This window comes from Zea mays, chromosome 4 (genome assembly GCF_902167145.1).
Source record: "Zea mays cultivar B73 chromosome 4, Zm-B73-REFERENCE-NAM-5.0, whole genome shotgun sequence".
NCBI classification, from domain to species: domain Eukaryota; kingdom Viridiplantae; phylum Streptophyta; class Magnoliopsida; order Poales; family Poaceae; genus Zea; species Zea mays.
Genome location: NC_050099.1, coordinates 3,307,633 through 3,451,228, shown reverse-complemented (window position 1 = coordinate 3,451,228; position 143,596 = coordinate 3,307,633). Strand labels below are relative to the sequence as shown.

Genomic DNA, 143,596 nt, shown 5'->3' with positions numbered 1-143,596 from the left:
GTATTATGTTTCATGTCGTCATGCTGTGTGATTATATGTCAAATCGAGAATCCACAGTAGTCCCGGCCAATGCAAGTAGAAATCTTCTTCCAGTTGCGTAGAGCTAGAGGAGGAAGGGGGAAGCATCTGTAGATGGTCGCTTCTGCTACATATATAGGCACTTCATAGGAGGTAGCAGGTCGAGAATCAGTTGGTCCATGCCTAGCAGAAGCTGTAGTGCAGGCTTTGTATTCCACGGAGAACGGGAGAGAAGCCATGATGCAGCTTGATGGTGTTGGTCGTCTCGTCGCTTTGAAAATCATCTCCAGCTCGCGCCAGCAAAAGCTGCTGGGGTGTTTAACTGTTTATGACCAGTTTGTTGCTTGGCGATAATGATAGATATTGGTGGGTGCCTAATAATAATGGTGGTTCGAGGAGGTCTTTAATGCATGGGATGAGCGGACCCTCCTTCAGATGCAGATACGTGGTCGAGAAGAAAATTCAACGAACGCTTTCTTTTCTAGGGGTGGAAACGATATCGAATACACACGAATACGAATTCGAATGTCACAGTTTTACCATATTTTAGTCCGGATTCAGATACGAATTCGAATATTTTCGGATGCGAATACAAAATGGATAGTTGAATCTAAATTCTTATTCAAATATTTACTCAATTCAACTCAAACAGCCCTATTCCTTTCCAAACACAGACTCCATGATACGCGGATAACCATGGTCCGTGGAATCGAGCATCACCGAGCGAAGGCACGCGGCCTCTTTAGCGAGTTCTTAACACTCGACAAAGAGGACCTCGATAACACTCGGTAAAGAGGTTTCAGTGAACTGATTATCGGCAACAACCTCTTTACCGAGTATTTTATATCAGCCACTCGGCAAAGAAAATGCGTCGTGACGGAGTCTTTGTCGAGTGTCCGACCAACATGCACTCGACAAAGGGAGCTCTTGTGGGCCCCATTTCATTTCCTGTGATTTGTGTGCAGGGTGGCACTCGACAAAGAAGGAGCCTTTGCCGAGTGTCAGGGAGCTCCCGTGGGCCCCAAGTGCAGCCTCTGTGCCGAGTGTGCGGCTAGCACTCGACAAAAGGTTTATTCTTTGCCGAGTGCCATGACCATAATACTCGGCAAAGAAGCTATATCGGTTCCTAGGTGTACATTATTTGTCGAGTGCTATGGTCACTGGACTCGGCAAAGGCTCTCTTTGCCGAGTGTGACACTTGGCAAAGTGACCAGAGACCCCCCTTTATTTGTTTGTGTTATTCCATTAAAAAAACAAAAGATATATATCAACATCACATATACATCATAGATATCACATACATCACAGAACCATCACATACATCACATATCACAAACATCGTCACAAGTTTCTTCACAATCATATCAAAAGCCACATGTTTGCCAAAATACACTACCGGACACAGCTTCTTTCCCGAGTGTTTAAGGCACTCAATAAAGCCTGGAAAACACTCGATGAACGCTTTGCCGATTGACTCTCGATAAAGAAGTCTCGACGAACTGTACATCGACAACGACTTCTTTGTCGAGTACTTTTTGTCGGGCACTTGGCAAGGTACTCGGCAAAGAAAAGTCTCCGTCACGACACCAAGTGATGGTGACAGAATCTTTGCTGAGTGTCATCCTTGACACTCGTCAAAGGCTCCCTCTTTGCTGATTGTATGCTGGACTAGCGCTCGACAAAGAAGTCTCCCATGGGCCCTTTTGCCAGTGCCTCTGCCGAGTGCTCCAAGAGGTACTCGGTAAAGGCTCCCTATCTGTCGAGTGCCCGTTGGACTAGCGCTCGGTAAAGGGAACACCAGTGGGCCCCTTTGGCAGTCTCTTTGTCGAGTGCTCGAGGAGGCACTCGACAAATTTTGCTTCTTTGTCGAGTACCGCGACCACAACACCAGTCATCATTGCAGGTGGGCGGTCTGTCTCTACGACACCTTTCGTAAAGTTCTTGATGTCTAGTCGGAATGCATGGTCAAGAGAGAGAAATTGTCGATGTTTATCGAACGACGAATATTTTCCACCCTTCTTCAACCAAATGAACCTAAGAGCTTCCTTGCAAACTGGGCATGAGAACTTACCGTGAACGCACCAGGCGCAAAATAGCCCATACGTCGGTAAGTTGTGCATGTAGTACTGGTACCAAATATGCATTTTGAAGTTTATCTTCGTAGCTCGGTCATACTTCCATACCCCTTCCTCCCAAGCACGGACCAATTCAGCAATCAAAGGCTCCATGTACATGCCCATTCTATTCTCCAGGTGTCCAGGAATTATCAAGGTCACAAATATGTTTTGTCTTTGAAAGCATACACCAGAGGGAGATTGATGGGGATATATAACACATGCTAACATGTGTATGGGGTAGCGGTCATTCCATAGGGATTGAACCCATCTGTGGCCAGCGCAACACATACATTACGAGCCTCTTCAACTTTCCCATGGTGAATGGCATCAAAGTGAGTCCATGCTTCACCATTGGATGCGTGCACCATCTTGTCAGGATTGTATCGTTTGCCATTTTTGTGCCATGGCATCTATTTTGCGGATTCTCGGTCATGTATAAACGCTAGATCCTCGGTATAAACGGAAGATGGCGTAGGATTGTCACTGGGATGTTGAGCTGCCTCTTCTATCCATCACCAATCTACCTCCATGAACCTAGACGATTTAAACTTTGGACAGTACTTTGTCTCTAGAGCCTCGCTGATGGCCTGATAAGACGCCCATGGGGTGGCTCATGCCCGCCCGTGGGTGGATCCGGTGTGTCGCCGCAGTTTGGGCTCCCCTTGGTCGTTGGCTATAGCTGCTACTGGCCCTCGCCCTTGCAGCGAGTGGACTCATGACGCACCCCTCTGCTCCAGTCCACGAGTAGATTATGAGCTGGCCATGGTGGCTTACCTCTCCTCCTCGCCATCGTCACCGTCGTCGTGCACCCGCCTGCGGCGGTAGAAAACCAGGGCCATCGCATCGGCGAGAGACCATCCGCGCAAGGTGGTGGCCCCGATGTGCCGGCTCCCGCTATGAAATGTGTCGATCGACTATGGCCCGGTGGTGCTGGGCGTGATTCGTGACCGATTTGAGTACTTCTACGGCCCCAGCGGCCGCAAGGACTTCTCCACCTCCCGCATGCGCGCGTACGACTCCACCATGGTGCGACTCAACTTGTCGTCGAACCTATTTGTGGTTAATGACCCGCACGTGGTGCGCTCCTCGATGCCGCCTCCTTCCCTGTCCTCTTCGACACCTCGCTCGTCGACAAGACGACCTCTTCATGGGCACCTTATACGTGCATCAGCTCAGATCTTTGGTTGAGTCTAGGCCCTACTACTCCCCTACACCTTACAACTTTTGTTCTCATCCTCTCCGTCCTCTACTACCGCCTCCCAACGACCATAGATCTACGCCTCCCATGCTCCACTGCCATTTTTGTCTTTGTTCCATGTCTTTGCAATCAAGGCTCTTTTTCCTTTGACCTCCGGCAAGATATTTGTGATTGAGTGCTTCCTTGGCCTCTCTATCGCCAACTCCTTGCCCTCCAGCCACCCAGACCGCTGCATCAACCCTTGTGTCCAATGGTTCAGGTGGCCGTGTAGTAACGACCACGTTGGTTGAGGTGAAAGCCTTGCTTGGCTTTCTGCCAACCCTAGCTTGATGGTGCTTTTGTGTCATTCACCTTGTTGGAGGCGAAGCCAGAATGCCTATGTTTTTCATCTGTGGCTGCTCTTAATGGCGGTTCTCGAGGTCATCTGAAATCAATTCAAAGGTGATATTTTCGCAGCGAAAGTGCCACGCCCAGTGCGAGGGGAGGTGTCCTACCTTCGCACTATTGTCTCTGCTCGTTTAATGGTTGCTTTCGTGTGTTCTTCTTTGTTGGCTTTGGTCTTGAAGATGGTAATGGTCGTGGCTCTTGGTTGCATGACCATTGACACCTCTGCTTCATCATTCGTCTCCTGTTGGTGGTGACATCAATCTTATGCCAGGTGGACCCATGATCTCACTCTCCCTCCGTAGAGGCTTCCTCCCCTTTAAGGGCGTTGGATGGTAGTTTATGGTGCGTGGATGTGCTGTCTATGGGGTGCTATAACCTTAAGGGAGATGGTTGTTCTTCGGCAAGCTTCAATGGGCGTCCTCCCTCACTAGTCGCCTCTCAGTTGGGCGGTCCTTCATCCCTTCAAGCATTCCTCCCCTTGTTGTGCGCAATGGAGGGAGACAATTGTGCGGCGTTGCTACGGCGGGTGGCCTTGTTGTGCGCAATGGAGGGAGACAATTGTGCGGCGTTGCTACGGCGGGTGGTGTGGTTTACATTGGTTTCGGCTAGCCGACGAGTATGCTGTTTGATGATCAGGTCCTCAGGAACTCGGTTAGTTATTATTCCGCTTGTGTCAAGTACGTTCGTGTTGTTTTTGCTTTCTTTTCCTCCTTGTTGGCGAAGTACTTGCTGCGTTGTGCTTGCAGCTGTAATCTGCGGTATGCCACAAAGTTATGTAAAGGTTTACCTCGTTTCCCTTAAAAATGAGGTCATTGAAACAATGAAATTCATGTGGAATTCTCTCCCCCGGTTGACAGTAAAAAAAGAAAATAAATATTCAATATGACATTTCTTTGCGGGTGGACTTCTATACCAAAAGAATCTTTTTAGCCCCTTATTTTTTAACACCCTATGTTTTTGTTGTCCTTGAAATCCTAATGAAACACGCTTTCACGCATGCAGTAAACCATTTCAATCCCCATAGTTTATTTGATAAAATGGTAGCCTTATTAATGTTAAAATATGTTTGGAAACCCTCTTGCTCGGCTGGCTGGCAGGCGTAGCTATTGTAGTTGTTCGAACTGCTGCAGCTACAATCAATAGAAACAAAGTATTGTATAAATCGTAGCCACAACTGGATTAATGCTGCAGCAAGCCGCACAGTTAATCATGTGTTTTGATTGAGTATCTTGCAAACTCCACCTGCCATGGTGTATCAGTAGTAGAGGCGGGATTTGAACTGGTCATTGACACTAATAATCATTTGGCGCCACTAAATGCAAAATCGAAGTCAAAGTGGAAGACAGTACGTAATATTCGAGCACCAGTGTGAACAAACGGTGGGGATGTGATTTTTTTTTGATTGCGGAGTGGGATATTATTAACCTGGAGGATAGATATGTTTAGTGATTATATGGTTGCAGATAGCTCGAGATGATCCATTTTTGTTGCGCCATATGTGGAAGAAAAATAATCTAGACCAATATATAGTCAAGCAAAAATTTGGATGACGAATATCCGTAGCCAAGCACGGGACGACATATCATATGTAATGAGAGAGCACATAACTGAGTACATGACGCATATATAGATGCTTCACAAGATTCAAACACAAAATACAAACACCACGTCGAGGGTTTGCATAAAGTTTAGAGATTTAGCTCGACGTCCTTATTTACCTTTGCACTATACACACTCATAAACATGGCTTGGTCATAAACATGAACATAGATACAACTACCTCACCATTGTCCCATAATGATTCAAATAGAGCCAAACTCCTAGGTTGTGATGAGGGTAGCAACAAGGCATATAACAAGGCAACCTAGTTTTTTCCACCACCTCCTCCAGTACCGCCACCGCCACCCCCGCTACCCCTACCTCTGCCACCGCCACCACCACTACCCCCATCGTTGCCACCGCCACTACCTCCTCCGCCGCCGCCGCCTCCGCCACCGCCACCTCCACCCCCATTACCCCCACCGCTACCTCCTCCTCCGTTAGAAACACCGCCACCCCCACTACCCCCACCGCTACCACCGCCACTACGTCCACTGCCACCACCGCCACCCCCACTACCCCCACCGCCACCACCGCCACTATGTCCACTGCCACCACCGCCACCCCCATTACCCCCACCACCACCGCCTCCTCCGTTTCCACCACCACCGCCTCCTCCTCCGTTACCACCACCGTCACCCCCATTACCCCCACCACCGCCCCCTTCATTACCACCGCTGCCACCGCCACTACCTCCAGCGCCGCCACCCCCACTGCCTCCCCCTCTGTTACCACCACCACCACCTTCACTACCCCCATCGCTGCCACCGCCATTACCTCCAGTGCCGCCACCGCCACCGCGACCCCCATTACCGCCACCGTCACCCCCTCCGTTACCACCATCGCTTCCACCTCCCACTCCACCTCCAAGAGCCTGGTAGAGTTGCTGAGCACGCATCCTTGAAGAAGCCATTTGCTTAAAGTTCTTGAATACGACACACTTGTTCATCATCATAAGGGGAGGGGAGTATTTATAGTGTTAAGTCAATGTATAGGATCATAAGCAATATACAAATTCAATGTATTCTAGGAAGACTGATAGTTAAAATAACTTGACTAGATTAGAGAAGTGGCGTTGGTGACTTTGGGCAAGGTGTGGCTTTAGCAGGGGAGGTGCATGGTTCGTTTGGTCAATAAGAAAACTATATATCATAGTCTCTTTGTTATCTATCTAGGCGTGGAAAAAAGTTCATCCAATTAATTATTTCACCCCCGCAAGATAATTCTTCAACTTACCAAGGCCGAAGCCTCTAACTAATAAAAGCAATAAGTAAAAGAGATTAGCATGAGAGGGTGCACAACTCTAGATTATAACTCTAGTACTTTTCAGACAATATGTCTTTGGAATGTATCACCGAGGGATTTCGCCGAGAGCTTGACACTTGGCAAAGGCTAGCTCCTTTGTCGAGAGTTTGTCTATGCTGAGTGTTTTGCACTCGGTAAACTAGGTCTGTGCGGAGAGTCATCGTTCACCGAGAGGGGAGTGTCTGATAAATTATACTCAGCAAAGCGTCGAACACTCGGCAAAAAGTCGAATTCCAGTAGTGATATATAGCATGCATGGAAGAGAATAGTATCACACGTTGTACAACAACCCTATTGGGATTTTATTATGTCTATATCTTGACTGTCAGACACTTCAATAATAACGATTCTGTGAGTGCGTGAATTGTGGTTTGAGCAAATGGTGGAGTTAGAGCAAGTTTAATGGTATACTTCTTCGATGTCCTATTAGTTATCATTTTGGATAAGTTTTAAGTCAAACTTATAAAATTTTGGCTACAAATAACTATTTTATTATGTAGTTTTGAAACATAATGTTTATATACACCTATTTGTTTTAACAAGTACTTTTATAAAAATATAAATACATTAAGAGTTTATTTGTATTTTAATACAAACATTGGTTAAAGTTATATTTTGGAGACGACAACTAATAGTACACCGGAGTGATAGTAGCTCGCAGAGGTTTTATGACATTGCCATGTTACATATAGCCAACTAAAAATCCACTCATATAATAACTCTCTCATGATACAAGTTGCATATTTAATACTGAGTTGTTTACCTCTTTCTCAACAAAGAGTCTTAAAGTTCGTGAGCAGCCCACTCTCAACTTGCTACTAGAGTAGTGAGCAACCCATTTTCTCTCTTTTCACTTCTCTTTCTTTCATGTCACCATAAATATGATGTGATATCCCTTATGACATGTACAACCATGAGACTTCGATTCGGTTTTCAAAATATAAGAGATAACTAAGAGACTGCACAATACAATCTTGAGACTATAAATAATAAATGCAGCTAAGAGACAACATGTATAGAGAGAGTCGTGAAGAGACGGGGTCCGTCTCTTGTATTTTTTCACTTAACCCCTTAGACATCCCTTAAGAGACTATATATTAAATGGGGTTGTACATGCCCTTATAGCTTGTACACATCAGCTTATTATACTTGCTGTTAGAGCAAGTTTAATAATATAGCCAACTGTTGGCCGTAAGAACCCTTGTATAGCCAACCTTATCAGTTTATAATAAAATAATGTCTGCATCTAAAAATCCTCCGCGCTCGATCGTTGACAGGGAATAGACTGATCAGTTTATGTCGTCCATTGCTGAGTCCTATTAAATCAAAGCTTATCGCCAATGGTAATTATTTGGGGCCATTATTGGGACGACCATTCAATGGGAAGATTATTAAGTAGCATGCTGTGATGGTCTCTTGGAGATCTGAAAGAGCGAGCTTGTTTTTATAATATTGGACTGGAAGCTGGAACGAAGTAGTTTGTAAATGAAAGGGAGAAAGATCAACTCCGCGTTAGTTTTAACAAGAAGTACCTAGTCTCTGTTCTTAGCTAGAGCCTAGAGGCACGCACCTACTAACCTTTAATATAAAGTCATATTTTCCGTTGGTCTGCTGCAGTTTTGCGTGTGGATCAATTGAAGTTCTTTCTGTGTGAGCGTCAGACAGACTTTCATTAGGAAGACTTGATACATCATTTTTTACAGGGTTTGTATATCAGAGAATGAAGGTGATCACACGTACGAGGACCACCCAATATTTCTATCTTGATGAGCAAGCATGAAAACGACATGCATGTTTAGAAATTCCCCCGATGCGTTCGAAGTCGAACATGATATAATGTTTTAAAAGTTGCTGACATCCCCATATATAAAACATTACATTGTTCTTAAGGAAATAGCAGATTTCCTTTGGATGCGGAAAGGTTTTGTCCGTGTAATGTTGTACTACAGCCGTAATGCATCCACTTAACTGCCAGTTTTTTTTCACGGGGAGGGTTTTCCCCTATTTCTTCATTAGGAAATAGGTAGCCAATAAGTACGATTCAGTCTTACAACTAGAGATTACAAGTCTTAGCATTTCACACCTAAGGATTACGATTACTGAACTTACGAATTACAAGTTCACACCTCCTGTGGGAAACCTGACCCTAGAATAAGGTTGGGTGTTGTATTAATAGACTTGGTTTAGTTGGGTCTGACTCATTAAAGGCGGCGAGAGGGTAATTACATAGTGAAGCCCCCCAAACCCTAACGGGTATTCTAACACTCCCGCAATCGTAACTCTATCATGTACAGATGTTGAGATTGAATCGAAAGTCTAAAAATACACCCGACGGTAACCCCTTGTTGAAGATGTCGGCGAACTACAGCGTGGTGGGGACGCTGAGAACCCGATCGTCACCTGCAGCGACATGCTCACGGACGAAGTGCAGGTCGATCTCCACATGCTTCGTGCGCTGATGTTGCATGGAATTAGTGGAGAGGTAGACGGCGTTGACGTTGTCGCGGTAGACGAGGGTGGCACGCTGAAGAGGGTTGTGGAGCTCGTGGAGGAGTTGGCGCATTCAGAAGGCCTCCACCATGCCGTTGGCCACAGCGCGGTACTCGACCTCTGTGTTGGAGCGGGAGACGACGGGTTGCCGCTTGGCGGCCCAGGATACAAGGTTGGCGCCCAGGAACACAGCATAGCCGGAAGTGGGCCAGCGCGTGTTGGTGCAGCAGGCCTAGTCAGCGTCGGTGTAGACCACGAGCTTCGACGTCGGGGATGATCGGAGGAGGAGGCCGTAGTCGAGGGAGCCACGGAGGTAGCGCAGGATCCGCTTGAGTGCGGTGAGATGGGGCTCCCTTGGGGTGTGCATATATAAGCACACCTGCTAGACGACGTAGGCGATGTCGGACAGGGAGAAGGTGAGGTACTGGAGCGCGCCGGTCAAGCTCCGGTAAGACATCGCGTCGGCGACCGGGGCCCGTCGTCCTCAGAGAGCTTCGCCTGAGTGTCGGCAGGCATGGAGTAGGGCTTGTAGTCGAACATGCAAGCTCTCTCCAGGATGTCGATGGCGTACTAGCGCTGGTGAAGGAAGAGACCCTGGGCCGGCGTTTGGCGGTAATGCCAAGGAAGTGATGGAGGGGCCCTAGGTCCTTCATCGCAAACTCCCGCTGGAGGGCGATGATCGTGCGCTGTAGATCAGAAGTGGATGTCATGAGTACAATATCGTCGACGTATAGGAGGAGGTAGATGGTGTCCTTGCCACGATGATAGATGAAGAGTGACGTATCCTACTTGGCCTCGACGAAGCCGATGGAGGCTAAGTAGGATGTGAAGTGGTTGTACTAGGCTCGCAGCGCCTGCTTGAGGCCGTAGAGGGAGCGGTTCAGCCGATAGACCAGATCCGGGTGAGCAGCGTCGACGAAGCCGGTGGGCTGGCTACAGTAGACAACCTCCACCAGAGTGCCATGGAGGAAGGCATTCTTGACGTCGAACTGATGGATCGCCCAGTCTCGAGAGAGGGCGAGGGAGAGGACAGCGCGAATGGTGGCAAACTTGACGACAGGGATGAAGATCTCATCGCAGTCTACTCCGGGGCACTGGGTGAAGCCCCGAAGGACCCAATGGGCCTTGTAGCAGTCGAGGGAGTCATCCGAAGTCAGCTTGTTGCGAAAGAGCCACTTGCTGGTGACCATGTTGGTGTAGGTGTGGTTGGCTAGCAGGGCTGCGTACTCCTCTTTCATAGCCCGACGCCAGTGTGGGCCAGCGAGGGCAGTGTGTACAGAGGAGGGGATCAGGGAGGCGTCTGGTGGAGTAGCAGTCGTATCAGTAGTCAGAATCAACCGGTCGACGAGCCGAAGGACACTGGCGGCGCGTTAATTCACCATCGGGTGGACGTGCCCATGCTTATGGTGAATGGCGACCGGGTGGTACACCGGCGGCTCGGAGCGGGCCACTAGGACGTCAGGGGCAACTGGTTTTGCTGATTGACAAAACGGATCTGGCAGGGCTGGCTCGCGACGGTGATAGACGACGACGGGGCCGGTGAATCGTGTCGCGCTCGTCGAGGGGCCCGGGTCCGTGGGCACCGAGGGAGGGGCGCTCCTGCGGTGGTGGTACACAAGGGTGGGATCGGCAAAGCGAGTCACGCTCATCGATGGGGCCATGTGTGGCGCATGCAGGGTCAACGGGGCCATGCGTGGTGTGAGTGGGGTCGACGAGGCCACTCGTGGCACAGGCGCGTTCGACGGGGCCACGCGTGGTGCTGACATGATCAACGGGGCCACACGTGGCATAGGTAGAAGTGCGAGCGGAGGCGTCGGAGCCACGAGTGGCGCAGGTGGGGTCGATGGGGCCGCCCGTGGCGTGGGCAACAGTGCGATGTGAGGTAGGGAGGAACCAACAAGGGGAAACACATCTTCGTCGAAGACGACATGATGGGAGATGATGCGGTGGGAGACGAGGTCAAGACAACGATACCCCTTGTGGTCAGGTGAGTAACCAAGGAAGAGGCAGCGGGTGGAGCAGGGAGACAACTTATGAGGAGTAGTAGTAGAAGTGTTGGGATAGCAGGCACAACTGAACACGCGGAGATGGTCGTTGGAGTGGGTTGTGCTGTACAGGGCGAAGTGGGGAGTAGGGTGGCTCACCGCCTTCGATGGGAGGTAGTTGAGGAGGTGGGTGGCGGTGTGCAGGGCCTCTGCCCAGTAGCTGGCAGGGAGAGATGCCTGGAAGAGAAGGCATCGAATCATATTGGTGGTGGTGGGAATCATGCGCTTAGCCCGACTGATAGTCGCCTAGAGGGGGGTGAATAGGGCGAAACTAAAATTTACAAATATAAACACAACTACAAGCCGGGGTTAGCGTTAGAAGTAAAGAAACGAGTCCGCGAGAGAGAGCGTAAAACAAATCGCAAGCAAATGAAGAGTGTGACACGTGGATTTGTTTTACTGAGGTTCGGTTCTCGCAAACCTACTCCCCGTTGAGGAGGCCACAAAGGCCGGGTCTCTTTCAACCCTTCCCTCTCTCAAACGATCCCACGGATCGAGTGAGCTTCTCTTCTCAAATCAAAGCCGGGAACAAAACTTCCCCGCAAGGGCCACCACACAATTGGTTCCTCTTGCCTTGATTACAATGGAGTTTTGATCACAAGAACAAGTGAGAAAGAAAGAAGGCGATCCAAGCGCAAGAGCTCAAAAGAACACGACAAATCTCTCTCGCTAGTCACTAAAGGCTTGAGTGGAATTGGAGAGGATTTGATCTCTTTGGTGTGTCTAGAATTGAATGCTAGAGCTCTTGTAGTAGTTGAGAGGTGGAAAACTTGGATGCAATGAATGGTGGGGTGGTTGGGGTATTTATAGCCCCAACCACCAAAAGTGGCCGTTGGGAGGCTGTCTGCTCGATGGCGCACCGGACAGTCCGGTGCACACCGGACAGTCCGGTGCCCCCTGCCACGTCATCACAGCCGTTGGATTCTGACCGTTGGAGCTTCTGACTTGTGGGCCCGCCTGGGTGTCCGGTGCACACCGGACAGGTACTGTTTGCTGTCCGGTGCACCAGTATGGGTGCGCCTGACTTCTGCGCGCGCATTTATTGCACAGCAGGTAGCCGTTGGCGCGGAGATAGCCGTTGCCCCGAAGTCACACCGGACAGTCCGGTGCACACCGGACAGTCCGGTGAATTATAGCGGACTAGCCGTTGGAGTTTCCCGAGGCTAGTGAGTTCCTGAGGCGGCTCCTCCTTGGCGCACCGGACACTGTCCGGTGTACACCGGACAGTCCGGTGAATTATAGCGCGAGTGCCTCTGGAAATTCCCGAAGGTGGCGAGTTTGAGCTGGAGTCCTCTGGTGCACCGGACACTGTCCGGTGTACACCGGACAGTCCGGTGCTCCCAAACCAGAGGGCCTTCGGTTGCCCCTTCGCTCCTTTGTTAAATCCAAAACATGGTCTTTTTATTGGCTGAGTGTGAACCTTTTATACCTGTATAATCTATACACTTGGGCAAACTAGTTAGTCCAATTATTTATGTTGGGCAATTCAACCACCAAAATCAATTAGGGACTAGGTGTAAGCCTAATTCCCTTTCAATCTCCCCCTTTTTGGTGATTGATGCCAACACAAACCAAAGCAAATATAGAAGTGCATAATTGAACTAGTTTGCATAATGTAAGTGTAAAGGTTGCTTAGAATTTGAGCCAATATAAATACTTACAAGATATGCATGGATTGTTTCTTTCTTATATAACATTTTGGACCACGTTTGCACCACATGTTTTGTTTTTGCAAATTCTTTTGTAAATCTATTTCAAAGATCTTTTGCAAATAGTCAAAGGTAAATGAATAAGATTTTGCGAAGCATTTTCAAGATTTGAAATATTCTCCCCTTGTTTCAAATGCTTTTCCTTTGACTAAACAAAAACTCCCCCTAAAAGAGATTCTCCTCTTAGTGTTCAAGAGGGTTTTGATATATTATTTTGAAATACTATTTTCTCCCCCTTTTGAACACAATAGGATACCAAATGAAAATATTCAACACTTAAGTTTTTGAAATTGGTGGTGGTGCGGTCCTTTTGCTTTGGGCTCTTACTTTCTCCCCCTTTGGCATGAATCGCCAAAAACGGAATCATTAGAGCCCTTGAAGTGCTATCTTCCCCTTTGGTCATAAATAAATGAGTTAAGATTATACCAAAGACGAAGTCCGGTCCTTTTGCTTTGGGCTCTTACTCTCTCCCCCAAAGACAAAGTCCTTTTCTTTGATGCTCATGCTTTTCTCCCCCATGAGTGGAGAGTTGCTTGGAGTGACGGCGAAGGATGAGTTACGTAGTGGAAGCCTTTGTCTTCGCCGAAGATTCCAATTCCCTTTCAATATACCTATGACTTGGTTGGAGATGGACTTGAAAACATATTAGTCATAGCACATGAAAGAGACATGATCAAAGGTATATAAATGAGCTATGTGTGCAATTTAGCAAAAGAAATTGCGGGAATCAAGAATATTGAGCTCATGCCTAAGTTTGGTAAAAGTTTGTTCATCAAGAGGCTTGGTAAAGATATCGGCTAATTGATCTTTAGTGTTAATGTAAGAAATCTCGATATCCCCCTTTTGTTGGTGATCCCTAAGAAAATGATACCGAATGGCTATGTGTTTAGTGCGGCTATGCTCGACAGGATTGTCGGCCATTTTGATTGCACTCTCATTATCACATAGCAAAGGGACTTTGGTTAATTTGTAGCCGTAGTCCCGCAGGGTTTGCCTCATCCAAAGCAATTGCGCGCAACAATGACCTGCGGCAATGTACTCGGCTTCGGCGGTGGAAAGAGCGACCGAATTTTGCTTCTTTGAAGCCCAAGACACCAAGGATCTTCCCAAGAACTGGCAAGTCCCCGATGTGCTCTTCCTATTGATTTTGCACCCCGCCCAATCGGCATCCGAATAACCAATCAAGTCAAATGTGGATCCCTGAGGGTACCAAAGCCCAAACTTAGGAGTATAAGCTAAATATCTCAAGATTCGTTTTACGGCCGTAAGGTGGGATTCCTTAGGGTCGGATTGGAATCTTGCACACATGCAAACGGAAAGCATAATGTCCGGTCGAGATGCACATAAATAGAGTAATGAACCTATCATTGACCGGTATACCTTTTGATCCACGGACTTACCTCCCGTGTCGAGGTCGAGATGCCCATTAGTTCCCATGGGTGTCTTGATGGGTTTGGCATCCTTCATTCCAAACTTGGTTAGAATGTCTTGGGTATACTTTGTTTGACTAATGAAGGTGCCCTCTTGGAGTTGCTTGACTTGGAATCCTAGAAAATACTTCAACTCCCCCATCATAGACATCTCGAATTTCTGTGTCATGATCCTACTAAACTCTTCACATGTAGACTCGTTAGTAGACCCAAATATAATATCATCAACATAAATTTGGCATACAAACAAGTCATTTTCAAGAGTCTTAGTGAATAGAGTAGGATCGGCTTTACCGACTTTGAAGCCATTAGCAATAAGGAAATCTCTAAGACATTCATACCATGCTCTTGGGGCTTGTTTGAGCCCATAGAGCGCCTTAGAGAGCTTATAGACATGGTTAGGATACTCACCGTCTTCAAAGCCGGGAGGTTGCTCAACATAGACCTCTTCCTTGATTGGTCCATTGAGGAAGGCACTTTTCACATCCATTTGATAAAGCTTAAAGCCATGGTAAGTAGCATAGGCTAATAATATACGAATTGACTCAAGCCTAGCTACGGGTGCATAGGTTTCACCGAAATCCAAACCTTAGACTTGGGAGTATCCCTTGGCCACAAGTCGAGCTTTGTTCCTTGTCACCACACCATGCTCATCTTGCTTGTTGCGGAAGACCCATTTGGTTCCTACAACATTTTGGTTAGGACGTGGAACTAACTGCCATACCTCATTCCTAGTGAAGTTGTTGAGCTCCTCTTGCATCGCCACCACCCAATCCGAATCTTGGAGTGCTTCCTCTACCCTGTGTGGCTCAATAGAGGAAACAAACGAGTAATGTTCACAAAAATGTGCAACACGAGATCGAGTAGTTACCCCCTTATGAATGTCGCCGAGGATGGTGTCGACGGGGTGATCTCGTTGGATTGCTTGGTGGACTCTTGGGTGTGGCGGCCTTTGTTCCTCTTCCTCCTTATCTTCCTCATTTGCATCTCCCCCTTGATTATTGCCATTATCTTGAGGTGGCTCATTTGCTTGATCTTCTACTTCATCAACTTGAGCTTCATCCTCATTTTGAGTTGGTGGAGATGCTTGCGTGGAGGAGGAAGGTTGATCTTGTGCATTTGGAGGCTCTTCGGATTCCTTAGGACACACATCCCCAATGGACATGTTCCTTAGCGCGATGCATGGAGCCTCTTCTTCACCTATCTCATCAAGATCAACTTGCTCTACTTGAGAGCCATTAGTCTCATCAAACACAACGTCACATGAGACTTCAACTAGTCCAGTGGACTTGTTAAAGACCCTATATGCCCTTGTGTTTGAGTCATAGCCAAGTAAAAAGCCTTCTGCAGTCTTAGGAGCAAATTTAGTTTTTCTACCTCTTTTAACAAGAATAAAGCATTTGCTACCAAAGACTCTAAAATATGAAATGTTGGGCTTTTTACCGGTTAGGAGTTCGTATGATGTCTTCTTGAGGATTCGGTGTAGATATAGCCGGTTGATGGCGTAGCAGGCGGTGTTGACCGCCTCGGCCCAAAACCGATCCGAAGTCTTGTACTCATCAAGCATGGTCCTTGCCATGTCCAATAGGGTTCGATTCTTCCTCTCTACTACACCATTTTGTTGTGGCGTGTAGGGAGAAGAGAACTCATGCTTGATGCCCTCCTCCTCAAGGAAGCCTTCAATTTGTGAGTTCTTGAACTCCGTCCCGTTGTCGCTTCTTATTTTCTTGATCCTTAAGTCGAACTCATTTTGAGCCCGTCTCAAGAATCCCTTTAAGGTCTCTTGGGTTTGAGATTTTTCCTGTAGAAAGAATACCCAAGTGAAGCGAGAATAATCATCCACAATAACTAGACAGTACTTACTCCCGTCGATGCTTGTGTAAGCGATCGGGCCGAATAGATCCATGTGTAGGAGCTCCAGTGGCCTGTCGGTCGTCATTATGTTCTTATGCGGATGATGGGTGCCAACTTGCTTCCCTGCTTGGCATGCGCTACAAATCCTGTCTTTCTCAAAATGAACATTTGTTAATCCTAAAATGTGTTCTCCCTTTAGAAGCTTGTGAAGATTCTTCATCCCAACATGGGCTAGTCGGCGGTGCCAGAGCCAACCCATGTTAGTCTTAGCAATTAAGCAAGTGTTGAGTTCAGCTCTATCAAAATCTACCAAGTATAGCTGACCCTCTAACACTCCTTTAAATGCTATTGAATCATCATTTCTTCTAAAGACAGTGACACCTACATCAGTGAATAGACAGCTGTAGCCCATTTGACATAATTGAGATACAGAAAGCAAGTTGTAATCTAAAGAATCAACAAGAAAAACATTGGAAATGGAATGGTCAGGAGATATAGCTATTTTACCAAGACCTTTGACCAAACCTTGATTTCCATCCCCGAATGTGATAGCTCGTTGGGGATCTTGGTTTTTCTCATATGAGGAGAACATCTTCTTCTCCCCTGTCATGTGGTTTGTGCACCCGCTGTCGAGTATCCAACTTGAGCCCCCGGATGCATAAACCTACAAAACAAGTTTAGTTCTTAACTTTAGGTACCCAAATGGTTTTGGGTCCTTTGGCATTAGACACAAGAACTTTGGGTACCCAAACACAAGTCTTGGAGCCCTTGTGCTTGCCCCCAATATATTTGGCAACTATCTTGCCGGATTTGTTAGTTAAAACATATGATGCATCAAAGGTTTTAAATGAAATGTCATGATCATTTGATGCAATAGGAATTTTCTTAGGCAACTTAGCACGGGTTGGTTGCCTAGAACTAGATGTCTCACCCTTATACATAAAAGCATGATTGGGACCAGAGTGAGACTTCCTAGAATGAATTTTCCTAATTTTGCTCTCAGGATAACCGGCAGGGTACAGAATGTAACCCTCGTTATCCTGAGGCATGGGAGCCTTGCCCTTAACAAAGTTAGACAATTTCTTGGGAGGGGCATTAAGTTTGACATTGTCTCCCCTTTGAAAGCCAATGCCATCCTTGATGCCAGGGCGTCTCCCATTATAGAGCATACTTCTAGCAAATTTAAATTTTTCATTCTCTAAGTTATGCTCGGCAATTTTAGCATCTAATTTTGCTATATGATCATTTTGTTGTTTAATTAAAGCCATATGATCATGAATAGCATCAATGTTAACATCTCTACATCTAGCACAGATAGAAACATGCTCAACACTAGATGTAGAGGGTTTGCATGAATTAAGTTCTACGATCTTAGCACGCAAGATATCATTATTATCTCTAAGATCGGAAATTGTAACATTGCAAACATCAAAATCTTTAGCCTTAGCAAGCAATTTTTCATTCTCAATTCTAAGGCTAGCAAGAGAAATGTTCAATTCTTCAATCCTAGAAAGCAAATCATCATTATTATCTCTAGGGTTGGGAATTGAAACATTGCAAACATGAGAATCAACCTTAGCTAACAAATTAGCATTTTCATTTCTAAGGTTGTCTATTGTTTCATGGCAAGTGCTTAGCTCACTAGATAGTTTTTGACATTTCTCAATTTCTAGAGCAAAAGCATTTTTAACCTTAACGTGTTTCTTGTTTTCCTTAATTAGGAGGTCCTCTTGAGAGTCCAAAAGGTCATCCTTTTCATGAATAGCACTAATCAATTCATTTAATTTTTCTTTTTGTTCCATGTTAAGGTTGGCAAAAAGGGTACACAAATTATCTTCCTCATCACTAGCATTATCATCACTAGAGGATTCATATCTAGTGGAGGATTTAGATTTAACCTTCTTTTTGCCGTCCTTTGCCATGAGGCACTTGTGGCTGACGTTGGGGAAGAGGAGTCCCTTGGTGACGGCGATGTTGGCGGCGTCCTCGTCGTCGGAGGAGTCGCTTGAGCTTTCGTCGGAGTCCCACTCCCGACAAACATGGGCATCGCCGCCCTTCTTCTTGTAGTACCTCTTCTTCTCCTTTCTTCTCCCCTTCTTGTCCTCGCCCCTGTCACTATCACTTGATAATGGACATTTGGCAATAAAGTGACCGGGCTTACCACACTTGTAGCAAACCTTCTTGGAGCGGGACTTGTAGTCTTTCCCTCTCCTTTGCTTGAGGATTTGGCGGAAGCTCTTGATGACGAGCGCCATTTCCTCATTGTCAAGCTTGGAGGCGTCTATTGGTTGTCGACTTGGGGTAGACTCCTCCTTCTTCTCTTCTGTCGCCTTGAATGCGACGGGTTGAGCTTCGGATGTAGATGGATCATCAAGCTCGTTGATCTTTCTCGAGCCTTCGATCATGCACCCAAAACTTACAAAATGCCCGATTACTTCCTCGGGGGTCATTTTAGTATATCTAGGATTACCACGAATTAATTGAACTTGAGTAGGGTTAAGGAAAATAAGAGATCTTAGAATAACCTTAACCACTTCATGGTCATCCCACTTTACGCTCCCGAGGTTTCGCACTTGGTTCACCAAGGTCTTGAGCCGGTTGTACATGTGTTGTGGCTCCTCCCCTTTGCGAAGCCGGAACCGACCGAGCTCCCCCTCGATCGTTTCCCGCTTGGTGATCTTGGTGAGCTCGTCTCCTTCGTGAGCGGTTTTGAGCACATCCCAAACCTCCTTGGCGCTCTTCAACCCTTGCACTTTGTTATACTCCTCTCTACTTAGAGAGGCGAGGAGTATTGTTGTCGCTTGAGAGTTGAAGTGCTCGATTTGGGCCACCTCATCCTCATCATAGTCTTTATCCCCTACGGATGGTACCTGTGCACCAAACTCAACAACATCCCATATACTTTTGTGGAGTGAGGTTAGATGAAATCGCATTAAATCACTCCACCTAGCATAATCTTCACCATCAAAAGTTGGTGGTTTGCCTAATGGGACGGAAAGTAAAGGTGCATGTTTAGAAATGCGAGGGTAGTGTAGGGGGATCTTACTAAACTTCTTACGCTCTTGGCGTTTAGAAGTTACGGAGGGCGCATCGGAGCCGGAGGTCGATGTTGATGAAGTGTCGGTCTCATAGTAGACCACTTTCCTCAACCTATTTTGCTTGTCCCCACTCCGATGTGGCTTGTGGGAAGAAGATTTTTCCTTCTTCTCTTTGTGGTGAGAAGAAGATTTCTTCTCCTTCCCTTTGTTGGAGGAGCTCTTCTTCTTTTCCCTCCTCTTGGTGCGGGATTCTTCCGATGAAGTGCTCCCGTGGCTTGTAGTGGGCTTTTCGCCGGTCTCCATCTCCTTCTTGGCGTGATCTCCCGACATCACTTCGAGCGGTTAGGCTCTAATGAAGCACCGGGCTCCGATACCAATTGATAGTCGCCTAGAGGGGGGGGGGGTGAATAGGGCGAAACTGAAATTTACAAATATAAACACAACTACAAGCCGGGGTTAGCGTTAGAAGTAAAGAAACGAGTCCGCGAGAGAGAGCGTAAAACAAATCGCAAGCAAATGAAGAGTGTGACACGTGGATTTGTTTTACCGAGGTTCGGTTCTCGCAAACCTACTCCCCGTTGAGGAGGCCACAAAGGCCGGGTCTCTTTCAACCCTTCCCTCTCTCAAACGATCCCACGGATCGAGTGAGCTTCTCTTCTCAAATCAAAGCCGGGAACAAAACTTCCCCGCAAGGGCCACCACACAATTGGTGCCTCTTGCCTTGATTACAATGGAGTTTTGATCACAAGAACAAGTGAGAAAGAAAGAAGGCGATCCAAGCGCAAGAGCTCAAAAGAACACGACAAATCTCTCTCGCTAGTCACTAAAGGCTTGAGTGGAATTGGAGAGGATTTGATCTCTTTGGTGTGTCTAGAATTGAATGCTAGAGCTCTTGTAGTAGTTGAGAGGTGGAAAACTTGGATGCAATGAATGGTGGGGTGGTTGGGGTATTTATAGCCCCAACCACCAAAAGTGGCCGTTGGGAGGCTGTCTGCTCGATGGCGCACCGGACAGTCCGGTGCACACCGGACAGTCCGGTGCCCCCTGCCACGTCATCACGGCCGTTGGATTCTGACCGTTGGAGCTTCTGACTTGTGGGCCCGCCTGGGTGTCCGGTGCACACCGGACAGGTACTGTTTGCTGTCTGGTGCACCAGTATGGGTGCGCCTGACTTCTGCGCGCGCATTTATTGCACAGCAGGTAGCCGTTGGCGCGGAGATAGCCATTGCCCCGAAGTCGCACCGGACAGTCCGGTGCACACCGGACAGTCCGGTGAATTATAGCGGACTAGCCGTTGGAGTTTCCCGAGGCTAGTGAGTTCCTGAGGCAGCTCCTCCTTGGCGCACCGGACACTGTCCGGTGTACACCGGACAGTCCGGTGAATTATAGCGCGAGTGCCTCTGGAAATTCCCGAAGGTGGCGAGTTTGAGCTGGAGTCCTCTGGTGCACCGGACAGTCCGGTGCTCCCAGACCAGAGGGCCTTCGGTTGCCCCTTCGCTCCTTTGTTAAATCCAAAACATGGTCTTTTTATTGGCTGAGTGTGAACCTTTTATACCTGTATAATCTATACACTTGGGCAAACTAGTTAGTCCAATTATTTATGTTGGGCAATTCAACCACCAAAATCAATTAGGGACTAGGTGTAAGCCTAATTCCCTTTCACCGACCATTCTAGGCAGAGGTGTAGGGGCACGAGAGATGCAATTGAACGCCACTGGTGAGAAAGAACGATTGGGAGGCGTGGTTATCGAACTCGCGGCCATTGTCGCACTGCTGGGCACGGACAGGGCAACGAAACTAGATGAATACCCAGGCGAAGAAGTGTGTGAGAGTGGTGAATGTGTCAGACTTCAACCGAAGAGGAAAAGTCTAGAGAAAATGGGAAAATCATCCAAAATCACCAAATAGTATTTATATCCAGAAAGACTGAGTACAGGGGAGGTCCAGAGATCACAATGAACCAGCTCAAAAGCCTGCTCAGCATGAGAAGAAGAGGTAGTAAATGGGAGACGAGTATGTCGGCCTTACTGACAAGCATGACACAGACCCTCAAAATGTCCCCTACTACAAGAAGAATTTAGACTGCTGGAAAGCTTGGTCATGACGTCAGTTCCTAGGTGGTCGAGATGACGATGCTAAGTTGTGGAGGTGGTGGTGGAGACCAGGACGGGTGGTGGAGATGCGCCAGTGGAAGAATGCCAGAGCGTGTAGAGGGGCCCGGCGCTGACATAGCGGGCGAGAGGGGTCCTGGTGGCCAGATCCTTCACGGAAAAACTAGAGGGGTCTAACTCAATGGAACAAGAATTGTCGGTGGTGAACCGACGGACAGAAAGGACAAAATCCATCGTAAGCCATTCCTAGCTTGTCGACAAAGTCAGCTTTGAGAAAGCGCCTGAAGGTCATCGTCTAGAGCCATTAAAGTCGGTTTGGTGACTACTCGAGGCTGGAGTCGCCCTACTCATGGCAGATTGCTCATGAAGCAAATCTCTGTCGAGGATTCGTCCACCACACGATTCGACCTCACCACTACATCACCGCTGGTGAGAAATCATCATATCCTTCACCTGACTTCCTATGTTGCATAGCACTGGGTATTATAGGTAGGTGATCGTCCTAGTCACGTGAATTGCTCACCAAAATATTGGCGCCACCGTGGAGTCGCTAAGTGTGTGGGTGAGGTTATCCCATGTTCCTACTCTTAGTAATAGGGCCCTGGTTGGTTTTGCTAGAGTCTCGGCATCGTGTGCATCTCTGCGCCCTGAGATTAGGGCCTAGGGTCCTTGGATTCCTGTCTTCGGTGAAGATCACTGCCGCGTAGGCGTAAGCACCGCAGGAGTTCGACTAGGGATAAAGTCGCGTGTTAGCCGTCGAACGGTTGATGGACGGCTATGATTAGATCGACATACCCCTTTGGCCTCATTTAATGGTTGTCGTTGATCCACGTAGCGCATCCAAGTCCAGAATCGGATCCCATGAATTTTAATCCGTAACCGTCGATCATCGATCGGACGTCTCGGGTCACTTACCGGTTCGGTCACAACGGGAATTAATCCCAACCAATAAAATTTGATCGAATGGCTTGATCACGTCCATACCCTTTCGTTGTGGCACTCATCATTAAGAGCCCCTCAGTTTTTTGCCAAATCAACCCACCGTCCAGCACTATAGAGAGATCATCACAAGCGGATCCAATTATTTTTGAAACAGCCCTTGTGTTTCCCAAAAATAGAACCCACATGCCAAAGGATAATTAAAAGTATGTAAATTGATAAATAAAATGATTTTAGTATGAATATAATTCTAAAAACATAGAAAAAAATCATAACTCATATATTTTAACTCCGATTTTAGCGGTTCTTGAACCTACGGTTTCATCTCAACTTATAGATTAATATTATGTAGTTTGTTTCTATATTTGGTGTGATGTTAATTTCTGTCTACATGTTGTTTGTTTGGATTGTTGTGAATAGACGAACACGTGCACGAGGAACCGGAAGCACCGCAAGTTGAAGATTCTGATCGAGCAGGAACTCGTTGAAGGCAAGTTGTGTCCTTGATCATTTTCTTTGACCTAATAATGTTCATTATAATCACTATGACATGCTTAGGTTAACCTGATGGGACCTAATAGGTTGCCTAGTTTTGTTCACCTTACACCTTGCATATAAATGAATTATTGGGTAGTCTTGCTATGCTCTACCTGGTTTTGGGATTAATTCTATATATGAATTATGATCATGCTTTATTGTCAATGGATTCTTTATTATTCATGATAATATTATTTTGTTAATCAGAACATGGAGTGACCACCCAAGAAAACAGTGCTACCACAAGGGTGGAATGGCACGCCCTTGGCTAATTAATTAGGAAAGCTAGTGTGAGTTAATCCTTTTCACGAAAGGGGCAAGCAGGGTGGAGAAGTTGCTGGTAGTGCTACCCTGCCTCGTCTCCTTGATAGAGATGAATGTGAATTCTATACCACTTGGCAAATGGGTAAATATTGCTTGTGGGTAAAGATGTGTAACCTCTGCGGAGTGTAAAACTGGTATATCAGTCGTGCTCACGATCATGAGCGGTTTGGACCCTCACTTGAGTAATTAATGGAATTAAACATAGTCTGTCATTTGCATTGCATTGTGGGAATTATTAATTGTGATCTCTTATTTAATTGGAATTGTATTTACTTATACTTAGTAATTGCTAATAAAATTTTGACCAAACTTATTAAAAGCAATGCTCAGCCTTAACCACTTTCCTTGGAAAGCTTTACACTACACATGAGCCCCCACCATAAGTGAGCTCATGCACATTATTCCCCACAACTTGTTGAGCGATGATCGTATGTGAGCTCACTCTTGCTATAATCACACCAAGTGAAGAGCAAGTACCACTTGAGGAGGACTACTATGATAAGTTCGATGAGATCAAGGCGTCGTCTCCTAGTCAACTATGGCGTCGTGGAGATAGTATTTTAGTTTGTTTTATTCTACTATAAGTTATTTTGTAAGACATTCTCGTTATGTAAAAAAGATTATGACATTCATCGCTATACACTGAGTCATTGTGTGTTGATCTTATTCTGGCGTACATATGAGATGCACTTGGATTTGCCCTTAAATCCGGGTGTGACATAAGTGGTATAAGAGGAATGTTGACTATAGGACGTCCTAGATAGAACTGGACAAACATTTGCCTACTTACCTTTACTACTATGATTCTTCTATACTTTCCTTGATCCTGTCTGATCTTTTGTTGCTTTACTCTGACTACTCTCATATTTTCTACTCTAAAGAAAAAAAGGATTTCACACCTTGGAATCCTACACCCATGATTCCTTACGAGATAAGAGACCTAATTCTAGAAAAAATGTTTTTGTAGATAAGATGCGCTTGAATGTTTGTCCCTATGATACCTAATTGATTTGGTTCTTTGATTGAGTGGAATATTTGTGGGGTTATATCCACAATAAAACATAGTATAGTAGGTACATTCTAGCATGTACCCACATAGAAGTAGTGTTGTAATGATAGGTAGGATTGCTTTTCCCAACTGAGCTATTGTGACCCAAAAGATCTCAACCTAAAAGGCATGTGTCTCGTACCTTACTATTTGTCTTATCTACAAATCTATCTTACCCTATATATCTAACACATATGGTCAATACCAGAGGAGGATATGTTGATTAATTGGCATGCATACGTCGAAGAAGGGCAATAATTAATCCAGAATCACAAGTGAATCCCCCAAATCCTCCACCCACTGGGTCGAAAGCCTTCTTCGCTGCCCAAACCCATCTACTTCAGTAGATGGATAATGCAATGGCCAACATGCAAGCCCAGCTCAATAATAATCAGCAACACTCGCACCAACCACCACCCTGAGACAAACACCGTGAGTTCATGAGCCACAAACCACCCACCTTTTGTAGCTTCCCAGATCCACTACAAGCTGACGACTGGCTAAAATCTGTAGAAAAGATGATCAATATTGCTCAATGCACAGATAGGGAGAAAATATTGTATGCATCGGGTCGCCTCACTAGCCTCGCTGCCGATTGGTGGGACACTTATTGTGCAACACATGTTGCCGCTGACACCATCACTTGGGCAGAATTCTCAACCAACTTCAAAAACTACCATATTCCTACTAGTTTAATGAAGATCAAGAAGGAGTTTCTCTCACTCCGGCAAGGAGGGATGTCAGTGAGCAAGTATAGAGACAAATTCATCCAGTTATCCAGATATGCTCATAAAGAGGTCATTGAAGACGAAACGAAGCAAGAATTATTTCTGAAGGGACTCATTGGGCCACTCCAATACCAACTGATGTCTCACTCATTCCCATCTTTCTAGAAACTTTTGGACAAGGCCATAGATCTTGAACACAAACGTGTTCAGCTAGGCGAGATGAATGGAGAGGAAGGCTATCACCCAAGGACAGGTAGGCTGGCAACAACAATCGCCCTCGTTACACTCTGCCTTAGGGTACCCCAACTCATTCAGAAGGAGGGTTGCAGTCATACCAACACCCTGTTCAGCAGTCACCATAGGCCACCCCTCAAACACCATGCCCTCGTTAGGCTACCCCAGCTGGCACCCCGGCGAGACCTACTAGCCAAAACACCTCTAAAGGCAATGCATGTTTCAAATGTAGTGAGGTAGGGCACTACACCAATGCTTTCCCTAAGAGGAATGCAAACGTCACTCCAGCTTGAGGCAGTAAACCTAATAGATCAAACCAATCTGCCATTGGTCAGGCTCCATCCGAAAACTGCGGCCAACAAAACTTTACTCTTGGTCGGGTTAATGAGATCAATGATGAAGCTACTACTTATGGTTTGAACATCGTCATTGGTACGTTCTTTATTAATTCCATATCATCATCTATACTATTTGACTCGGGAGCTTCACATTCTTTCATCTCTTCTCGTTATGTTAATTCGCATGATCTACCCTTTATAAATATGTGTAAACCCATGGTAGTTATCACACCTAAGGGACATATTGAAGCAAATTTTATGTGTTGTCAAATAAATATAACCATCTTGGGAAGAATGTTTTGGTCCACACCCATAGTACTAGAGGAAAGTGACATAGATCTAATCCTTGGTATGAAATGGTTAAAAGAGTGCAATGTGGTTATAAATTGTGCCAAGGGAACGATTGAGCTCACTAGTCTGGGCAAAGATAGATTTGAGGTCGCAGTCACCTTATCACCATCCACTAAACTAGCTATCTATCAGCTTGAGGGAAAACTTGTAGGTGACTATCGGTACCCTGAAACAGGGGTACCCCTTTCTATAGTATGAAGGCGTGGTGCCCACGCGGCTAACTCTAGTCGCGTGGCAAACAGCACCCGACCCCACCGCGTGGACGGCTCCGAGGCCGCCACGTGGCCGGAGAAGACGATATGCTCCAAGGCATCAACAGTGGGTCCGGACCCCCATGGGAAAGTACCGGACCCCTGTATATGCGGGCCGGACCTTCGAGTAAGGTCCAGGACCCCCACGGGCGTGAACCGGACCCCTGGGACGGGTCCCGGACCCCTCTGTGTGGGGTTCAGGCCACTCACAGCGAGGTCCCGGGATTCTGGGACAAAGAATACCCAGGCCTTGACCAAGGCCAGGCGGGGGTCCGGAGCCGACACGTGTCCGGACCATACCGCGTACTCTTCCACTCCCCGCTCAGGCGAAGACCCGATGCTGCCACGTAGCCGACTGCCCGTGACGTAAGCCAGCGGGCGGAGCCTGACGTAAGGCCTCTGTGCCGCGCGTCCTCTGCATTTATTGCGGATAAGGCGCGCCGCCTGTCTATTCCACTGGCAGGTGATGTGCCGCCTCGGCATTTAATGAGCCATGTCCATTCCACTGGCAGGTGATGTGTCGCCTCATCATTTAATGTGCCCTGTCCACTCCGCTGACGGGCGGCGACCAGGCCATCCTGCAGGCGGTGTGCCTGTCCATTCCGTTGGAAGGCAGTACGCCCGTGTTGCGGCATACACTGTGCTCATCATGACTCGCGCGTTTGAAAGGGAAATGTGCCCTTGGGCCATTTCTAAGTATTTTGGTGATTGAGTGTCAACACAAGTAATTAAATGTGAATCAATGCCCATGGATGAACAAAGTGCAAATCTAGAGCAAAGGTATGTTTCCAAGTCTTAGTACATTAGTTTTGTGTACTAATATATTTGTCTAAGTGTTAGAAACAGAAAGAAGAAGAGAAGAGAAGACTTGGCTGTGTACAGCCAAGAGGCTGTTTCGGTCTGGGGCACCGGACTGTCCGGTGGTGCACCGGACAGTGTCCGGTGCGCCAGGCTGCCTCGGCCGAAGAGGCCGCTCTCGGGAATTTGTTGACGGCGTACGGCTAAAATTCACCGGACTGTCCGGTGTGCACCGGACTGTCCGGTGAGCCAACGGTCGGCCGGGCCAACGGTCGGCCGCAGATTCTGTGCGCGACACGTGGCCAAGCCAACGGTCGGAAGGGGGCACCGGACTGTCCGGTGTGCACCGGACATGTCCGGTGCGCCAACGACTCCCAGATCTGCAACGGTCGGCTTCGCCATTTAAGGAAAGGAATCGGGCACCGGACACTGTCCGGTGTGCACCGGACTGTCCGGTGCGCCCGACGACAGAAGGCAAAGATGGCCTTCCAGATTTGTTTTCAACGGCTCCTAGCTGCCTTGGGGCTATAAAAGGGACCCCTAGGCGCATGGAGGAGAGAACCAAGCAACCTTAGAGCATTCTTGATCATCCACACTCAGTCTTTGCGCATCCGTTTGTCATTCTAAGTGATTCGAGCTCCGTTCTTGTGAGAACTTTGAGATAGTCCTTGAGCTCGATTCTTGGCCGTGTGTGTGCGCATTTCGCTGTGGATTTGTGTGTGTTGCTTCCCTCCCTTACTCCGTGCTTCTTTGTGAATCTTAAGTGTAAGGGCGAGAGACTCCAATTTGTGGAGATTCCTCGCGAGTGGGATAAAGATAAGCAAGGCAAAACACCGTGGTATTCAAGTGGGTCTTTGGACCGCTTGAGAGGGGTTGATTGCAACCCTCATCCGTTGGGACGCCACAACGTGGAGTAGGCAAGTTTTGTACTTGGCCGAACCACGGGATAAATCACCGTGTCTTCTCTGTGTTGAATTCTTTGTGATTGTCATATTGTGCAAGATCTCCTCTTTAGCCACTTGGCAATTATTGTGCTAACCCTTAACAAGTTTTTGTGGCTATAAGCTTAAGCTTTTACAGGATCACCTATTCACCCCCCCTCTAGGTGCTCTCAATTGGTATCGGAGCCGTTCTCTTCAAGAAAGGGACTAACCGCCCGAAGAGATGGATCCTAAGGGGAAGGGAATCGTGATCAACGACAAGGAAAAGGAGTCCTTCGTCAACGAGCCAAAAGATGACAAATCCAACGACTCTGGCTCGGGACACAGACGTAAAGATGGGAAGAAGAAAAAGACAAGACGTATCAAGGAGATCGTCTACTACGACAGCGACGAGTCTACTTCTTCCCACAAGGACGACGACTACGACAAACAAAAGACGGTTAACTCAAACTTCTCTTTTGATTATTCGCGCATTCCGCACAGCTCAAATGCTCATTTGCTCCCCATTCCACTTGGCAAGCCTCCTCACTTTGATGGAGAGGACTACGGATTTTGGAGTCACAAAATGCGTACACACCTATTTTCTCTCCATCCAAGCATTTGGGAGATTGTGGAAAGTGGAATGAAATTTGATAGCTCGGATAGTCCTTCATTTATTAATGAACAGATCCATAAAAATGCACAAGCTACTACTGTGTTGCTAGCCTCTTTGTGCAGGGACGAGTATCACAAGGTGAGCGGCTTGGACAATGCCAAGCAGATTTGGGACACCCTCAAGATCTCTCATGAGGGGAATGATGTCACCTTACTCACCAAGATGGAGTTGGTGGAGGGCGAGCTCGGACGATTCGCGATGATAAGGGGCGAGGAGCCGACGCAAACATACAACCGGCTCAAGATCCTTATCAACAAAATAAGGAGCTACGGAAGCACGCGATGGACGGATCACGACGTCGTCCGCCTAATGCTAAGATCATTTACCGTTCTTGATCCTCATCTCGTGAACAATATTCGTGAGAATCCCAGGTACACGAAGATGACGCCCGAGGAGGTACTCGGAAAATTCGTAAGCGGGCGGATGATGATCAAGGAGGCAAGATACGTGGACGACGCCTTGAATGGACCAATCAACGAGCCTCAACCCCTTGCTCTCAAGGCAACAAGAAGCAAGGAGGCGCTACCTAGCAGGGTGGCACAAATTGAGGCAGCCGGACTTAATGATGAAGAGATGGCCCTCATCATCAAAAGATTCAAGATGGCGCTTAAAGGTCGCAAGGGACAGCCAAGCAAGACCAAAGTCAAGGGGAAGCGTTCGTGCTTCAAATGCGGTAAGCTTGGTCATTTTATTGCTAACTGTCCCGACAATGATAGTGATCAGGACCAAGGGAACAAGAGGGAGAAGAAGAAGAATTATAAGAAGGCAAAGGGCGAGGCTCATCTTGGCAAGGAGTGGGATTCAGACTGCTCCTCGTCTGACTCCGACAATGAGGGACTCGCCGCCACTGCATTCAACAAGTCATCCCTCTTCCCCAACGAGCGTCACACTTGCCTCATGGCAAGAGAGAAGAAGGTAATCACTCGTAATGATGTCACTTATGATTCTTCTAGTAACGATGAGTCTAGTGATGATGAAATAGATTACTCTAGTTTGTTCAAGGGATTAGATAGAAATAAAATTGATAAAATCAATGAATTGATTGATGCCTTGAATGAAAAGGATAGGCTTTTAGAAAAGCAAGAGGATTTGTTGTATGATGAACATGATAAGTTTGTAGAAGCACAAAAATCACTTGCTTTAGAGATTAAGAGAAATGAAATGCTTTCTTGTGAGTTGTCTACATGTCATGATTCAATTTCTAGTTTAAAAAGCATAAATGATGATTTAAATGCTAAGCTAGAAAAATCTAGTAAATCAACATCTTGTGTAGAACATGTTGTGATTTGCACTAGGTGTAAAGATTTTGACATTGATGCGTGTAGTGAACACCTAGCTTCAATTTCTAAATTGAATGATGAAGTGTCTAGTCTTAATGCCCAACTTAAGACTAGCAAAAGCGAATTTGATAAATTGAAATTTGCAAGGGATGCCTATACGATTGGTAGACATCCCTCAATTAAGGATGGACTTGGCTACAAAAGAGAAGCCAAGAACTTGACAAGCCATAAGGCTCCCATCTCCGCCAAGGAGAAAGGGAAGGCCCCTATGGCTACTAGTGCTAAAAGAACCATGCCTTTTTGTATCATGATAGAAAAAATTCTAGAAATGCTTTTAGAAGTTATGATGCCTTTGATTCACATGCTTATGATTCTTATGCTATGACTGCTTCTAGTTCTCATGTTGTGCATGATAGAAAGGTTGGTAGAAGAAATGTTATTCACAATATGCCTAGGAGAAATGTTGTTAATGCTCATAGGAAAGTTCATGGACCTTCTACAATTTATCATGCCCTAAATGTTTCCTTTGCTATTTGTAGAAAGGATAGGAAAATAGTTGCTAGGAAGTTAGGGGCAAAATGCAAGGGAGACAAAACTTGCATTTGGGTCCCTAAAGAAATTTGCACTAACCTTATAGGACCCAACAAGAGTTGGGTACCTAAGTACCAAGCCTAAATTTGCCTTGCAGGTTTATGCATCCGGGGGTTCAAGCTGGATTATCGACAGCGGATGCACAAACCATATGACGGGGGAGAAGAAGATGTTCACTTCCTACGTCAAGAATAAGGATTCCCAAGATTCAATTATATTCGGTGATGGGAATCAAGGCAAGGTAAAAGGGTTAGGTAAAATTGCAATTTCTAATGAGCATTCTATCTCTAATGTATTTTTAGTGGAAAGTCTTGGATATAATTTGCTATCTGTTAGTCAATTATGTCATATGGGATATAACTGTCTATTTACAAATGTAGATGTGTCTGTCTTTAGAAGAAGTGATGGTTCACTAGCTTTTAAGGGTGAATTAGACGGCAAACTTTATTTAGTTGATTTCGCAAAAGAAGAGGCCGGTCTAGATGCATGCTTAATAGCTAAGACTAGCATGGGCTGGCTGTGGCATCGCCGCTTAGCACATGTGGGGATGAAGAACCTTCACAAGCTTCTAAAGGGAGAACACGTGATAGGTTTGACTAACGTGTATTTCGAGAAAGATAGACCTTGTGCAGCTTGTCAAGCAGGTAAACAAGTGGGAGGAGCGCATCACGGCAAGAATGTGATGACCACTTCAAGACCCCTGGAGCTGCTGCATATGGACCTCTTCGGACCTGTTGCCTATCTGAGCATAGGAGGGAGTAAGTATGGTTTAGTTATTATTGATGACTTTTCCCGCTTCACTTGGGTGTTCTTTTTGCAGGATAAGTCTGAAACCCAAGGGACCCTCAAGCGCTTCCTCAGGAGAGCTCAAAATGAGTTTGAGCTCAAGGTGAAGAAGATAAGGAGCGACAATGGGTCCGAGTTCAAGAACCTTCAAGTGGAGGAGTTTCTTGAGGAGGAAGGGATCAAGCACGAGTTCTCCGCTCCCTACACACCACAGCAAAATGGTGTAGTAGAGAGGAAGAACAGGACGCTAATCGATATGGCGAGGACGATGCTTGGAGAATTCAAGACCCCCGAGTGTTTCTGGTCGGAAGCTGTGAACACGGCTTGCCACGCCGTCAACAGGGTCTACCTACATCGCCTCCTCAAGAAGACTTCGTATGAGCTACTAACCGGTAACAAACCCAATGTATCCTACTTTCGTGTTTTTGGGAGCAAGTGCTACATTCTAGTGAAGAAGGGTAGAAATTCTAAGTTTGCTCCCAAAGCTGTAGAAGGGTTTTTGTTAGGTTATGACTCAAATACAAAGGCGTATAGAGTCTTCAACAAATCATCGGGTTTGGTTGAAGTCTCTAGCGACGTTGTATTTGATGAGACTAATGGCTCTCCAAGAGAGCAAGTTGTTGATTGTGATGATGTAGATGAAGAAGATGTTCCGACGGCCGCTATTCGAACCATGGCGATTGGAGAAGTGCGGCCACAGGAACAAGATGAACGTGATCAACCTTCTTCCTCAACTATGGTGCATCCCCCAACCGAAGATGACGAACAGGTACCTCAAGTGGAGGCGCTTGATCAAGGGGGAGCACAAGATGATCGAGTGACGGAGGAAGAAGCGCAACCGGCACCTCCAACCCAAGTTCGAGCGATGATTCAAAGGGATCATCCCGTCGACCAAATTCTGGGTGATATTAGCAAGGGAGTTACTACTCGATCTAGATTAGTTAATTTTTGTGAGCATTACTCCTTTGTCTCTTCTATTGAGCCTTTCAGGGTAGAGGAGGCCTTGCTAGATCCGGACTGGGTGTTGGCCATGCAGGAGGAACTCAACAATTTCAAGCGCAATGAAGTTTGGACACTGGTGCCTCGTCCCAAGCAAAACGTTGTGGGAACCAAGTGGGTATTCCGCAACAAACAGGACGAGCACGGGGTGGTGACGAGGAACAAGGCTCGCCTTGTGGCAAAAGGTTATGCCCAAGTCGCAGGTTTGGATTTCGAGGAGACTTTTGCTCCTGTGGCTAGGCTAGAATCAATTCGTATCTTGCTAGCATATGCCGCTCACCATTCTTTCAGGTTGTACCAAATGGATGTGAAGAGCGCTTTCCTCAATGGGCCGATCAAGGAGGAGGTGTACGTGGAGCAACCCCCTGGCTTCGAGGATGAACGGTACCCCGACCACGTGTGTAAGCTCTCTAAGGCACTCTATGGACTTAAGCAAGCCCCAAGAGCATGGTATGAATGCCTTAGAGACTTTCTAATTGTTAATGCTTTCAAGGTTGGGAAAGCCGATCCAACTCTTTTTACAAAGACATGTGATGGTGATTTGTTTGTGTGCCAAATTTATGTCGATGACATAATATTTGGTTCTACTAACCAAAAGTCTTGTGAAGAATTTAGCAGGGTGATGACGCAGAAATTCGAGATGTCGATGATGGGCGAGTTGAACTACTTCCTTGGGTTCCAAGTAAAGCAACTCAAGGATGGCACCTTCATCTCCCAAACGAAGTACACGCAAGATCTGTTAAAGCGGTTTGGGATGAAAGACGCCAAGCCCGCAAAGACTCCGATGGGGACCGACGGACACACCGACCTCAACAAAGGAGGTAAGTCCGTTGATCAAAAAGCATACCGGTCAATGATAGGTTCTTTGCTTTACTTATGTGCTAGTAGACCGGATATTATGCTTAGCGTATGCATGTGTGCTAGATTTCAATCCGATCCTAAGGAATGTCACTTAGTGGCGGTGAAGCGAATTCTTAGATATTTGGTTGCTACGCCTTGCTTCGGGCTCTGGTATCCAAAGGGGTCTACCTTTGACTTAGTTGGATACTCAGACTCCGACTATGCTGGATGTAAGGTCGATAGGAAGAGTACATCGGGGACGTGCCAATTCTTAGGAAGGTCCCTGGTGTCATGGAACTCTAAGAAACAAACCTCCGTTGCCCTATCCACCGCTGAGGCCGAGTACGTTGTCGCAGGTCAGTGTTGCGCGCAACTGCTTTGGATGAGGCAAACCCTCCGGGACTTTGGCTACAATCAGAGCAAAGTCCCACTCCTATGTGATAATGAGAGTGCTATCCGCATGACGGAGAATCCTATTGAGCACAGCCGCACAAAGCACATAGACATCCGGCATCACTTTTTGAGAGACCACCAGCAAAAGGGAGATATCGAAGTGTTTCATGTTAGCACCGAGAACCAGCTAGCCGATATCTTCACTAAGCCTCTAGATGAGAAGACCTTTTGCAGGTTGCGTAGTGAGCTAAATGTCTTAGATTCGCGGAACCTGGATTGAATTGTAGCATACATGTATTTATGCTTTTGATCATGTTCCTTTTTGCATTTTGTTGCTTATTATGGTGCTCAAGTTGTACAAACACTCCCTGGATCTCACAAGTCCGTTGCAAAGTGATGCACATGTTTAGGGGGAGATGTGTTACAACTTGACCCTTTGAGACTAACCATGTGCTTGAGGTTGATGATTTAGTCTCGAAGGAGGATTGAAAGGGAAAAAGTGGACTTGGACCATGAAAGACTTCCACTGCACTCCGATGAGAGGGTAACTTATTCCAAGTTCATCTTTAGACTCTTATTGCCTGGTTGATCTTAATTGAAGATTTTGGTGAGGCAATGGGGTTAAAGGGCCAAGATTGATCCCGTTTTGGTGCTTGATGCCAAAGGGGGAGAAAATAAAGGCCAAAGCGATAAATGGATCAGCTACCACTTGAGAGATTTTAAAAATAGTAGAATAGAGGTTAGAGTTTTTGTTTTGTCAAACTCTTTTATTGTCTCTTATTGTTTCTCTTGTCAAAAGTTGGCTTCTTGTGGGGAGAAGTATTGATTATGGGAAATAGGGGGAGTTTTTGAAATCTTTGATCAATCTCTTTTGGAATGACTCTCTTTATGCTTCAACCTGTGTGTTTGACTAAGAGATAGAGATTTGAGTTTGATTTGCAAAAACAAACCAAGTGGTGGCAAAGGATGATCCATATATGCCAAAATTGAATCAAAATCAATTTGAGTTTTATTTGAAGTGATTTTGCACTTGTTCTAGTTGCTTTATGTTGTGTTGGCATAAATCACCAAAAAGGGGGAGATTGAAAGGGAAATGTGCCCTTGGGCCATTTCTAAGTATTTTGGTGATTGAGTGTCAACACAAGTAATTAAATGTGAATCAATGCCCATGGATGAACAAAGTGCAAATCTAGAGCAAAGGTATGTTTCCAAGTCTTAGTACATTGGTTTTGTGTACTAATATATTTGTCTAAGTGTTAGAAACAGAAAGAAGAAGAGAAGAGAAGACTTGGCTGTGTACAGCCAAGAGGCTGTTTCGGTCTGGGGCACCGGACTGTCCGGTGGTGCACCGGACAGTGTCCGGTGATGCATCGGACAGTGTCCGGTGCGCCAGGCTGCCTCGGCCGAAGAGGCCGCTCTCGGGAATTTGCTGACGGCGTACGGCTAAAATTCACCGGACTGTCCGGTGTGCACCGGACTGTCCGGTGAGCCAACGGTCGGAAGGGGGCACCGGACTGTCCGGTGTGCACCGGACATGTCCGGTGCGCCAATGACTCCCAGATCTGCAACGGTCGGCTTCGCCATTTAAGGAAAGGAATCGGGCACCGGACACTGTCCGGTGTGCACCGGACTGTCCGGTGCGCCCGACGACAGAAGGCAAAGATGGCCTTCCAGATTTGTTCTCAACGGCTCCTAGCTGCCTTGGGGCTATAAAAGGGACCCCTAGGCGCATGGAGGAGAGAACCAAGCAACCTTAGAGCATTCTTGATCATCCACACTCAGTCTTTGCGCATCCGTTTGTCATTCTAAGTGATTCGAGCTCCGTTCTTGTGAGGACTTTGAGATAGTCCTTGAGCTCGATTCTTGGCCGTGTGTGTGCGCATTTCGCTGTGGATTTGTGTGTGTTGCTTCCCTCCCTTACTTCGTGCTTCTTTGTGAATCTTAAGTGTAAGGGCGAGAGACTCCAATTTGTGGAGATTCCTCGCGAGTGGGATAAAGATAAGCAAGGCAAAACACCGTGGTATTCAAGTGGGTCTTTGGACCGCTTGAGAGGGGTTGATTGCAACCCTCGTCCGTTGGGACGCCACAACGTGGAGTAGGCAAGTTTTGTACTTGGCCGAACCACGGGATAAATCACCGTGTCTTCTCTGTGTTGAATTCTTTGTGATTGTCATATTGTGCAAGATCTCCTCTTTAGCCACTTGGCAATTATTGTGCTAACCCTTAACAAGTTTTTGTGGCTATAAGCTTAAGCTTTTACAGGATCACCTATTCACCCCCCCTCTAGGTGCTCTCAGCGTTACCGAGGAGGCAGCCACGAGATATTAATACTATATGGACTACGGACATTATGGCGCTCGGAGATCTTCTGGGTGACACTGGCATTGGATACTTCTATATGTATTCCCTCCGTTTTGCCCCTGGGCCCACATGTCGGGGCTCAGCACCCTTGTACGTGCCCCCTTGAGCTATAAAAGGGAGGGCACACGACGTTACAAGGCAGACCCAACTTAGGCTCAAGCTCACTTAGACTCTCGGACTCACAAGTTCATACAAGCTCTCAAGCTCAATACATCACACAGTGGAGTAGGGTATTACGCTCCAGCGGCCCGAACCACTCTAAACCCTTGTGTGTTCTTGTGTTCTTCCCGATTACATCTACCAGGCAAAACGCTTAGGTCCCTCCTCATCTTAGGATTTAGGGCGGGTGCGTTCCGCCACTCGGCCGGAGAATTTTCTCTCCGACAGTGACCATATCCGAGTTTTTAGGGATTTCCCAGATGTTTTTACAGAAGAGTTACCCGGAATGCCACCAGATAGAGATGTGGAATTCGTTATTGATCTCTTACCTAGAACCACCCCTATTTCCAAAAGACCCTATATAATGTTTGCAGAAGAATTAAAAGAACTTAAGAAACAGCTGCAAGAGTTACAGGATATGGGATATATTAGTCCTAGTTCCTCACCTTGGGGAGCGTCTGTCCTGTTTGTTCAGAAGAAGGATGGTTCCCAAAGAATGTGTGTCGATTACCGATCTCTCAATTAAAAATAAATACCCCTTGCCATGTATTGAAGATTTGTTTGACCGGATGGAGGTGTCAGTGACTTTTCCAGGATTGATCTTAGGTCTGGTTATCATCAGATGAAGATTAGGCCTTCTGATATTCCTAAGACGGCTTTCTCTACTCGATATGGGCTATACGAGTGCACTGTCATGTTGTTTGGCTTGACTAATGCACTAGCCTACTTCATGAATCTGATGAATAAGGTGTTCATTGAATATCTTGATAAGTTTGTCATGGTATTCATCGATGACATTGTGATTTATTCCAAGGATGAAGGAGAACATGAGGAGCATCTTTGGCTAGTATTGCAGAAGTTGAGAGATAACCAGCTCTATGCCAAATTTATCAAGTGTGAGTTCTGGTTAGATAATATACCTTTCTTGGGCATATCCTCACCAATGGGGGAGTTGATGTAAATCCAATCAAGGTAAAAGAAATAATGGATTGAAAGATACCTCAGTCGGTTACAGAAATACAAAGTTTTCTGGGACTCGCGGGATGTTATCGACACTTTATAAAGGGGTTTTCCAACATAGTGAAGCCAATGGCCTCACTGTTAGAGAAGGGGAAGGAATTTAAGTGGACTCAGGCCTGCTAAGATAGTTTCAATCAGGCCCTTATCCATGCATTGTTGGACAGCTCTTGTGCGACCATTTTGTTCTTCCTGTTTACTAGGTCAAAGATGTGTGGAGCTAAAGTTCGGGGGGCTTCTCCATCTAGCCAAATATGGTGCCAAAATTTTACCTTTATGTCATTTCCATGTGTAATTCTAGTGGAGGCCTGAAACAGGAGGTTGTCCATATTGTTGCAAGGCACTTGCATCCTAGCCCATGGCTTTTCATCATTGTTCCACTCTTGCCAGAGCCAATGGAGGCAAAGCGCGCGATTAAACCTGTCAAGATCAAGAACTCTCAGGCCCCAAATCCTTTCGTCTACAGTACTGTGGGCTAGTTGACTAGGCAATGGCCCCCATTTACATGCTCCTCTCCCTTCCAAAGGAATGACCGATGAATTTTGTCTATATGTTTCCTTGCCCACGCCACCAACGGGAATATAGATAGGTGGTATGTCGGTATGGAGGAGAGGACCGAGGAGATGAGCACGAGGCTTCCCAGCACGGATGAGGAGGTGGCTTTCTAGTCAGCAAGTTGTTGTCCGATCTTGTCAATAAGCGATTGGACGTGAATTTTCTGTAGTGGTTGAGGGGGTGTTTGGTTGCTCCTGCTAAAGTTTAGCCCGGGTCACATCAAACGTTTGACTTTTAAATAGGAGTATGAAATATAGACCCAACCAACTGGACTAGATTCGTCTCGTCTTTTAATCTTCGGCTGACAAATTAGTTTTATAATCCGACTACATTTAATACCCGGAACGGAGGTTCAAACATTCGATGGGACAGGGGCTAAACTTTAGCGGGGTGTAACCAAACACCCCCTGAGTATGGAGCAGTAAACCAAGATACCGACAAGGAAAGCTCTTGCAATCTCCAGGGAAGGAATGGAGAACCCGATCCAAGTCAACGCCATCACAACAGATCGGGTGGATGAAGCTTTTCTCGAAGTTGGTAGCCAGACCAGATATGTCTCCAAACTTACAGAGAAAGTGCTTAGTAGCCTACATCTCCTCACGATCTAGATTTTTGAATATAGTCGCATTGTCCGCATAGAGCGAGGTTCTTAATTTTGCTGCTGTGATTGGGATGGGTTTGAGAACTACATGGCCGATGGCAAGGTCCAAAATCTTCTATAAGGGGTCGATGGACAAAATGAAGAGCATATGCGAGAGTGCTAACGTTTTTAATTTTGTCTTGTGGAGGTGTCTGACAGTGTTTTGCACATAAAGGAAATTGTCCTGGATGCATTTTTTTACGGATGAAGGCACTTTGATATTTGGAAACCAAGTTGTTGAGGTGAGGTGCGAGTCTGTTGGCAAGTATTTGGAGAAAATCTTGGTGTCATGGTTTCGGAAACCAAGGGGATTAAGATTTGTGTTCAGAGGGAAGTTAGCACGAACTCACTCTGAATGGTGAGTCGCTGGGGACTCAAGCGATGGATTTGAGACGGTGGGTTATACTGGCTCAAGTTTGTGTCCTAGTCCAGTGTAGTGTTGATCGTTGTATTGTTGAGGGCATGTTCCAACTGGTGTGCTCGTGTGGGAAGAAAGAGGGCGACCTGCCCTTTTATATCTCAAGGGTAGGACCTTACAGAGGATATCTGTTTTTGGATAGAGAGAGAGAGAGAGAGAGATTGGCTCCCTCAGGTTGTCGTGGTGGGTCCTCCGTAGAGTCATGTGTAGCCGTACTCTCGGTATGGCGTCATCTGTTACTCTAGCTCATGTGGCGAGTCCATCGCTGACATCTTTGTAATGGTGCACGATGGGTCCCACTGATTATTCTCATGGTGCGTCTGTACGTGGTGTGGCTTCTTCTATCGTCATGAGCCCTTTGTCACCTATCAGCGTGCGTAGGCGTACACCCGATAAGGCACGCTGTCTCGTCCTTCCAATGTACGGGTCACTTTAGAGACCCCGATACCCATTCGACATGATGTGCATACGTCTAGACGTGGCTTGATGGTGACGTGTCCCATCGTAGCTGACGCGGATCAATAGCGCTGAACTCAGATCTTTGCCTCGCTGGGTTGCTCGACGGTGTGTTGGTCGGCCAGAGCGGATTGGCGAAGAGCTCGTCATTGAAGTTAGTCATCAGAGTTGGTCATCAGAGTTGGTCATTGGAGACTTAGTTAGCAGGTCCACCTCATAGAGTTGGTCGGTGGAGTTGGTCGAAGAGAGTTGCTCAGCCGGCTCGCCTCACAGAGTTGGTCGGCGGAGTTAGTCATCGGAGAGAGTTGGTCATCAGAGTTGGTCATCTAAGTTGATCATCGGAGAGTTGGTCAGTCGGTCCGCCTCATAGAGTTGGTCGGCGAAGTTGGTAGTCGGAGAGTTGGTCAGCTGGTCTGCCTCGCAGAGTTGATCAATGGAGTTGGTCAGTGGAGTTGGTCATCAGAGAGTTGGTCATCCGAGTTGGTCATCAAAGTTGTTCACCGGAGAGTTTGTCAGCTTGTCCGCCTCTTAAAGTTGGCCGGTGGATCCACCTCGTAGAGTTGCTTGACATAGACTTGGTCGGTAGGTGGGTCGTTTTTGAAGAGGCTAGGCCTATTTCGGTACACGGTTCCCGGTTACTCACCAGCAGCCCCCGAGCCTTCATGTAACACCTTGGAGTTGCATGGAGGCTTTCTCTTAGCACCAAATTCTTGGGTGTGTGCAAGCGCATATGCTAGATGTAGCCCCCGAGTAATCCATGTTGATTGCTTGGGGGTTCACTCAGTATTTGAGCAGTTTATGGGCAGACCCTTCCTACGATGGTCGTCACGTGCTGAGAGTGAGTCTAGGTTTGCTCGACTCTTATTGATGACCGAAATCTCGGGTGTGCGCATGCGCATCTGCTAGATGTAGCCCCAAGAAATTGATGGTCGTCACGTGGATTGCTTGAAGGTTTATTCGGTACTCAAGCAGTTTAGGGGTGGACCCTTCCTACGGTGGTCGTCACGCGCTGAGCATGAGTCCGCTTAGTGTCGGAGCCGGGCATAGTCTTGCGTGGTGATCCTCGGAGCGAGTTGCCTTCCAGGGCTTGATCCTTGATATGCACGCATCCCCTCAGAAGGCCTTTTGAGGTCTCTTTGAGGGGAAGGCTTCCTTCCACCAACCTAGTCGTCATGGGGAAGGAGGCCGACAAGCTACGAACAGGTTATCCAAGTGAGATCCGACCACCCTCCGTTAGGGTTAGGTCTCGGCGAGTGGTCCCACTAGGGGGCTCAACCCATTGGGGCATCTCATTGAGTTCTTATTCAATCCTATATCGGCCCTTTGGTCAGTTTGGACAACCAAAGAGGGGTTCCATGGCCATCCTGTCAGCCGGGTTACCACAGGAGAATGTGAGGTACTACGACCTTGAACGTGGGCATGAGCAAATGACCTATGGGACAGTCACCTAGCTTGCGGTTCATTGGGAGCTTGCTCGATCCACCCCTGTCTACGTGAGAAGTTGGGGTGAGTTTGGGTTTTACCTAGTCAATATGAGGTAGTTACTGTGGCGACACAGTAAAAGAGGTGACCATCATAACGCTGTTTAGCATGGGTGACTTGATGGGACGGTGAAACGGCCCGTTCACCGTATCGTGTGCATGTGGCGTGATGGTGGTATGGTTAACCGTCTTGCCTGTTACTGGTATACCCCCTGCGGTGATGCACTTCTAAAGCCACGATCAAGCCAGAAATCGATTCTGAACACAACTCAAGATCAACGCTTAGTACTGGGGTTCCTACTTTGTTGCGCTCAATCTTTCAAATCGTGTAGCTGGATCTTGACAAGCAGAGTTTAGATATAATGAGAGAGCACATATATAACTTAGTACATGACACATATATAGAGGCTTGAGTATCTGTGTTATTCAAGCAGGGGACATATATAACTTAGCACATATAAAATTGGATGATGAATATCTGTGTTATTCAAGTAGGGGATATATCATATATAATGAGAGAGCACATATATAACTTAGTACATGACACATATATAGCTAGATGCTTCACATCATTCAAATACAGTCACCACGTCGATGGTTGCATAGAGTTTAGAGATTTATCTCGACGTCCTTATTTACCTTTGCACTACACACACAATCATGGCTTGGTCATAAACCTGAACATAGATACGGCTACTACCTCGCCATCATCCCAGAATGATTGGAACAGAGCCAACCTCCTGGGCTATGATGAGGGTAGCAGCAAGGCAATCTAGTTTCCTCCACCTCCACCACCTCCTCCATTACCGCCACCGCCACCCCCACCCCCACCGCCACCACCTCCTCCGCCACCGCCGCCGCCGCCGCCACCACCACCTCCACCGCCCCCTCCACCTCCAAGAGACTGGTGGAGTTGCTGAGCAAGTATCCTTGTAGAAGCCATTTGCTTGAACTGCTGGAATATGGCACACTGTACCTGGTCGATGGTCTCAGCTCATAAGGGCGCAGGGGAGTATTTATAGTGTTAAGCCAATGTATAGGATCATAAACTATACACAAACTCAACGCATTCTAGGATGACTGATGGTTAAAATAACTTGACTAGACTAGGGATGAAAGAAATGCACAAACAGAACGTTCAGGAGCAAGTCCGTAGTTAACCGGGAGGTGACTTAATTTGGGCAATGTGTGGCCTTAGCGCAGCAGGTGGTTCGTTGGGTCAATAAGAAAACTATCGTAGGCTCTTTCTACAACGTCACTCATATGAACCTACGTATATCTATCTATCTACACGTCAAATGTGGAATGAAGTTTATCTAATCAATTTCACCTACTGCAAGAGGACTCGTCATGCAGAAGCCTAGCTAATGAATGCAATAATAATAAGTAAAGGAGGTTAGCAAGAGGGTACAAAACTCTCAGCATATGGATTATTTATAACTCTAGTACTTCTTAACAAACAGCATGTCTTTGGAGGCTGTAGTACAACATTACACGGACATCCTTTCCTTCATCCAAGAAAAATTGCTATATTTCTTAAAGAACAATATAATGTTTTATAGGGATCGATGTCAGCAACTTTGAATGGGTTGCTGAACATGTCATTTTCATGCTTGTTCATCAGGGGTAGAAAGATTGAATGGTCCCCGTGTCCATTCTCTGACACAAGTTAAAAAATGACGGAAGACGTCTCAAGTCTTGCTAATGAAAGTCTGCCTGACGCTCACAGAAAGAACTTCAATTCACCCACACGCAAAACTGCAGCAGGCCAACAGAACAGAGACTACTTATTGTTAAAACTAACGCGGAGTTTGGTCTTTCTCCCTTTGATTTACAAAGTACTCCTGGTTCGATCTTTCAGATCTCTAATAGACCATCAGGGATATGATATGCGACGCATGCTACTTAATAATCTTCCCATTGAATGGTCGTCCCAATAATTGTCCCTGAAACGTAGCTTAATTACCATTGGCGAGATAAGCTTTGATTTGATATGACTCAGCAATGGACATAACATTTATAATTGAGTCTATCGTCTCTCTACCACCGAATGAAGTGAAAAAAAACATTTAGAATGTGTGGAGATGGTCGGCTAGATGTTTAGGTCAGAGTAAGTTTCCTGATCCTAAGATGATAAATGGCCTTGGTTACTTCAAACCATTGGCATGAGAAACTACTAAAGCACATATTACTATAGATCCTTGGTCCCCTGCCGTGAATGCAAAGGTTGTTTATAGAGAGAGTGGTTTAGGATCTACGCTAACTATAGCTAAAGTGGGTGGCTTGGTTGGAAAGGTTGTGGAAATAATTGATGAAAAAACCAGACTTAGGAATGATTTTGTGAGAGCTCGAATCGCTTGTAGAGATGTTAGAAGTGTTTCTGGGGTTGCGGAGTGTTATTTGCGGTTGTTCATTTATGACTTCTTCTTTGAAAGAGAAGTTCAAAGCGTTGGAATCAAAGCTGACAACAATATATCATCAAAATTCTGCTAAGAGGACGAAATTTGATGGGAGAGCAAAATGCAACTAGAAATAAAATGTGAACATAACTTTTTGAGAAAAAAACAACAGGTCAGTGTGGTTGTAGGAAACGGTGACGTCTAAGATGGAGGTGAATTAGGATTTCTAAAACTTTCTAAAACTAGGCCACAAATAAATCCCTAAAGAAAAATATATGCAAATATGTAAACTAGAATGTGCAAAACTAGGTTTTGTCTAAGTGTTGCTATCTCTACTGCAAAATGAGTTTTGCAACCTAAGTTCCAATCGTAACAATTCTAACTAGGAATAGAGAGATTGGAACTTAAGTACTTGAATGTAAATGCGGAAGCTAAAGAGCAAAGGTAGATATGCAAACTCACATGAACGACGCCGGTATTTTTTACCAAGCTATCTGAAACCGCGCAAGGTCCCGACTAATCCTCGTTGGTGCCCCTACGCAAAAAGTAGCCCACGCAAGGGCCAAGTACCACGGACGAATAACTCCGTAGAGAGTTGCGGGCCTTCTCCATGCGCAAGTGGTGCTCCGCTTCCAGCCTCCTCTCGGACGCTCCCTGTCGTCTTCACTATCGAGCTTCCAACCGAAACGCCACGGGCCTCATTCCCTCCGGTACACTGCGGCGGCCGGACCACAAGCTCAGTTGATACGGTCTCACAAGACTCTTGCCCCACTCAGTACAATTACAATGGCTCGCGTAAGAGCCGAGAGGTTTTGTGGGTTTTGCTAACCTCACTCACACAACCAGGAATACACCTAGAGCAAGCGCAATAGCGGTGTAACTAGCCTAAGCACTTCGCAAAGCACCTATACTAATCAACGAGTGATTCTAATTAACACTTGTGTGATGGAGCACTTGGAAATATGTATCTATGCTTAGGATATGTTGCTTGGGCTCCAACATCTTCATATGGTTGGCCAAGGGGGTACAAATAGGCCCCCACTCAAAACTAGCTGTTTGGAGTAAAGCTACACTTTCTATCTACGTGCGCACTAGAACGGTTTTGCGCACCACCAGACCATCCGGTGCGTACTCCATGTCAGCTAGCCGTTGCATTCTCTTGTATTGTAGACTGTCCAGTGCGCTACTCACCCAGTCTGGTGCTAGAGAGCCATTGGAAAATAGTCGTTGTCGATGGTTGGACTCGGTCTGGTGCGCTAGCTACCAGAGAGCCATTCTACTGAGCTCTCTGCGCACACGATCCAGTGTGCCATCGGATCGTCCTGTGCACCACCGGTGTGCCACCAGTGTGCCAGCCGACAACCCAACTTTGGATTTCTTCACTCTTTTACTTGGGCTTCTTTTGATCTTGTGTCTTGGACTTTTGTTGAGTATATGTTGATCTTTTTTTAGTCTTTTAGCTCTTCTTTTGAGGTGTTGCATCCTTAGAGCCTTGGTCCAATCCACTTTGCATCATGTGAACTACAAAACACAAACACTTGAAGAACATTAGTCCATAAGGTTATGTTGATCATCAAACACCAAAATCCTTAATCAAATGGGCCAAGGTCCATTTTCCTTACAACGTGGTAAAGATGGTGAAAAACGTATCAAGGAAAATATCAATAGAAAACCAATGTGGACAAAATAGTTGATGAGCTAGATAAAGGGAAAATGGTGTTGGAAGAGAATGTTGGCTCAAAAGAAACTTACTCCTTCCCCATATGATTGAAAAAGAGAAAATGCATAGAATTGATAGTGAGAAAGATGATGATAGTGATTTGCTTGGGGAAGGTACTTTTGCCAAGTAGTTGGTGACAGTGGATCTAATCCATAAAGAATTTGGAATATGCAAATGGTGCAGGGTGATGAGTCAAATGAGAAAGTGTTGAATCAGAGAGCTGGTTATAAGAGCTTTATTATAATAGAACTAATATCTCATGATTCTATAGAAGAAGAAAATCCAAGTAGGATCAAGACAGTGTTGTATTGAATGCTTCACAAAGAGTAAGTGATCTAGAAGAAGAAAAGGAAAAGAAGAAGTTTGGGGAGAAAAAGTTGACTTCCATTAAGGAAAAAAAGAATTTCGGCCTCGTCAAATAAGAAGGGCTAGTGAAAGACTCAAGAAAGACAATGAAGTCAGAATTGAGGAGAAAAATAGAAGAATGGTTGTGAAAAGTGAAAGTCGCCTAGAGGGGGTGAATAGGAGAAATCTGAAATTTATAAATTTGAACACAAAACTTCAACTGATGTTAGCGTTAGAATGAGTACAAAGTCAATCGGAGTACGGGAGAAGTGTTCTCTTGCCAAGATTTGCACTAATGATTGTGGAATTACTTAGGTTCAACTCAAATTGATATGAGATCAAATGCAAGCAAGAGAACAAGAGAGAGGGGAGAGGAATAACCAAATCCAAAAGCAAAGATTAACGCAATGAACACGAGCGATTTGTTTCTCGAGGTTCAGTTCCGAAGAACCTACTCCTCATTAAGGAGTACACGTAGGATGGGTATCTTTCAACCATTTTCCTCTCTCAAACGGTCACTTAGACCGATTGAGTGCTTCTCCTTAATCTTGAGGGTCACTTAGACCCTACAAAAATCACCACACACTTAGGTGTCTCTTGCTATCTTTATAAGTCAATGAGAATTAGAAGGAAAGGAAGAAAGCATGATCAAGAAATCCAAGCACAAAGATCAACGAGAAAAACATAAGGTCACAGTCTCTAGAGTCTCTCCAAGGCGCTAATCACTAGAGATTACAAATCACAATTATGGCACTTGGAGAAGTATTGAGGATTTTGAGTGTGGCTTGAAGTGGAGTCTTGCTCTTTGCAATGGATGTGGGAGTTGGAATGCCTGGATGCCATTCAAAGGGTGGTTGGGGTGATATTTATAACCATGAACCACCACCTAGTCGTTGTCACCTTTCTACCACACGCGGATGGTTTGCGTTCCTGGTCCGGACGGTCCGCCCCTGCAAGATCAACAGCTGATGAGTCGCAACAGTCAGTTACAACTGCTATAATTGTATTAAATGTGTCGTCGTATGTAAAATAAAGCCTGGCGTGGATGGTCCGATCGTGCCTCCAGATGGTACGCGTGGACACTATAATTCATTTTACCGAACCAGGCACCTTTGGGTTGGTCAGATCTTCAACGGTTGGATGGTCCGCTCATGAGGCCGGACGGTCCACGCAACGCGTCAGATGGTACTCTTCTTTCCTTCGGACAGTCCGTAGTAGAAATGTGCATTTGGCATACTTCATGTCCGAAGTTCTTTAGGGTGTCACAGACGGTCCGACGGAAGGGTCCGGATGGTCCGAATTACATGTGGTATTTTCAAAAAAAAACTTCTATCTAGGATAATCTACGGTATCCCGAAAATTTTGCACTAGAGCCTCGGACGGTCCATGGTATAATGTTTTGAGGTTGATCTTCCTTGAAGTATTTCCTAATTGCCTAAAATCATAACTTAGCAAACTAATTAGCTCAATTGGTTGTGATGGTCGTCAAATACCAAAACAAGTGTGGAAATACTTTTTAGGCTTATTTCCCTTTCAAAAAAGAATTTGGAAGGTAACATTTTTAATGTATTAGTAATTTTTCTTGCAAGTCTACCGAGGATACCATTTGTCTAGCTACGAAAATGGGTATGAACATTGATAACTAGAAATTATAATTTGTTAATATGTTGAAAGATATGGAAATGATAGAATATGTGTAATATCGCAAATCCTATTTTTGGAAATTAGGAAAATTCTAAAAAAAATTAAAGTGTCTTTTATTAAAGGTTATGCATTTGGAACATTTTTTCCTAAGATAAATAAATGGTAAATATTAAAGTTTGGCTAATTTTGTCGCACCCGGGTTTTAGTGGTCTAAAACCCGGGCGCGAAAATAATCACCAAGTGTGCTGGGATTAAGTCTCACACATATGATGACTTATGGTATATAAACGAATGTCACAACATTAATATATAACGGATTTTTGTACAAAATAGTTAAATAGTTACATCATACGAAGACACGATTCAGCAACCCAAAGTTGACTGGGAGACGACAGCCTAGACCACTCACGAACTCATCACAACATCCTTCACGCGCCTCATCCAGTGGTACCTATTCTTGACCTGGGAGGATGTGAGTACAGCAAAGGTGAGCTCACATACGTTCATCGCTCAATAAGTTGTGGGGAATAATGTGCATGAACTCACCAAAGGTGGGAGCCCATGTGAAGTGTAAGGCTTAACAAAGGAGATGGTTAAAGTTGAGCATTGCTTTTAGAGTTGGTCCAAATTTTATTAGTAGTTACTAAGTATAAGTAGATACTGACCCATATAAATAAGAGATCAAGATTAATAATAACACTCGCAATGCAATGCATATGACAGATTAAGTTTAGTTCCATAATTTACTCATGTGGGGGTCCGAGCTGCTCATGACCGTGAGCACGGCTGATATACCAGTTTTACACTCTGCAGAGGTTGCGCGTCTTTACCCACAAGTCGTGTTACCCATTTGCCAAGGGATCGCGACTTCCCATTCATCTCTGCCGAGGAGACACAGTAAAGACAATTATTTTTGAAGAAAAAAAAACAACAGAAGCAAAAACATAAACGCAGACCAAACTCGCATTTGTGGTGTTTTCCATGTTTCAAGACTATACATCCAGCATTGAGATTGTTTAGGATGCCAGATGCTAAATGTCGGGGAGTGGCCATAGCTGGTGAGGGTAGAGGTGATCCCCTGCGAGATGGTGATTGTCGTTGCAACGGGCAAAATGCCCCCATGAAGCAAACCCATGGATAGGGCCGGATCTTGGTGAGACGGGACAGCTAGGGAGGGGGATCGACGGAGGCATACCCGACGATGCTAGCAAGGAAGAGGGTGAGGACCTCGGCGAGGCTGGAGCTGGGCGCGATGCCGTAGCTGTGCATCGCCTCCACGATTTCTACCAGCTTCATTAGTGGGAAGGAGGAGTTTGCCATTCCCTTCGTCGCGAGCACCGCAGGCAAATCGAATCGAAATCAGATGGGTTTTGCCCCTTTGCAAACAGGCAGGCGGCAATGCTGGGGTCTTTGTCTTCCTGTCGTGGTGGTGCCTGGTGGAGGCGGAGGGGGACACGAGGTCGTGGCCGGGCTGGGCTCCAGCGGCCAGTGGCAGAGGCGGAGGGGGCACAAGGCCATGGTCGGGATGGGCTCCAGCGGCCGGCGATGGGCTTAGGAATGGTGGACGGCGGAGCAAGGGAAGAAGGCGACCGAGAAGAGGGCGAGGGCATCGGGTACCACCCCTTCCCTCCCATCCTCCTTTATCTCCCTCTCGATGCTAGATCTAGCCTCGGGCCATGTCGTGGCTTGGTTTGCGCGGAATGGGAGGGAGGGAGGGAGACGTGGGATGGGGGCGCAATCATCGCGTGGGGATGGGGCCCGCCCGCGTGGTGATGGGGGCGACGACATTTTCGGGGAGGTGGGGCGGAGGATGTGTTGCCGCAACGAGATTAGCGGGAGGACAAAGACGGGGGCGTGCACGACGCTCGTGCGACGTGGTGGCGGCGAGATTAGCGGGGGGAGAGCGGAGCCGTGGTGAAGGTGGTGGACGCTCTCCTTAACCTCTTAAGGAGTAGCATATATATATATATATATAGGGAAGAGGTAATGGAAGCCCTGGGCTTCCCCTACTAATGGAAGCCCCAGCCAGGACGCGGTCGGCCTAGCACCCACGTGCTTGCTCAGCCATGCAATATACGACTGCATAATGACTTGTACTTGACAGCATAATCATGAAGTATGTGGTTCTGGTTCTGGCTCGGCGGATTCCAGCGTAAACCGTGAGCTAAAACAACGTAAATGATTACGAATTTTAGCGTAAATCGTAGATCTGTTTCGAAACGGCGAATGTGGCCCGAAAATTACGGCGTAAAAATCTCGCGCGTCCCATCGTGATCGGGTTCTGACTCGGACAGATTTTAGCGTAAAACATGAACCAAAACAACGTAAATGATTACGATTTTTAGCGTAAATCGTATGTTTCGAAACGACGAATGCAGTCCGAAAATTACGACGTAAAAATCTCGCACGTCCCATCGTGATTGGGTTCTGGCTCGGGTAGATTTTAGCGTAAAACATAAAAAACAAAGTAAATCGTATATCTATTTCGTAACGGTGAATTGGGCCCAGAAATTACGGCGTGAAAATCTCGCGCGTCCGATCGTACACGGGTTCTGACTCGGGTAGATTTCAGCGTAAAACGTGAACCAAAATAGCATAAATCATCGATCTGTTTCGTAACGACGAATGGGACCTAAATTACTGCGTGAAAATCGCATGCGTACGATCATGCGCAAGTTCTGGCTCAGTCGGATTTAAACGTAAAACATGAACCAAAACAACACAGTGTAAATGAGTATGAATTTTAGTGTAAATCGTCGATCTATTTCATAATGGCAAATGTGGCCCCACATGAGGTTGTTGCAAAACACATCAATAAATGTCATAAATTAAAGTAAAACATATCAATATATGTCATAAATTGGTGAAAAGGCAACACGTGATTTGAGGTAATTGTAGCATAAAATGCAAGCTAACCATCTACAGAACAAATGTTTCATATTTTACAATAAGATACAAGAGATAATTATTCTTGTACTCAACTATGAGAAGGACATCTTCTTTTGGCAAGGCTTTCATAAAAGAGTACGTAGTCATCATCAGTGTTACCACTGAACTTCTACGGTGAACTTCTATGTTCAGTGCTCTAAATTAACACAATAAAAAAGAATTAATAAGGCGTATTTAAGGTGGTATATGTATGAGTACATGATGAACTGCACAGTCCAAATATTCAGCTGACTTCAATAAGAGATCGACAATGCCTTCCCTACTCCCTGCATGCAACCACGAGTTTTATGTTGTCATCAGTCTTCACAGTGCACCAGTTGTAAAATATTTAGATCATGTAGCAGGTTTATATGGAGTGTTTGAAATAAAAATATATTGTACCTCCAAAAAAATGCAGGTGAATATAACCTGGATCTACGTGTTTACCAAAAGAACATAAAATGATATACAAGTGGTGGTCTACGTGTTTACAACGCGGAGCGTACATGGGATCTGGTAATTGAACAAAATAACACATTCAAATTAGCATAAAAGACAGAGCAGGGCGAGATGAGTAGAGAATGCACCAGAACCAGGAGCGCTGAGAGCAACACCCTTATCATTCTCTTGGTTTCAAGGAAGATAGAGCATGGCTTGATCTTCTTGTAACTCTGGACGAAGCTCCAACCTGAGCGCTGAGAGCAACACCCTTATCATTCTCCTGGTTCTTGCACTTGCGCTTCCTGTCAACAAAAACAACCACTTGTACTTCTTCAGACTCGGCAGCTCTCAGTGAATTTCTCCTGGAACGCCTCAAAGGGACAACTGCGCCCACCTCTACAGAACCGGCTTGAACAGACTTCCCCCTTGGCTTGGCAACAACAGGCGAACAGGTGACTTGGGACCTCAGTTCACAGTCTTGAGCCTCAGCACATAGCGAGTTTCTGCTGGACTGCCTCACAAGGACATCTGCGCCCAGCGAATTCCTCCTGGACCGCGTCACAGGGACATGTGCGGCCAGCGAATTCCTCCTGGACAGCTTCAAAGGGACATCTCCGCCCACCTCTACAAAGGTAACCTTCTTCGTCTCATCAGCATCGCCGCCAGTTTGCCTCACACAACCCTTCCTCGCTGCCACTCCAGCCACCTCCTCCTCTGCACTAACAGCCCTCTGCGAAAGCAAGGAAGCAAAACCCAGCAACAGCATTAGAGAACAGTACCGCCAACCATTTCCATAAAAAAATGAACGTGCGGAGCATTTCCATGAGCACTTGGGGCTCAGATAAAGAGCGACGATGGTACTGCCTTAGGAAGGGGAGTTGAGAGCATCGAGTCCTTACCCCGATCGCGGCGTCAAGACGGGCAATGAGATCGGCGTTGGAGCCCCTGGCAGAGAGGTCGTGCCGCTTGCAGAATGCCTAGAGCCCCACTCGATCCATCCGGCACAGCTCAATCCCCGCTAGAGATCACTGCGGCCTGGCTATCTACGACGAGTTGGGTTCAGAACCCAGTCTCGTCTCCGTCCGAAAACTTTTGATAGGCCGTGCGGCGCGATGAACTGCTCCGGCCGCGTTCTGTTGGGCGGCGCGACGAACTGCCTTTCAGAACCCAGTCTCGCTCTATTGAGGCGGTCGATGGCCGGCTTGGACTGGGCGAGGAGCCAGTTCACGGTCTTGCTGGCCTTGTCGAACCCGAGGCGGTCCTGCAGCGCGAAGAACTCACGCGCGACCCCGACCGAGAGTCGCATCCGGCGGTCGCGGACGCCCTGCGCCGTGCGGATCTTGCTGTGCCAATCCGTCCGGAACGGTCGCTTCCGTAGTACGGTCGCGGCCTGGACGCCGGCGTCATCCACCACCGGCGGCGACCCGTTGCTCGGCAGCTCCCTCTCACCCTCGGAGGCTGAGATCCGGTAGCCACGATCGTGCTGCACTAGGTGGATCCGGATCTGGGCGGTGTGGTTGTCTGGATCGGGGAGTGGGCTCGAAGGCGACGGCGGCGTGAGTGGAGGTACAACTGCCGCCACCGAAACCCTATTTTTTCTTGCGCATAGCCGCTGTCAGGAAGCTCGGATAGAGTGATCCATTTTATACGATGGTGTTATAGAAACAAACGTAAACTTATGTACAACAAAGCGTAAAGATGATGTTATATTGGATGGAATAGGTGGTGTGCTTGAAGCACCTGGTCGACCGATTGAGTGGGGATCAGGGCTTCCTCTAATTAGAGAGAGCCCAGGGCTCCTAATACTATAACTATATATATATGGTAAGGCTATTGGGAGCCCTGGGCTTCCAAACATATGGTGGAAGTCTCAGCCACCCCTGCACCATTCGACGAGACCAGTCCCAGCCGCCTCCCACCCGACCAGACCAGCCTGGCCGCCTCCACCCCACGCACATCCCTGCATGCGCGCTTTTGTTTCCATTTGCATGCGTAATAAAATCGGAAGGCATGCACACAAATTTAGGAGATTGATTGACATGCATAGAAATAAAAAAATCTGATTTAAATGATTTATTTTTTCCATAAATATAGGATCTCTATAACAGCCATGCAGCTAATCTCGTTAGAAACATTTTATGATATATACTGATACTAATTATGCTACACATTGTAGTTATTTATGTAATATTGTAGGCCGCATAAAAAATAGTTTTTCCTGCTGCATGTGTACAAATTTAGGATGGCAAGAATGTGTGTTGAGAGAAAATGGATTGACATGCATGGAAACAAAAAATCTGATTTAAATACTTTATTTCTCCCATAAATATTGGATCTCTACAAACAGCCATGCAGCTAGGCTCGTTAGAACCAGTTTATGATGTATATTGATACTAATTATATTACACGGTATAGATATTTATGCAGTGTGGTACACCGCGTAAAAAATCAGTTTACTGATGCATGCACACAAATTTAGGATAACAAAGAATGTGTGTTAAAAGGAAATAAATTGGTATGCATGGAAACCAAAAAATCCGATTTAAATGATTAATTTCGTCCATTAAAATATGATCTCTACAACAGCCATACAATTAGGCTTGTTGTTACCAGATTATGACATAAATTAGTACTAGTTATGCTATACGGTGTAGATATTTATGTAGTGTGGTACACCACGTAAAAAATCTGTTTCATGCTGCATGCGCACAAATTTAGTATGGTAGAATGTGCGTTGAAAGGAAATGGATTGGCATGCATAGAAACAATAAAGCTGATTTAAATGTCTTATTTCGTCCAAAAAATAAGATCTCTACAACAGTCATGCAGCTAGGCTCGTTACAAACAGTTTATGATATATTTGATACTAATTATGCTACACGGTGAAAGTATTTATGCATTACAGTACACTAAAAATTGGCATGCAGGTCACTGTTTGGACGCATCTTCATGTTCGATCGTAAAAACCTTTAGTTTTAAGTGTAAAACCTCTCATTTTTTATCGTAAATACGGAGCTAACGTAAATGTTAGAAACCCCATATACAGGCTGCTTTAGGTGACGAGATAATGCATATAAATCTATAAACGTTTGTGTAAAATATGAATAGAAATATCATATTGGTCTGATGGCTCTTGTCCACTAACCACAAGGATATCGCTACTCTATATTTCATCTTCGGTGCCATTGCAGAAATCCGTGCAACGGAAGATCCTGAATTTGAGGCTTTCTACACAAAAAAATATTCTTTTAAACGAGGGTATTCGTGCGTGGATGACAGCTCAGGATCAAACAGACAATAGATAGAAGGTAGCTAATGACTGAAATATATGTCGTAAACACCTGTTGACGTTACCATAAATATGTATACAGAGTAGTATAAAAACACGCCATCGCTCGGGCCCTAAGAGAGTCGTCGCTCGCTGCACGCGCCTCTGGAATTCGACGCTGCTCGCGCCTAGGGGAGAACGCCGTCGCAGCTCGCCCATAGGGAAGTCCACCGCCGCCGATCCTATCTCAGTTGTGTTGCCTGTGACGGCGACGCGTCCGTCAACGAGCTGCGCACTCGTCGTCCGCCCGCCGCAGACCCCTTATGTCCACGTCGAAACCGCGTGTCGGCCAGAGCCACGCCCTATCCGCGTCGGATCCCGCCTGACCCGCGCGCTCGCTTGTCGGCCATCGCCGTCGTGGTCCAACCCTTGTCGGATCAACCCTCCCACGCGCGTTGGTTCCGTCGTCGCACAACCGTTGCAGCCGCCGCAGCCCCATGGCGCCCCGAGGAACCGCGAGATCGGGTGTGTGCGAATGGGACCAGCAGCGGCAGCAGGTTCATGCATGGTCGCCATGCAGGCGGCAGCCGCCGCGCGCTCGACCAGCGACGCCTATGCTGGATCCGCCAGCCCACAAGGCCGTCGTCGCCCGTTCGGCCAGCGCCGCTCGCGCTAGATCTGCCCGCCCGCAACCGCTGCCGCGCTGAAACCCTAATTCGTGGTGGTCTCAGGTAGCTTTTATAGATGACTCGAGGCATGGTCTGTTTGAGGTGGTGCAGCTGAACCGAAAGGTGGCATTGGGTCAGGGCTTCCGGTCACTCTTTGGAAGCCTAAGGCTTCTAATAGATACACTATATATAGAGAGAGAGGAGATGGCCGTTGAAGATCGATTGCGGTGGGTGATGATTTTTTCGTTCAACTGGTATACGTCCGTAGTAGTGAAGAAGAATAGAGCGGTTCCATTTTAGTTTTTTAGATGTTTGGTTTCCAATAAAAGAGTAGCAGAGCGGCTCCTACAATCTCTATATGAAAATTTACCATAAATAGTTAAAGTGCTACCGCTCCATCAAAATGATCGGATGTGAGTGAAAGTCGCCTAGAGGGGGTGAATAGGGTGAAACTAAAATTTACAAAGTTAATCACAACTACAAGCCGGGTTAGCGTTAGAAATATAAACGAGTCCGAGAGAGAGGGCGCAAAACAAATCGCAAGCAAATAAAGAGTGTGACACGCGGATTTGTTTTACCGAGGTTCGGTTCTTGCAAACCTACTCCCCGTTGAGGTGGTCACAAAGACCGGGTCTCTTTCAACCCTTTCCCTCTCTCAAACGGTCCCTCGGACCGAGTGAGCTTCTTCTTCTCAACCAAACGGGAACAAACTTCCCTGCAAGGACCACCACACAATTGGTGTCTCTTGCCTTGGTTACAATTGAGTTGTTCACAAGAAAGAATGAAAGAAAGAAGCAATCCAAGCGCAAGAGCTCAAGAGAACACAACAAATCTCTCTCACTAATCGCTAAAGCCTTGTGTGGAATTGGGAGAGGATTTGATCACTTGGGTGTGTCTAGAATTGAATGCTAGAGCTCTTGTAAGTAGTTGGAAGGTGGAAAACTTGGATGACTTGAATGTGGGGTGGTTGGGGGTATTTATAACCCCAACCACCAAACTAGCCGTTTGGTGGAGGCTGCTGTCGACGGGCGCACCGGACAGTCCGGTGCGCCATCGGACACTATCCGGTGTGTCAGCCACGTCACCCGGCCGTTAGGGTTCGACCGTTGGAGCTCTGTCTTGTGGGCCCGCCTGGCTGTCCGGTGGCGCACCGGACAAGTCCTGTAGACTGTCCGGTGTGCCACCCGCGCGTGCTCTGACCTTTGCGCACGCAGGCGCGCATTTAATGTGTTGCAGTCGATCGTTGCGCGCGAAGTAGTCATTGCTCCGCTGGCTCACCGGACAGTCCGGTGTGCACCGGACATGTCCGATGAATTTTAGCGGAGCGGAAATCCGAAGCTGGCGAGTTCAGAGTCGCTCTTCCTTGAAGCACCGGACACTGTCCGGTGGTGCACCGGACAGTCCAGTGAATTATAGCGGAGCGCCTCTGAGAATTCCCGAAGGTGTTGAGTTCAGCTTGAAGTCCCCTGGTGCACCGGACACTGTCCGGTGGCACACCGGACAGTCCGGTGCGCCAGACCAGGGCACACTTCGGTTATCCCTTGCTCTTTTTGTTGAACCCTTTTCTTGGTCTTTTTATTGGCTTTTTGTGAACCTTTGGCACCTGTATAACTTATAGACTAGAGCAAACTAGTTAGTCCAATTATTTGTGTTGGGCAATTCAACCACCAAAATCAATTAGGAAAAAGGTGTAAGCCTAATTCCCTTTCAATCTCCCCCTTTTTGGTGATTGATGCCAACACAAACCAAAGCAAGTATAGAAGTGCATAATTGAACTAGTTTGCATAATGTAAGTGCAAAGGTTACTTAGAATTGAGCCAATATAAATACTTATAAGATACGCATGGATTGTTTCTTTAATTTTAACATTTTGGACCACGCTTGCACCACTTGTTTTGTTTTTGCAAATTCTTTTGTAAATCCTTTTCAAAGTTCTTTTGCAAATAGTCAAAGGTAAATGAATAAGATTTTGCGAAGCATTTTCAAGATTTGAAATTTTTCTCCCCCTATTTCAAATGCTTTTCCTTTGACTTAAACAGAACTTCCTCTCAATGAAATCCTCCTCTTAGTGTTCAAGAGAGTTTTTAAGATATCAATTTTGAAAATACTACTTTCTCCCCCTTTTGAACACAATAAGATACCAATTTGAAATTTACCAATTGAAAATCATTAGTTTTAAAATTAGGTGGTGGTGCGGTCCTTATGCTTTGGGCTAATACTTTCTCCCCCTTTGGCATGAATCGCCAAAAACGGATACTTTGAGTGAAATATAAGTCCTTTGAACTACTTTCTCCCCTTTGGTAAACAAAATAGGAGTGAAGATTATACCAAATGCGGAGAGTTGCTCGGAGCGACGGCGAAGGATGAGTTATGGAGTGGAGTGGAAGCCTTTGTCTTCGCCGAAGACTCCAATTCCCTTTCAATATACCTATGACTTGTTTTGAAATTCACTTGAAAACACATTAGTCATAGCACATAAAAGAGACATGATCAAAGGTATATTTATGAGCTATGTATGCAAGACATCAAAAGAAATTCCTAGAATCAAGAATATTTAGCTCATGCCTAAGTTTGTTAAAAGTTTGTTCATCTAGTGGCTTGGTAAAGATATCGGCTAATTGATCTTTAGTGTTAATATATGCAATCTCGATATCTCCCTTTTGTTGGTGATCCCTTAGAAAATGATACCGAATGGCTATGTGTTTAGTGCGGCTATGCTCAACAGGATTATCCGCCATGCGGATTGCACTCTCATTATCACATAGAAGAGGAACTTTGGTTAATTTGTAACCATAGTCCCTAAGGGTTTGCCTCATCCAAAGTAGTTGCGCGCAACAATGACCTGCAGCAATGTACTCGACTTCGGCGGTAGAAAGAGCTACTGAATTTTGCTTCTTTGAAGCCCAAGACACTAAGGATCTTCCCAAGAACTGGCAAGTCCCCGATGTGCTCTTTCTATTAATTTTACACCCCGCCCAATCGGCATCCGAATAACCACTTAAATCAAATGTGGATCCCCTAGGATACCAAAGCCCAAACTTAGGAGTATAAGCCAAATATCTCAAGATTCGTTTTACGGTCGTAAGGTGAGCTTCCTTAGGGTCGGCTTGGAATCTTGCACACATGCATACGGAAAGCATAATGTCCGGTCGAGATGCACATAAGTAGAGTAGTGAACCTATCATCGACCGGTATACCTTTTGATCTACGGATTTACCTTCCGTGTCGAGGTCGAGATGCCTATTGGTTCCCATGGGTGTCTTGATGGGCTTGGCATCCTTCATCCCAAATTCGTTTAGAATGTCTTGAGTATACTTTGTTTGGCTAATGAAGGTGCCCTCTTGGAGTTGCTTTACTTGAAATCCCAAGAAATACTTCAACTCCCCCATCATAGACATCTCAAACTTTTGTGTCATGATCCTACTAAATTCTTCACATGTAGATTCGTTAGTAGACCCAAATATAATATCATCAACATAAATTTGGCATACAAACAAATCATTGTCAAGAGTTTTAGTGAATAGAGTAGGATCGGCTTTTCCGACTTTGAAGCCATTAGCAATAATGAAATCTCTTAGGCATTCATACCATGCTCTTGGGGCTTGCTTGAGCCCATAAAGCGCCTTAGAGAGCCTATAGACATGGTTAGGATACTCACTGTCTTCAAAGCCGGGAGGTTGCTCAACATAGACCTCTTCCTTGATTGGTCCGTTGAGGAAAGCACTTTTCACGTCCATTTGGTAAAGCTTAAAGCCATGGTAAGTAGCATAGGCCAATAATATACGAATTGACTCAAGCCTAGCTGAAAGTCGCCTAGAGGGGGGGTGGATAGGCAAAACCTGAAAATTAAAACTTTATCCCCCAACTAGATCCTTTGATTAGTGGTTAGAACAAGATGAACAATTATCGGAGTATAAAAACTAAGTTCTTGCTAGTAAAGAGTATAGCTTTCAAATAATGCGGAAGTGATAAATCAATACAACTGTTAATTCTATGATAACAAAGCAAGAAAGCTTAGATGAAAAAGGGCACTAACTCAAGTTCTTTTCTTGCGGAGTGTTGCTTCACTTAAATGAGATTTTATCTTGAAGCAACACCAAATGATATGAGCAAAGAATAGTGCAAGAGAACTTAGAGTAAGGGAAAGCAAACAAATCACAAGCAAAAGCACAATGAACACGGGTGATTTGTTTTACCGAGGTTCGGCCCTCGAAGGCCTAGTCCCCGTTGAGGAGTCCACTTAAGGACGAGTCTTTTTCAACCCTTTCCCTCTCTCCCGATCACACAAGGATCGGCGAGCTCTTCTTCTTCTCAAGGATCACTCTCGATCCCACAAGGACCACCACAATCTTTGGTGTCTCTTGCTAGCTTTTACAAGCCTCCAACACTTTGGAGGAAGTTCGAATGGGAGTCAAAAACTCCACGCGCAAATGAACACAAAGATGTAGCACACACTATCTCTCAATGAATCTCACAAGGCGCTAGGACTAAACTCAATTGAGTAGCTCTCAATTGCTTGCTCTTTCTTTTGTGGCACTTGTGTTGGTTGTAGTGGACTAAATCTTGTGTATAGGATGGATCAATGAATATAGGTGGTTGGGAGGGCTTGAGTATGTCAACTAGATGACTTGGAATGTTGCTTGGACTCCCACACCTTGAAGTGGCCGGTTGGGGTGGTATTTATAGCCACCATCCAAAAACTAGCCGTTGATGAAGTCTGCTGGCGATGGGCGCACCGGACAGTCCGGTGCACACCGGACATGTCCGGTGCCCCAGCCACGTCATCCTATCCGTCGAGGTTGGAGCTGGTCGACCGTTGGAGGCTTTTGTCCTCATGTGGCACCGGACAGTCCGGTGCACACCGGACAGTCCGGTGCCTCTCTGATCCTCTGCTCTGACTTCTGTCACGTGTACTGTTCTGCACTGTTTACTGTCAGAGTCGACCGTTGGGCGCAGATGACCGTTGCTCCGCTGGCACACCGGACAGTCCGGTGTACACCGGACAGTCGGGTGAATTTTAGCGGAGCAGTCTTCGTGAAATCCCGAGGCTGCCGAGTTCGTGAGGCCGCGTTCCGTTGGAGCACCGGACACTGTCCGGTGTACACCGGACAGTCCGGTGAATTATAGCGAGCCGGCCCTGGACTTTCCCGAAGGTGGCGAGTTTGAGTCTGCGTTTCCTGGTGCACCGGACAGGTACTGTTCACTGTCCGGTGGCACACCGGACAGTCCGGTGCGCCAGACCAGGGGTGCCTTCGGTTGCCCCTTTGCTCCTTTATCTTGACTCTTGTCTTGTTCTTTTTTATTGGTTTTATGTTGAATCTTTGGCACCTGTAGAACATATAATCTAGAGCAAACTAATTAGTCCAATTGTTTGTGTTGGACATTCAATCACCAAAATCATTTAGGAAAAGGTTTAAGGCCTATTTCCCTTTCAATCTCCCCCTTTTTGGTGATTGATGCCAACACAAACCAAAGCAAATATATAAGAAAATAATTGAACTAGTTTGCATAGAATAGGTGCAAAGATTACTTGGAATTAAACCAATATTGATTTCATAATATATGCATGAACAGTTCTTTCTTTATTTAGCATTTTGGACCACAATTGCACCACATGTTTTGTTTTTGCAAATTCTTTTTGTAAATCCATTTCAAAGATCTTTTGCAAATAGTCAAAGGTAAATGAATAAGAGTTTGCAAAGCATTTTCAAGATTTGAAATTGTCTCCCCCTGTTTCAAATGCTTTTCTTTTGACTTAATAAAACTCCCCCTAAAAGAGATCCACCTCTTAGTGTTCAAGAGGGTTTTGATATACCATTTTTGAAATACTCCTTTCTCCCCCTTTTGAACACAATAGGATACCAAATGATAAATACTCTTGGAAAGCACTAAGTTTTTGAATATTGGTGGTGGTACGGTCCTTTTGCTTTGGGCTCATTTCTCCCCCTTTTTGGCATGAATCGCCAAAAACGGAATCATTAGAGCCCTCGAAGTGCTATCTTCCCCTTTGGTCATAAATAAATGAGTTAAGATTATACCAAAGGCGAAGTCCGGTCTTTCAGCTTTGGGCTCTTACTCTCTTCCAGAGACGAAGTCCTTGTCTTTGATGCTCATTTCTCCCCCACGGAATAGAGAGTTGCTTGGAGTGATGGCGAAGTATGATATACGGAGTGGAAGCCTTTGTTTTCGCCGAAGACTCCATTTCCCTTTCAATCTACGACTTAGCATAGTAATATACTTGAAAACATATTAGTCGTAGTCATGGTACGGGAATAATAGGATATACGCATTTGTACCAAAATGAAAGAGATATGATCAAGAGACATGTCAATTAAGTATGACCATAGTTCTATATAATATAGATTTCTCCCCCTAAATATGTGCCTTGAGAGGAATACATATTTTGGCCTTAAATGCCAAGTGCACATAATTAGGTTAATGAGAACAAGTCTATATCATAGAGAAAGTGAAGTGCATTGTGTCATAGTATATGAGTGATGCTCAAGACAGTTTATGCACTTATGAAAGCATGTTGCAAACATTTTAAGCATTTTCCTTTACGGATTTCAAAGAGACTTAAGGACCATCCACCTTTGGAACAAAGGTAGCTTATCCTCGTTACAAGGTTAAGCTTTAAGCTCTTTGACAATAGAATCACTTCATCTAGTTTTAGCAAAGATGCAATAATGCATGAGTGAAATTTTAAGAGGTTAAACTAGGTATGAAGCAGGGATAAAATGCATGGACATGCTTTCTCTTCCTTTTATGCAAGATATGCAAAGAGTGTATATAAGAGGAAGATTTTAGGTACATATGTAAATGATAGGAATAAGTTTTACCCGTTTTGTACCTTTACTTGTAGACGCTCTCTTCATTGTGCTTTTGTCCTTAGTCTTGTTTGCTTAAGACCTATGCTCAATGACAATGTGTGGAAATACTTTGCACAAGAGAGAGTTCTACAACTAGTGATCTTTTTCAAGTTATTGTTAGCATATATCAAATGAATCACAAGTTGCATAAATGAATCATGAATTCTCCTTTTTCCTTAGTGCATATCAAGATAGATGTCAATTAAAATTATCAATTGAGATCAAATTGAAATTACATGAGGCACTAAGAAACATAAGTGATACTCGAAGTTGTTTAATGATCAACCAATATGCGATCAAGAGAGCAACAAGGACATTAAACTTTCAATCAAGCTTAAAAGTAGGAGAATCCAATAAGCAAGCTACTTTAGAAATGAAAGCAACAATCTTTGATAAAAGCGACATTATTTTAACAAGTTGGATTGATGTGAAGAAGCATACTATATGAGAAACATTATTCTCATGCAAGAGACTATATGAAATTATTAAGATAAAGCAATAGTCTCAACATAATCAAAATATAAGAATGGACTCCCCCTAAAGATATGCATCAGGTAGTTGAAAGAATTGATTTCGATGCATTCACTTTTAAGGACATAAAGGGGGAAGCATTATACATTTTGATCAAGGCTCATAAATTTTGCAACAAATAACTTAAGCTTTGTATTCTCACAATGAAAAAGATTTAGAATGCTTACAACTACACCATTGATTGTTGTGAAGACCTTATTGTCCAAGTAGGTGTTGTTGTTCTTGATGTTCTTCCTTTTTCATTTGAGTGCCCTCCCTTTGTAGTTGTCTCTTTTTCCTTCCAAACTTATTGAAAATACTTGAGAGAGATGTCAATAGCGCAAGGGAGTGTATGATGAAAGATGATTGCTTTAGATGATTAGCATACATAATTCATCATCCACAAGTCACACAGACATGAAGTAAAATCCTTAACATTAGTGCATTTCATTTGAGAAATATGAGAGAGCACCTTTTAAGCTTTTTAATAATCATTGGAGATTTTACTTTATCATATTGAATTTAGTTAATCATTACTTGGAAGTAAAACAATATGATAACATATATAGATATCGCAAAGGCATTAAATAGATTCTAATGGACATGAGCATTAAGAAAATGATATTTGAAAGCACACTTAGTTAACTTCGGTCCAATAGCGAATCTATTCCTCACAAGGGTAGAATATGATAATTTAGATTAAATACCCATTGAGATGGGAACCAAACTTAAGAGAATGAGTTCCCATACCTTTGCTTTTACCTTTCTTCCTTTGGGTGAAGATCAACCCATGAGGCTTGTGCACTTTCTTTCTTGTAGATTTTCATAATTTGAACTTAAGAGAAATGTTAGTAGCAACACAAGCACTAGTTTCCTTTTAGTAATCATTTTGATAGGGAATGAAAAGGTGAATTACTAAAGCATGGAAACTTTATAATATGAACTAGATTATTCCATGAAGTATGCCTAGTTTTAACTCATAAAACAAGCATGGTTAAATTCTTGAGACTTAAGGGAATAAATCTAATTCATGACATGGAGAGCGATAAATGTAGAAGAATCATATCCAATTAAGCAATAAGAGATACAACATGAATTATTGGATAGAATTTCCTAGACATGATGAGATAGGCATTTCCATAGAGAAACTTATTCTCTACAAGTGAGACTACTTAAATTACTTTAGATAAAAACATCAGTCTCACTTTTCTAGTTATAGAGAGAACTTTCCTTTTATAAGTGTCCTAAGTATTTGAATTCCTTACATGACACCTTATTCTTTTAAGAACATGAAATATCTCTCTATATCTTGAACATGGCAATAATAATTAATGTAAAAACATGCCATGAAAAATTGCAACAATTTAAAACATGTAGATTGTCATAATATAGAATTGATAAATACACAATCTACCATATGAAAGGAATTTCTTCAAAGAATGATGACATAATTTTAAAACATCCTTAAGTGCTTTCTATTTCTATGTGACTACACAAGACACATGACAAATTAAGATAATTGCACTTAAGAATATAAATGTTACCATCCTTTGACTTTCCTCCATGTTGTAGGCTTTGAAATTCCGCACATGATAATTCTTTAATTCCTACAACATCAATATCTTCCCCGAGATGATATGGGTTTTGAATAACATATTGAAACAACTTTGGGTCAATCTTGAATATGTAGATCATCTGAAGATTGATAGCTTGAGTTGATAAGAATTGAATTAACTTCCTCAAACACCCCAAAGGTTCATATCATCTCCTTCTCCTACAAATCTTGTCAAGCACATTTTGGTACCCATCGCTTGATGGGTCCGTTAAGGTTAGTAAACAAAGATCTAGGAACCCAAGTGTCCTTTGTGCTAGCGTTTGGTAAACTTGTTACCTTTCTAGCACAAGTTGCAATTTTGGGTTGCCTAGTTACATGAAAATTAATTGACAAGCTAGGAGTGGAATTGTTACCAATGGGACAATCCTTGCATTGATGTCCCTTTTTTCGGCATGTGTAGCATAGGTGTTTTTCAAGTTTTGAAGTTTTCTTCTTTCCTTGCTTGTTGCCTGCTACATGGTTAGTAAAAACTTTCTTTTCTAACCCTATGCCTTTTTGTTTTAAATGGGGACAAGATCTAAGCAAGTGTCCTTTCTTAGAGCATTTAAAACAAAGTCTATCATCCTTGTTAATAATCAAGCCATTAATATAGGGACATGACCTAATCAAGTGCCCCATTTCAAAGCATTCACTACACCTCTTAATGTGAAGTGTGGCTTGATCATTACCTTGGATGTTACCTTTTGTGGAGGCGTGGTTGAGGCTTTTGGAGGAGGTGTTGAATTTCATTTTTTGTTTCCTCCTCATGGCAATCCTCAAATCCTTGACATTTTCTTCAAGGGATGTAGTGCATGCCACGGTTGTTCCCGTCTCAAGCTTCTTCACCATGTGATCACGGTTATCTTGAGAAGGTTGGGCAATGCATTTCCCTTTTAGTTGTGTCAAGCTCTTCTTTAGCCTCTCATTTTCTTCTTTGAGCTTTTGATATGAATCATCATTTGTTCCTGCAAATTCTTGCTCAAAGGAAGATTTGCTTGTTGACAAACAACAAGCATTAGCACATGGTAATATAGTATCAATTTGAATACATGTGCATGAGTGAGGTTGTTGGGATCTTAAATTTTCTATCACAACCTCATGAGCAATGTTTAATATGATATGATCATCTATAAGATTTTCATGAGAACATAGAAGCATATCATATTTATTTTGAAAAGCTAGATTTTCAACTTTTAGCTTTTCTATTTGGTCCTTAAGCAAGGTATTCCTATTTACTAATTGAGCGATACAATGTGAAGCGTTATCTTGCTCAATTGAAATAGTTTCATACCTTTGGACCAAATCAACATGAGAGCACTTTAGCTCCTCATGTTCTTTAGTCAACTCGTCAAAGTGTTGCATCTTTATGGAGAGAATATCTTCTAGCCTTTGACGAGCTTCGCTTTGTTCTCTCGCTCTTTCTAGAAGTTTGAGCATGACGGCCTTATCTTCTTGGCTTAGGCGAGCGTAGAGATGCACAAAGCTTCTTTCTTCCTCCTCATCCTCATTTGTGCTTCCGCTATCATTTTCATTAGCCACACAACACATGTGGGAATCGAAATGGGAAGACAAACCTTTTGGAGAGGTGGATTCATTGTTTGGTCTCCATCGTTCATTTTCTCCTTCTTCCTTGCAAGGGTTAGTATCACAAAAACTAAAGGAAGTAGAGGCATCGAATGAATTATTATGTTTGGACTCATCAAACTTGATTTTAATTCTAGTCCAAATATCATGCGCATCGGGAATGGATTCGTCATAGTTTGATATGAAGGCATGATAATCTTCTTTGCTAAGAGAATTGTTTAAGATGTCAAAAGCTAGGTAGTTTAAGCGATAACATCTTTGATCCTCCTCGGAATTAATTTTTCCATTAAAACTAGAGGGGAAAATACTCTTGTCAATAATTTGTTCTAATTGAGGATGTATGGTTCTAAAGGCATTTATCACACTAGTAGACCATGAATCATAATTAGAACAATCATCAAATAATATCTCAAGAGTTACCTCCTTTTGAGTTGCGTTCGTTGGAGGAGTCTTCTTGTTCTTTTGGGATCTTCTACGAGCCATCACTTCGAGTTGTTAGACTCAAGATGAAGTGCCTACCTCTGATACCAATTGAAAGTCGCCTAGAGGGGGGGTGGATAGGCGAAACCTGAAAATTAAAACTTTATCCCCCAACTAGATCCTTTGATTAGTGGTTAGAACAAGATGAACAATTATCGGAGTATAAAAACTAAGTTCTTGCTAGTAAAGAGTATAGCTTTCAAATAATGCGGAAGTGATAAATCAATACAACTGTTAATTCTATGATAACAAAGCAAGAAAGCTTAGATGAAAAAGGGCACTAACTCAAGTTCTTTTCTTGCGGAGTGTTGCTTCACTTAAATGAGATTTTATCTTGAAGCAACACCAAATGATATGAGCAAAGAATAGTGCAAGAGAACTTAGAGTAAGGGAAAGCAAACAAATCACAAGCAAAAGCACAATGAACACGGGTGATTTGTTTTACCGAGGTTCGGCCCTCGAAGGCCTAGTCCCCGTTGAGGAGTCCACTTAAGGACGAGTCTTTTTCAACCCTTTCCCTCTCTCCCGATCACACAAGGATCGGCGAGCTCTTCTTCTTCTCAAGGATCACTCTCGATCCCACAAGGACCACCACAATCTTTGGTGTCTCTTGCTAGCTTTTACAAGCCTCCAACACTTTGGAGGAAGTTCGAATGGGAGTCAAAAACTCCACGCGCAAATGAACACAAAGATGTAGCACACACTATCTCTCAATGAATCTCACAAGGCGCTAGGACTAAACTCAATTGAGTAGCTCTCAATTGCTTGCTCTTTCTTTTGTGGCACTTGTGTTGGTTGTAGTGGACTAAATCTTGTGTATAGGATGGATCAATGAATATAGGTGGTTGGGAGGGCTTGAGTATGTCAACTAGATGACTTGGAATGTTGCTTGGACTCCCACACCTTGAAGTGGCCGGTTGGGGTGGTATTTATAGCCACCATCCAAAAACTAGCCGTTGATGAAGTCTGCTGGCGATGGGCGCACCGGACAGTCTGGTGCACACCGGACATGTCCGGTGCCCCAGCCACGTCATCCTATCCGTCGAGGTTGGAGCTGGTCGACCGTTGGAGGCTTTTGTCCTCATGTGGCACCGGACAGTCCGGTGCACACCGGACAGTCCGGTGCCTCTCTGATCCTCTGCTCTGACTTCTGCCACGTGTACTGTTCTGCACTGTTTACTGTCAGAGTCGACCGTTGGGCGCAGATGACCGTTGCTCCGCTGGCACACCGGACAGTCCGGTGTACACCGGACAGTCCGGTGAATTTTAGCGGAGCAGTCTTCGTGAAATCCCGAGGCTGCCGAGTTCGTGAGGCCGCGTTCCGTTGGAGCACCGGACACTGTCCGGTGTACACCGGACAGTCCGGTGAATTATAGCGAGCCGGCCCTGGACTTTCCCGAAGGTGGCGAGTTTGAGTCTGCGTTTCCTGGTGCACCGGACAGGTACTGTTCACTGTCCGGTGGCACACCGGACAGTCCGGTGCGCCAGACCAGGGGTGCCTTCGGTTGCCCCTTTGCTCCTTTATCTTGACTCTTGTCTTGTTCTTTTTTATTGGTTTTATGTTGAATCTTTGGCACCTGTAGAACATATAATCTAGAGCAAACTAATTAGTCCAATTGTTTGTGTTGGACATTCAATCACCAAAATCATTTAGGAAAAGGTTTAAGGCCTATTTCCCTTTCACTAGCTACGGGTGCATAGGTTTCACCGAAATCCAAACCTTCGACTTGTGAATATCCCTTGGCCACAAGTCGGGCTTTGTTCCTTGTCACCACACCATGCTCGTCTTGCTTGTTGCGGAAGACCCACTTGGTTCCTACAACATTTTGGTTAGGACGTGGAACTAAATGCCATACCTCGTTCCTAGTGAAGTTGTTGAGCTCCTCTTGCATCGCCACCACCCAATCTGAATCTTGTAGTGCTTCCTCTACCCTGTGTGGCTCAATAGAGGAAACAAAAGAGTAATGCTCACAAAAATGTGCAACACGAGATCTAGTGGTTACCCCCTTATGAATGTCGCCGAGGATGGTATCGACGGGGTGATCTCGTTGGATTGCTTGGTGGACTCTTGGGTGTGGCGGTCTTGGTTCTTCATCCTCCTTGTTTTGATCCTTTGCATCTCCCCCTTGACCATTGTCGTCATCTTGAGGTGGCTCATCTCTTTGATCTTCTCCTTCATCAACTTGAGCCTCATCCTCATTTTGAGTTGGTGGAGATGCTTGCATGGAGGAGGATGGTTGATCTTGTGCGTTTGGAGGCTCCTCGGATTCCCTAGGACACACATCCCCAATGGACATGTTCCTTAGCGCGATGCACGGAGCCTCTTCATCACCTATCTCATTAAGATCAACTTGCTCTACTTGAGAGCCGTTAGTCTCATCAAACACAACGTCACAAGAAACTTCAACTTGCCCAGTGGACTTGTTAAAGACTCTATATGCCCTTGTGTTTGAATCATATCCTAATAAAAAGCCTTCTACAGTCTTAGGAGCAAATTTAGATTTTCTACCTCTTTTAACAAGAATAAAGCATTTGCTACCAAAGACTCTAAAATATGAAATATTGGGCTTTTTACCAGTTAGGAGTTTGTATGATGTCTTCTTGAGGATTTGGTGTAGATACAACCGGTTGATGGCGTAGCAGGCGGTGTTAACCGCCTCGGCCCAAAACCGATCTGAAGTCTTGTACTCATCAAGCATGGTTCTTGCCATGTCCAATAGAGTTCTATTCTTCCTCTCCACTACACCGTTTTGTTGTGGGTGTAGGGAGAAGAGAACTCATGCTTGATGCCCTCCTCCTCAAGGAAGCCTTCGATTTGTGAGTTCTTGAACTCCATCCCGTTGTCGCTTCTAATTTTCGTGATCCTTAAGCCGAACTCATTTTGAGCCTGTCTCAAGAATCCTTTTAAGGTCTCTTGGGTATGAGATTTTTCCTGCAAAAAGAACACCCAAGTGAAGCGAGAATAATCATCCACAATAACTAGACAGTACTTACTCTCGCCGATGCTTATGTAAGCTATCGGGCCGAATAGGTCCATGTGTAGGAGCTCGAGCGGCCTGTCAGTCGTCATGATGTTCTTATGTGGATGATGAACACCAACTTGCTTCCATGCTTGGCATGCGCTACAAATCATGTCTTCCTCAAAATGAACATTTGTTAATCCTAAAATGTGCTCTCCCTTTAGAAGCTTATGAAGATTCTTCATCCCAACATGGGCTAGTCAGCGGTGCCAGAGCCAACCCATGTTAGTCTTAGCAATTAAACAAGTGTCAAGTTCAGCTCTATCAAAATCTACCAAGTATAGCTGACCCTCTAACACTCCCTTAAATGCTATTGAATCATCACTTCTTCTAAAGACAGTGACACCTACATCAGTAAAAAGACAGTTGTAGCCCATTTGACATAATTGGGATACGGAAAGCAAATTGTAATTTAGAGAGTCTACAAGAAAAACATTGGAAATGGAATGGTCAGGTGATATAGCAATTTTACCCAATCCTTTGACCAAGCCTTGGTTTCCATCCCCGAATGTGATTGCTCTTTGGGGATCTTGGTTTTTCTCGTAGGAGGTGAACATTTTCTTCTCCCCAGTCATATGATTTGTGCACCCACTATCGATGATCCAACTTGAGCCCCCGGATGCATAAACCTACAACACAAGTTTAGTTCTTGACTTTAGGTACCCAAATGGTTTTGGGTCCTTTGGCATTAGACACAAGAACTTTGGGTACCCAAACACAAGTCTTTGACCCCTTGTGCTTGCCCCCAACATACTTGGCAACTACCTTGCCGGATTTGTTAGTTAACACATAGGATGCATCAAAAGTTTTAAATGAAATGCTATGTTCATTTGATGCACTAGGAGTTTTCTTCTTAGGCAACTTAGCACGGGTTGGTTGCCTAGAACTAGATGCCTCACCCTTATACATAAAAGCATGGTTAGGGCCAGAGTGAGACTTCCTAGAATGAATTCTCCTAATTTTGCTCTCGGGATAACCGGCAGGGTACAAAATGTAACCCTCGTTATCCTGAGGCATGGGAGCCTTGCCCTTAACAAAATTAGACAATCTTTTAGGAGGGGCATTAAGTTTAACATTGTCCCCCTTTTGGAAGCCAATGTCATCCTTGATGTCAGGGCGTCTCCCATTATAAAGCATACTACGAGCAAATTTAAATTTTTCATTTTCAAGTTCATGCTCGGCAATTTTAGCATCTAATATTGCTATATGATCATTTTGTTGTTTAATTAAAGCCATATGATCATGAATAGCATCAATGTCAACATCTCTACATCTAGTGCAAATAGAAGTGTGCTCAACGGTAGATATAGAGGGTTTGCAAGATTTTAATTCTACAACCTTAGCATGCAATATATCATTTTCACTTCTAAGGTTAGAAATAGTAGCATTGCAAACATCAAAGTCTTTAGCCTTAGCAAACAATTTTTCATTCTCAATCCTAAGGCTAGCAAGAGAAATGTTTAATTCTTCAATCTTAGCAAGCAAATCATCATTATCATTTCTAAGATTGGGAATTGAAACATCACAAACATTTGAATCATCCTTAGTTAACAAATTAGCATTCTCATTTCTAAGGTTGTCAATAGTCTCATGGCAAGTGCTTAGCTCACTAGATAATTTTTCACATTTTTCTACTTCTAGAGCATAAGCATTTTTAACCTTAACATGCTTTTTGTTCTCTTTAATAAGAAAGTCCTCTTGGGTGTCCAAGAGATCATCCTTCTCATGAATAGCACTAATTAATTCATTTATTTTTTTTCTTTTTGTTGCATGTTTAGGTTGGCAAAAAGAATGCGTAAGTTATCCTCCTCATTGCTAGCATTATCCTCATCACTAGAGGTTTCATATTTGGTGGAGGATTGATTTTACCTTCTTCCTTTTGCCGTCCTTTGCCATGAGGCACTTGTGGCCGACGTTGGGGAAGAGAAGACCTTTGATGACGGCGATGTTTGCGGCGTCCTCGTCGAAGGAGGAGTCGGTGGAGCTCTCGTCGGAGTCTCACTCCCGGCAAACATGGGCATCGCCGCCCTTCTTCTTGTAGTACCTCTTCTTCTCCTTTCTTCTCCCCTTCTTGTCGTCACCCCTGTCACTATCACTAGATAATGGACATTTTGCAATAAAATGACCGGGCTTACCACACTTGTAGCAAACTTTCTTGGAGCGGGGCTTGTAATCCTTCCCCGTCCTTTGCTTGAGGATTTGACGGAAGCTCTTGATGATGAGCGTCATCTCCTCGTTGTCGAGCTTGGAGGCGTCGATGGGTGTTCGACTTGGAGTAGATTCCTCCTTCTTTTCTTCTGTCGCCTTGAACGCGACCGGTTGTGCTTCGGACGTGGAGGGGCCGTCAAGCTCGTTGATCTTCTTTGAGCCTTTGATCATCAATTCAAAGCTCACAAAATTCCCAATTACTTCCTCGGGAGTCATTAGTGTATATCTAGGATTGCCACGAATTAATTGAACTTGAGTAGGGTTAAGGAAAATAAGTGATCTAAGAATAACCTTAACCACTTTGTGGTCATCCCATTTCTTGCTCCCGAGGTTGCGCACTTGGTTCACCAAGGTTTTGAGCCAGTTGTACATGTCTTGTGGCTCCTCCCCTTGGCGAAGACGGAAGCGACCGAGCTCCCCCTCGATCGTCTCCCGCTTGGTGATCTTGGTCACCTCATCTCCTTCGTGTGCGGTCTTTAGCACGTCCCAAATCTCCTTAGCACTCTTTAACCCTTGCACCTTATTATACTCCTCTCGACTTAGAGAGGCGAGGAGTATAGTTGTGGCTTGGGAGTTGAAGTGTTAGATTTGGGCCACTTCGTCCTCATCATAATCTTCATCCCCTACGGATGGTACCTGTACACCAAACTCAACAACATCCCATATACTTTTGTGGAGTGAGGTTAGGTGATATCGCATCATATCACTCCACCTAGCATAATCTTCAGCATCAAATGTTGGTGGTTTGCCTAATGGGACGGAAAGTAAAGGTGTATGTTTAGGAATGCGAGGATAGCGTAGGGGGATCTTACTAAACTTCTTGCGCTCATGGCGCTTAGAAGTAACGGACGGCGCATCGGAGCCGGAGGTTGAAGGTGATGAAGTATCGGTCTCGTAGTAGACCACCTTCCTCATCTTCTTTTTCTTGTCGCCACTCCGATGCGACTTGTGGGAAGAGGATTTCTTCTCCTTCCCTTTCTTTTTGTTGCGGGACTCTTCCGATGAAGCCTTCTCGTGGCTTGTAGTGGGCTTGTCGTCGGTCTCCATCTCCTTCTTGGCGTGATCTTCCGACATCACTTCGAGCGGTTAGGCTCTAATGAAGCACCGGGCTCCGATACCAATTGAAAGTCGCCTAGAGGGGGGTGAATAGGGCGAAACTGAAATTTACAAAGTTAATCACAACTACAAGCCGGGTTAGCGTTAGAAATATAAACGAGTCCGAGAGAGAGGGCGCAAAACAAATCGCAAGCGAATAAAGAGTGTGACACGCGGATTTGTTTTACCGAGGTTCGATTCTTGCAAACCTACTCCCCGTTGAGGTGGTCACAAAGACCGGGTCTCTTTCAACCCTTTCCCTCTCTCAAACGGTCCCTCGGACCGAGTGAACTTCTTCTTCTCAACCAAACGGGAACAAACTTCCCCACAAGGACCACCACACAATTGGTGTCTCTTGCCTTGGTTACAATTGAGTTGTTCGCAAGAAAGAATGAAAGAAAGAAGCAATCCAAGCGCAAGAGCTCAAGAGAACACAACAAATCTCTCTCACTAATCGCTAAAGCCTTGTGTGGAATTGGGAGAGGATTTGATCACTTGGGTGTGTCTAGAATTGAATGCTAGAGCTCTTGTAAGTAGTTGGAAGGTGGAAAACTTGGATGACTTGAATGTGGGTGGTTGGGGGTATTTATAACCCCAACCACCAAACTAGCCGTTTGGTGGAGGCTGCTGTCGACGGGCGCACCGGACAGTCCGGTGCGCCACCGGACACTGTCCGGTGTGCCAGCCATGTCACCCGGCCGTTACGGTTTGACCGTTGGAGCTCTGTCTTGTGGGCCCGCCTGGCTGTCCGGTGGCGCATCGAACAAGTCCTGTAGACTGTCTGGTGTACCACCCGCGCGTGCTCTGACCTCTACACGCGCATGCGCGCATTTAATGTGTTGCAGTCGACCGTTGCGCGCGAAGTAGCCGTTGCTCGCTGGCTCACCGGACATGTCCGGTGAATTTTAGCGGAGCGGAAATCCGAAGCTGGCGAGTTCAGAGTCGCTCTTCCTTGGAGCACCGGACACTGTCCGGTGGTGCACCGAATAGTTCGGTGAATTATAGCGGAGCGCCTCTGAGAATTCCCGAAGGTGTTGAGTTCAGCTTGAAGTCCCCTGGTGCACCGGACACTGTCCGATGCGCCAGACCAGGGCACACTTCGGTTATCCCTTGCTCTTTTTGTTGAACCCTTTTCTTGGTCTTTTTATTGGCTTTTTATGAACCTTTGGCACCTGTATAACTTATAGACTAGAGCAAACTAGTTAGTCCAATTATTTGTGTTGGGCAATTCAACCACCAAAATCAATTAGGAAATAGGTGTAAGCGCCTAATTTCCTTTCAGTGAGCGCTCTCTCATCGCGAGCACTCTCCTCCCTCTTCTCCCCTCTGTACTCGTATGATTCTCCAACTAAACAAAGAATAGAACAACTCCATTCTTAAAAACTAGAATGGAGTCACTCCTTTTTAATTGACTCTCCAACCAAACGCACTTTAAACGTATGGCGATTTACGTTGACGTCACCCGTACGTTATTGCATGTCGTTGCTGGCTCCCGTTGAGAAACATGGTCAACTTGACGTTTGGTATACTGTCATCTTATCCGTGCGTGGCTACAAGCTAGCTAGTGTGACATGAAGGATTTGTCTTAGCTTCATGGACTGACGGAAGCCTTTTCTATTTGAGATGACTTTTTTTTACAATACGGTTCTAGATTAAAAAAACTAGATTGCATGTGTATGAGGATTCCAATGTAATTTAATTTGTGTACACATGAACATTATTATCTTGAATGATTCATACGATGTGTTAGCTAACTTATCCTGCTTAATTTGAATTTAATTAAATCAGCATCACATTATTATATTACGCGGCCAGCAGCTCATTCTCTAGCTGGACGTACATTTAATTTATAGGAGCTAGCTGTTTCAGAAGTAACTATATAGTAATAATTTATAGAAGCTAGCGCATTAATTTGGAGTTCTATATCATGCATGGCCGGCCGGATTTCTACATGCATGACGACGACCAAATAATTTATAGGAGCTAGCGGATTTCTTCACAAACTTCCCACTGCACAGAGTCTAAGATCATCGTCTAGGGCCGGTAGGAAAAAAATAGGAAGTATATATGGGGTCAGCTGGTGCTTGCGGCATATATGACCATGCATATGTCCTTACATAAAATGATCAGCGCTGAAATTTGCCCCCTGATGTATACATTGTATCTAAATAACGTGTTTGATTTAATCATGATGACTAGTATACGTGCTAATCAATCTCCTAAGAAAATATCGGTAAACGGCCGTTCAATTCGATGGTTTGATGATTCTGTAAGGCCCTGTTTGTTTCGTTGGAATTGAATTTCATTTTAATAATTATAATTTAGACAAAACTAATTAAGTTCATATATTTATATATGTAATATATTTGTATATTATTTTAAATCATATGAGATAGATAGTTATATACTGCATTCATGTTATAACGAAACAAGTAGAAGAGTGTGTTATAAGTTGTACATCGGAAAAATAGCATGTAGATCTATAGAATCAATTTCCATCTCTCACCCCATGAATTTGAGATAGGCTAATATGATAACTTTGAAAAGTGGTGGAATGTCACATTCTAAAAAAAATAGCTTATTCTAATAGTAAGATTCCAATTCCTCAAAATAAAATGAAACAAACGGGCCTTAAGGGACAATGACACGCGAGGAAGAGCGTGTTAGTTCTTCCCTCCTTCCCTCCACCAAGAAGGAGCATGGTATCACTTATATGTCCATTTTTGAATCTCGATGGAGACTATAAATAATCATGCACACAATGCAATCAAACCTGTCAAGAAGCTAGAATTAATCCCCCAAAGAACCTAGTAATAATAATTAAGGCACCATGTCGCACCATCATTCTCATTCCCACAATCGTTCCCTTCACTCTCACTCTGGAGGAGGCGGCGGCGGTGGAGGCGGAGGTGCAGTGGCTAAATGCCATTGTGATTGCTCACACCGCGATTCACCGCCAAGACAACCACTCTTCCCGGCGCCACCACCACAGCTTCCACCACCACATTTTTTCCTTCCAGGACCACCAGGACTCCCTCCGCCTGTGCCGCCCCCATTTCCACCACCGATATTCTTTGGACCTCCGCCGCCGCCCCCGCCCCCGCCACCGTGCATGTACCAGAGGAGGTGGTAATAATAGAGATACAAAAGTTGATATACATGCATGGTGTGCATGTGTCAAGTAGTCATGTGATTGTGCCATGGTGTGTTCGTGTTTTCTGTCAACACAAATAAGAACCGAGCTTCTCCGTGGTGGAGTTTTGAAAGAAGCCATTGTTAGTTTCTGTTCATGTTCCCTAGCTAGCTAGATGTTCTTGTTGATGCGTGGATATATACGCGTGTGGATGTTCTCTTATTGTGCTTTCACCTGTCCCATTGTAACCGATGTTTATGTTTCCAAGTGTCTTTGGCGTTTAATGCATGGTATGTTGTGTGTGTCTGAATTTCTTGAAGCTCTTTGTCCCAATTGACAAAAAAAAATCTAACTTCGATTGAGTTTTTCATGAAACACACTAAAATGTGTAGGTACAACCGTACAATGCATTGTCAAGGTAGTAGCTTTAATAAGTATATGAAGACGAAGCTAATTTCATGTTGTAGAAGACAACCCTAAAGTGATCTAAAATCTGAAACTGAGGGAGTATTATGTTTCATGTCGGCTGTGATTATATATATGTAAAAAAAAATCGAGAATCCACAGTTCCAGCCCAAGTAGAAAACTTCTTCCAGGTGCACATTTAACGAAGGACATCATTGAAGCCATGATTAAGGCCACAAAAATTTACAAGCAACCAATCACAGGGTTGGTTGGACGTGACCCATGAATACATTATATCAAAGTTTACTCAACTTCGATAGATATATGCGCATTAGGAAGGAGGTTAAAATACCCCTGTGGCCGTGATTTTCTTCCCGTAGTCAAGGTTTTTTTTCCTTGATTTCTTCGTGTACTAGTAGAACAAAAATTAACAAGCGATTTACAGCATATGGCCGAAGATCCAGCATGCTCTCTCAACCAATAGGACTGACATATCCGTGTGTCAAAACACCAATGTATCACCCAGTAGATAGGATCAACATGTTTATCTGTCCCCGGCCATGGTGAAGTTGGTCCCAACAAAACGAAGTTTCAACTGAGTTGCTTACTTCTTGGCTCCTGTTTTTCCATTTGGAGTTTTCTTTCCTTCAGTTCCGCTCTTCTTAGTTACCGTTGGTGAGGGAGCACTCAGCTTTTTCTGTAAGGGCGATGACTTTTTTGCAGGATTCCCTCCTCTAAAGTAATTAAAAAGAAAACAGCAGAGTTCAGAATAGTAGATCTTAGCAATTTCTAGTTACCTTCTAGCACAATTTTAAGATATAAATTAGCGGAGATGATTACCTGATGTCTGAACTTTTTGCACCCTTCAGTTGGGACTTTCTTGCAGCTGAGCCCCCTCCGTTTGTTAAACCAGAAGCTTTTGGGGCACTAGATGGTCTCACGCAATCCAGATCTGACGAGCAATTCGTTGCAACCTCGAAGTCATCGGAATCCTCTGTTGCAACAGACCCGGACCAGCTCCATTGCTGTTCAGGGCTGCTTCTTTGGTAGAAGGCTAGATCTTGTGTGCCATCTGGTCCCAACTCTGGCAGCGAATTGCTGCTCCCGAATGGCGAGTGCTCAGCGAAATCTCCCAATGCCGAGTCGTTCTGAGCACCATTACAAGTTTCAAGCCATGAATATGGATCAATTCAAACTGCGATCAAGAGAAAGACCATGTCATAAATTTTGGCTACGAAAAAAGGAATACCTCTATACTTCCATCTACTATTGGGTGCCTCAACGCAGGTAATCCATTGCCCGTTCTCATTCTATATATGTCTGGGCTTGATTGAGTGCTTCGAATGCTCTCTTGACCTCCATCTTTCCTAGCTAATGCTGCCCTGAGGCAAGCAATCTGCAGTAAGGAAGTAATGAGGCATAATTTCATAAAAGATATTGGTCACAAGCCCTGTGAACTCAAGAAAGCCATGATGCAAAGTTCATAGACGAACCTGTTCTTTGAGCTCTCTAACTTCTTCTCCTCCTTCACCTCCTTCCTCGTTTGACTTGGCTGCTCCAAGCTCAATACTTACAACAAACATGAGTATATAGTCCTCATGTTTCTAGTACATAAGACGGAAAAAATATACCTGTAAGGTCTTGTATTTGGTTGTAAAGCTTGCGGTTTTCCTGAACAAACTTACGATATCCAGAAGCCGCATGAGAAACAATACGCAACTGATTACCTAATGTAACACAATATGATGATGAACACCAAAACTTTGGAAGAAAAATGTTTGATGATTACAGATGTCCAAAGTTTAGTGCAAAATATACCAAGCTTTTTAAGGTCTTCAGAGTACAGCAGTTTTAACTGCTCCATGCAACACTTAACTGTGGACATGTTACTTTTCAAATCCTACAGTCAGTCTCAATAGTCACCAAATGATAGTGGAAAATACAACTAAATTAATTGAAGAACACAAAGCATTTGAAATACCTGGATCTGTTTCTCCTCTCGATCAAAATTTCTCACTGGCTTTGGCATATTTTTATTTACATTATCATTGCTTAGTGGTGCATGTACTAATGTGCTTACATCTTCTGTCAGACTCAACGCATTCTCATCAACTTCGTCCATCTTAATATTTTCAGTGGCCTAATGACAAATATTATTGCAAGGACCAATTTCAGACAGAATGAACAAAATAATATTTTTCACATGTTTATATGAATAACTCTATAATATTCCTTCGATTCCAAAATGGTAGTTTTGTCTTGAATCAAATTTAGTTTGCTTTTGCGAAATATATAGAAAAATACATTCATATCTACAATATCAAATTAGTTTCGTTAATTGACCATCATAAAATGTCTTGATATTATATTTATTTGGTATTCTAGATATTGATGTATTTTCTATAAATTTGGTCAAAGTTAGAGATGTTTGTCCAAGGAGAATATAAAATATATTAAATTTTTGGACAGAGGGAGTAGCAAATATTTAATTGAAGTATTGTACCAAATTAAGAACATTCAGTTATTACTGTGTTCACAAAAAGTGGATACCTTCTCCAGATCACTGCAGGAAGTCAACTCCACTTGTGGAGGGTCCACTCTGGATAATGATTTACTGTCATTGGTGTTACAGGGAGACTCCATTCTCAAAACTGAGTTACAGCCATTGGTATCCATAGTTTCTTTCACCTGTTCCATAGTCTCTATTATTCCAACTGTGCATATGGTTGGTTTAGTCAAAACTAAATGCAACAGGAATTGCGCGGCTGGTAAATGAAGTGAATATACCAATTCATTCTGGCTTGCAATACGGTGCTCAAATTCATTAATTACTTTGCTGAGTAGCAAATATTTAATTGAAGTATTGTACCAAATTAAGAACATTCAGTTATTACTGTGTTCACAAAAAGTGGATACCTTCTCCAGATCACTGCAGGAAGTCAACTCCACTTGTGGAGGGTCCACTCTGGATAATGATTTACTGTCATTGGTGTTACAGGGAGACTCCATTCTCAAAACTGAGTTACAGCCGTTGGTATCCATAGTTTCTTTCACCTGTTCCATAGTCTCTATTATTCCAACTGTGCATATGGTTGGTTTAGTCAAAACTAAATGCAACAGGAATTGTGTGGCCGGTAAAAGAAGTGAATATACCAATTCACTCTGGCTTGCAATACGGTGCTCAAGTTCATTAATTACTTTGCTCAAGAGTGATTCTACAACCTGAAAATTTATAGATTCATTATGAATATTTATTCTCACGACCACATTGCATAAACAGCTAGCTACACAGTAGGCTCACTGATTGAATTTCTTCTGGTTTCTTATCTGAGAGAACTGTTTGAACAAGCATCCGGATGGAATCTGGAGCAGTCTACAGCCAAAAAGATGAGTATCACCACAAATTAAAAATAGAGTTACTTAATGTGAAAGAAGAACTAGGTGATGGATTTCTTACTGTTTCAGTGAGTTCTGGAGAAAAATCAAGACCTATTTGCTCCAGTGATACGCCATCCCGAAGTAATTCAGCTGAGTGACTCCTTATCATCGCCTTCACAGAAGGTTCATTATTCTTGCGAGTGGCATACTTTCCCGACAAAGGCTTTACAATGCCACCAAATTTGAATGAAGATTGTTTTCCCACTTGCTTAGCATCACAAAATGACTTCAGAGCGAGAACACAGTCTACAACTCGAACACCTTGTCCACCCTGAGGTTAAATGGGCAACTGCAAATATAATATTGGTATGGCTAATACAAATAAAATTAGTTAACAGTTTTTTTTTTGCAGCAGCACTCCTTATTAATCAGGGGATAATCCACTAAATAGTACCAATATTATGGTGTTAATAAAAAAAAAGTGCTGATCATTCAAAATAAAAGTACAAAAATCAAATAATAGTGTAACCTTTTGTAGGTCTGATGCCTCAAATGTTGGAAGACCTAAACCTTGCAGGCCAGTAAGGAAATTTCTCACATTCTCAAAGTACTGAAATGCACAGAGAGCTGTAGCATCGGCAGGGGCAGTAGAATCCGATGGCACCTCCACAACCTAAAAGCTTCATGCTTAGCATGCAAAAGCACAGTAAAAAAAATGAAATACTACAGATCTGAAGGAGAGAAATGCAACCTTAGGTACCGCACCAGGTTGAATCTTATTGAGTGCAGTGCAGAGAATAATGCCATTTCTCAGGCCAACAAGGAATTCGTCCTCGGAAGGCTCTTCTGCAAGGTCCTTCGCACACACTACCCCAACATACCTTCGCAACCAGTTGGCTGCCTCATATCTTCTTATTGCTGCATTTCTCAAACCAATGGAAGCACCAACTCAAATGACCCTGACTATGCTAAGTTGCTAACCGAACGATGTACGCAATAGCCTACCAATGGATACCAGCCTACCCCATGTACGCAATAGCCTTAACTCAAACCGAACGATAACCATTAAAAGACGCGATATTTTTTTTTCACCCAGCCAGAAATAAACCGCGACTCACAAGCTTCCTTCGCCTTGAGCCAGGCAATGTCGACGTTCCTCCAGGCGCTAACGGTATCCCCTCCTCCTCCTGCGCCGCCACAACCTCCGCCCTGCTGCTGCGGCGTCACGTTCTCCACGACGGCCGCGGCGACCACCGCCTCCTGCTCCAGAGATGCCATGGCGACCACCACCTCCTGCTCCAGAGATGCCATGGGAGAGCCCAAACCAGGACCAGCGCCGCACCCGGCGACCGGACCAAGGCTGGGACGCCCGGAAGGAGGCGCGATCGCTGGGAGGAGGGGCGGGGAAGCCGGTGGAGGGGAGGGCTCTCCTCTGCGGACGGAATGGTACGGTGGTAGTGGCGCTCGCGGGGCGGAGGAGAGGGCGGGGTTGGTGTATATATTTCTTGGACAATTTAGGGAGACAACTAAAAATGGGAGCTCTATCATTTGTGCTATTTTTGCATAGATTCTCGGGAGGAACTGTGCTTGCGTTTGTCACGTGTTCTTTTATTCCCTCTATTCTAAATTTAAAATTCATTTTAAGGTTTTAATAAATTTATATAATCCCTCTGACATAAATTGAAATTTGCTTTAGAGTTTTAATACATTTGTATAGTACATCAATGATGTATGCAATCTATTTAAATAAATTACTATCTCCATTCATAAATACATGACATAACACCATTGACATTTAAAAAAATTGACAATTCATCTTATTCAAAATATTTATTTAAAAATATAAAATTTTAAGTTAAACACAAACTAACTTAAATGATAAAACAAATCATAAAAAATAAATAATAATTTATTATTTTTTGAATAATACGAGTGGTCAAAGTTTTTTTTAAAAAAAAATTATCTTAATCAAAATACTTATTTAAAAATATAAAATTTTAAGTGTTAAACACAAACTAACTTAAATGATAAAACAAATTATAAAAAATAAATGATAACTTATTATTTCTTTGAATAATACGGGTGGTCAACGTTTTTTTTTAAAAATCAACGGTATCATATATTTATGAAAAGAGGGAGTAAGAGCTAAAATAGAGAGGGTAATTGTTTTCTTTGCTCCCAACACAAAAATAATTTGTGTTTCGGTTTGCGTTACCTTTTTTTAGGTGTGTGGTTAGGGAGAGTAAAGCATGAACCTCACAATCCACTGAAAACAAAGACCATCGTTACACACAGTGCAGTTGCGGCCACTTGTTTGAGCTATGGATGCTACATATACACAGACGAATGTACTGTGGAAGTGGAACACACCTCACAAGTTCAGAGCATAACCAAGCGTCATGGCATTTTTTATCGCCTAGTTTATTACCCTAAACTATGTCTTGAGGCAGTTGTCGCAGGGGCTAGGCCCGTCTCGGCACCTTCGCCTGTCGTACTGTTCGCCGAAGTGCTGCAGAAGTGCCTGTCTCCGGCACTCGGTCTTCAGTGCAAATGAAAAAAAAGGGAAATCATCACTCCGACACGAGTCACACGATTCAGTTTCATGCAGCATTTTTTTTTGTTTCAATGACACGGTGAGGTGTAGAGTTACCTTGAGCTCGCAGTATGCCTGCATCTTCTTAGCTTGCTCCATCGCAACCCTGAAGCTCTCGCTCCTGAAGTTCTCACCGTTCCTCAACATGCACACGATACGGCTGAAGTCTTTCTTCTGGTACAAGACGATACAGTGTGCCGGAAGCTCATCTCGCCCTGCCCTCCCGGACTCCTGGTAGTAGCTTTCTATTGACTTGGACAATGTGTTGTGGATAACAAAACGCTGCACAGTGAAGGAGAACTCGCAGATATTAACAAACTGTAGACAGAAGAATGCTATGCGGTTCAGAGAGAGAGAGAGAGAGAGAGAGAGAGAGAGAGAGGTATGCTAGCAAAGGCTGAAACGACTTACCACGTCAGGTTTGTCGATCCCCATGCCGAAGGCTATGGTAGCGCAGATGACCTTAACCTCCCCGCTGTGCCATTTCTCCTGGACACTGGTTCGCTGACGAGCTGCCAGGCTAGCGTGGTAGTGCGCGCATTTGATCTTGTATTTCTCCCTCAAAAACTTGGCAGTGTCTGCACACTCGTTCTTCGAGAGACAGTACACGATACCAGATTCGTTCATGAAGCGCTCTTTCAGGAGATCGCCCAGCTGCTTCTGGAAAGTTTTCGTCTTGCCGATTACCTCGTAGTTGAGGTTCAGTCTGTCGAAGCTCCTCTTCAGTACCACAGCGTTGGGGATCCTCAAGGCACCGAGGACGTCCTGCGGATTCCATCCAGCTAATGGTAAGCAGCAGTCTGCGCAATTGCGCTCCGAGCTGCAGTGTGGGAAAGCTCTTACTTACCTTACGGACAGATTCAGTTGCTGTCGCAGTTAAAGCCATGATCGGGACCCTAGGGAAGTTCTGCTTGAGGCAACCTAGACCACGGTAATCTGGACGGAAATCGTGTCCCCATTGACTGGATTAGAAATGAAAATCAGAAATAGCGTCAGGAAATAGTTGCTCCTGAAACAATCATCACAAATTTAGGACCGATGTGTTACCTTACACAATGTGCTTCATCAATCACAAATCTTGCTAGCAGTCCCTAGTTAAAGGTTCAGTTTAAAATTGAGCTTGTAAGTTCAAACTGGAATAAAGAGCTTATGCAGTGACAGAAAGTGGGTTTGAATTTTCAAGACTACTACCCTCTGATCTAAGCCTCTTAGGGTCTCCATAAATGAATAGTTCGTGACAATTCTTTCAGGAGTAACATACAGAAGTTTGAAGGCTGGTTTCCCACATCTGCAATGGGATCAAGTGGAAATATGTCATATGTCGATAACAAAGGTTCAGTATTTAATCTGATCACAAAGGCTACAGACACAAGATAACATTACATACCTTAGCTCCTGGATTACTGCAGATGCCTGAGCAGAAGTTTGCTGGGAATTTAAGAATGCTGCTGGTACTGCAAACCTGTAAGTTAATGCCACAATCTGATCCTGGATCAGCGACAGCAGCGGACTTACGACAACAGTGACACCTGGGTGCAATGTTGCAGGGAGCTGCAAGTATATAAATTTTGATGAACGGTTCCAGATCATGCCACCAGGCAATGGAAAGAACAATTTCGAACAAGAACACAGAATTTACTGACCTGATAACACAAACTCTTCCCACCACCAGTTGGCATAAGTATGAAACAGTCTTGGTTATCCATTGCAGCCCTGCAAGCTTCGTACTGCAGGGGCCTAAAGCCTTTGTTGCCAAAGATGACAGCATTGGCAAAATTGACATCATCGAGGCAACAAAGTTGCTCGTAGCTCAGAAGTTCTCTCCTTTGATGAAATGCAGCTGGAGGCATCTCTCTATTTGAAGTGGGAGTCGTTGGCTCATATCTGCTGGTTTCCCTAGTCACCTTCAAAATTTAAAATCGAAGAAGTTAAAATATCAACTAAAAAGTAACAGCAGAAAGGCAAAAGCGAGCTACACTTGTTTGAAAGCACAGGATGAACATAATAGCATGTTTTACATGTTGTCTGTATGCAAACATAATGTCATAACATCACCTTATGCAAACTAGAATAACGAGGATGGAAATGACTATTAGTGGAAGATCAGAATAAGTGGCCTACTGTGGATTTTGCTGAGCTTCGGGTCTGCATTCCAGAGTTTCTTGATTGTGTCTGCCTTTGCATACTACAAGACTTGTCAGGAAGGTTGTCCATTTCAAAATCTGAATCATCAGAGGCAAATTTGAAAGCTTCAAGATGATTCGGAGCACGTTGAGAGGACGAATTTGGCTCTCTGGATGTATAACGGCTGTCTATAGCAACTCCTCCATTGCAGTCAGGTACATTCTTCATCATCATATCATTCAAGTTGCCACATGCCTCGGTCTCAATCCCTTTGAGATCGTCCCAGTCATCAGTAGGTTGTGTGGCATCAGCCAGTGATGCAAGGAAATCATTGCCACAGTTGTCGACAGTAACCATATCCAGACCATCCTCCCCTGTAACAGAATAAGGAACCATATACCAAGTGATTAGGCATTAGAAATCCCAGTAAACAGTAGTGAAAAGGAAAGCAAGGTTGAGCTACACCAGAGCAAGTTGGCAGATTCGACAATATAAAGTTTTGCTTTTAACAAAGGAAGACAACGTAAGCATGCATCCACCTTTCTGAATACCTACAGTATGACCCCTTTTGTGTGAAACTCAACCTTGCACTCTTGCAAGCACAAGGCAACATAAAACGACTAACCAAAATTATATGTTTACTAGCAGTAATGGTGTTTTTTATTTTCCCAGCAGAGCAGCATGTTATAGATCGAAGCCTTCCATTTGCTCCTTTTTTTTCTTTCAGGATGACAGGTTACATTGTGAAGATAATGACATTATCTAGTTAGCCAAATACCCCCAAAACAGTCCCAGCTGTAGTAATATGCAAAACATCATACAGTAATTTAGTGGACCGAGCCATTTACTAGCAATATCTTCACAATTTGCAATAGATTTAAAGCCAACAGAAACTGAGAAACATAATCCCAGACAATAGACAAGATTTCCTTTTTTATCGTTTTAAATAAAGCACCAGGGCAGGTGCTGTTTGAGTTCCTTTTAGTCTGGGATCTAATCCAAGAGGTGTAGTTGCAGCCAAATGTTGCTCATCAACATCGGTGGCTGCCTTCTTCCTCGGGTCTGTATTCGGCCAAAAAATGCGTACAAGCTCTTCCATATTGGTGCAATAGCTTTTGAGCCGGACAAAAGAATATGGAAGACTTGGGCTCCTCCGTGTTGTAAATACTTCATCTGGCTGGCATCTCTCAACCGATGCTGGATGGCTGATCGACTAGCTCCTCGGGGAATGGATCACCCAGAAAGATGTCCCCTTTGTGACCAGCAGGACGAGACAGCGTAGCACATTCTGGTGGCTTGTGTTTTTGCGAGGGAGGTGTGGTTCAGATCTCTAAGCAGGCTGGGCCTCAACATGTTACTCACACGACTGATGCGGCGATGTTTCAGGAATGGTGGGGAGAGGCAGAAAGGAATGTGCCTAAGCCAAATAAAGAAAGGCTTTAATTCCTTTGTGAGTTTAGTAGCCTGGCAAATTTGGAAGCATATAAATGCTTGTGTGTTTGATGATGCTTTCCCAAACATCAACACAATCTTGCAGTCCATCCATGATGAGGTTCGAGAATTTTCTTGGTCGGGACAATATTTCGGTCTTTTATTAGCCATCAGTGGGTTGTGTGCGCCTTGAGTGCCGGTCCCAGGCATTATACCGGGAGGATGGTCTTTCCCTCTTCGACCGAGTTTTTTTTAATAAAGCACCGTGTCCTAGAATCTCAAACTGTGGAGATTGTCCAGTCCAGGTCCAACAGACATGTCAGTTTTTCCACGGTACTCCCAAAACATGCAGCGAAATGAGTTAATAGCAGGAAGCAGTGTATTTGTTCGCAATAGCTGAATCACCGTCCTCGTTATTCGCAGAATATCCCCCCGTAAGTTAGAGACCGCCGAGTCCAACGGGCAGGTACACAAGGCCAGATCGGAAGAGGAACGGGCGCGTCCATCCCAGCGGGCCCGGCCGGCCTGTGTGTGTGTGAGGGGGAGATAGAGAGGGGGGGATGGGAGTAGGTACGTACCGTAGACCTCGAGGAGGCGGGCGAGGCAGCTGGCGGCGAGGTCGCGGTCGAAGCCGGACTCGACTGCGAGGTCGAGCAGGCGGTGCTGCTCGCCATCCCGCGCACGTTGCTGCATCTCCGCGCTGGGCGCGGCAACCCCTAGCGTCAGCGCCGCCGCGGCGGAGACGGGACGGATACGGAACGGCGGCGGCTCTGGCTGCGGGCCTCCTTCCCGGGTTCCCCTCCCTCCTTTTTGGCGGGTTGGCGCGCGGGGGAAACTGGAAGAGTGGCTCGGTGGGGCACGGTTGGGACTTGGGACACAGCGGCGCGAATGGGTAGCAGTTGGCTGGGCCGGCGGGAAGAAGCCCAGTATATATATAAATAAGAAGGCTGCTAGTGGTGGTGGTGGTGGCGGCGCTGCGCCGAGAGGGAAGAATGGCCATGTAGGATCCAGCCGTAGAGCTGGGTGGGCCTGGTGAATTTGCGGTGGAGCGGCCCATGTGGTCCAACCGTAGGGCGATTTGCGGTGGCCCGGCCATGTGGAACGGAAGAGTCTCCATCGTGTTTCTTTTTTCCTTTTTGTGATCCACGTGTGAGATTATTATAGGGCAGGTTGGTTGGTGACAAACTCTTTATCTCTCTTCTCTACTATAGTTAAGTGTTTAACGAACAACAGATTTTGCAAATATTCTGAACATAAAAAAAACATAGCAAAACTGACGGGCGGCACCAGCAATGGCCGTGCCGGTGATGATGATGATGGGGCGGCGTGGAAAAGAGAGACGGAAACGGAGGACGCTGACAGGGTGGCAGGCTAGTAGGTCGTAGCTCAACTGTGCGCCGCGTCACTTGTACGTGCGGTTCGGGTTGCCCCGACAGGTGTCCGTCCCCCCGTCGCGGCCACCGGACAGTCGACGGACGCCTCCGGCCACCGGGGATGCGCTGCGGCGGTCCCGCGCACGCACGCACGCGACGGTCCTACTGTGGAGTCACGGATGGCTGTCGCGGCGAGGCCCGTCTCGGACCTCGCATCGTGATCCCGGCCCTGGATGACGACGGCCCATGGATCCGCATGCGCGCGCGGCAACGCGCAGCCCACGTGGGCCGGCCGGTACCAACAGTATTCAGTAGCCGCCCCTCCAGACATGCTAGTATACGAACGGCGGCGCTACTTCAACTGCGGCGGCGACTCACACCGTCGGAGGAGTCCACCGGCCACCTAGCAGGCTTGGGACCGCGGCTTAGGGTCCAGATCTGGTTATCCGGGCGGCGGGCGGGCACGCGGAATAATAATATCCTCCCACGAGGACACCCGCGGAGTCTGGTTATTACAGCACGGGCCCTGGCCGTGGGCGCGGGCCGGAGCCGCTCGCTATTCAGCCAAACCACGGGGGTTCCGCCCGCGAAACAACCCCGCGAGTTAAAAACTCCCACCACCTCCACGCACGCTCTCCCACGCTTCCCGTTCCTTCTCCCAGACAGACAGACTCCCCAGTCCCCACACACCACCATTTCCCCCCACTCCGCCCATCCGTCCGTCTCCGTGGCTCGCCTCCACGCCCCGTACCGGCGATGGCCGCCGAGGCAGCGTGCTGCGACGACAGCGCCTGCTCGACGCCCTTCGTGAGCGCGCCGTCCAGCCCCGCCCGGGACAGGGACAGGGAAAGGGACACCTACCCGTCCCACTTCTTCTTCAGCGCGCCGACCAGCCCCACCCGCGGCAAGGACGCCGCCGTCCCGGACCTGGACTTCGACTTCGACTTCGACTTCTCGTCGCGCTTCCCGTCGCCGTCCGCCGCCGCCATGTGCTCCGCCGACGAGCTCTTCCACAACGGCCAGATCCGCCTCGCCGCCGCGCTGCTGCTGCAGCCGGACGGGGACGCGGACCCGGACCCGGACCCCGCCGCGGGCGCGCAGCACGAGAACCAGCAGCAGGCGGAGGCGGCGGACGAGCGCGGGCGCGTGCGGAGCCGCTCCGTGCGGCGCAAGGCGCGCTCTATGTCCCCGTTCCGCACGCACTGGCGGTCCGCGTCCCAAGTCCCGGTGCCGAAGCCCGAGTCCGCCGGCGAGTCGCAGCAGCAGCAGCAGCCGGCGGCGGCGTCGCGCTCGTCGTCGTCGTCGTCCACCGCATCCTCGTCCGCCTCGTCCGCGTCGTCGTCCAGGGGCTCCCGCCGCTGGAGCGGGTTCCTCAAGGACCTGCTCCACCGCAGCAAGTCGGACGGCGGCAAGAGCAGCCACCAGCAGCAGCAGCAGCAGCAGCAGCCGCACTCCCACCACCACCACTGCGCTGGCGCTCCCCCAGCCGCGGCGGCGCCGTCTCCGTCCCCGTCTCCGTCTGTAAAGGTTGGGAGGGGCAGGAGGAGGTCCGCGCACGAGCGGCTGTACGAGGCGCGGCGCGCCGAGGCCGAGGAGATGCGGCGCCGGACGTCGCTGCCGTACCGCCAGGGCCAGCTCCTCTTCGGCTGCATCGGGCTCGGCGGCCGTAGCTACGGCATCGCCAGGGGGATCAACGCCGCCGCCGCTGTCTCCTCCAGGTCGTAGTGTGTGTCAGTGTGGGTGGTGGTGGTGGTGGTGGTAGTGTGTGTTCAGTGTGGTTACTCTTCAGTCACTACTGTGAACTAGTTAGTGGCAACCGTGTTTAAAAAAAAGGGCTTGTTCCAGTGAACCAACGATCTTCGCTTCTGTGTTTTAGTTGATAAACTGAAACTTGTATGTTCATCTGCGTGCTAAGTCAGGATTCTGCGGGAAGAAGAAAGCTCTGTTCTTTCTTCAGTAATCTAACAGGATGCCCGGCAGCACGGCATGGCATACGGCTTTTGCTTGACGCCTCGGTAAAGTGCAGTAGTAGTAGTACGTAGTAAAAAGATTCACAGAAGATATCAGTGATGAGCCTCGTCGGTCGTGCGCACGGCAGCTCCACCGCGTCAGCAACAGTCACTGCGTGCCCGGCCCGCCCTTGGGCGTGAGGATGATGGGACAACACCTGTCCTGCCCTGCCCGCCCATGCTGCCAGCCTCGCCTCGCCCATGGCGGCCTGTCCCACGCATGGCATGACGCAGCGCCGTCGTGTCGCCGTCCCTCCTCGCCACCTCGACCTCGAGGCAGGGGCAGGCGCAGGGACACTGGGACAGGGTGAGGTCGCCATGCCGTTTTGTTGGGAGCATATGCGGCCGTGCCCCTGCTCTGGGACTAGCAGCCTGGTTGCTACTGCTGGTAGGGACGGACGACCGATGGCATTAGCAGCCCGACCACCTTCCTTAAGTGCTCTGCTGCCCCCATCGGTTTAGGTTACTATTGCCACGGCACCAAAAAAAGAAAAAAAAACAAAGACCTCCAATGGCGAGCGCCGAGGGAGATCCAACGCGATCGGCCAGGGCGCTAAAGAAACAGTAGAATACACTGCGCCACTGATTCATTATTGCCCCGGCAGCGCCTGCATGCAAAAACCTCCATCCACATATGCTTTGCACTGCATCGTATGCCCCCCCCCCCCCCCCCCCCCCCCCAGCCCGTCTTCTCCGTTCGAGGAGGCGGTGTGTGCCGAGGTCAACGCCTGTCGCCCCCCGGCTCCGGCGCGGCGGCTAGCTTGGCCGGCCGGTGTCGCGCTCGCGCCGCACAACCGCCGCGGAGGCCAGGCGACTGCCCTGGCGCGGCCGCCTGGGTGCAGTTCGAACAACTGTCACTCTCTTTTTCCAAAAAAAAAAAAAGAATTGCATAAATAAAAATAAAATGGGCACTCACAGCATGAATTGATGATGGGCAGTAGAAAAAAAACAACAAAGCGTGCGTGGATGCTGCACACACACGAAGGAAGAAAGGTAATCAAAATGAGAGCAGAGCGGGGTAGGGAGAGAATCCAAAGGTGGGTTGCATGTGCGTGCCGGCCCTCTCGTCATCTTGCTGCCAAAACAAGGCCCTTCCCACTCACCACCAGAAACAAACAAAAATTTAAAAAGCATGGGGAAACGAATTATGCAGCGGGAGGGGGCCATCGTCATTACTACTCATTAGTCTTATTAACTTTTATTTTTTTTTGGCAAAGCAAAGGAACTAATTATGCATACATACCTCAGCTGATTACTTCCATGAAAGTTGGCTAAATTCCTTCATCTGGCAACCCATAGTAGCACTAATGCTCATCCAGAAATAACCCATCTGTACTTTATTTCAGAAGTACTAGCATTTCCCCCCACAGATCCCTGTGTCAGTCGATTTAATCAGGACGACCAATCGATCTTTCCCATTAGATACCAACAACAACGAAAGCTCCAGGGTTTATCAGCACGAATGAACTTCCATGGAAAGCCAAGCGACTCGAAACGTCTCCTCCGTCCTCGCTTTGCCACATGCGTCAGCCCACTTTTTCGCGGTTATTAAGATCAGGGTCGGGCGACAAGGCAAGGCAAGGCAAAGCAAAGCAGGATTACCAGGAATCCGCTGAGTCGCAAGGCCCAACACCGGAAATTTCCCATGAATCTAGGCGGCATCTTTTGGATTTGTTCTGTCCTTTTTCGTCGGGAGCTTCAAACTGTATCGTCTTGAGCTGTCCATGTTAGGGAGACCCACAAAAAAAAGGAAGACGCCGAGGGTTTTCGCTGGGCCCAGCGCGTGTCTGTCTCTGTGTCTGTGTGAATATTCGGGTCCTTGTGTTTGCCATCCTGTGATGGGTGCCACAGCTGCAGCGCCAGATTTATCCTCATTTTTGTGCCCCCCCATCTGTAATCCTGCTAGACTGCCACTCTTCTCCCTTCTGCTGTACGTCTGCAGCAGCAGCAGACAACACAAACTGTAAATTCAGAACTCTGAAGACTTCTTGCACGTGTCCAAGTATTTGTTACTGAGGGGGAAAAAAAGGTTACATTTGCTCTTCTAAATTCTACACACGTCCATGAAAACTACTGGTTGCGGAAGTCACGGTACAATTGGCAGCTATGCAAAAATGTCCACGAAGTGTGTTCTCAAGATGTATATTTTGACAACTTAGGATCAATGATCATATACTATCCTGTTAACAGCCTACTACAGCTACGGTACAGAGGAGAACCAGAGGTAGGAGATGGAAGGAGAGCAATAGTATTTTCTCATTTCCTAGCGTTCACTGTAGTCAGTCTTAGTTTAAGTATTCCTTATTGCACTCTTACACGGACCACTTGTCCGATGGATATCGCCCACTGGGCCTAGGCACACGGCGGCCCAACACTTCTTTCTTCAGCTGTTTCTGATTCTCACCGCCAATCGGACGTCTTCCTGCTCCCTCACGTGCACCATTTTCCTTGGAGCTGACACTCCCCCCTCCTTTAGAGGCTGCTTGTCCCCAAGCAGCGGCTGCTGGGAATTGACGCCGCAGAGTGATTTCATCCTCCCATGTGTCCAGCGCTTCATCACAGTCAGACCAGCGGACTAATACTTGATCGACCTGGTGGCCGCCACGAGCAATTGAGCGCCTCTGTAACACCTGCACTGGGTAACATAAGGAAGTAGCAGCCGATGGTGGTGTCGCACTCACCGCACAAGTAGGTTTGATATACTGTTTGAGCTGGGAGACATGAAACACCGGATGAACTGAAGAAGAATCTGGTAAACGAAGTCTGTATGCAACTGCACCCACCTTCTGCAAGACTTCGTAAGGGCCAAAATACTTGTATGAAAGCTTATGATTTGCCCGAGTAGCGACAGAGGACTGGATATACGGTTGGAGTTTCAAATATACCTTATCGCCCACCTGAAATACGCGTTCAGTTCTCTTCTTGTCAGACTGATGTTTCATCCTCTGCTGGGCACGCAGCAAGTTGTTCCTGATAATGCGCAGCATCAGCTCACGTTGTGAAAGCCAAGAACTGAGATCAGCGTGCTGCACAGAATCCTCCACAGAAAGACCGAAGTGACGAGGTGCACGTCCATAAAGAACCTCAAATGGGGAAGAGCCCAAGGATGAGTGAGAGCATGTGTTGTACCAGAACTCAGCCACAGACCGCGCTTCCTTGGAGCACCGGACATGTCCGGTGCACACCGGACAGTCCGGTGAATTATAGCGTGCCGGCTTCCGAGAATTCCCGAGGGCGAAGAGTTGGAGTTGGAGTCCTCTGGGCGCACCGGACACTGTCCGGTGCACACCGGACAGTCCGGTGCCTTCAGCCAGAGGTGCCTTCGGTTGCCTCTTTGCTCCTTTGTTGAATCCAAAACTTGGTCTTTATATTGGCTAAGTGTGAACCTTTTACACCTGTATAATCTATACACTTGGGCAAACTAGTTAGTCCAAAGATTTGTGTTGGGCAATTCAACCACCAAAATTATTTAGGAACTAGGTATAAGCCTAATTCCCTTTCAATCTCCCCCTTTTTGGTGATTGATGCCAACACAAACCAAAGCAAATTCAAAAGTGCATAATTGAACTAGTTTGCATAATGTAAGTGTAAAGGTTGCTTGGAATTGAGCCAATATTAATACTTACAAGATATGCATGGATTGTTTCTTTCTTATATAATATTTTGGACCACGCTTGCACCACATGTTTTGTTTTTGCAAAATTCTTTTGTAAATTCTTTTCAAAGTTCTTTTTGCAAATAGTCAAAGGTAAATGAATAAGAGTCGCAAAGCATTTTCAAGATTTGAAATTTTCTCCCCCTGTTTCAAATGCTTTTCTTTTGACTAAACAAAACTTCCCCTCAAATAAATTCTCCTCTTAGTGTTCAAGAGGGTTTTAAGATATCAAGTTTTGAAAATACTACTTGCTCCCCCTTTAGAACACAAAGAGATACTAATTTTGAAATTTTCAACCAATTGAAAGACATATGTTAAAATTAGGGTGGTGGTGCGGTGGTGGTGCGGTCCTTTTGCTTTGGGCTCATATTTTCTCCCCCTTTGGCATGAATCGCCAAAAACGGAATCATTTAGAGCCCTATGATGACTAGTTTCTCCCCTTTGGTAAATGAAACATAGGAGTGAGGATTATACCAAGGTTGGAGACATGCTCGGAGTGACGGCGAAGGATGAGTAGTAGAGTGGAGTGGAAGCCTTTGTCTTCGCCGAAGACTCCAATTCCCTTTCAATATACCTATGACTTGGTTTGAAATATACTTGAAAACACATTAGTCATAGCATATATAAAAGAGACATGATCAAAGGTATATTTATGAGCAATGTGTGCAAGTTTAGCAAAAGAAGTTCCTGGAATCAAGAATATTGAGCTCATGCCGAAGTCTGGTAAAGGATTGTTCATCAAGTGGCTTGGTAAAGATATCGGCTAATTGATCTTTAGTGTTAATGTATGAAATCTCGATATCCCCCTTTTGTTGGTGATCCCGAAGAAAATGATACCGAATGGCTATGTGTTTAGTGCGGCTGTGCTCGACGGGGTTGTCGGCCATTTTGATTGCACTCTCATTATCACATAGCAAAGGGACTTTGGTTAATTTGTAACCGTAGTCCCGCAGGGTTTGCCTCATCCAAAGCAATTGCGCGCAACAGTGGCCTGCGGCAATGTACTCGGCTTCGGCGGTAGAAAGAGCAACCGAATTTTGCTTCTTTGAAGCCCAAGACACCAAGGATCTTCCCAAGAACTGGCAAGTCCCCGATGTGCTCTTCCTATTAATCTTACACCCCGCCCAATCGGCATCCGAATAACCAATCAAATCAAATGTGGATCCCCGAGGGTACCAAAGCCCAAACTTAGGAGTGTAAGCCAAATATCTCAAGATTCGTTTCACGGCCGTAAGGTGTGATTCCTTAGGGTCGGCTTGGAATCTTGCACACATGCAAACGGAAAGCATTATGTCCGGTCGAGATGCACATAAATAAAGCAATGAACCAATCATCGACCGGTATACCTTTTGATCCACGGACTTACCTCCCGTGTCGAGGTCGAGATGCCCATTTGTTCCCATGGGTGTCTTGATGGGCTTGGCATCCTTCATCCCAAATTTGCTGAGGATGTCTTGAGTGTACTTCGTTTGGCTGATGAAGGTGCCCTCTTGGAGTTGCTTCACTTGAAAACCTAAGAAGTACTTCAACTCCCCCATCATAGACATCTCGAATTTCTGTGTCATGATACTACTAAACTCTTCACATGTAGACTTGTTAGTAGACCCAAATATAATATCATCAACATAAATTTGGCATACAAACAAGTCATTTTCAAGAGTTTTAGTAAAGGGTGTAGGATCAGCTTTGCCGACTTTGAAGCCATTTGCAATAAGGAAATCTCTAAGGCATTCATACCATGCTCTTGGGGCTTGCTTGAGCCCATAAAGCGCCTTAGAGAGCCTATAAACATGATTAGGATACTTACTGTCTTCAAAGCCGGGAGGTTGCTCAACATAGACCTCCTCCTTGATTGGTCCATTGAGGAAAGCACTCTTCACGTCCATTTGATAAAGCTTAAAGCCATGGTAAGTAGCATAGGCCAATAATATACGAATTGACTCAAGCCTAGCTACGGGTGCATAGGTTTCACCAAAATCCAAACCTTCGACTTGTGAATACCCCTTGGCCACGAGTCGAGCTTTGTTCCTTGTCACCACACCATGCTCATCTTGCTTGTTGCGGAAGACCCACTTGGTTCCTACAACATTTTGGTTAGGACGTGGAACTAAATGCCATACCTCGTTCCTCGTGAAGTTGTTGAGCTCCTCTTGCATCGCCATCACCCAATCCGCATCTTGGAGTGCTTCCTCTACCCTGTGTGGCTCAATAGAGGAAACAAAAGAGTAATGTTCACAAAAATGTGCAACCCGAGATCGAGTAGTTACCCCCTTATGAATGTCGCCGAGGATGGTGTCGACGGGGTGATCTCGTTGGATTGCTTGGTGGACTCTTGGGTTTGAGATTTGTCCTGCAAAAAGAACACCCAAGTGAAGCGAGAAAAATCATCCACAATAACTAGACAGTACTTACTCCCGCCGATGCTTATGTAAGCGATCGGTCCGAATAAATCCATGTGAAGGAGCTCCAGTGGCCTGTCACTTGTCATAATGTTCTTGTGTGGATGATGGGTGCCAACTTGCTTCCCAGCTTGACATGCGCTACAAATCCTGTCTTTCTCAAAATGAACATTTGTTAGTCCCAAAATGTGTTCCTGAGAGCACCTAGAGGGGGGGTGAATAGGTGATCCTGTAAAAACCTTAACTTATAGCCACAAAAACTTGTTAAGGGTTAGCACAATAATTGCCAAGTGGCTAAAAGAAAGATCTTGCACGACAATCACAGAGAAGACACAGAGATTTATCCCGTGGTTCGGCCAAGTACAAAACTTGCCTACTTCCACGTTGTGGCGTCCCAACGGACGAGGGTTGCAATCAACCCCTCTCAAGCGGTCCAAAGACCCACTTGAATACCACGGTGTTTTGCCTTGCTTATCTTTATCCCACTTGCGAGGAATCTCCACAAATTGGAGTCTCTCGCCCTTACACTTAAGATTCACAAAGAAGCACGGAGTAAGGAAGGGAAGCAACACACACAAATCCACAGCGAAATGCGCACACACACGGCCAAGATTCGAGCTCGAAGACTATCTCACAGTTTCTCACAAGAACAGAGCTCGAATCACTTAGAATCACAAACGGATGCGCAAAGACTTAGTGTGGATGATCAAGAGTGCTCAAGAGTTGCTTGGTGTGCTCCTCCATGCGCCTAGGGGTCCCTTTTATAGCCCCAAGGCAGCTAGGAGCCGTTGAAAACAAATCAGGAAGGTCATCTCTGCCTTCTGTCGTCGGGCGCACCGGACAGTCCGGTGCACACCGGACAGTGTCCGGTGCCCGATTCCTTTCCTTGTTTGGCGCAGTCGACCGTTGCAGATGCGGGAGCCGTTGGCGCACCGGACATGTCCGGTGCACACCGGACAGTCCGGTGCCCCCTTCCGACCGTTGGCTCGGCCACGTGTCCCGCGCTGATCGCGCGGCCGACCGTTGGCCCTGGCCGACCGTTGGCTCACCGGACAGTCCGGTGCACACCGGACAGTCCGGTGAATTTTAGCCGTACGCCGCCAGCAAATTCCCGAGAGCGGGCTCTTCGGCCGAGGGAGCCTGGCGCACCGGACACTGTCCGGTGCACCACCGGACAGTCCGGTGCCCCAGACCGAAACAGCCCTTTGGCTGTACACAGCCAAGTCTTCTCTTCTCTTCTTCTATCTGTTTCTAACACTTAGACAAATATATTAGTACACAAAAACCAATGTACTAAGACTTAGAAACATACCTTTGTTGTAGATTTGCACTTGTTCAACCATAGGCATTGATTCTCATATAAGCACTTGTGTTGACACTCAATCACCAAAATACTTAGAAATGGCCCAAGGGCACATTTCCCTTTCAATCTCCCCCTTTTTGGTGATTTATGCCAACACAACATAAAGCAGATAGGACAAGTGCAAAATCACTTCAAATAAAAACTCAAATTGGTTTTGATTCAATTTTGGCATATATGGATCATCCTTTGCCACCACTTGGTTTGTTTTTGCAAATCAAACTCAAATTTCTATCTCTATGTCAAACACACATGTTGAAGCATAAAGAGAGTCATTCCAAAAGAGATTGTTAAAGATTTCAAAAACTCCCCCTATTTCACACTTCTCCCCACAAGAAGCCAATTTTTGACAATAGAGACAATAAGAGACAATAAAAGCTTTTGACAAAACAAAAACTCTATTCTACTATTTTCAAAATCTCTCAAGTGGTAGCTGATCCATTTATCACTTTGGCCTTTATTTTCTCCCCCTTTGGCATCAAGCACCAAAACGGGATCAATCTTGGCCTTCTAACCCCATTGTCTCACCAAGATCTTCAATAAGAATACAAAGGCAATAAGATTGCATGAGATGAACTTGGAGTAAGTTACCCTCTCATCGGAGTGCAGTGGAAGTCTTTCATGGTCCAAGTCCACCTTTTCCCTTTCAATCCTCCTTCGAGACTAAATCATCAAACTCAAGCACATGGTTAGTCTCAAAGGGTCAAGTTGTAACACATCTCCCCCTAAACATGTGCATCACTTTGCAACGGACTTGTGAGGTCCAGGGAGTGTTTGTACAACTTGAGCACCATAATAAGCAACAAAATGCAAAAAGGAACATGATCAAAAGCATAAGTACATGTATGCTACAATTCAATCCAGGTTCCGCGAATCTATGACATTTAGCTCACTACGCAACCTGCAAAAGGTCTTCTCATCTAGAGGCTTAGTGAAGATATCGGCTAGCTGGTTCTCGGTGCTAACATGAAACACTTCGATATCTCCCTTTTGCTGGTGGTCTCTCAAAAAGTGATGCCGGATGTCTATGTGCTTTGTGCGGCTGTGCTCAACAGGATTCTCCGCCATGCGGATAGCACTCTCATTGTCACATAGGAGTGGGACTTTGCTCAGATTGTAGCCAAAGTCCCGGAGGGTTTGCCTCATCCAAAGTAGTTGCGCGCAACACTGACCTGTGGCAACGTACTCGGCCTCAGCGGTGGATAGGGCAACGGAGGTTTGTTTCTTAGAGTTCCATGACACCAGGGACCTTCCTAAGAATTGGCACGTTCCCGATGTACTCTTCCTATCGACCTTACATCCAGCATAGTCAGAGTCTGAGTATCCAACTAAGTCAAAGGTAGACCCCTTTGGATACCAGAGCCCGAAGCAAGGCGTAGCAACCAAATATCTAAGAATTCGCTTTACCGCCACTAAGTGACACTCCTTAGGATCGGATTGAAATCTAGCACACATGCATACGCTAAGCATAATATCCGGTCTACTAGCACATAAGTAAAGCAAAGAACCTATCATTGACCGGTATGCTTTTTGATCAACGGACTTACCTCCTTTGTTGAGGTCGGTGTGTCCGTCGGTCCCCATCGGAGTCTTTGCGGGCTTGGCGTCCTTCATCCCAAACCGCTTTAGCAGATCGTGCGTGTACTTCGTTTGGGAGATGAAGGTGCCGTCCTTGAGTTGCTTCACTTGGAACCCAAGGAAGTAGTTCAACTCGCCCATCATCGACATCTCGAATTTCTGCGTCATCACCCTGCTAAACTCTTCACAAGACTTTTGGTTAGTAGAACCAAATATTATGTCATCGACATAAATTTGGCACACAAACAAATCACCATCACATGTCTTAGTGAAAAGAGTTGGATCGGCTTTCCCAACCTTGAAAGCATTAGCAATTAAAAAGTCTCTAAGGCATTCATACCATGCTCTTGGGGCTTGCTTAAGTCCATAGAGCGCCTTAGAGAGCTTACACACGTGGTCGGGGTACCGTTCATCCTCGAAGCCAGGGGGTTGCTCCACGTACACCTCCTCCTTGATTGGCCCGTTGAGGAAAGCGCTCTTCACATCCATTTGGTACAACCTGAAAGAATGGTGAGCGGCATATGCTAGCAAGATACGAATGGACTCTAGCCTAGCCACAGGAGCGAAAGTCTCCTCAAAGTCCAAACCTGCGACTTGGGCATAACCTTTTGCCACAAGTCGAGCCTTGTTCCTTGTCACCACTCCGTGCTCGTCCTGTTTGTTGCGGAACACACACTTGGTTCCCACAACATTTTGCTTCGGACGAGGCACCAGTGTCCAAACTTCATTGCGCTTGAAGTTGTTGAGCTCCTCCTGCATGGCCAACACCCAGTCCGGATCTAGCAAGGCCTCCTCTACCCTGAAAGGCTCAATAGAAGAGACAAAGGAGTAATGCTCACAAAAATTAACTAATCGAGATCGAGTAGTTACTCCCTTGCTAATGTCACCCAGAATTTGATCGACGGGATGATCCCTTTGAATCATCGCTCGAACTTGGGTTGGATGTGCCGGTTGCGCTTCTTCCTCCATCACTTGATCATCTTGTGCTCCCCCTTGATCAAGCGCCTCCACTTGAGGTACCTGTACGTCATCTTCGGTTGAGGGATGCACCATAGTCGAGGAAGAAGGTTGATCTCGCTCATCTTGTTCCTGTGGCCGTACTTCTCCAATTGCCATGGTCCGTATAGCGGCTGTAGGAACATCTTCTTCATCTACATCATCACAATCAACAACTTGCTCTCTTGGAGAGCTATTAGTCTCATCAAATACAACGTCGCTAGAGACTTCAACCAAACCCGATGATTTGTTGAAGACTCTATACGCCTTTGTATTTGAGTCATAACCTAACAAAAACCCTTCTACAGCTTTGGGAGCAAACTTAGAATTTCTACCTTTCTTCACTAGAATGTAGCACTTGCTCCCAAATACACGAAAGTAAGATACATTGGGTTTGTTACCGGTTAGTAGCTCATACGAAGTCTTCTTGAGGAGGCGATGAAGGTAGACCCTGTTGATGGCATGGCAAGCCGTGTTCACGGCTTCCGACCAAAAACACTCGGGGGTCTTGAATTCTCCAAGCATTGTCCTCGCCATATCGATTAGCGTCCTGTTCTTCCTCTCTACCACACCATTTTGCTGTGGTGTGTAGGGAGCGGAGAACTCGTGCTTGATCCCTTCCTCCTCAAGAAATTCCTCCACTTGAAGGTTCTTGAATTCGGACCCGTTGTCGCTCCTTATCTTCTTCACCTTGAGCTCAAACTCATTTTGAGCTCTCCTGAGAAAGCGCTTGAGGGTCCCTTGGGTTTCAGACTTGTCCTGCAAAAAGAACACCCAAGTGAAGCGGGAAAAATCATCAACAACAACTAAACCATACTTACTCCCTCCTATGCTCAGATAGGCGACGGGTCCGAAGAGGTCCATATGCAGCAGCTCCAGGGGTCTTGATGTGGTCATCACGTTCTTACCGTGATGCGCTCCTCCCACTTGTTTACCTGCTTGACAAGCTGCACAAGGTCTATCTTTTTCGAAATGCACGTTAGTCAAACCTATCACGTGTTCTCCCTTTAGAAGCTTGTGAAGGTTCTTCATCCCCACATGTGCTAAGCGGCGGTGCCACAGCCAGCCCATGCTAGTCTTAGCTATTAAGCATGCATCTAGACCGGCCTCTTCTTTTGCAAAATCAACTAAATAAAGTTTGCCGTCTAATACACCCTTAAAAGCTAGTGAACCATCACTTCTTCTAAAGACAGACACATCTACATTTGTAAATAGACAGTTATACCCCATATGACATAATTGACTAACAGATAGCAAATTATATCCAAGACTCTCTACTAAAAATACATTAGATATAGAATGCTCATTAGAAATTGCAATTTTACCTAACCCTTTTACCTTGCCTTGATTCCCATCACCGAATATAATTGAATCCTGGGAATCCTTATTCTTGACGTAGGAAGTGAACATCTTCTTCTCCCCCGTCATATGGTTTGTGCATCCGCTGTCGATAATCCAGCTTGATCCCCCGGATGCATAAACCTGCAAGGCAAATTTAGGCTTGGGACTTAGGTACCCAACTCTTGTTGGGTCCTACAAGGTTAGTGCAAATTTCCTTAGGGACCCAAATGCAAGTTTTGTCACCCTTGCATTTTGCCCCTAATTTCCTAGCAATTACCTTCTTTCCCTTTCTACAAATAGCAAAGGGAGCATTGCAAGCATAATAAATGGTAGAAGGTTTGTTCACAACTTTTCTAGGAACATGAGCAAAATTTCTCCTAGGCATATGCACAACATGAGAACTAGAAGCGGTCATAGCATAAGAATCATAAGCATGAGAATCAAAATCATTATAAGCATTTCTAGCATGTCTCCTATCATAGTACAAGAAAGCATGGTTCCTTTTAGCACTACTAGCCATAGGGGCCTTCCCTTTCTCCTTGACGAAGATGGGAGCCTTATGGTTTGTTAAGTTCTTGGCTTCTCTCTTGAAGCCAAGACCATCCTTAATTGAGGGGTGTCTACCCACTGTGTAGGCATCCCTAGCAAATTTTATTTTATCAACTTCACTCTTGCTAGTCTTAAGTTGAGCATTAAGACTAGCCACTTCATCATTTAGTTTTGAAATTGAAACTAAGTGTTCACTACAAGCATTAACATCAAAATCTTTACACCTAGTGCAAATTGTAATATTTTCAACATATGAGTTACTTGCTACTTCTAGTTTAGCAGTTAAAACATTAATTTCACCTTTTAAAGAAGAAATGGTTTCATTACAAGTAGAAAGTTCACAAGAAAGTATTCCATTTCTTTTAACTTCTAGAGCAAGTGAATTTTGTGCACTAACAAATTTATCATGTTCTTCATATAAAAGGTCTTCTTGTTTTTCTAAGATTCTATCCTTTTCATTTAAGGCATCAATCAACTCATTAATCTTAGCTATCTTAGTTCTATCCAGTCCCTTGAATAAACTAGAGTAATCAATCTCATCCTCACTAGATTCATCATCACTAGAAGAATCATAAGCATTAGCATTACGAGTGATTACCTTCTTTTCCCTTGCCATGAGGCAAGTGTGATGCTCGTTGGGGAAGAGAGCCGATTTGTTGAAGGCAGTGGCGGCGAGTCCTTCGTCGTCGGAGTCGGACGAAGAGCAATCCGAATCCCACTCCTTTCCAAGGTGTGCTTCGCCTTTGGCCTTCTTGTAAACCTTCTTGTTCTCTCTCTTCCCATTTTTCCCTTGCTCCTGGTCACTATCATTTTCGGGACAGTTAGCAATAAAATGACCAAGCTTACCGCATTTGAAGCATGATCGCTTTCCCTTGGTCTTGGCCTTGCTTGGCTGTCCCTTTCGACCTTTTAGCGCCGTCTTGAATCTTTTAATGATGAGGGCCATCTCTTCATCATTAAGACCGTCAGCCTCAATTTGTGCCACCTTGCTGGGTAGCGACTCCTTGCTCCTTGTTGCCTTTAGAGCAATGGGTTGAGGCTCGTGGAGTGGACCGTTCAATGCGTCGTCGACGTATCTTGCCTCCTTGATCATCATCCGCCCGCTCACGAATTTTCCAAGTACCTCCTCGGGCGTCATCTTCGTGTACCTGGGATTCTCACGAATATTGTTCACGAGATGAGGATCAAGAACGGTAAATGACCTGAGTAGTAGGCGGACGACGTCGTGATCCGTCCAACGCGTGCTTCCGTAGCTCCTTATTTTGTTGATAAGGGTCTTGAGCCGGTTGTAAGTTTGAGTTGGCTCCTCTCCCCTTATCATGGCGAATCGTCCAAGCTCGCCCTCCACCAACTCCATCTTGGTGAGCACGGTGATGTCGTTCCCCTCGTGAGAGATCTTGAGGGTGTCCCATATCTGCTTGGCATTGTCCAAACCGCTCACCTTGTTGTACTCTTCCCTGCACAAAGATGCTAAGAGAACAGTAGTAGCTTGTGCATTTCTATGAATTTGTTCATTTATAAGCATAGGGCTATCCGAGCTATCAAACTTCATTCCATTCTCCACAATCTCCCATATGCTTGGATGGAGAGAGAATAAGTGACTACGCATTTTGTGACTCCAAAATCCGTAGTCCTCCCCATCGAAGTGTGGAGGTTTGCCAAGAGGAATGGAAAGTAAATGCGAATTCGAACTATGTTGAATACGAGAATAATCAAATGAAAAGTTCGAATTGACCGTCTTTTTGTAGTCGTTGTCATCATCCTTTTGGGAAGAAGTAGACTCATCACTATCGTCGTAGTAGATGATCTCCTTGATGCGCCTTGTCTTCTTCTTCTTCCCTTCCTTCCGTTTATGCCCCGAGCCGGAGTCGTTGGATTTGTCATCTTTTGGGTCGTTGATGAAGAACTCCTTTTCCTTGTCGTTGATCACTATTCCCTTCCCCTTAGGATCCATCTCTTCGGGCGGTAAGTCCCTTTGTGAAGAGAACGGCTCCGATACCAATTGAGAGCACCTAGAGGGGGGGTGAATAGGTGATCCTGTAAAAACCTTAACTTATAGCCACAAAAACTTGTTAAGGGTTAGCACAATAATTGCCAAGTGGCTAAAAGAAAGATCTTGCACGACAATCACAGAGAAGACACAGAGATTTATCCCGTGGTTCGGCCAAGTACAAAACTTGCCTACTTCCACGTTGTGGCGTCCCAACGGACGAGGGTTGCAATCAACCCCTCTCAAGCGGTCCAAAGACCCACTTGAATACCACGGTGTTTTGCCTTGCTTATCTTTATCCCACTTGCGAGGAATCTCCACAAATTGGAGTCTCTCGCCCTTACACTTAAGATTCACAAAGAAGCACGGAGTAAGGAAGGGAAGCAACACACACAAATCCACAGCGAAATGCGCACACACACGGCCAAGATTCGAGCTCGAAGACTATCTCACAGTTTCTCACAAGAACAGAGCTCGAATCACTTAGAATCACAAACGGATGCGCAAAGACTTAGTGTGGATGATCAAGAGTGCTCAAGAGTTGCTTGGTGTGCTCCTCCATGCGCCTAGGGGTCCCTTTTATAGCCCCAAGGCAGCTAGGAGCCGTTGAAAACAAATCAGGAAGGCCATCTCTGCCTTCTGTCGTCGGGCGCACCGGACAGTGTCCGGTGCCCGATTCCTTTCCTTGTTTGGCGCAGTCGACCGTTGCAGATGCGGGAGCCGTTGGCGCACCGGACATGTCCGGTGCACACCGGACAGTCCGGTGCCCCCTTCCGACCGTTGGCTCGGCCACGTGTCCCGCGCTGATCGCGCGGCCGACCGTTGGCCCTGGCCGACCGTTGGCTCACCGGACAGTCCGGTGCACACCGGACAGTCCGGTGAATTTTAGCCGTACGCCGCCAGCAAATTCCCGAGAGCGGGCTCTTCGGCCGAGGGAGCCTGGCGCACCGGACACTGTCCGGTGCACCACCGGACAGTCCGGTGCCCCAGACCGAAACAGCCCTTTGGCTGTACACAGCCAAGTCTTCTCTTCTCTTCTTCTATCTGTTTCTAACACTTAGACAAATATATTAGTACACAAAAACCAATGTACTAAGACTTAGAAACATACCTTTGTTGTAGATTTGCACTTGTTCAACCATAGGCATTGATTCTCATATAAGCACTTGTGTTGACACTCAATCACCAAAATACTTAGAAATGGCCCAAGGGCACATTTCCCTTTCAGTTCCCCCTTTAGAAGCTTAAGAAGATTCTTCATTCCAACATGGGCTAGTCGGCGGTGCCAGAGCCAACCCAAGTTAGTCTTAGCAACTAAGCAAGTGTCGAGTTCAGCTCTATCAAAATCTACCAAGTATAGCTGACCCTCTAACACTCCCTTAAATGCTATTGAATCATCACTTCTTCTAAAGACAGTAACACCTACATCAGTAAATAGACAGTTGTAGCCCATTTGACACAATTGGGATACGGAAAGCAAATTGTAATCTAATGAATCAACAAGAAAAACATTTGAAATGGAATGGTCAGGAGATATAGCAATTTTACCCAAACCTTTGACCAAACCTTGATTTCCATCCCCGAATGTGATTGCTCGTTGGGGATCTTGGTTTTTCTCATATGAGGAGAACATCCTTTTCTCCCCGGTCATATGGTTTGTGCACCCGCTGTCGAGTATCCAACTTGAGCCCCCGGATGCATAAACCTACAAAACAAATTTAGTTCTTGACTTTAGGTACCCAAACAGTTTTGGGTCCTTTGGCATTAGAAACAAGAACTTTGGGTACCCAAACACAAGTCTTTGACCCCTTGTGTTTGCCCCCAACAAACTTGGCAACGACCTTGCCGGATTTGTTAGTCAAAACATAGGATGCATCAAAAGTCTTAAATGAAATGCTATGTTCATTTGATGCATTAGAAATTTTCTTCTTAGGCAACTTAGCACGAGTTGGTTGCCTAGAACTAGATGTCTCACCCTTATACATAAAAGCATAGTTAGGGCCAGAGTGAGACTTCCTAGAATGAATTTTCCTAATTTTGCTCTCAGGATATCCGGCAGGGTACAAAATGTAACCCTCGTTATCCTGAGGCATGAGAGCCTTGCCCTTTACAAAGTTAGATAAGTTCTTTGGAGGGGAATTAAGTTTGATATTGTCTCCCCTTTGGTAGCCAATGCCATCCTTAATGCCAGGGCGTCTCCCATTATAAAGCATGCTACGAGCAAATTTAAATTTCTCATTTTCTAGGTTGTGCTCGGCAATTTTAGCATCTAGTTTTGCTATATGATCATTTTGTTGTTTAATTAAAGCCATATGATCATGAATAGCATCAATATCAACATTTCTACATCTAGTACAAATAGTGACATGCTCAATGGTAGATGTAGATGGTTTGCAAGAATTAAGTTCAACAATCTTAGCACGAAGTATATCATTCTTATCTCTAAGATCGGCAATTGTAACTTTGCAAACATCAAAATCTTTAGCCTTAGCAATCAAATTTTCATTCTCTAATCTAAGGCTAGCAAGAGAAATGTTTAATTCTTCAATCCTAGCAAGCAAATCATTATTATCTCTAGGATTGGGAATTGAGACATTACAAACATGAGAATCAACCTTAGCATTTAAACTAGCATTTTCATTTCTAAGGTTGTCAATCATCTCACGGCAAGTGCTTAGCTCACTAGACAATTTTTCACATTTTTCAACTTGTAGAGCGTAAGCATTTTTAACCTTAACATGTTTTTTATTTTCCTTGATTAGGAAGTCCTCTTGGGAGTCCAAGAGATCATCCTTCTCATGGATAGCACTAATTAGTTCATTTAATTTTTCTTTTTGTTCCATGTTAAGGTTGGCAAAAAGAGTATGCAAATTATCCTCCTCATCACTAGTATGGTCATCACTAGAGGATTCATATTTTGTGGAGGATTTAGAGTTAACCTTCTTCTTTTTGCCGTCCTTTGCCATGAGGCACTTGTGGCCGACGTTGGGGAAGAGAAGTCCCTTGGTGACGGCGATGTTGGCGGCGTCCTCGTCGTCGGAGGAGTCGCTTGAGCTTTCGTCGGAGTCCCACTCCCGACAAACATGGGCATCGCCGCCCTTCTTCTTGTAATACTTCTTCTTTTCTCTCCTCTTTCCCTTCTTGTCGTCGCCCCTGTCACTGTCACTAGACATAGGACATTTTGCAATAAAATGACCGGGCTTACCACATTTGTAGCATACTTTCTTGGAGCGGGATTTGTAGTCCTTCCCCCTCCGTTGTTTGAGGATTTGGCGAAAGCTTTTGATGATTAAAGCCATCTCCTCATTATCGAGCTTGGAGGCGTCAATTGGTTGTCTACTTGGTGTAGACTCCTCCTTCTTCTCCTCCGTTGCCTTGAAGGCCACCGGTTGCGCCTCGGATGTGGAAGGTTCGTCAAGCTCGTTGATCTTCTTTGATCCTTTGATCATGCATTCAAAGCTCACAAAATTCCCGATAACTTCCTCGGGGGTCATTAGTGGATATCTAGGATTACCACGAATTAATTGAACTTGTGTGGGGTTAAGGAAAATAAGAGCTCTTAAAATAACCTTAACCACTTCGTGGTCATCCCACTTTTTGCTCCCGAGGTTGCGCACTTGATTCACCAAGGTCTTGAGCCGGTTGTACATATCTTGTGGCTCCTCCCCTGGGCGAAGACGAAAGCGACCGAGCTCCCCCTCGATCGTTTCACGCTTGGTGATTTTGGTGAGTTCATCACCCTCGTGCGCGGTCTTGAGTAGGTCCCAAATCTCTTTTGCGCTTTTCAACCCTTGTACTTTGTTATATTCCTCCTTGCTTAGAGAGGCGAGGAGTATTGTTGTAGCTTGAGAGTTGAAGTGCTCGATTTGGGCCACTTCATCCGTGTCATAGTCTTCATCCCCTACGGATGGTACCTGTACACCAAACTCAACAACATCCCATATACTTTTGTGGAGTGAGGTTAGATGAAATCGCATTAAATCACTCCACATTGCATAATCTTCACCATTAAAAGTTGGTGGTTTGCCTAATGGGACGGAAAGTAAAGGTGTATGTTTAGAAATGCGGGGGTAGCGTAGGGGGATCTTACTATACTTCTTGCGCTCTTGGCGCTTAGAAGTGACGGATGCCGCGTCGGAGCCGGATGTAGATGTTGATGAAGTGTCGGTCTCGTAATAGACCACTTTCCTCATCCTCTTGTGCTTGTCCCCATTCCGATGCGGCTTGTGAGAAGAGGATTTTTCTTTCTTTTCCTTGTGATGCGAAGAAGATTTCTCCTTCCCTTTGGAGGAGTCCTTCTTTTCTTCGTGGTGCGAAGAAAGTCTTTTCTCCTTTCCTTTGGAGGAGACCTTCCTCTTCTCCTTCCTCTTGGTGTGGGACTCTTCCGACGAAGTGCTCCCTTGGCTTGTAGTGGGTTTGTCGCCGGTCTCCATCTCCTTCTTGGCGTGATCTCCCGACATCACTTCGAGCGGTTAGGCTCTAATGAAGCACCGGGCTCTGATACCAATTGATAGTCGCCTAGAGGGGGGGTGAATAGGGCGAAACTGAAATTTACAAATATAAACACAACTACAAGCCGGGTTAGCGTTAGAAATATAAAAGAGTCCGCGAGAGAGGGCGCAAAAACAAATCGCAAGCGAATAATGAAGTGAGACACAAGGATTTGTTTTACCGAGGTTCGGTTCTCTCAAACCTACTCCCCGTTGAGGAGGCCACAAAGGCCGGGTCTCTTTCAACCCTTCCCTCTCTCAAACGGTCCCGCGGACCGAGTGAGCTTTCTTTTCTCAAATCAAAGCCGGGAACAAAACTTCCCCCGCAAGGGTCACCACACAATTGGTGCCTCTTGCCTTGATTACAATTGAATGTTGATCACAAGAGCAAGTGAGAAAGAAAGAACGCGATCCAAGCGCAAGAGCTCAAATGAACACGGCAAATCACTCTCACTAGTCACTAGGGTTTGTATGGAATTGGAGAGGATTTGATCTCTTTGGGTGTGTCTAGAATTGAATGCCTAGCTCTTGTAAGTGGTTGAGAAGTGGAAGACTTGGATGCAATGAATGGTGGGGTGGTTGGGGTATTTATAGCCCCAACCACCAAACATGATCGTTGGCTGGAGGCGTCTGCTCGATGGCGCACCGGACAGTCCGGTGCACACCGGACAGTCCGGTGCCCCTGCCACGTCAACACTGCCGTTGGATTCTGACCGTTGGAGCTTCTGACTTCTGGGCCCTGCTGGGTGTCCGGTGCACACCGGACATGTACTGTTTGATGTCCGGTGCACCGGTATGGGCATGTCTGACGTCTGCGCGCGCTGCGCGCGCATTAAATGCACCGCAGGGAGCCGTTGGCGCCGAAAAGAGCCGTTGCTCCGCTGGTACACCGGACAGTCCGGTGCACACCGGACAGTCCGGTGCACACCGGACAGTCCGGTGCACACCGGACAGTCCGGTGAATTTTAGCGGAGCGGCTGCCGCGCGAACCCGAGGCTGGCGAGTTCCGGAGACCGCGCTTCCTTGGAGCACCGGACATGTCCGGTGCACACCGGACAGTCCGGTGAATTATAGCGCGCCGGCTTCCGAGAATTCCCGAGGGCGAAGAGTTGGAGTTGGAGTCCTCTGGGCGCACCGGACACTGTCCGGTGCACACCGGACAGTCCGGTGCCTTCAGCCAGAGGTGCCTTCGGTTGCCTCGTTGCTCCTTTGTTGAATCCAAAACTTGGTCTTTATATTGGCTAAGTGTGAACCTTTTACACCTGTATAATCTATACACTTGGGCAAACTAGTTAGTCCAAAGATTTGTGTTGGGCAATTCAACCACCAAAATTATTTAGGAACTAGGTATAAGCCTAATTCCCTTTCACTCCCCAATGGACCATCATTGGACTGAAAAGCTCGAGCCAATCCATACCAACAATTAGATCGTATGTTTGCAGTGGTAGAATGCGGAGAGTAGACTGAAATTCGCAACCTCCCAATGTCCACACGGCCTGTGGCACATGCTGCATACAGTGTAGTCTCTCACCGTTGGCTACTTGTACAGACAGTTGGTTTGGCAATGGACACACCCCTTGAATATGTTCAGCCACCTGGGAGCTAATAAATGAGTGTGAACTACCAGAATCGAGTAACACCAATAAATCAATGCCTTGGATAGTGCCATGAAATTTCATCGTCCGAGGAGCCACTGTGCCCTGAAGAGCAGCTTGGGAGAGCAGCATGGACTGAAGTTCGCCCTCATTCTCCGACTGACATTCAATGTCTGACGCTGGTGGATTGATGAGTTGCCACAGTTCCTCCACAACTTGCAGGGATACAGTATCTGCACAACGGTGACCGCGAGAATACTGAAGCCCACACTTGTAGCACAGTCCTTTAGCTCTGCGATAAGCATATAAGGTGGAGAACTTGTCGTCAGTTGATTGAGACTTGGACGTGTTGGGCACTGGTTCCACGTCTGACTTGAAATTGCTTGTTTGCCGAGGAGGGGGTGGAGGTAGTGGCAAAGCTGTACGCGCGAAGGACCTCAAATTGACTGGTGCATCGAACTTCCGAGTATCTCTGCGCGTGGCGCCCACCTCTTCCTGCAATTGGGCCAAAACAAAGGCAGAATCCAATGTGCGAGGACGTTGAACTAATACAACACTTTTAATGTCATCACGGAGACCATCGATGAATCTCATTGTATAGTATAGTGGGTCGGAAATGGTGCTGTAAGCTTTGAGTTGGTCAACTAATTGGGAAAACTGCTCGACATAAACAGCGACAGTGGTTGTTTGTTTGATATGAAAGAGTTGGCGAATGAGAATTTCATGCTGATCTCGACCGAAACGCTCCCTAATCAGACCCCCAAAATCAACCCAGGAAATATGTGGCAATTGTGGTTCTACAGATTGAAGCCAACGGGCTGCAGGTCCTGAGAAATGCATTGTAGCTATACGGATCCACACCCTCGGATCAACTGAATACATGGTAAAATAATCCTCACAGCGAGTTTGCCACAGCTTGGGATTGTCCCCATCAAAAGGAGGAAAAGGCACTTTAGGCAATTGACCGAGGAGGTGTGAAGTTTGGGGGTACATTGATCCAACTAGTGTATCATGATGATGAGGAACAGAAGACATGAACGGAATGAGGTCAGATTCAGGTTGCATACCATTGTGCGGGAGTGGACCTTGGGTGTAGGAAAACCCTTGGCCCCCCTCCCGACAGTAGTTGTGGAAGCCGTGCCCCCAAGGGCCGTCAACGGGCGCTGCGGGAACCGGTGGGCGTCCCCCCGTCGACTCGTATGCGCCGAGGATGCCGGCGTGTGGAGGAGGATCGGCGCGCGCTGCGATCCGTGAGACGTCCGCCCGAAGCGCTTCCATGGAGGAATGATTGAAGCCGACGGAGTGTTCGATGAAAGGCCTCCAGGACGCGCAGGTGGCCGACGCATGTTCGAGCACCTCCACGCGTGTGGTCAGCGCGGTCTCGACCGCGTCGAGGCGCTCCCAGGCAGATGCTTGGAACTCAGCCACATGGGAGTCCATCTGAGACACCAGGGTGCGCGTGAGGTCCGATTGGACCTGGGCGAGATCCACTGTGCCCACCCTGGCCTCCAGCACACCAATCGCGCGGGTGTTGGTGGTGACTCGGCGCTCTAACGTCGCCCAATGGCTGTCCTGTGCGTCGAGCCGCTCAGCGATCTGTTGGAGGAGACGCGATTGGGTCGCCATGGATTTGGACTGAGCTTCCAATGCCGCCGAGATGCTGGACTCAGAGGCGGCCGCCATCTGCTTGCTGCGTGTGTAGTACGCCAGATCGAGGAAACCCTAGCCGATACCAATTGTTAACAGCCTACTACAGCTACGGTACAGAGGAGAACCAGAGGTAGGAGATGGAAGGAGAGCAATAGTATTTTCTCATTTCCTAGCGTTCACTGTAGCCAGTCTTAGTTTAAGTATTCCTTATTGCACTCTTACACGGACCACTTGTCCGATGGATATCGCCCACTGGGCCTAGGCACACGGCGGCCCAACACTTCTTTCTTCAGCTGTTTCTGATTCTCACCGCCAATCGGACGTCTTCCTGCTCCCTCACGTGCACCATTTTCCTTGGAGCTGACATATCCCCATGTCAGAGAAACTCATGGCATTCAAGATAAATTAAGAGATGTGAGCAGCGAATCTGCTATAAGGTTGGGCTCCTTGTTCAAGCATTCTCTCCCCTTCTTCTTAAGTAAACTAGACTCGAGATGCCCTGAATACAAGAAATTTATGACGGATATGAAAATTGTGTCATGTTCTGAGACACTGAAACATGTTGAAGTTGGCAAGAAACTAGAAATCTACACATCCAAACGATTATGAGAATTTGTAAAGCTCCTGCTAACATGCATAGCTTGTAAGGGACCAAAAAAATGAAAAAATAGCTCCTCGTGCTATTATTAAGCGAATGAGAGAGCCATCTTTTAAGGAACACTTAAATGTTCCACCATTATATATGGCTTGTAGGTTAATGTGTACGCTGACATGGCAAAAGTAGTTAAAAGTATTCAACAGCCGAGCTCTATTGGCTAATAAGAATGTCGGATAACAAAAGGAAGCCTTACCAGAAATTCTAGATGTCAACATGTGACATCTAAAGTATGCGATGCCTATGGTGACATACTTTGTCAACCTATGACTGGGCAAAACATCACCTTGATGGCTCCTTTGGAACGGAGGATTATTTCCAGTTTTCTATGTTTTTTCTTTGAAAATGAACTGATTCCTGTGAAATTCTTGTATGATTCATCTAAAATTCCTGCATTCTAAAGGAGCCATAAATCTGTAGTGTACTAGTGTACATTTCAAACTCGAATGCATGATAAATTAGAACTCTAAGGTCCATTCCTTGTTAGCAATTGTGTAATGATGTGGGGTCACCACATACATATATCCATCAATATTAAATATATTGATATACAGCTAAAGACAAAAATGACATCTTATATCTTAGCTTTCATATCAATTGAGGTATTTAGTGCCTATTTTACCATGATTGTATGTTTGTTGTAAAACAATACTTAAAAAAGCAATCGCTTATTCTGCACATCACTGCTATAACAAATGGAACATAGTGAAAAACAGCTGGTATGTTTACCTGCATAAGTCACTTTTAATAGGGATAATTGATGTATAGATCTTTTCATTTACAGCCCCTCTATGAAGTTTCCCTTCCAAACTTAAGTTATTTCCACATAGTTAGCTATTGGTCTCAATTTGTCAACTAAACTCAGCTTCTTCCATGAAGCTCTGCCCTGGAGCCTTATTCACACTCATCCTCCTCATCAATCTCCTCACTTCCCCTGCCTCATCCCACCGCTCTGTTTCCACATAAAGATTGGCCAACAGCACATAGTTCCCCGAGTTCCATGGTTCAAGATTGATAAGCTCTTTCAGAGCCACCTCAGCAAGGCCAAGCCCAGCATGAGCCCGACACGCACTTAAAAGTGCTCCCCATATCGCAGCATTAGGCTTCATTGGCATCCCCTGAATCAATACGTGTGCCTCTTCAAGGAGACCAGATCTTCCAAATAAATCCACCATACACCCGTAGTGCTCAATTGCTGCCTCAGTCCCATGCTCCGACAGCATGCTCCGGAAGATCTCCCGCCCAATATCCACTGCCCCAGCATGCGCACAGCATCCAAGCACTGCCAAGAACGTCACAGCATTAGGCTCCATCCCTTGCCTCCTCATCTCCTGGAACAGATCAATCCCCTCAACTCCGCGACCATTCAATGAGAATCCAGCGATCAAGGTGTTCCAGCTCACCACACTACGCGGCCGCGTCGTCATAAACACCTCCCGTGCACTATTAACATCACCGCTCTTGCAATACATATCCATCAGTGCATTTGCAACATGCACTGTACCGTCCAACAAGCCACTCTTCCTCGCATACTCATGTGCCCACCTCCCAGCCCTAACATTCCCTGTCCTACCACAAGCAGGGAGCACTGCCACCAAGGTGCCATCATCTGGCGCCACCTCTCCTTCCCTGATCATCCTCTCGAAACAGGACACCGCCATGTCATCTCGTCCGCAGCGTGCACACCCGGCGATCATAAGGTTCCAGGAAACCACGCTCCTCCTGGACCGCCTGTGCCACTGCATTTCGTCGAACAGGTGGCGCGCTGCACGGATGTCCCTGACCCTGAGGCACGCCGTGATGAGGGTGTTGTAGGCGACGGTGCACTTGTTCTTTTGGGGCATATCGTCGAACAAGACCCGGGCCTGCGGCAGCGGGTAGGGCTTGAGTAGGGCGAGGGAGATGACGTGGTGAGATAGGAAGCCGAGGCGGAGGAGGAGCGAGTGCAGCGCGTAGAGGAGCGGCAAGGAGGAGGCGCAGCCGATGAGGGGCAGGAAGGTTAGGCGGTCAGGCGCGTGGAATTGGCGGAGGGTGGAGAGGAGACGGAAGGCATCGTCCGGCGGGGAGGAGGCGGAGAGGGCCTTGACGGCGGCGTTGAGGAGCGGGAGAGGGGGTGTGGGTTCGGGAGGGAGGAGGCGGAGGATTGGCAGAGCGGGTGGCGGAGGGGAGGACAGGAGCAGCAGCGCCGCGAGGGCGTGGTGGTGCGGTGACGGCGGGGAGTAGGGGAGCGCGCGGCGGACGGCGAACGCGAGGAGCTCGAGCGGGCGACCGCGAGCTAGGGGACAGTGATGGAGGAGGTGAAGCAGATGGCGCTCCGCCGTGCGCGGGTGCCACCCGTCTGGGGTGGTTATGGCGTGGGCGGTGGACGGCGGAGGCGACGGATCGCCAGCGGCGAGCGGCATCGGCGAGGAGAACGGTTGGTTGGCAAATGTCAATGGCCGTTTCCTGTTGCGCGGGCACTGGAATCGCTCAAACGGTGGTCAGTGGTATGAAATGGGCCAAGCCCACTGGGCTTTTGCCACGTAGAGCAGGAGTCCCTCATGCGTCATTTGTTCAATTGTTAGGCCCCTTTGGTAGGGCTTATTTTTCAGCTTCGGCTCTGGCTCATGTAAAAGTTGTGCCAAACACCTCTTTTTCAAATGGCTTTACCAGTGAAGTGTTTTTCCAAAATAAACTAGAGGACATGAGCCAAAAAAAAGTGGCTCACCCGGCTTCAGCTCACGTCATTTTTGCACAATAGCTCTCCCACCAGTCCAAATTATTTTTTTTGGTCCTGCCCTCAATCCCTAGCCACGTACAGGAGAGATCGACCAGTATCGATACAAGGGTTATTGTGCAAGGGTCTTTCTGAAAAACAACCTATAAGCCGTTTTGCCAAATAATTTTTCAGAATGACTTTGGCTCATCTAAAGAAGTGGCTTCACCTCGTGAGCCAGAGCCAAAGCCGTTTTTGGAGAAGCCAGAGCCCTGCCAAAGGGGCCTAGTTCCTAAAAAGACATAAAATCATTTGTGTCGTTGGTGCGTTTGGAAACTGCATGGAAGAAACATGGGAATCGGTGATGAGACTTCATGGAGGAAGGATATGGGGAAATCTAAGAAGTGGGGCATAGTTCCAACTATAGATGGCCAATAAGCACGAGGCCTGCGAGTCCGGCACGAAGCCCGCTTTTTGGGCCCGGTCCGAGCCCGGCCCGCTTTTCGTGCCGTGCCGGGTTTGGACAGGAAACTAGGCACGGCGGGCTAGCCCGGCACGGCCCGTTTACCTCTAAGCCCGTTAAGCCCATTTTTTTTACACTAAAACGTGCTTACCGGTCCGTTTAGCCCGCTTTTTTCGTGCTAAACAGGCCGGCCCGGCCCGTTTAGGCCCGCTGCGGGCCGGGCTTGGACAGGAAATTGAGCCCGCGGGCTCAGTAGGCTCGGCCCGGTTTTCAGCCGGGCTTCACCGGGCCCGGGCCCGGGCTGGGCCGGGTCGGGCGATCCGTTTGGCCATCTCTAGTTCCAACAGAATGAAATGTAGCAAAGAGACAAAAAGTATAAAAATGACTAGGATGATTTACAAACAGTCTAAAATTTTACAAAATTGTCTTCGAGCAATATTTTAAAATTTATTTAAGAAACTTTCTTGGTTCATGGTTGTTAGGTGTTAACAGGAGGGTTAAAAATTTAATACTTTCAGGTGTTTCAGTTTTATGTTGTACTATCTGGCGAAGGTTCTTGGAAAAGTTACCCACTGGGGAAGGTTTTGGAGTAATCTGCAAAAGAAGGATGAAGATAGAGAACTAATAATAGCAAGTTGCATGTGTTTGGAGTCAAATCGTCATTTAGATTTTTGCGAACTTTGGTTGGACCTTCTTAAATAGGCTTTCGTTTTGATCGCTTTGTTTACTTCTTTCTATCTTTGGTTCGCGATCTACAACCAGTACCATGTAATAGATGCTATGTTGGTTTTCTTGTTGCGCGTGTCTTTTTGTGGATGGTAGTGTGTGACAGTTGGCCCTAACCTCTTATGAGGGGAAAGCTGGAACTGTTTCCATTATCTAAAAAATGTTCTCTCGACTTTGAGTCGCTTAGGATTTAGGAAACTCATTGATTCAACATTTTCATGAACTATTAGAGATGTTGTAAGCTCGACAGAAAATTTGACATCAAAATATAAATGATACTATCAAGGCATCTAGGTAAAATTATCTTGACGACATTGTCAAGTGCTCGAGGTCACCTCGTATTTGTTAGAAAAAATATAATGCATTAATATTCCGATATTCGTGGCCCTGTAGAGCTATTCGATACATGTGGAGCCAACCAACAGTACAAAAGCATAAAGTTCGCAAGTCACACAATGCTTTGCTTTCTCTAGCTATCCTTGTCTGTTTTTTCGTGTTATTTTTCCCCCTCCTGACTCCTGTATAGATTGAAAGATAACTTTTCAGACTTTACTTTGTGAGGCTGAACGTTGTGGGCTTGTGGCATTGTCTAGTTAGGTGGCTTGTCTTGTTTGGACAATTCATCAGACATCAGCAAAGAAGACTTCTTTTTTGTTTTCTCTCAACAAAGAAATTGGTGCATGAACAGTGGAAACTGAATTTTGGTGGAGTCACCAGAACCCAAATTCATGGGCCTGATTGAAGATTATCCAATCGGATGTCCATGAAAAGCAGAGGTTTTCTTGCAAAGCTGAGGCACAGCTATTTCAATCTGATCTCCATGAAATGCACTAATCTTGACGTCAGAAAGCATAGGATTTTGTTTAGATAAAGATCAGGAAAAAAAACATCAGTATCGAGGAGGGAAACAACATTCTTCTGTCTTCCTTCCATTTCAATCGTTTTCGTTTTCAATCCAGCAATTTTCAGTAATCCGGTGCCTTCTACATCTCCCATCTCCACCTTTGCAGAGACAGCAGCAAGCACCCCGGCAATCAGAAGCCAATAATACCCCCCACCCGAAACAACACATCACATCACAATTATTACTCTGGATCCTCCACCTTCCGTTCAAGCATCCGGTTATACCCCGAGCTGCTCGACGCCGAGCGAGACCGAGTGCGTGAGCTCGCCGATCATCAGCCTGTGCTCGCCGACGGGGACCCGCCGCACGCCGTTCCGGTCCGCGACGCTGAGCCGGTCGCACACGCCGATGCGCATCTCCACGCGCGCCACGCCGCCCGCGGGCACGTGCACCTTCTCGAACGCCACCAGCTGCCGCGCGGGCGCGTCCGCGCCGGGGGCAGCGTGCGAGGGCGAGGGCGCCGCGTGGTACACGAGCACGGCGTGCGCGCCGTCGCGGTCGCCGACATTGCTCACGTCCACGTGCACCGGGACCGTGAGGCCCTCGCACCGCGCGTGCGCCACCCGCACGGCGCGGACGGGGCGCGCAAGCGTCGCGTTGAGGAGGGAGGCGGCGGACGCGGCGGAGTGGCCGCTGCCGGAGAGGCGCACGGTGAGCTGCGTCGGCGCGTGCGCGAGCGTGTGCGTGAACTGGGTGTAGCTGAGCCCGTGCCCGAACGGGTAGATCGTCGGGCCCGTGTAGAACCGGTACGTCCGGCCGGGGTACCCGCGCGCCGGGTTCGCGCGCATCGCCATGTTTGTCATCGGCACCTTCTGCAGGTAGTCTTGATGGTACCATGTCACCGGCAGCTTCGCACCTGGATTATGGTGTCCGAAGATGACGTCGGCAATCGCCTGTCCTCCGGCCTGGCCGGGGTAGCCGACCCACAGGATCCCATCGATCCTGGGGTCGTTCTGCGCGAACGCGATGTCGATGGGACCGCCAGACATGAGCACGAGGATGACTGGCCCCTTGGACGCCTTGGCCACGGCGGAGATGAGCTCGGCCTGTCGCCCAGGGAGGAGAAGGGTGGTCCGGTCCAGGCCCTCGGCCTCCACCCTCTGGTCGAGGCCCGCGACGACGACGGTGGCGTCGGCTTGGCGCGCCGCCTCGACGGCCGCGGCGATGGGCTGGTTCCCGCGGCACGCGACGTCGGTGCAGCCGGCCTGGTGCGCAACCCGCGCGGCGTACGCGGCGACGCCCTGCAGCGGCGTGGTGTAGCGGCAGGGCTTGCCCGCGTAGTTCCCGATCATGGCGACGGTGGCGTCGGCGTGCGGGCCGACGACGGCGACGACGCGGTGCGCGGCGGGGCGGAGCGGGAGCACGTCCCTGTTGTGCCTGGCGCCGCGCCGGTTCTTGAGGAGCACGACGCCCTGGCGCGCCGCGTCGAGCGCCAGGTCCTGGTGCTCCCTGGTGCACACGTCCGCGGGGCCCAGGCGCCCGAACGGCCCGGCCGCGGGGTCCCCGTCGAACATGCCGAGCCGCATCTGCACGGTGACGGTGTTGAGGAGCGCGGCGTCGACGTCGGCGTCGGCGACCTTGCCCGCGGCGACGGCGGAGCCGGCGTAGAGCGCGAGGAACGGCCCGCAGTCGAGGTCGAGGCCGGCGCGGAGCGTGGCGGCGGCGGCGTCCTCGGGGGTGCGCGTGTAGTGCTGGTCGCGGAAGAAGACGTCGACGGAGTCGCAGTCGGAGACGATGTAGCCGTCCAGGCCCCAGCGCCCGCGGATGGTGCCGCGCAGGAACGCCGCGTCGGCGCACGTGGGCACGCCGTTGACCTGGTTGTAGGAGCACATGACGCTGGCGGCGCGGCCGTCCTCGACGCAGGCGCGGAAGGGGACGTTGAAGGTGTCCTCCAGGTCCTGCGCCGCCACCACGGCGTTGAAGTGGAACCGGTCCGTGCCGCCCCACTTGTCCAGGTCGTACGCCGTGAAGTGCTTGCAGCAGGCGGCGAGCTTGAGGCGGTTGCGGTGGCCGCCGTTCGGGGCGGCGTAGGGCTGCTGGAGGCCGCGCACGTAGGCGGCGGCGTAGCGCGCCGAGACGGCGGGGTCCTCGCCGGGCGTCTCCTGGCCGCGGCCCCACCGCGGGTCCCGGAAGATGTTCACGTTCGGGGACCAGAAGGTGAGGCCCGCCCGCCCGCCGTTGTACATGGCGCGCGCCTCGTCGGACACCGCCTGCAGTTGCACGAGTCATCATCAGTATATAATAATATAATAATGGATGAATGGATTTGTCAGCCTTGAGTTGATCGCCATGGATGGACCATGGTCGTAGTCGGAGACGGAGAGTGTGTGGTGTGGGTGGGGTGCGCACGGCTGCCGAGGCAGGATGGCCTGACATCTCTGTCTGGCGGTCCGGCCAATCACGTGGCCTCAAATTGCTTGGCCCCCAGCGGCACTGTGCTATCACGAGCCCTCTTTTACTACGGCTATGGGGTCGGGTCGCCATGAGCCCATGAGTGACCATCTCGCCTCGCAAAAGGCAAAGATTCCAGCTCTGGCACAGAAACAGTTACCGGTAGATTTGGATCCGACGGTTCCGTGGCAGTAGCCGCCGCAGCAGTTTAGAGCAATCATCAGTCTGACTGCACGGGAACCCAAGCCCCCCAACTGCCACGGCCAAGCCTCGGCAACCATAGCAACGAGACAGGCGCGGCGGAGGACGCCAACGCCAGAGGCCAAGAGCGGGCGGGCGCACACAGACACAGACACGCAATGCGACGCACAGCCCACAGGGGCGTTCGTCGCCGGCGGCGGCAATGCCAAGCCAAAGCTCGCTCCTAGTAACACGCACGGCACGGCACGGCACGTACCCGTCCGACGAGCTCCCAGAGCGTGGCGTTGAGCGACGCGGCGGTGCCGATGACCTGCGGGAACGCGGTGGCGCCCGGGAAGGCGCCGCCGAACCGCACCCCGGGCCCCGTGTCCGACACGCCGTGCAGCGCCTCGGACCACCACTCGTAGCCGGCCACCCCGAGCCGCGGCACCCCGGCCGCGTTGTTCACCAGCAGCCGCACCTTCTCGGCGCGGGTCAGCCTGGACACGAGGTCCCGCGCCCGCGCCCGCAGCGGCAGCGACTGCCGGCAGAACGGCAGCGACGCCGCGGGGCCGCCCGGCGCGCACGCGAACGCCGAGGACGGCGACGCCGTGGGCGCCGCCGTCGCCGCGACGAGGAGGAGGAGCAGGAGGAGGGGGCGGCTTCGCATGGCTGCCGGCTGCCGGGTGCTGTGGCTGTGGAGATCGAGATGGGGCGGGGAGTGTGGTTATATATACTACTAGTATACTCCAACACCAGCAGCGGCGGCGCTCTGATGCACATCTATCTCCATGTTGCAATGCAACCACCTCAGGGGAGGAAAGAATTGAGAGTTCGTTCGAAAGGCAGGTAAAGCAAACTGAACGGCTGACTGGTAAATGTTTGCCAAGGACACAGCACAGCCACAGCATTAATCGATCGGTAACTGCCTCGCTGTTGGGAAACCTCTAAAACTAATACTTCACGATTAAAAATTAGTTGATGTATTATAAACATACTTAGCTAATATCGTAGCTATCTCATATGGTCACATCTAACAAATTAGTTTACTAGAACATGTAGAGTGGTGTTTAATATAAATGCTCTTCAGATGTCTAAAGTATATTTGCAAAAAAAAATCGTGAAGTCGTTTCTCTGTAAAGAGACGTATCTGACTCATAACCTAATTAGTAACAAGACGACTTCGCTTCTCTATTTATTAATAGACTATATTTATAGACACGGTCACTTCTCTATTTATTAATAGACTATATTTATAGACACTCTATTATTATATAATAGAGTCTTTTTAGTTGTCTCTTTTGTTTGGAGAACCGTTTTAATGTCTCTTCACTATACATATCATTAGCTAGCTCAACGCAACTAATAATGTAATAGTTGATTAACCATTAGCTCTATGGGTACTAAACATGACCTCAGATTGTGCAATTGGACGTGCTCTTGCAGCCCGCAATCGATTCCTAGCACACTCATTCATATCATCCTTCATTTGCTCTAATATACCGTGTTCTTTTAGTTCTACCACCGGACACCGGTGTAAAAAAAAGTCATCATCAGCTTCTATACCAAGATAAAAATATGATATTATCTGTGTTTCAACTAATAATTCGTTCGCCTTTTTTAGCTCAATTTTGACATATCTTATTCAAAAAAGTCCATATTTTTTTTATTGTGACATCATTTAACATATAATATACTTTAAGTATGTCTTTGATTTGTTTTCACACAAAAATTGAATAATATGAGCCAACCAAACTTGGTAAAAAAAAGTCAAACGAATTATAAATTGGACGGAGGGATTATCACCTTGTCCTCTTAAACTTTTTCACTCTATGTGACATGCCTCTCAATTTATTGGTTGAAATAAGTATTAAATCAATTTTATTAATGATTTTAGTAAATACACTTTGATAAACTTGTTTAAAACAAATCTAGCATGTTTCAAGTCTTCCACAACTTTCAAAATCTTGTCGAAAGACAATTCGATAAAAAACTTACCATGCAAATAGATTCACGTAGAGAGCGCAAGAAGTTGAATTCCTTCTTTCAAAAAAATAAAAAATGTTCATCATGTTTCTTTTATCCTCATGCTCATCAGCAGAATATGTTGTACAAAGAAAACATCGTCATATTATAGAAGTAGACTTTGCTTAGAAGTAGACTTGGCTTCACTAGCTAATGCATTTATATCTTTGAAATCTTGGGATAGAGCATTTCTAGTTGTTGTGCAGCTAATCAACATTCTACCATCTCAAATAACCCAAATGAAAAACACCAAATAAGTTTTTTGTCCCCAATGTTTTCAAGTCATTCGATTAATCACGATAAGTTGCAATCAATCGTCTAAGTCGGTTTGGAGCAATCGCGATTAATCGGCCAAGTCGTCCGACTAATCGTGATTAATCGTCCAAGTCATCTAAGGGTGTGTTTGGTTGGATGTATAAGGAGGGATGGAAGAGGACAGATACAATTTTCTATAGTGTTTGGATAAGAGTCACGTGGGGGCGAGGTAAACACAGGGGTGATTTTTTGGTGGCGGCGTGATTAAAAAATTAAGGGGACGGTGTCGCCCCCGGCTCATCCTGCTTTGACATCAAACCAAACGCATCCTAAGTCATCCAACTTGAAAACATTGTTTGTCACAACTCTCTAGCTACTCTAAGCCTAGAAATTTTGGATTTGCCTATAAACCCATACTACAACAATCGTGAGCTTTCTTTTAAGTCCACCCAGTGGCGAACCTAGGATTTTTACATAGGGTGTGTCGCAACAAAATTTTCATGTAGAATTCTATCTAATGTACATATAATTTCATAGTAAATTTGGTAAACAATTTGATATATAGATATAAAGTTTGACACTCAACAAATAAGCATGAAATTTGCATACATTAAACATAAAGATTGCAATAATGCTACTTATCTGGTCTGCGCTTCCTCAATGCCATAAAGTTTCAATTATATCTTCTTCATTCACTTCGAAGAAAATATCCCTCTCGATGTATGTAACAAGACAATCATCCAAAATACTATCACACATCTTGTTTCTCAAATTTAGTCTTCACCAAACTCATTGCAGAAAATGCCCTTTCAACACTTGTTGTCGCCACCGGCAAAAGCAATACCAATTTGAGAAGCAAATAAATCATATCAAATACCTTATGTCTCTTTATTTCAACAAGCTTAACCGAGAGGTCCATAAGATCAGTTATGTCTTTGAATCTATCATCTTCTCTTATGCCATCAATATAATTGTCAAGTTGCAAGTCAAGTTTTAACAAGTCAGTGCTTTACATGTCATTAGGATAAAAATCAGCTAGCTTTCATACCTTGTGTGCATCAAAAGAAGCAAAAGAGTTGGAAGGATCCAAGGCTGACATACAAGAAAGCAGCTCCATATTAGCCTCACTAAACCGACTATCAAGCTCTAGGCTAATTTGATCAATGACCCCAATATATACTTCTCTTCTGAAGTGGTCATCATTGGTTTGGTTATTATGAACAAATCGTGATGATCTTCCATAAGGCTTATAATTTCCATCCATAGCAGGAACTTGGATATCATGTTTGTTGCAAAATGAAGTGATTCTTTGAAGGAATTGATCCCAACCATCAAGCCTTAACTGTTGCATTCTTCTCTTTGCCACATTAACAAGTGAAATTGCATTGATAATATTTTGCTCCCTTCTTTGCAAACACACTGATAAATCATTTGTATATCCAAGAATAACAAACATTAAGTGTGCATAAAAAACAAAGTCAAATGACTCAAATGCTCCAAGCATAGAATGTATTATTGTCCAATCACTTCTAATTGTAGTATCCTCTCCAAGAATCAAGAGAACATCTCGGATTACAAGAGACCTAGTAATTATGTTGCATATAGTTTTGTAATAAGAGCCCCATCGAGTCTCACTAAGCCTAGGCAACCCCATCTCTTGATTCAATCCTCTCCTAGTTTCAAGTTCACCACATTCAAGTGATTTCATGAGATTCTCAAGTCTAGCATCTCGAAGCATACCGTGACGCTTACAAGAAACTCCAACAATATTCAATAAGAGAGTTACTTGATCGAAAACCACACACAATCATTATTTCCCTTGGCAACAACAACAATAACTAGTTAGAGTTGATGTGCAGAACAATGGATATAATAAGCAGAAGGTGACTCTTGCATGATCAATGTTTTCAATCCTTTAATATCACCTCTCATGTTGCTAGCCCCATCATAACCTTGTCCACGAATTCGTGTCAAAGTCAAGCCATGACTAACAAGTAAAGCTTCAATTGCATCCTTAAGTGATAAAGAGCTAGTATCATCTACATGAACAACTCCAATGAAGTGCTCACATGGCCTTCCCAATGCATCAACATAACACAAGCAAAGAGCTAGTTGTTCTTTGTGTGATATGTCACTAGACTCATCCGCTAAAATTGCAAATGGCTCTTCCCCAAGCTCTTCAATTATTTTCTTTCTAATTTTTATAGCGCAACACTGAATAATCTGCTTTTGTATCTTTGGGCTAGTCAAAGTGCAATTACCTGGAGCGTTGTTAAGGACATACTTGTTGACCTCTTCACTATTTACAGCAAGAAATTTCAAGATTTCAATAAAGTTTCCTCTGTTGCTAGACTCTTCACTTTCATCATGTCCACGGAATGACAATCCTTGATGCAAAAGAAACTTCAAACATCGAAGTGAATATGTCAAACTTATCTTATAAAGATTGCAATCATCATCACTCCACTTCTCAATTTTATTGTCAATTGCTGCATTAGGATTTATAAAGCCAAGATATTTCTCTTAGGTTGTCTTATGTGACATAGAACCCATAGGTTTTAGAAGTGCTTCAGACCCTTTATTCCAATTATTCCAACCATATGAAGTAAATGCAGAAGTCCCTTTGCCCTTATTTGCTTTACTTTTGAATAAGTAGCACATAAAGCAAAATGCAACATCTTTCTTGACACATATATTCAATCCAAGGAAAATTTTGAAACCACACAAAATTAAAATGGCGATCTCTATCTCCAAATTTCCTATTTGGGAATTCATGTGTATATGGTTGAAATGGACCTCTAAGAATATATGCTCTTTGAATTACATCGTGATCATTAGCATGATAACTTGCAATAGGTTGTCTTTCACCTGGATCATGTGGAAGACGACTGACATAATAAAGTGTTGGTGGTGGTGGTGCAGATGACATTGGATACACAATTTCTTCATTTATCCTTTCTTCCTCTTGTTCTTGAGGTGTCGACACTTGAGTAACATCCGGAGATAATGAAGAAGCAATAAACTTCTATTTTTTTGCAGCATGATTACGAAAAAGAGAGGCAATATCTTCCTGCTTCTTCATATTTTAGTCACTACAAAAATAATGGTAGTGAATCAACAATCAATAAGACAAAAATAATGGCAATATCTCACGGGAACAGACAACACCGCAGCAAACTAGCAACTCGTACCAATCACGAGCAGCAGGCCAGCAGCAGGCAGCAAGTCAGCAACTCACGTCTCGCGACTGCCAGGAACAGCCGAACAGGCACAAGCGTCAGACGGTCTGACGACTGGCCGCTGGGCGCTGGCGGACACTCGAACAGTCGTGCGCAGGCGCAGCGCGCACTCGTCAGTCGCCACTCCAGCCGGCAGCCGCACAGGCGCGCACTCGCCACTTCGTCAGCAGTAGCCAACCGCCAAGTTTCCACTCTCCAGCCGCGAGAAACAGGTGAACAACCGTGAGAACTGGAAGCTGAAGGATCGGATCGGGGAAGTTGGAACGGAGCGCTCGGTGGCCGAACGGGTGGGGTCCCCGGTGGGCCTGGCTTAGGGTGTGCTAGGACCCACTCGGACCCTTGTGGGTCCGCCCTTGAGTCTACCCATTGCGTGTTCTTGAGTTATTGTACTATGCACAAGGATTTTAAGTGCCTTAGGCCATGTTCGGTTCTACCCTAATCCATATGGATTGAGGGGGATTGAGGGAGTTTTAATCCCTAGTAAGTCAAAATCTCCTTCAATCCGTATTATTCCCCTCCAATCCATATGGATTGAAAATAACCGAACAAGCTCTTAGGCAGCCCAAAATAGATCCGATTTATTTATATCTATCAAGACATTGCACTTAATTTGATGAACAATTTTTTCCCTTCTCCTAACTCTACGAAAATATCACTGCGCGGTTCTGTTCTGTGCTTTATAAAAGACGATGTGTCATCGTCGTAGGAAAAACAAAAAATTGTCTTTTGCCCATCTTTATTTTGGATCAGCTAACCAAATAGAATCCGTGGTTTGTGTTCTGCATCCAACACTTTCCCGGGGGGGCGCTATAATCATGCGCACAAGTAGTAGTAAATGGATTTGATCGAAATAATAAAGTAAATAGTCGCCTTTATTACCTTTTGGGTTGTTGATGTACTGTCAAAAAGGGAGACTGTCGCCTTTACCTTTTGGATAGAGAGAGAGAGAGAGATTCATTCATTCATGGCGTGAAATGAGTGAAGGACCACTTGGAAGAGACGAGCGAAAAAGGATGTTAACCAAGCATTTAGCGGTGTAGCTAGTGTACTCGCTCCTGCTACGACCGAATTCCAGCAATGCTTTCAGCTAGCACCGGCACACACAACAACCAGCTGGTTAGTTTTTGGTCTAGAAGAAGATGCTAATCACGTGACTAATTAAAGAAGTTTATCCGGCCGCTAAATGCTGAAGGTTGATGCACCCCTGCTTTAGACAATTCAAAGCATGCAGTAAAACTTTTGTTTTACCGGTGGATGAATTCTGATTACTTGTTCTTTGCGGCTTTAATTCGGATACGGTTTCTACTCCCCTCCCCTCCAACAAGCTGTCTGGCTGCTAAAAGCATGACACACTGTTTTTCTGAACTTCAGTGTAAGTACCACAAATTTCGGACGGCCAAAAACATGCATGGGGAGTGCAGTGCCAGTGCATGTGAAGTGAAGATAGTGGTGTGTGTTTCCACATCACCTACCGTACCTTCTCATTCCCAACGCCTCAACAAGTAGTCCATGTTAGAGAATCTAGACTTGGCTCAAATAACATTTTCTGTAAACCCCAAAGGTACACGCACACATGCATGGTACGGAGTACCAGAGGCGTAGACAGTGGGTGGTCCGGGTGGGCCACGGCATATCCTAAGCCGGCCCACCGGACCACCAGCCCACCAAGATCCATATAAAAAATACTGATATATATTATATTTACATTCTAATATATACATTTATAGACTTAAATGTTAAATCTACAGTGTTATATTTTGAACTATATACCAAATTATTATATATTATATTGAATTATTTATAAAAAAATTCTAATGGCATACCTCACGGAAAAATTCTAGCTACGCCACTGCATGGTACCACCTTATTAGTCCAGGTGGTGTGATGCCAACTTGAAAAAGTTGAGTTGTCTCCATTTGGTTGATGCTATTGAGAAGAGGAAAAGTTAGAACTCACATATATGCGCCCGTACTCGCTCGATCGCCGAGGCGGGACAATGAAGAAAATTGCGCTGTCCTGTTTTGGTAAGCAATTATTCTTTAGGCTGTTACAGACTTTCTCTTGCTCACATCATAGCGTTGTGTTGCCTTTGTCTTCCCCATCCTGCTGCTGACATGCCATCGGGGTTGGGAGAACAGGATCTTCGAAGCCTATGTTCCATCGTGTCCCTGCACGGGTAGCTAGGAGTTGTATTAGGTTTTTAGAAAGCGTTGTCGTGACTAATCGCTGTTTGTCTGCTTCCTCTACGTCGATGTCGTCGTTCTCGCTGGTCTGTAACGTCTACTCTTACGCTGTTGTAGTGCCGACAATCCTACTGTGTAAAGGATGTTGAGCCTAGCTGAATATGAGCAAGCTCACGAACTACGAGCATTTTATGGCTTGGATATATTGCTTCATGTACCTGCACAGCCCGCGTGGCACTGATGCTGACCGGCCGTGGGTCTGGGGCTGAGGCCAATCAAACAGCTGCTAGCTCTAGACGATAAGATCGATGATGATGCTATACACGTACAAACATGGCTTCTTCTTGCATGCAGTTGTTGTAAGTGACGACACGGAGACCGAACTAACCAATAAGGGGATGGAGGAGATGCATGGAGATCGGGTGGCCATACGGATGTCGGATGGCCATGGATCGGAGACGACGAGCTGAGTGATGAGCTCTGAGCAAGTTGGGTGATGGGCGAAACACCTGCTGGTGCCTGCTCCGTCGTAAATCCGTTATCCATATCCGTATGCCATGCCATGCAGATCGGTGGTGACATGACATATGTACAACACACGTATCTTTGGCTGCATGATACCATGCATTGATCGAGATGGTGTCACGACATATCATCCACACACACAAAAATTAGCCAAATTTTATCATTTCAATCGCCTAACTGTCGTCGGTCGAGCTAGCTTGGTAACCTCATTTTTTTTAAAGGATTTCTATTTTTCTTTCTCTTTTGGAAAATAAAATTCTTTTTAAAAAATAGGGTTCTCAAACTAGCTCTAATAGAGAAATTTCCTCCTCTATATCTCCAACTAACCTCTAAACCATCCTATAAATATAGAAAATGCTCAATCATCCTCTATATCCTCTTATCTATACATTTTTATATTTTAAAAAAAGGATTAAACAAAACTAATTAAAATATGTATAAGATATCTGAGGGTATGATAAATACGTACATACAAAAGTGTAGAGAAAAAATATGTCTCTAATATGAGTATATATTTAATGTATAGACGACGAGATACAGATAACATTATGGAAGAGAAATAAGATATAAATGAGGGAATCTTTTAGAGGAGTCTATAAAGAAGGAATATAGATGATATGCTTGGAGATGGATCTAATTTTCGTCGGTATACTCTAATTTTTGTCGGCATTTGACAACCGAAAGTTATACGTATTACTCTAATGTGTATGTTGTATCTTCCACCAAGCCAGAAAATCCTTCTAGAAGTGTCCGTATTTTAAATTGTTGACAAAGGAAAAAGATACATGAACATAGCATACATGGGGAGATTACTTAGACAAGAATTAATAAGCACCGATCTTCCCACATAGCTCATAGAACTATCCTTCCATCCATCTAGTCTTTTCAATAAATTTTTCGTAATGGGGAACCAGTCAGCTATATGAAGCCTATATCTTGAGACAAGAACCCAAAGGTAATTAATCGACCAATTTCCAATAGAGCAATTGAACGTACCGGAAATCACCATACTTATTGCTATCATCTTGGCTAACCATAATCACCTCGTCTTTAGAAAAGTTAATCTTGAGACCTGACTTAGCTTCGTATAGGCACCACAAAAGTGTAAGTATTTGAAGTCTAATATTAACATTCTACAAACAGGGAATGGTGTCATTTGCGTATTGTAGAATGGCCGTCTCATTATCAACAAACAAACACTAGACCCATGACCAAGTCATTCCTTTGGGCAAGATGGATCATTTTAGCTAAGGTGCCAACAACTATGTTAAAAACAAAGGATATCCTTGTCTCACCCTTGTCAGATCTAAAGTAATTGGCAATAGTGTTGTTAACTTCCATGCTTACAATCTTATGCACAATAGATCCCTCGCATATTAATTCAATTACACATGACATATCTATTAAGAGTCTAGGCTAAGAGACCCTCCATTACAGTGTAGTCACAATCTATTATACATCTCCAACAATTTTGTAAAAAATAGTTCCCTAAAAGTAAATGTACAGAGTTGCTAAATAATAATAGAAAGTAAAAAAGTATGTGTTCTCCAATGGTTCTCTAAAAAATGCGACAGGAGGAGGGCGCATGACCAAAGGCCGGACGGCAGGGCGGTGTGGCTGCAAACTTGTCTGGTGGACGACTGGGAACGTGGGGAGAAGCAATGCGGGAAAGAGAAAAAAGAAGGCGCCTAGAACAAATTTTGTGATCGATTTTGCGCACAATATGCTTTTGAGAGTCCCTTGCAGCTTGCTACATGTAGCGACGAGTATAGGTGTACATTCGGGCCGCCCAGCCCAAGCCCGAAAAAACTGTATTGTTTGAATTTCGGGCCGGTCCGTCCCGTTTGAATTTCGGGTCGTGCCGGGCCGGCCCACGGCCTGGCTGGTAATTGCTTAAACGTGTCGGGCTCATTTCGGGCGCCCCGAAATTATAAAAGCCTGAAATTCACATTAGGGCCTGAAATTCAATTTTGGGCCGAAAATCAGTTTTTGGCCCGAAATTCACATCAGGGCCCAAAATATACATCAGAGCCCGAAATTCAAAACAAATTTAATAAAACAAATAAAATATAAGACAAATAAATTTGACCAAAAGCAAACTTAATATTTGTATTAAGTTACCATAGCTATGCAACGACTACCTCGTTTACAAATCGTTTTGTTAGAAAGAAAAAGAGTATAATCAGCTTTATATAAAGTTCGTAAGTTCAGTTCATTATCTAATTCAAAGCTACAAAAAAACATTTAACTAACATTATCTCTAGCTTTGTGTTCTTTATCAAGTACATAAAAGTGTCGAAAAGTGTGATTTTAATAAATATATGGGCCTTTTCATGCCTCTATATGGGTCATTTCGTGCCTGCCTTAAACGGGCCGTGCTCGTGCCCGCCCATGGGCCACGACCTCGGCCCAAACCCGACCCGGCACTAAAATATTTCGTGTTGTGTTGTGCCTGGGCCGTGCTTCGGGTGGGTCCATCAGACCCGGCCCAAATATACACCTATAGCGACGAGGAAGCAAAAGGTAGCGACTTCATAAAGTTAGCAACATCATTTACAACACCACTAGAGATAAGTTTTTTCTACTAACTTCTTAAATTGTGATTTAGGAACCTTTTTACCAAACTGTTTGAGATGCTCTTTTTTATTAAGATACAAGAATACCACAAACATACACCACATCATACCACACGTACACACACATTTGCGCGTCCATAACATACACAGAAATAGATTAAGAGGCCTAAACCTCTAACACGTGGGAATACATAATACTGCTGAACACACGCATACCCTAAAACCCTGAAAATTCTTAGGTACTGGGTTGAGCAGCACTCGAACCCAGGCCGGCAGCGAGCACATCGGCTACGCTAGCCCGGTGATGCCCGTCGCCGAGACCGCGACGGTCTTCCTGGAGACGAGCCTCGGCACCCGCCTCGTCGTCTGCTTCCCCGCCCGCGCCACCACCGTCGCCGACCTCAAGCGTGCGTGACTCTCCATCTTCCTCCCCTTATCCTCACTCTCCCCATATAGATAAAAACCTTGCTTCTTGTCTATGGCGATTCTGTTGCAAATCAATCCCTTTACGGCATTCCTGGAGAAGAAAAAAAGCACGAATTGAACACCCTGAACCCTTAATCGAACACGCAGGCCAAGAAAGCACGGAGCATGCCGCATGTTTCCCCCGCATCGGCCCAATCGCCGTCACATCCTTGCAGGTATGGTGCCGGAATGACAGTGCGGGTGTCAATGGATTAATGTTTAGCCGCCAATTTCGTATTGGTTGCCTTGTTGATGAAATGTGGGTGAACCCCGACGTGGAAAATTTCGTTCCTTTTGGCGTCATGATTCTCCATCCGTTGGTACTGTTTCATTTCGCAGATTGAGCTGGATGGTTCCTGGTTTCTGCTCACTGATTCCATGGTTGTGGAAGCTGCTTTGGAATGGGTCAAGGGGCCAAGGCGCCTCCTAGTTGAGGCCCACGAGCTTCTTCCTCACCCAGTTGCTCGCAAGGATGCCAATTGCCAAGTGTGTAACTGTTGACTATTCCAAGCTTCGTCCTTAATCAGTTTTTTGCTGCCAAATTTGGGTATTGCTAGTTTGGGCATATACCAAATATAAACCTCTTGAGAATACTTGGAAATTTAGAGAAGCAAGGATGCCATGTAACCCTCTTCTGTGTTGGGAAGCAAGGTTTACATGTACCATTATCCTTTTGTAAATTAAAGGATCCATTTTGTCCCAAAACATTGGTAGTAATACTAAACAAATTATAATTATTGGGTTGTTGTTAGCTCTAATCATGTTTATCAGGAGTGGGCCACCAAATGCAACAAAATAGGGGGATCCAGAGATTATACAGGCAAGAGATGGCAGTCAAAGCTTGTGTGTCGCTAACAAAAAGGCTCCTATTGGATAAAAATCAGTGAACAGAACCTTAAAGTAGGAGCTAAAAATCTGTTTTGCTTCTGTGAATCCTAGCATACTACATATAATATGCAACTGTCTTTACCGGATCAAGTGCCGGCCGGTGCCCCCTTCCTGATGCACACGCTGCACACCTGGAGGAGCAGTCCAGTCCCTACAGTAATCTGAATAACTTGCAAGCGGAGCAGAGATGAACTAGCTAGCGGGCGACAAATATTTGATAACGTAAACAAGCAGGCATACGAGGAATACAGGCAGATGCAATAACTCACATTACAAGCTATGAAATCTCATCACCCATATTATAAACCTCTTTACACTACTCCCTCCGTTTCGTTTTAGTTGTCGCTGGATAGTGTAAAATTGAACTATCCAGCGACAACTAAAAAGAAACGGAGGGAGTACTACGTAGTGATGAAGGGGCCCAAGCAGCTTGTATATGCATCTCATTTTCCAATATTGTGGATGATCACAATGATCCTAGAGCAAACGACCGTTATTGTGGATGATCACATTTCCAATTAAGCAGAAGAATATGAATGAGACTGAAAGGAACCCCCAAGGCTAGTTACTGTGCGCGCTGTGGAGGCACGAAATAAACAGCTAGCTAGACGTAAAATCTAGGGTGGGCAGGTGTTCTTCATCTCCGTCACTACAGTCTACAGCGGTATCGGTGCTATCGCTTTGCTGGCTACTGGGTGCTCGCTCTATGTGTATTCTGGAGTGCAGAGAAGGAAACAGAACATAAACAACAAATAATGTTGATTTTCATTCTGTACATCGAAGGGCATTTGGTCTAGTGGTATGATTCTCGCTTAGGGTGCGAGAGGTCCCGAGTTCAATTCTCGGAATGCCCCATTTTTGCATTTTTTTTACCTTTTTTTTCCAGAATCGCAGTAGCTGCCAACATTCATTCACCACATACAATTGATTACTTCTTCTCTGTTACAAATTTGATTTACAAACGAATATAATCCATTCCTGAGATGAAAACGCAATGCATGGCCTTCTAGTGAGATGAAAACGCAATGCATGGAGATGAAATTGCTGGCGAGCCTCTGGAGCTCCAAATTTTTTTCCCATAGAGATCCTCACTAACATTTATAGGATTATTTTTTCTCTATCTCTGTTCCCGTAAGGATGTAAGAAATCATTATAAATACATCAAATCAAACATATTTGTATAATAAATAATATCTTGATAATATAATTATTTATTTTATTTATAATTAATTATTACATAAAAACATTGTCACATGTAAGATTCATACTTACACTTGGAACTTAAAGCATGTTTATAACCACCCAATTTTAAAAAAAACTGGTTTATAGAAACTGAGTCGTTTCTAAACATACCAGTTTATACCCATGTTTATAGAAAATTAGATTCACAATTTATTTAAAACCAAGAAGCTAGTATCTGAGAGCACCTAGAGGGGGGGTGAATAGGTGATCCTGCGAAACTTAAACTTATAGCCACAAAAACTTGTTAAGTGTTAGCACAATAATCGCCAAGTGGCTAGAGAGGAGTCTCAACAAAACACAATACCACAAGAGATCAATCACAGAGATGACACAGTGGTTTATCCCGTGGTTCGGTCAAGACCAACGCTTGCCTACTCCACGTTGTGGCGTCCCAACGGACGAGGGTTGCAATCAACCCCTCTCAAGCGGTCCAAAGACCAACTTGAATACCACGGTGTTTTGCTTTGCCTTTCAATATCCCGTTTGCGAGGAATCTCCACAACTTGGAGCCTCTCGCCCTTACACTTGAGATTCACAAAGAAATACGGAGTAAGGGAGGAACTAGCAACGCACACAAGACTCAAAATCAGAGCAACAGCACGCACACAAGTCGCAACAAGAGCTCGCAACACAACTCAATGAGTTCACAACTCAACAAGAGCTCTAGATGCTATCACAATGAACTAAATGCTCGGAATCGATGTCTTGGTGCTTAGGAATGTTGTAGGAATGCTTGGTGTACTCCTCCATGCGCCTAGGGGTCCCTTTTATAGCCCCAAGGCAGCTAGGAGCCGTTGGGAGCAATCTTGGAAGGCTGATCTTGCCTTCTGTCGACTGGCGCACCGGACAGTCCGGTGCCCGATTTCCTTCCTTAAATAGCGAAGCCGACCGTTGGCAGCCTGAGAGCCGTTGGCGCACCGGACATGTGTCTCGCGCAGATCGTGCGGCCGACCGTTGGCCCGGTCGACCGTTGGCTCACCGGACAGTCCGGTGCACACCGGACAGTCCGGTGAATTTTAGCCGTACGCCGTTGATGGTTTCCCGAGAGCGACGAGTTCGCCTGTGAGCGGCCCACCGGACAGTCCGGTGCACACCGGACAGTCCGGTGAATTTTAGCCGTACACCACCGTCGAAGTCCCGAGAGCAGCCACTTTACTCAAGCCAGCCTGGCGCACCGGACACTGTCCGGTGCACCACCGGACAGTCCGGTGCACCCAGACTGGGCAGACTTTGGCTGCTCGAGCCATCTCTTCTCCAACTCGATTTTTTCTGTTTCCAGCACTTAGACACAATACATTAGTCCATAAAACAATGTACTAAGTTTGAGAAACATACCTTTATCCTTGATTTGTACTTTGTCCACCATTTTACGATTAGGCACCTGTGTTAGGCACTAAATCGCCAAAATACTTAGAAATGGCCCAAGGGCACATTTCCCTTTCAATCTCCCCCTTTTTGGTGATTTATGCCAACACAACATAAAGCAAGTAGAACAAGTACAAAATCAATTCAACTAAGAACTCAAAGTTGTTTTGATTCAAATTTGACATATATGAATCACTCTATGCCACCACTTGGTTTGTTTTTTTTTTGCAAATCAAACTCAAATTCCTATCTCTAAGTCAAAATCACTTGTAGAGACATAAAGAGAGATTTTCCAAAGAAATTTGATCAAGGATTTCAAAAACTCCCCCTTTTTCCCATAATCAACACTTCTCCCCACAAGAAGCCAACTTTTGACATAAGAGACAATAAAAGAGTTTTGACAAAACAAAAAAAACTCTATTCTACTATTTTCAAAATCTCTCAAGTGGTAGTTGATCCATTTATCACTTTGGCCTTTATTTTCTCCCCCTTTGGCATCAAGCACCAAAACGGGATCAATCTTGGCCTTTTAACCCCATTGCCTCACCAAAATCTTCAATTAAGAGCAAATAGGCAATAAGAGTTAAAAGATGAACTTGGAAAAGTTACTCTTTTCATCGGAGTGCAGTGGAAGTCTTGCATGGTCCAAGTCCACCTTTTCCCTTTTAATTCTCCTTCGAGACTAAAACAAGCAAACTCAAGCATATGGTTAGTCTCAAAGGGTCAAGTTGTAACACATCTCCCCCTAAAATTGTGCATCACTTTGCAACGGACTTGTGAGGTCCAGGGAGTGTTTGTACAACTTGAGCACCATACTAAACAACAAAATGCAAAAAGGAACATGATCAAAAGCATAAATACATGTATGCTACAATTCAATCCAAGTTCCGCGAATCTAAGACATTTAGCTCATTACGCAGCCTGCAAAAGGTCTTCTCATCTAGAGGCTTGGTAAAGATATCAGCTAGCTGGTTCTCGGTGCTAACATGAAACACTTCGATATCTCCATTTTGCTGGTGGTCTCTCAAAAAGTGATGTCGGATGTCAATGTGCTTTGTGCGGCTGTGTTCAACAGGATTTTCCGCCATGCGGATAGCACTCTCATTGTCACATAGGAGTGGGACTTTGCTCAGATTGTAGCCAAAGTCCCGGAGGGTTTGCCTCATCCAAAGTAGTTGCACGCAACACTGTCCTGCGGCAACATACTCGGCCTCAGCGGTGGATAGGGCAACAGAAGTTTGTTTCTTAGAGTTCCATGACACCAGGGACCTTCCTAAGAATTGGCACGTCCCCGATGTACTCTTCCTATCGACCTTACATCCAGCATAGTCGGAATCTGAGTATCCAATTAAGTCAAAGTTAGACCCCTTAGGATACCAGATCCCGAAGCAAGGCGTAGCGACTAAATATCTAAGAATTCGCTTCACCGCCACTAAGTGACACTCCTTAGGATCGGATTGAAATCTAGCACACATGCATACGCTAAGCATAATATCCGGTCTAGTAGCACATAAATAAAGCAAAGAATCTATCATGGACCGGTATGCTTTTTGATCAACGGACTTACCTCCTTTGTTGAGGTCGGTGTGTCCGTCGGTTCCCATCGGAGTCTTTGCGGGCTTGGCGTCCTTCATCCCAAACCGCTTTAGCAAGTCTTGCGTGTACTTCGTTTGGGAGATGAAGGTGTCGTCCTTGAGTTGCTTCACTTGGAACCCAAGGAAGTAGTTCAACTCGCCCATCATTGACATCTCGAATTTCTGCGTCATTACCCTGCTAAACTCTTCACAAGACTTTTGATTAGTAGAACCAAATATTATGTCATCGACATAAATTTGGCACACAAAAAGATCACCATCGCAAGTCTTAGTGAAAAGAGTTGGATCGGCTTTCCCAACCTTGAAAGCATTAGCAATTAAAAAGTCTCTAAGGCATTCATACCATGCTCTTGGGGCTTGCTTAAGTCCATAGAGCGCCTTAGAGAGCTTACACACGTGGTCGGGGTACCGTTCATCCTCGAAGCCAGGGGGTTGCTCCACGTACACCTCCTCCTTGATCGGCCCATTGAGGAAAGCGCTCTTCACATCCATTTGGTACAACCTGAAAGAATGGTGAGCGGCATATGCTAGCAAGATACGAATGGACTCTAGCCTAGCCACAGGAGCAAAAGTCTCCTCAAAGTCCAAACCTGTGACTTGGGCATAACCTTTTGCCACAAGTCGAGCCTTGTTCCTCGTCACCACTCCGTGCTCGTCTTGTTTGTTGCGAAACACCCACTTGGTTCCCACAACATTTTGCTTAGGACGAGGCACCAGTGTCCAAACTTCATTCCTTTTGAAGTTGTTGAGCTCCTCCTGCATGGCCAACACCCAGTCCGGATCTAGCAAGGCCTCTTCTACCCTGAAAGGCTCAATAGAAGAGACAAAGGAGTAATGCTCACAAAAAATAACTAATCGAGATCGAGTAGTTACTCCCTTGCTAATATCACCCAGAATTTGGTCGACGGGATGATCCCTTTGAATCATCGCTCGAACTTGGGTTGGAGGTGCCAGTTGCGCTTCTTCCTCCATCACTTGATCATCTTGTGCTCCCCCTTGATCAAGCGCCTCCACTTGAGGTACCTGTTCGTCATCTTGGGTTGGGGGATGCACCATAGTTGAGGAAGAAGGTTGATCTTGCTCCAATTGTTCCTGTGGTCGCACATCGCCAATCGCCATGGTGCGTATTGCGGCCATTGGAATGTCTTCTTCATCTACATCATCAAGATCAACAACTTGCTCTCTTTGAGAGCCATTAGTCTCATCAAATACAACGTCGCTAGAGACTTCAACCAAACCCGATGATTTGTTGAAGACCCTATACGCCTTTGTATTTGAATCATAACCTAACAAAAACCCTTCTACAGCTTTGGGAGCAAATTTGGAATTCCTACCTTTCTTCACTAGAATGTAGCATTTACTCCCAAATACACGAAAGTACGATACATTGGGTTTGTTACCGGTTAGAAGCTCATACGAAGTCTTCTTGAGGAGGCGATGAAGGTAGACCCTGTTGATGGCGTGGCAAGCCGTGTTCACGGCTTCCGACCAAAAACGCTCGGGGGTCTTGAATTCTCCAAGCATCGTCCTCGCCATATCGATTAGCGTCCTGTTCTTCCTCTCTACCACACCATTTTGTTGTGGTGTGTAGGGAGCGGAGAACTCGTGCTTGATCCCTTCCTCCTCAAGGAACTCCTCCACTTGAAGGTTCTTGAACTCGGACCCGTTGTCGCTCCTTATCTTCTTCACCTTGAGCTCAAACTCATTTTGAGCTCTCCTGAGGAAGCGCTTGAGGGTCCCTTGGGTTTCAGACTTATCTTGCAAAAAGAACACCCAAGTGAAGCGGGAAAAGTCATCAACAATAACTAAACCATACTTACTTTCTCCTATGCTTAGATAGGCGACAGGTCCGAAGAGGTCCATATGTAGCAGCTCCAGGGGTCTTGATGTGGTCATCACATTTTTGCTGTGATGCGATCCTCCCACCTGTTTACCTGCTTGACAAGCTGCACAAGGTCTATCTTTTTCGAATTGCACGTTAGTCAAACCTATCACGTGTTCTCCCTTTAGAAGCTTGTGAAGGTTCTTCATCCCCACATGTGCTAAGCGGCGATGCCACAGCCAGCCCATGCTAGTCTTAGCTATTAAGCATGCATCTAGACCGGCCTCCTCTTTTGCAAAATCAACTAAGTAAAGTTTGCCGTCTAATACACCCTTAAACGCTAGTGAACCATCAATTCTTCTAAAGACAGACACATCTACATTTGTAAATAGACAATTATATCCCATATTGCATAATTGACTAACAGATAGCAAATTATATCCAAGAGACTCTACTAAAAACACATTAGAGATAGAGTGCTCATTTGAGATTGCAATTTTACCTAACCCTTTTACCTTGCCTTGATTCCCATCACCGAATATTATTGAATCTTGGGAATCTTTGTTTTTGACGTAGGAGGTGAACATCTTCTTCTCCCCCGTCATATGGTTTGTGCATCCGCTGTCGATAATCCAGCTTGAACCCCCGGATGCATAAACCTGCAAGGCAAATTTAGGCTTGGGTCTTAGGTACCCAACTCATGTTGGGTCCTACAAGGTTAGTGCAAATATCCTTAGGGACCCAAATGCAAGTTTTGTCTCCCTTGCATTTTGCCCCTAACTTCCTAGCAACTATTTTCCTATCCTTTCTACAAATAGCAAAGGAAGCATTTAAAGCACGATAAATTGTAGAAGGTTCATTCATTACTTTCCTAGGAGCATGAATAGTATTCTTTCTAGGCACATGATGAATAGCATTTCTCCTAGACATATTTCTACCATGCATATAGGAAGAACTAGAAGCAAACATGGCATGAGAATCAACATCATCATAAGCATTATAACTCCTATAAGCATTTCTAGTTTGTCTCCTATCATGGTACATAAAAGCATGGTTCTTTTTAGCACTACTAGCCATAGGAGCCTTTCCTTTCTCCTTGGCGGAGATGGGAGCCTTATGGCTTGTCAAGTCCTTGGTTTCCCTCTTGTAGCCAAGTCCATCCTTAATTGAGGGGTGTCTACCAATTGTGTAGGCATCCCTTGCAAATTTTAGCTTATCAAAATTACTCTTGCTAGTCTTAAGTTGAGCATTAAGACTAGCCAATTCATCATTAAGTTTGGAAATTGAAACTAGGTGTTCACTACAAGCATCAATGTCAAAATCTTTACACCTATTACAAGTTTCAACAATTTCTACACAAGATGTTGATTTACTAGCTATTTCTAACTTAGCATTCAAATCATCATTAACACTTTTTAATTTAGAGATGGATTCATGACAAGTAGATAATTCACTAGAGAGCATTTCATTCCTTTTAATTTCTAGAGCAAGAGAATTTTGTGCACTAACAAATTTATCATGCTCCTCATATAAAAGATCCTCTTGTTTTTCTAGTAATCTATTCTTGTCATTCAAAGCATCAATCAACTCATTAATCTTATTAATTTTAGATCTATCTAATCCCTTGAATAAGCATGAGTAATCTATCTCATCATCATCACTAGACTCATCCTCACTTGAAGAAGCATAAGTACTAGTATCATGAGTGCTTACTTTGTTCTCCCTTGCCATGAGGCAAGTGTGACGCTCGTTGGGGAAGAGGGATGACTTGTTGAAGGCGGTGGCGGCGAGTCCTTCATTGTCGGAGTCGGAGGAGGAGCAATCCGAATCCCACTCCTTTCCGATATGTGCTCGCCCTTGGCCTTCTTGTAATGCTTCTTCTTCTCCCTTTTGTTCCCCTTTTCCTGGTCACTTTCATTATCGGGACAGTTAGCAATGAAATGACCAATCTTACCACATTTGAAGCACGGGCGCTTCTCCTTTGTCTTGGTCTTGCTTGGTTGTCCCTTGCGACCTTTAAGCGCCGTCTTGAAACGCTTAATGATGAGGGCCATCTCCTCATTATTTAGCCCGGCCGCCTCAACTTGCGCCACCTTGCTCGGTAGCGCCTCCTTGCTCCTCGTTGCCTTGAGAGCAATGGGTTGAGGCTCATGAATAGGACCGTTCAACGCGTCGTCCACATATCTTGCCTCCTTGATCATCATTCGCCCGCTTACGAACTTCCCCAGAACTTCTTCGGGCGACATCTTGGTGTACCTAGGATTTTCACGAATATTGTTCACCAAATGAGGATCAAGAACGGTAAAGGACCTTAGCATTAGGCGGACGACGTCGTGATCCGTCCATCGCGTGCTTCCGTAGCTCCTTATTTTGTTGATAAGGGTCTTGAGCCGGTTGTATGTTTGAGTTGGCTCCTCGCCCCTTATCATAGCGAACCGTCCAAGCTCGCCCTCCACCAACTCCATCTTGGTGAGCAAGGTGACATCATTCCCCTCATGAGAGATCTTGAGGGTGTCCCAGATCTGCTTGGCATTGTCCAAGCCGCTCACCTTATGGTACTCGTCCCTGCACAAAGAGGCTAGCAACACAGTAGTAGCTTGTGCATTTTTATGAATCTGTTCATTAATAAACATGGGACTATCCGTACTATCAAAGTGCATTCCACTTTCTACAATCTCCCATATGCTAGGATGGAGAGAGAACAAGTGACTACGCATTTTGTGACTCCAAAATCCGTAGTCCTCTCCATCAAAATGACGAGGTTTACCAAGTGGAATAGATAATAAATGAGCATTAGTACTTTGAGGAATACGAGAGTAATCAAAAGAAAAGTTCGAATTGACCGGTTTCTTTCTCTCGTATTCGTTGTGGTCGTCGTCCTTTTGGGAGGAAGTAGACTCATCGCTGTCGTAGTAGACGATCTCCTTGATGCGTCTTGTCTTCTTCTTCTTCCCATCTTTGCGTCTGTGGCCCGAGCCCGAGTCGTTGGAATTGTCATCCCTTGGCTCGTTGACGAAGGACTCCTTCTCCTTGTCGTTGATCACGATTCCCTTCCCTTTAGGATCCATCTCTTCGGGCGGTTAGTCCCTTTGTGAAGAGAACGACTCCGATACCAACTGAGAGCACCTAGAGGGGGGTGAATAGGTGATCCTGCGAAACTTAAACTTATAGCCACAAAAACTTGTTAAGTGTTAGCACAATAATCGCCAAGTGGCTAGAGAGGAGTCTCAACAAAACACAATACCACAAGAGATCAATCACAGAGATGACACAGTGGTTTATCCCGTGGTTCGGCCAAGACCAACGCTTGCCTACTCCACGTTGTGGCGTCCCAACGGACGAGGGTTACAATCAACCCCTCTCAAGCGGTCCAAAGACCAACTTGAATACCACGGTGTTTTGCTTTGCCTTTCAATATCCCGTTTGCGAGGAATCTCCACAACTTGGAGCCTCTCGCCCTTACACTTGAGATTCACAAAGAAATACGGAGTAAGGGAGGAACTAGCAACGCACACAAGACTCAAAATCAGAGCAACAGCACGCACACAAGTCGCAACAAGAGCTCGCAACACAACTCAATGAGTTCACAACTCAACAAGAGCTCTAGATGCTATCACAATGAACCAAATGCTCGGAATCGATGTCTTGGTGCTTAGGAATGTTGTAGGAATGCTTGGTGTACTCCTCCATGCGCCTAGGGGTCCCTTTTATAGCCCCAAGGCAGCTAGGAGCCGTTGGGAGCAATCTTGGAAGGCTGATCTTGCCTTCTGTCGACTGGCGCACCGGACAGTCCGGTGCCCGATTTCCTTCCTTAAATAGCGAAGCCGACCGTTGGCAGCCTGAGAGCCGTTGGCGCACCGGACATGTGTCTCGCGCAGATCGTGCGGCCGACCGTTGGCCCGGTCGACCGTTGGCTCACCGGACAGTCCGGTGCACACCGGACAGTCCGGTGAATTTTAGCCGTACGCCGTTGATGGTTTCCCGAGAGCGACGAGTTCGCCTGTGAGCGGCTCACCGGACAGTCCGGTGCACACCGGACAGTCCGGTGAATTTTAGCCGTACACCACCGTCGAAGTCCCGAGAGCAGCCACTTTACTCAAGCCAGCCTGGCGCATCGGACACAGTCCGGTGCACCACCGGACAGTCCGGTGCACCCAGACTGGGCAGACTTTGGCTGCTCGAGCCATCTCTTCTCCAACTCGATTTTTTCTGTTTCCAGTACTTAGACACAATACATTAGTCCATAAAACAATGTACTAAGTTTGAGAAACATACCTTTATCCTTGATTTGTACTTTGTCCACCATTTTACGATTAGGCACCTGTGTTAGGCACTAAATCGCCAAAATACTTAGAAATGGCCCAAGGGCACATTTCCCTTTCAATCTCCCCCTTTTTGGTGATTTATGCCAACACAACATAAAGCAAGTAGAACAAGTACAAAATCAATTCAACTAAGAACTCAAAGTTGTTTTGATTCAAATTTGACATATATGAATCACTCTATGCCACCACTTGGTTTGTTTTTTTTTTTTGCAAATCAAACTCAAATTCCTATCTCTAAGTCAAAATCACTTGTAGAGACATAAAGAGAGATTTTCCAAAGAAATTTGATCAAGGATTTCAAAAACTCCCCCTTTTTCCCATAATCAACACTTCTCCCCACAAGAAGCCAACTTTTGACATAAGAAACAATAAAAGAGTTTTGACAAAACAAAAAAAACTCTATTCTACTATTTTCAAAATCTCTCAAGTGGTAGCTGATCCATTTATCACTTTGGTCTTTATTTTCTCCCCCTTTGGCATCAAGCACCAAAACAGGATCAATCTTGGCCTTTTAACCCCATTGCCTCACCAAAATCTTCAATTAAGAGCAAATAGGCAATAAGAGTTAAAAGATGAACTTGGAAAAGTTACTCTTTTCATCGGAGTGCAGTGGAAGTCTTGCATGGTCCAAGTCCACCTTTTCCCTTTTAATTCTCCTTCGAGACTAAAACAAGCAAACTCAAGCATATGGTTAGTCTCAAAGGGTCAAGTTGTAACACATCTCCCCCTAAAACTGTGCATCACTTTGCAACGGACTTGTGAGGTCCAGGGAGTGTTTGTACAACTTGAGCACCATACTAAACAACAAAATGCAAAAAGGAACATGATCAAAAGCATAAATACATGTATGCTACAATTCAATCCAAGTTCCGCGAATCTAAGACATTTAGCTCATTACGCAGCCTGCAAAAGGTCTTCTCATCTAGAGGCTTGGTAAAGATATCAGCTAGCTGGTTCTCGGTGCTAACATGAAACACTTCGATATCTCCCTTTTGCTGGTGGTCTCTCAAAAAGTGATGCCGGATGTCAATGTGCTTTGTGCGGCTGTGTTCAACAGGATTTTCCGCCATGCGGATAGCACTCTCATTGTCACATAGGAGTGGGACTTTGCTCAGATTGTAGCCAAAGTCCCGGAGGGTTTGCCTCATCCAAAGTAGTTGCACGCAACACTGTCCTGCGGCAACATACTCGGCCTCAGCGGTGGATAGGGCAACAGAAGTTTGTTTCTTAGAGTTCCATGACACCAGGGACCTTCCTAAGAATTGGCACGTCCCCGATGTACTCTTCCTATCGACCTTACATCCAGCATAGTCGGAATCTGAGTATCCAATTAAGTCAAAGTTAGACCCCTTAGGATACCAGATCCCGAAGCAAGGCGTAGCGACTAAATATCTAAGAATTCGCTTCACCGCCACTAAGTGACACTCCTTAGGATCGGATTGAAATCTAGCACACATGCATACGCTAAGCATAATATCCGGTCTAGTAGCACATAAATAAAGCAAAGAACCTATCATGGACCGGTATGCTTTTTGATCAACGGACTTACCTCCTTTGTTGAGGTCGGTGTGTCCGTCGGTTCCCATCGGAGTCTTTGCGGGCTTGGCGTCCTTCATCCCAAACCGCTTTAGCAAGTCTTGCGTGTACTTCGTTTGGGAGATGAAGGTGTCGTCCTTGAGTTGCTTCACTTGGAACCCAAGGAAGTAGTTCAACTCGCCCATCATTGACATCTCGAATTTCTGCGTCATTACCCTGCTAAACTCTTCACAAGACTTTTGATTAGTAGAACCAAATATTATGTCATCGACATAAATTTGGCACACAAAAAGATCACCATCGCAAGTCTTAGTGAAAAGAGTTGGATCGGCTTTCCCAACCTTGAAAGCATTAGCAATTAAAAAGTCTCTAAGGCATTCATACCATGCTCTTGGGGCTTGCTTAAGTCCATAGAGCGCCTTAGAGAGCTTACACACGTGGTCGGGGTACCGTTCATCCTCGAAGCCAGGGGGTTGCTCCACGTACACCTCCTCCTTGATCGGCCCATTGAGGAAAGCGCTCTTCACATCCATTTGGTACAACCTGAAAGAATGGTGAGCGGCATATGCTAGCAAGATACGAATGGACTCTAGCCTAGCCACAGGAGCAAAAGTCTCCTCAAAGTCCAAACCTGTGACTTGGGCATAACCTTTTGCCACAAGTCGAGCCTTGTTCCTCGTCACCACTCCGTGCTCGTCTTGTTTGTTGCGAAACACCCACTTGGTTCCCACAACATTTTGCTTAGGACGAGGCACCAGTGTCCAAACTTCATTCCTTTTGAAGTTGTTGAGCTCCTCCTGCATGGCCAACACCCAGTCCGGATCTAGCAAGGCCTCTTCTACCCTGAAAGGCTCAATAGAAGAGACAAAGGAGTAATGCTCACAAAAATTAACTAATCGAGATCGAGTAGTTACTCCCTTGCTAATATCACCCAGAATTTGGTCGACGGGATGATCCCTTTGAATCATCGCTCGAACTTGGGTTGGAGGTGCCAGTTGTGCTTCTTCCTCCATCACTTGATCATCTTGTGCTCCCCCTTGATCAAGCGCCTCCACTTGAGGTACCTGTTCGTCATCTTGGGTTGGGGGATGCACCATAGTTGAGGAAGAAGGTTGATCTTGCTCCAATTGTTCCTGTGGTCGCACATCGCCAATCGCCATGGTGCGTATTGCGGCCGTTGGAATGTCTTCTTCATCTACATCATCAAGATCAACAACTTGCTCTCTTTGAGAGCCATTAGTCTCATCAAATACAACGTCGCTAGAGACTTCAACCAAACCCGATGATTTGTTGAAGACCCTATACGCCTTTGTATTTGAATCATACGACTATAAATATAGTAACAGTGTCATGTATAGAGGGACTTTTGGAGTTCGAAAGCGCTGGCCAGCTCCACCTCTGAAGGTACCTTCGAGTTCTCATTTGTGAAGTCGAAGATATACTTGTATATATTTGTTATGTTGTAAAGATGTAGCATATTTAGTAGAGTAAGGAAACGAATAAACATTTCATTGCGTCACATATCGATGGTTAAAAGGTTTTACCCTGAGTTTCTTCCTCTGGCCGACTTTCTAAACAGGGATGGACCTAGGACAAGATATAAATGAGGGCATATTTGTAAGGACGAGAACTAAAATATCAGAACATAGGTATCTAAATTTGTCGGGGACCATAATTAGGGGTACCCTCAAGACTCCTAATTCTCAGCTGGTAACCCCCATCAGCACAAAGCTGCAAAGGCCTGAGGGGTGCGACTAAGTCAAGGATCGGTCCATTCGAGGGACTCGATCACGCCTCGCCCGAGCCCAGCCTCGGGCAAGGGCAGCCGACCACGGAGGATCTACGTCTCGCCCGAGGCCCCCCTCCAGCGACGAACATACTTCCGACTCGCCCGAGGCCCAGTCTTCGCCAAGAAGCAACCCTGGCCAAATCGCCACGCCAACCGACCAAATCGCAGGGGCATTTAATGCAAAGGTGGCCTGACACCTTTATCCTGACGCACGTCCTCCAGTCGATAGAGCCGAAGTGACCGCAGTCACTTCGCCGCTCCACTGACCGGCCTGACAGAAGGACAGCGCTGCCTACGCCGCTCCGACTGCTGTGCCACTCGACAGAGTGAGGCTGACAGGCAGCCAGGCCCGACCTTGGGCACCATAGGAAACTCCGCTCCGCCCGACCCAGGGCTCGGACTCGGACTCAGCCCCGGAAGACGGCGAACTCCGCTCCGCCCGACCCAGGGCTCGGACTCGGGCTCAGCCCCGGAAGATGGCGAACTCCGCTCCGCCCGACCCAGGGCTC

The 143,596-nt window shown here is 45.9% G+C and overlaps 6 protein-coding genes and 1 non-coding gene across 8 annotated transcripts; 3 read left to right on the top strand and 4 right to left on the bottom strand.

Annotated features, from left to right (window-relative positions):
• Positions 1 to 75,193: 75,193 nt before the first annotated feature.
• Positions 75,194 to 79,580, bottom strand: LOC100382602 (uncharacterized). The gene is made up of 15 exons (NM_001321464.1): positions 79,229 to 79,580; positions 78,862 to 79,028; positions 78,640 to 78,783; positions 78,190 to 78,441; positions 78,034 to 78,105; positions 77,886 to 77,954; positions 77,649 to 77,786; positions 77,283 to 77,420; positions 76,714 to 76,872; positions 76,551 to 76,632; positions 76,364 to 76,459; positions 76,226 to 76,284; positions 75,982 to 76,128; positions 75,573 to 75,880; positions 75,194 to 75,466 (listed from the first exon to the last, which is right to left on the bottom strand). Exons 1-15 carry the CDS (start codon positions 79,419 to 79,421, stop codon positions 75,337 to 75,339), a joined length of 2,154 nt encoding a protein of 717 aa, NP_001308393.1. The 5' UTR covers positions 79,422 to 79,580; the 3' UTR covers positions 75,194 to 75,336.
• Positions 79,581 to 80,353: 773 nt separating this feature from the next.
• On the bottom strand, positions 80,354 to 85,168 carry LOC103652713 (ATP-dependent DNA helicase Q-like 1). The gene is made up of 10 exons (XM_008679668.3): positions 84,837 to 85,168; positions 82,825 to 83,201; positions 82,347 to 82,607; positions 82,091 to 82,254; positions 81,895 to 81,991; positions 81,751 to 81,794; positions 81,551 to 81,665; positions 81,115 to 81,468; positions 80,761 to 80,985; positions 80,354 to 80,649 (listed from the first exon to the last, which is right to left on the bottom strand). Exons 1-10 carry the CDS (start codon positions 84,949 to 84,951, stop codon positions 80,545 to 80,547), a joined length of 1,857 nt encoding a protein of 618 aa, XP_008677890.1. The 5' UTR covers positions 84,952 to 85,168; the 3' UTR covers positions 80,354 to 80,544.
• A 1,101-nt stretch (positions 85,169 to 86,269) lies between these two features.
• LOC100285663 (uncharacterized) lies at positions 86,270 to 87,497 on the top strand. The gene has a single exon (NM_001158554.1). It carries the CDS (start codon positions 86,388 to 86,390, stop codon positions 87,354 to 87,356), a length of 969 nt encoding a protein of 322 aa, NP_001152026.1. The 5' UTR covers positions 86,270 to 86,387; the 3' UTR covers positions 87,357 to 87,497.
• A 21,890-nt stretch (positions 87,498 to 109,387) lies between these two features.
• On the bottom strand, positions 109,388 to 112,339 carry LOC103652712 (pentatricopeptide repeat-containing protein At1g09190). Of its 2 annotated transcripts, XM_008679665.2 has the most exons (3): positions 110,628 to 112,339; positions 110,095 to 110,295; positions 109,388 to 109,742 (listed from the first exon to the last, which is right to left on the bottom strand). In XM_008679665.2, exon 1 carries the CDS (start codon positions 112,298 to 112,300, stop codon positions 110,750 to 110,752), a length of 1,551 nt encoding a protein of 516 aa, XP_008677887.1. In that variant the 5' UTR covers positions 112,301 to 112,339; the 3' UTR covers positions 109,388 to 109,742; positions 110,095 to 110,295; positions 110,628 to 110,749. The 2 variants fall into 2 exon arrangements, with proteins under 2 accessions (XP_008677887.1, XP_008677886.1); XM_008679664.2 differs by lacking the exon at positions 110,095 to 110,295.
• Positions 112,340 to 114,679: 2,340 nt separating this feature from the next.
• LOC100279508 (uncharacterized) lies at positions 114,680 to 117,946 on the bottom strand. Its single transcript, NM_001152508.1, has 2 exons — positions 117,535 to 117,946; positions 114,680 to 116,896 (listed from the first exon to the last, which is right to left on the bottom strand). The coding sequence occupies exons 1-2, from the start codon at positions 117,925 to 117,927 to the stop codon at positions 114,905 to 114,907; spliced, it is 2,385 nt and encodes a 794-aa protein (NP_001145980.1). The 5' UTR covers positions 117,928 to 117,946; the 3' UTR covers positions 114,680 to 114,904.
• A 10,218-nt stretch (positions 117,947 to 128,164) lies between these two features.
• Positions 128,165 to 129,262, top strand: LOC103652710 (uncharacterized). The gene is made up of 3 exons (XM_008679662.2): positions 128,165 to 128,467; positions 128,634 to 128,701; positions 128,865 to 129,262. The coding sequence occupies exons 1-3, from the start codon at positions 128,365 to 128,367 to the stop codon at positions 129,024 to 129,026; spliced, it is 333 nt and encodes a 110-aa protein (XP_008677884.1). The 5' UTR covers positions 128,165 to 128,364; the 3' UTR covers positions 129,027 to 129,262.
• A 933-nt stretch (positions 129,263 to 130,195) lies between these two features.
• On the top strand, positions 130,196 to 130,267 carry TRNAP-AGG (transfer RNA proline (anticodon AGG)). Its single transcript has one exon. It is a non-coding gene; the product is annotated as a tRNA-Pro (tRNA).
• The last annotated feature ends 13,329 nt before the right edge of the window (positions 130,268 to 143,596 follow it).

Excerpts from the sequence above, each read along its gene's own strand:
- LOC100382602 (NM_001321464.1), bottom strand. The coding sequence starts at position 79,421 with ATGGCATCTCTGGAGCAGGAGGTGGTGGTCGCCATGGCATCTCTGGAG. Across the intron at positions 76,873-77,282 it reads CCTGCAGTGATCTGGAGAAG|GCCACTGAAAATATTAAGAT; the intron begins GTATCCACTTTT and ends ATTTGTCATTAG. Across the intron at positions 76,129-76,225 it reads TTAGAGAGCTCAAAGAACAG|ATTGCTTGCCTCAGGGCAGC; the intron begins GTTCGTCTATGA and ends TCCTTACTGCAG.
- LOC103652713 (XM_008679668.3), bottom strand. The coding sequence starts at position 84,951 with ATGCAGCAACGTGCGCGGGATGGCGAGCAGCACCGCCTGCTCGACCTC. Across the intron at positions 81,666-81,750 it reads GATGAAGCACATTGTGTAAG|TCAATGGGGACACGATTTCC; the intron begins GTAACACATCGG and ends TTTCTAATCCAG. Across the intron at positions 81,469-81,550 it reads CAACTGAATCTGTCCGTAAG|GACGTCCTCGGTGCCTTGAG; the intron begins GTAAGTAAGAGC and ends TGGAATCCGCAG.
- LOC100285663 (NM_001158554.1), top strand. The coding sequence starts at position 86,388 with ATGGCCGCCGAGGCAGCGTGCTGCGACGACAGCGCCTGCTCGACGCCC.
- LOC103652712 (XM_008679665.2), bottom strand. The coding sequence starts at position 112,300 with ATGCCGCTCGCCGCTGGCGATCCGTCGCCTCCGCCGTCCACCGCCCAC.
- LOC100279508 (NM_001152508.1), bottom strand. The coding sequence starts at position 117,927 with ATGCGAAGCCGCCCCCTCCTCCTGCTCCTCCTCCTCGTCGCGGCGACG. Across the intron at positions 116,897-117,534 it reads TCTGGGAGCTCGTCGGACGG|GCGGTGTCCGACGAGGCGCG; the intron begins GTACGTGCCGTG and ends GTGCAACTGCAG.
- LOC103652710 (XM_008679662.2), top strand. The coding sequence starts at position 128,365 with ATGCCCGTCGCCGAGACCGCGACGGTCTTCCTGGAGACGAGCCTCGGC. Across the intron at positions 128,468-128,633 it reads CACCGTCGCCGACCTCAAGC|GCCAAGAAAGCACGGAGCAT; the intron begins GTGCGTGACTCT and ends TCGAACACGCAG. Across the intron at positions 128,702-128,864 it reads TCGCCGTCACATCCTTGCAG|ATTGAGCTGGATGGTTCCTG; the intron begins GTATGGTGCCGG and ends TTCATTTCGCAG.